Raw genomic sequence first — 144179 nt, forward strand, 5'->3', positions numbered from 1 at the left:
CTCCTTAAAAGTAGGGCTTACATTTCTGGTACATTTCCAATGAAACCCTTGTGGAATCTGATACATTCAGGCACTGGGTGCTCAGTAAAAATTATGGGTGGTCATTAGGTTATCAAATAGGCCTTTGACTAATTTCCTCTATTAGATATGATACATTAAATATGTATTATATGTATAATATATATTATAAATATATAATATAAATAATATATATACTAAATATGTATTATAATAAATTTCCTCTACTAAATATGATAAGTAAAATTTTGCATTCCAAAAATGATACAGGCTCTTTAATTTCAAAACATGCCTGATTTGTATTATAATTTGACATTAAATATCAAGATGTCTAAAAACTTTCCCACACTTTAACCCAGTGATGTTATTTCTGAGAACTAGCCTAAGGTTGTAGTCAGGGAATGAGAACTTTTATGCACAAATATTCATTAAATTTTTGCTTATAAGGTGCCTTCTCTTTTAAATGTGGGCTCAGGGTCCAGAGTTAAAGAAAGATTGACATAACTGATTTGAGACAAATGTAACTAACCCCAAGTGGAGGAATAGTTAAGTAAGCCATGCATCTGTCTATTAATGCAACCATAAAAATTCATGTTTACAAGGAGTTTGCAATGGCATGTTAAACTGCTTATAACATTACCTACAAAAGGGGTAGAAAACATATTATACAATAATTGTATACAATTATACAACTGAAATATTTAAACCTTGCTAATAAAAACTAGCCATGAAGGGACAACATCAAAGGAAATGCTTCAAAAAATTCAGTTTTTTTCCTTCTATTTTTAGACATTTTCCAAATTGTATCTAATGTGTGTACTTATTTCTATAATGGGGGGGGGCAATGTCACTTTATTAAGGGTGGCGTGGAGGGGGAAGGACAGAAAACAAGCCTGAGGGTGTTGGTGTTAGGATAGGATTGTATAAAGCTAAAGTATGCCTAAATTTCCACTTAAGGACTCAAGTGTATTCATAACGACAGTATTCAGTATTTCTGGCCAAGTGTTATTCTCAAGTGGAGTTGAGACTTGTCCTTTAAGTTCATTCTGAGCTCAGTATTGAGAAATGCTTTCCTATTGTTTCAACTTTACTCAGCAAATACTGTTGCTTTGGGGAAGCCCAGGTGGTTCAGTGGTAAATAATCCACCTGCCAATGCAGGAGACAAGGATTCAATCCCTGGAGAAGGAATGGCAACCTGCTCCAGGGTTCTTACCTGGAAAATCCCATGGACTGAAGAGTCTGGTGGGCTACCGTCCACGGGGTCACCAAGAGTCAGACACAACTTAGTGACAGAGCACACACTGCACACTCCCTGGTAACCATCCCCTGATGACAGGTTCCCACCACCTGAGTCATGTCCTTGGGCAAGAATGCACACAGGAGCCAAAGAATTCAAACACAATCATCACCAGGCCCCGGTAAGAGGTGGTGCTACCCTGCTTGTGAAATCACACTGCAGGAGTTCTTTGTCACGTACTGGCTAAGTATTAATATATCAACCAGTGGCTGGGGACGATCTTTCCCTTCCATCTGGGGTGGGAAAAAAAAAAACAGTATCACTGAGGGTTCTTTGTAAGCCACAGAAATCAAAGGGGGCTAATTTAAACCAAAACTGATTGTAAATTGAGTCCTGGGACTTCCCTGGTGGTCCAGTGGTTAAGACTTTGCCTTCAGTGCAGAGAGTGTGGGTTTAAGTCCTGGTCAGGGAGCTAAGACCCCACATGGCACTCTAAAGAATCAAAGCATGAAACAGAAGCAGTATGGTAACAAATATAATAAAGATTTGTCTTAAGAAAAGAAATTGAATCCTTTACAGAAGGAAAAACTAACCATGTCTCCCTGAAGAATGTGAACCAGAACAGTCCTAAGCTCTCCATCAGGGGCACATGGACAATCCCTATTGGGTAGTACCATCAGACTCGGCTTCCACCAGGTCTAATCTTATCAGTCCACTTATGACTAAAATTCCTTGTGGAGAAACAGCGAAACAGCCATCTTAGACCTATGCTGATCTCCCTTGGCAAGAAGAAAGCCCCACCAGGATCTCGTGGAATAGAAGGAAGTCATTCCTCAAAGGTAAGGAGGACCACACTTTGGGGTTTGCCCTACACAATCCCAGGGTGTACCTGTTTTTCAGGAATAACTATAAATAGCATCACTTTCGCTCACAAATATGTGTAAGTTTGGATAAGAAATTGCATGATTACTCCACACAAAGGAAAAACAAGGCATTGTTAACCAAAGGGGGAGAAGCAGTGCTGAGCTGGTGAAGATAGCCACCATCCCAATCAGACCCTTAGAGGAGGCCGACACAAAGAGTTTTGCACCCAATCTCTCAGGTCAAAGAATCACAGTCAGAAGTCTTTGTCAGTCTTCAGCTTTCGACTCCAATATGAAAATAACATTTCTGTACTCACCCCCTATGTTTTGAATTATTATGACTTTGACCCAATAATTCTACTCCCTTGTCTTCCTATGTCCTTCTGCTAAACTCCTAACTGTTAAAATGTTATCTTTTCACTGCTGCTTTTTTAGCTTAATTTGTGCTCTCCTGCTTTCCAAAATAGAATGTTAACATCCATTCACCCAGCTGGAGGGTCAGGGTGATACCAGAGTCGATATTCCCCAAAGCATGTGTAGGATAGCTGCTGTACCCCTCTTGCTGACTAATAATGAATCAAATAGCGCCTTTTCATTCTGATTTCCTCTGAGAGGCTGTTCTACAAGCATGGGGTCAACTTAAAGGAACACGGTTTTTGTTTAAAAATTTCTCCTTTCATTAGTGCACTTAAATTACTTTCTTGCAAACTCTGCTTGTTACCTAAATGTACTAGCACTTTTGTTACCTAATTAGCTTTCTTATCAGAATTCCAACCAAAAATAACAAGAAATGTAATAATGATAAGGTATCCTGCCCCCTCCAAACAGATTTCCTTTCGCGCTTTATCTCTAGGTACTGTTCTGGCTTGTTTTAATTAAAGTATCAGAAATTATTAGGCTCAAATTATTTCTTGATCTAGTGCTCAAATTCTCCTGAAAAACTGCTTCTTCTGCCTCCGTATTTAAACCTTTATCAGTGTGAGGCAGATGAGTTTCCACATGTATGAAACTGGATTCATGTAATTCAGTATAAATTTTAGAGGAAAAGCCTAATTTAGCCTCTAAGTAATTAGACAAACAAATCGGATTTGGCCACACTGAGCTACCATGGTTTAAATACTCATGTCTCTTCTCAGGTTCTCTTGGATCATCAAAATGAACATTAAGGTGCAAAAAAAGCCTTATGAAATTTAGCATGGAGTTGTGAAATTCAAAGCAAAGATCTTATTTATTTTTTCATAAGAGGGATGGGGGCAAAAATCACCAAGTTCAAACCACTAACTTAAGTAGTATTCAAGGAGGGTAGTCATGTCTGTTACAGGCTTTAAAAACACCGATGAGAGGGTGCCTTTAAATCCCAGCATTGAGAAGGAGAAAACCATAAGACATATTGGTTATTTGTTTTCCTCATACTCTGTGAAAAAAATTCAGGTTGGAATCTGTTTACTTCTAATAGAGCTGTGTGAGAGGTTCACTTTCTTTGAAGTCGTCTGCAATATGATTCCCTTCTGTACTGTCAAGCTTGGTTATGGCAATTACCAGGCCGCCATTTTGAACTTGTGTCTTATTGGAGCGTCAATCCTTACCCGGGTGTTTGCAGGTTGGCTTGCTGATGTCTGCCTAGGAAGAAACAAGCTGGTCCATATTTGCTTATTTCTGCATTTTCTAGGTGAGTGTCCACTTCTGACTGGATTGTTTTACAACTTATTTTAGTGGATTTTTATTAGAATGTTTGATTTACATTATTCCCACCTTGTTTTTAGCATAAAGTGTAATAAATGAGCCTAGAATGTTGTTTCAATTTATTTTATTCTCTGTATAATTTGAGGGATACTAGTAAGTGTGTATGTATGTATGTGTGTCTCTGTGTGTTAGAAGTTGCTTTGATACCTTTATCATTGCATTGATTATATTTTATATTAATTATCTCTTCAAATGTCTGTCTTCTGTAGAATGCCCTCCTTTTCCCCCTTCCTATCACAAGCCCAAATTTGTGACAAATTCTATGTGAAATGTGATGTTTATTTGCTTCACAATTAAAATGAAATGTGCTAAAAAGGTGTTTTGAAGTTCATGTAGAATAACTGAGAAACATTTTCATGAAAAAAGTGATCTTTTAATTAGTCATATAGTAATTAAGATTGCATTTGATACATGATTTCCATGTTATGAGCTATGGTTACCTGCTAAAAAAATGAGTGAATTTAACACTATCCTGTGCTACTTTACATAACAAAAAAAGAAATATATCCTTAAAATTTGGGGAGCAAAGTGATTGCAAGCAATATTGGTAAAATATCAAGTTTGTTTGATAAGGTATAGAGACCAAGTTGATGAACAGTTTAGAAATTTAGACTGTGAAGTTCAACATGGTCTTCTAGACACAAAGGAGTTACTGAAGATGAGATGAACACGTTTGGGAAATCTTCCAATAAACAATCACAGTGAGAGGTTAGAGAAAACAGAAAATCTCTGGATGCTGGTCTAGTTGATGGAGAAGTATCAATTCAGGAAAGAGCATAAAACAACAACAACAAAAAACCTCATCGACTAAATAAGAGCACAAATATGAGGGAAGGACAGAAATTAACTCCAAGTTGAGCTGAGAAACTTAGGAAGGTAGTTCATCAAAACCAACCAATGCAGCAGAAATGCAGTTTTGGGTGAGAAGAAAGATGATGAGGAAGTGATGGGTAGCAGATACTCAGCCTATGTACATTTATATCAGATGGCCAAGTACCATTCACTAAATCGATCAGAGTGTGATTCAAACTTGTAAACTGCTTCAGTTCTGTGAAACATAAACTAAGTCACTGCATGGCAAATACTCATTCACCATTCCACAAATGTTTCTCATTGACTACTAGGCATTGTTCCAGATTCTGGAATGTAATAGAGAAGAAGGCAGTCTCTTTTCTTATGAAGCTAACTTTCTCAAATGGGACACGAGAAAATCAAGAAATAGCTATTTTGTTGGGTGGTAATGCACAATGATGAAAAATAAAGCTGGGGGAGTGGACAGGACAGACTAGATAGTGACAAGCCTGCTCTTCTGTATCAGGGAATATTTTCTGATGAGGAGGCATTTAAGCATGATTTACTCTTTTTTACTTGGTAACAGACTACATAGCAGTGTACATATACATCAGTGCCAATCACCTTTGCAGATAAGATCATCTATATCATTTTTCTAGATTCCACATGTATGTATTGATATACGGTATTTGTTTCTCTCTTTCTGACTTACTTCACCCTGTATGATAGTCTCTAGGTTCATATGTGCCTCTACAAATGACCCAACTTCATTCCTTTTTATGGCTGAGTAATACTCCATTGTATATTGTGTACCACATGTTCTTTATCCGTTCCTCTGTTGATGGACATCAGGAAATTAAAAAAAACAGGGGATATATGTATATGTATGTGTAGACGTAGAGCTGATTCACTTTGCTATACAGTGGAAACTAACACAATATTGTAAAGTAACTATACTCCAACAAAAAATTTAAAAAAGAAAAATATAAGCAATTCACGTTAAAAAAAAAAACCAAAAGTTTTCTTTAACAGGCTTCTGAGTTGCTTAAGATCATAGCGTTTTCTGTCTCTATTGATTAAGAACAAATAACCGTTGTGAAAGATGGTTTTCTCTGAGGGGTGGGAGTGCAGACATCTTTATTATCTCACATCAGGTGTTTCTGAATTGTTTTAATTTTGTTTAAATGGACTTGATTTGTTCTCCCCCAAACCCTTCTCCCATACGGGCTACCACATAACACTGAGCAGAGTTGCATGTGCCGTACAATAGGTCCTTGTTGATTATCTGTTTTAAACATAGCAGTGTGTGTATATGTATGGCTGAGTCCCTTTGCTATTCACCTAAAACTATCAGAACATTGTTAATCGGTTATACTCCAATACAAAATAAAAAGTTCCTCCCAAATGGACATGATTTGTTTATATATTCTGAGAGGTGGTTTGAGTTTGAGGGAAAAATAAACTAGGACTCTGGATTCATTAAAAACACATATTGAGGGAAATATTTACTTTTAGGAAAATTATATTGCCTCCAGAATTGCCATGATTAATATTTTAATAAGACTATCACAAGACGAGGCTACATTCAGAAGAAAAACTTTATTTCTGGTGTGCTTTGGTGAGTCAGTGGTCTATGCATATTTATTTCTCTTTTTCTCCATCTACGGGCACTGCTTTATTATCTGTGGCTGCCTTTCCCTTGGAGGATTTCTACATGGGCACTCACCATCTGATTAACAACGTACCCAAAAAAGAGCAGACAAGGCTGTTTCACGTAGCACTGTTGGCCGTCTGCCTCGGCACAGGAGGAATCAGAGCTGTAGTCTGTCCATTGGGTGCTTACAGCCTTCAGGAGTGTGGATCCCAGAAACAAACATCCCTTTTTAACTGGGAAGTAGAGCTAGCTAGGAGAGAAAACAGGCTTATAACATCCTTTTCCCTTTGTGCATTTCTCATTGTTTGCTCTCTGGGTCCATTTTGATGGCAGTCATTCAGCCTTTGCCATTGATTGGGCTGGGTGACAGTGAGATAATACCTGTGACAGTGATTAAGCCAGTAGTCCCAGGAGCCTACGAGTCAGGTATAGACCAATACAGCTTAATGGCACCTTCTTGAAACACATTGATGAATTTGTCCTCCACATAAACAAGTGTGAGATGGTGTGTCGTATTGAATAGAAGATGGTTTGGGAGTCAAACAGGCCTTGGTGGAAATCTCAGCTCTACACAATTGCCTGATCTTAGTAATGTCATTTATTCTTTATGAGTTTAACCATTTCTGAAGGGTTATCATAATACCTCTTCTTGGATTTTCTTAGAAGTAATAATATGTATATTGCTGGTAGAGAACATGGCACATAGCAGTAATCAATAACTTGTTTTTCTTAGTTATGTCTACATTGTAATAGACTAATTCGGCAGGGATTATAAATTCAGCAAGAAGATGAGAAGGATGGAAGAAGAATTTTACTTCTTAAATATCCATTAAAGCATCAACCAACATCTCTATTTCACATTCACTCCACCCCCAGCACCTGACAGAATTTCTAGTCCATAGAAATCAAACCACATTTCTATGAGTCTTTCTCTCCCAGTGAGTTCTTTTACAGTGTTATGTGTTTCTAAAGAACCAATTTTAATTATCAAATGCAAATTCAAGAAAAAAATTGAAATTTTGATCTTAAGAAACTTAGTAGAGATCTTAAGAAACTTAGTAGAGAACTTTGTTGTTATTGTCATTCATTAATGGATATCAGATATATCTGAGATATGTTGTCTTTCTTCCTCTTCTCTGTGAAATGAGTTAGCAAAATTTTTCTAAAATATTGCGTTTTCCACCAGTGTTAGCAATAGATAAAAGCAAAGCAGAAATAGGATCAGACAAAATGTCTAAAGAGAACTCATATTTAAAGCATTAAATGAAAAAATTATAATAAATATTATTTAGGTATTATTACATGTAGCTATCTGAGACATTTCCTTTTTTCTTTCTGTCTTTCTTTCTTCCTTCCTTTTCTTTTCTCCACCCTCCTGCCATATTATATTAATATTACAAAGCACTCAGGCCTATTTTGGATTAAGTCCAGACGAAAGAGAATAATGCTATTTTACCAAAGGTGGAAGGAACTCTACTTCTTACAGCAAATTCTGCCTCCTTGACCTGCCCAAAGGAGAAAGAAAAATCTTTCTTTTTTATTCTATTCGGAGGTTTTAATCCTTAATTAGCAACATCATTTTGATTAAATAAGACTCTGGAGGATTAAGACTAGAGAGCAATCAGTTGTTCTGAAAGATAGCTCTGGAGAATTTATTGTACTGTGGTCTTAGTCATTCAGAATTGTGTTTAATCAAAGTGACATTTCTCAGCGTTGATTACAAAGGAGACATTATATGAATGAAATATTTCCTCGGGGAAACGGAGGGGACACCCAATGGGTTTGTGCTTTAGGACATTGGAAAGGGGGATGAGGAATAGGGTGAAAATGAATTTCTGGAGCCAGGCCACATTTAAGATGAACACCTTTAGATTGGGTTACTTATTATTTTCTGATTTCATTAAAATCTCCAATAAAGGCATAATGCAACATTTTTTTTAAATTAAGGGTTCTGTGAAAGGGATATAAAGAATCAGAATGTTATTCTTTAACATGATGAAAGACTGTAGAAATAATAAGCTCCTTGAAGGCTGAAGATGGTTGTTTTTTCTTTCTCAGTTCAAATACTAAACTATGGAAAAACTTTTATGAACAGCTGCTTGTTGCAGTTTATAGAAATGAATGTTCATTCTATTCTTGTACATACTGCAGGGGTTGGTGGCAAGATGGATAGAACCCCTGCTGGGCAGCCAGGCAGCTGGCAGGAACCCGGCTGTGTCACTTAGGTGTCTTAGGTTTTCAGCAAGTTTCTTCACCTCTCAAAGCCCCGGGTCCCTCAGCCACAGAATGTGGATGCTTTGGAGGGCTGTTGTGGAGTTTTTATGCAAAGTACCAGGGCACATTATAGGTTTTCAAATCAGGGTAGCTATGACCAATGTTATTCAATGACGAGTAAGTCATCAGCTAAAGTCATTGTCCAACTTCTGGGAAAGAGGAAGGCCATTTAGGAGAAGGTCATCTTTAAAATGAGCCGCTCCTTGATTTATCGTCTATTTCTTCAAGTCAAAAATGCCCCTAGAAATGACAAGCCTAGTTAATATAATGAATTTCAGTAGTGGCTTTTGAAAAAGCAACATACCACTTGAATCCATAACCACTTGAAGGTTGCATCCAGTTCCGGTTTCAGCACAGATGTCAGATGTTCATAGTTACGGGACCCTTAATGAGATGTGTCATTGCATCTCTACCACCTAACGATCATGTGAAATAGTGTAGACTGGAAGTCTCAGGCACTGAAAGCACCACTTCCGAGTGGAGCTGCCAAATGTAGGTGAGAAAACCTCTCCCAGCCAACATCACCATCTGGTACTGGATTATCCTCAAATATGTACCTCATTGAAAGAATAAAGCTAAGCTCCCTGAAATCAAGAGGCACAGTAATCTGCCAACTTCTGCTCGTGCCATCACCCAGAACTGAACCTGGCTCTTTCAGTATTTTCCAAACGCTGAGGTGTACAATTAAGAGTTACCATACTGGAGATCATATGAGTAAATACACCTGTGCAGAATCTTTTCCGGAAGCAAACTGAATGGTGAATAATTAAGTCTGTTCATGACCGTAATTTTAAATCCTACCACAGTTAAACTTAAATCTTGCTCCCTCACATCTCTACTTTGGGTTTCCCTGGTGGCTCAGATGGTACAGAATCTGTCCACAATGCAAGAGACCTAGGTTCTATCTCTGGGTTGGGAAGATCCCCTGGAGAAGGGAATAGCAGCCCACTCCAGTATTCTTGCCTGGAGAATTCCATGGACAGAGAAGCCTGGTGGGCTACAGTTTATGAGATCGAAAAGAGTCAGACATGACTGAGCGACTAACACTCACTCATATCTTTGCTTACTTCACGTGATAATTTGCATCCCGTCTGCATATCATAGCCTGTTGTGAACCAGTTGCCAGAGTGAATTCTACATGCTGTAAAGGCTCAAATAGGATATTGGTAAATTTCTTGTAAAAGTCTAGAGACTGAATTATTCCATCCCTGAAATTTTGATTATCTGGTACTCAGTTTGACTCTACATAATATATGTCTCCTACTAAACTGTTCTGATTTAAAATACTTGCTCAAATTTAATATTTTTATCTTAGGAAAATACTAGAGGTAAAAAATCATTATCCCACAGCCTTTTTTTTTCAAACCTGTTGTAATATTTTACTAAAGTATTGTCTGAGAGAAAGTGAAAGTTAGTCACTTAGTTGTGTCTGACTCTTTGTAACCCCATGGACTGTAGCCCACCAGACTCTTCTGTCCATGGGATTCTCCAGGCAAGAATACTGGAATGGGTTGCCATTCCCTTCTCCAGGGCATCTTCCCAACCCAGGGATCAAACCTGGGTCTCCTGCATTTCAGGTGGATTCTTTACCAGCTAAGCCACCAGGGAGTATTAGAGTATTGTCCGAAAGAAGTGATTCTCAAACCTAGATGTCCAGGAAAGCTTAAAAATACTGATGCCTGGACCCTGCCACCAGAAATTCTGATCATGTTAATTTGAGGTGGGAACCAGAGGCTTTTTTTTAAAGCTGCCTAAGTAGTCAGGTTTGAGAACCACTGCTCTCAAGCAGTGTTGCCTGATTTTAAGAATCATTTGAGGATTTTATTAAAAAATGTTCCCCATAACTCTACTTAATGCAGTGTGATGACTTGAATGGAAAGGAAATTCAAAAGGGAGAGGGTATATGTATGTGTATGGTTGATTCATTTTGCAGTACAGTAGTAATTAACACAACATTGTAAAGTAATGATATGCCAATAAAAATTAATTAAAAAACAAAACAAACAAACAAAAAACATTGCCCATGTCCCTACCTCCAACTTCTCAGATCAGAATTTCCTGGGAGCATAGCTGGGGAATGTGCATTTTTACCAAGTGCTTCAGAATTTTGAAAACAGTTCGAGAGACTTAAGAAAAGAGAATTCCACACATGGTCTGGATTTTTGAAAAGAAATAGAGCTAAACACTAATGGAAGCACTTATTTTGTACAAAGATGCTTCAGAAAATTTTGATGATTCATAACAGTTTTTCTTTACCACTCCAGAAATCTACCTGATTGAGAAATCCTACCTAATCCTTTAGGAGAAAAACAAAATATGAAATTACACAATTCTGCAATGGTAAAATCATAATTTACAAGATACATTTCAGCTAACAAAATCAAAACAGGTCTTGGCATAGTCTTATTAGAACTCATTTCTTATTAGTACTCACTAACATGGACATAACTCTTTTTATTGCTTTGCTTTATTGTGCTTCACAGGGAATAGAATTTTTAAGTTCATAAATTTATAAATTTTTATGAATTGTAAATTTCATAAAATTTACAAATTGCAAGTTAATGACAGCCTTGTGTGTAGCAAGTCTATTGGTGCCGTTTTTTCCAACAGCCTTTGCTGACTTTGTGTCTCTGAAGCATCTGATAATTCTCACAGTATGTAAACTTCATTATTATTATTTTATTTATTATGGTGATCTGTGATCAGTGAACCTTGATGTTACTACCACCATGCACTCAAGGCTCAGATGATGGTTAGTATTATTTAGCAATAAAATATTTTTAAATTAAGGTAAGCATATTATTTTTTTAGGCATAATGCTATAGCACATTCAATGCATTATAACTTTTATATACACTGGAAAACCAAAAAGTTTTTGCAACTTCATGCCCCCTGTTATATCTTGGTGGTCTGAAACCAGACCCATAGTATTGATATCTTCAAGGTATGCTTGCACTCAGAATATCTTCTAAGTTGAATACTGAGGAATAGCTTGTAAACTATTAAACTATTAAAAAACCACTAGACCTTCCAAAATTCTATTTGCCTGGGCTCCAGCCAAGTTTAACAAATGTGCCCACTCAACGTAGTAACAACAGGCACCTCCTCTGTTATCTTTGCCAAAATTGTCAGCATTCAGAAAACACTCAGAATTTCTCTCTGACATACAATGATAAACTAAAAAATATTGAGAAAAAGGAAAAAAAAAAAAAAAGAAATTTCTTACATTTCTTACTGATCCTGCAGCCTCCCGCTTTTTCTTAAGGCCTGTGTGGTGGCTCTTAACCTGTAGGTGCGTCAATAGTGACTTACTATCATCAATAAACATGCAGTGGTTCAAAGATCTTAAACTCAGAAAATGAGAAAATGATACACCTTTTTTTAAAAAAAGCAACAGAGTAAATTTGAAGACCCAGTGGGCTTTATCAGGTCATTCATGAATTGGGGAGCATCTCTTCTAACAACCAGAATGGTGCTTTGAGGGGTTGTACGAAATGGAAGCCTTTTGTAGGAAGAAGGATAGGGCATGGGAGCTATTAGAAAAAGAAAAGAAAGCATTATTTTTGGGTCAGGATATCTTCTTTTGGGAGTGGGTATTGGGAAGGGAATGGCAACGGTTGCACCACATAGATTGCTGCTTTTTCTCCTGAGGGATGGAGAGGTTCACAAGACAGATGACTTCATTGATGCTGACCAGAACATTCCAGACTGGTTGATTACATTTCTGGGGAGGCTCAAAACTTCAAGTAAGTCATGTATCTAAGTCTAGGTTTGGTATCATGGACTTTAGCCCAAGTGACATTATTTTGGGCCTGGTTTTCTCTTCAACAGCATTAACAACTGTTAAAATTGGGATGTTGACAGAAGAAAGGGAAATAAAGACAGAAAGGGAATGAGAGCAAGTTAGAAGAGTGAGAGGCAGGGAGAGCAAAGAAAGAGAATGAAGCAGTCCCCTGAGTTTCTTAATTAAAAATAAACCTTTTATTTAAATTTTGCTGCCTGTCCACCAAAATTAATGATCTTCTTTTATTAAGCTGTCTTTTCTTTAATAGCATTGTTGAAAAATACTTATAGATGAAAAGTAGGAAAAAATTATATAAATGAATTTATTTACAAAACAAAAACAGACTCACTAATTTTGGAAACAAACTTATGGTTAAAGAGAAGAAACTTAGCAGAGAGGGATAAATTAGGAGCTTGGGATGAACACACAGATACTACTATATTACTGTTGTTTAATTGTTCAGTCGTGTCCTATTCTTCTGCAATCCCATGGACTGTAGCCCTCCAGGCTCCTCTGTTCATGGGATTTCCCAAGCAAGAATACTGGAGTGGGTTGCCATTTCCTTCTCCAGGGGATCTCCCTGACCCAAGGCTCGAATCTGGATCCTGCATTGGCAGGTGGGTTCTTTAACACTGAGCTACCTGGGAAGCCCACAGAACTATATTTATATAATAGATAATTAACAAGGACCTATTGTACAGCATGGGGAACTCTACTCAGTATTCTGTAATAACCCAATGTGGGAAAAGAATCTGAAAAAGAATGAATATATGTACTATTTAACTGATTCACTATGCTGTATACTTGAAACCAACACAAACATTGTTAATCAACTATACTCCAATAATTTTAAGTAGAAACTGCAAAACTTCCTCTGGTCTCTCTTTCTCCAAGTTCATGTCAGCTAGGTTATTCTTTGAAGTATTTCAGTGGGCCAGTGGTCATGCTAAAAGAAGCAGTGGCTGACAACAGCTGCTGCTGCTGCTAAGTCACTTCAGTCGTGTCCAACTCTGTGTGACCCCATAGACGGCAGCCCACCAGGCTGCACCGTCCCTGGGATTCTCCAGACAAGAACACTGGAGTGGGTTGCCATTTCCTTCTCCAATGCATGAAAGTGAAAAGTGAAAGGGAAGTCGCTCAGTCATGTCCAACTCTTCGCGACCCCATGGACTGCAGCCCACCAGGCTCCTCCGCCCATGGGCTTTGCCAGGCAAGAGTACTGGCATGGGGTGCCATCGCTTTCTCCGATTGACAACAGCATCCACTATGAAATCAGTGCCCCACTGTTACATTGACTCTTCTAAACAGTTCAATTTTAACCCATTGAAGAGCCACAATTCCAGGTGAAGAGCCACCATAATCCTGGTGAATTATCTCAGTATCATTCCATGAAGAATAACATATTCTCTCTGAACTCTTAAAATTATCCACTAAGACTTGGGAGACCTGGAAGTTTTCCTCCCCTCTTTCATTATGTTCTCAAGTAGGATGGAAAGCCCATTTCAAACTGTTTCTCTTATAATCACTTAAAATAAGTCTGAAGCATGTCAAAATTGGTCAGTCTAAAAAATGACAAAACATTTGAGTGACTTTAAAAATTATTACTAAATATGTTTGTTAGCCATCTGTATGTCTTCTTTGGAGAAATGTCTATTTAGTTCTTTGGCCCATTTTTTGATTGGGTCATTTATTTTTCTGGAGTTGAGCTGTAGGAGTTGCTTGTATATTTTTGAGATTAGTTGTTTGTCAGTTGCTTCATTTGCTATTATTTTCTCCCATTCTGAAGGCTGTCTTTTCACCTTGCTGATAGTTTCCTTTGATGTGCAGAAGCTTTTAAGGTTAATTAGGTCCCATTTGTTTATTTTTGCTTTTATTTCCGATATTCTGGGAGGTGGGTCATAGAGGATCCTGCTGTGATGTATGTCAGAGAGTGTTTTGCCTATGTTCTCCTCTAGGAGTTTTATAGTTTCTGGTCTTATGTTTAGATCTTTAATCCATTTTGAGTTTATTTTTGTGTATGGTGTTAGAAAGTGTTCTAGTTTCATTCTTTTACAAGTGGTTGACCAGTTTTCCCAGCACCACTTGTTAAAGAGATTGTCTTTAATCCATTGTATATTCTTGCCTCCTTTGTCAAAGATAAGGTGTCCATATGTGCGTGGATTTATCTCTGGGCTTTCTATAGATCTATATTTCTGTCTTTGTGCCAATACCATGCTGTCTTGATAACTGTGGCTTTGTAGTAGAGCCTGAAGTCAGGTAGGTTGATTCCTCCAGTTCCATTCTTCTTTCTCAAGATCGCTTTGGTTATTCGAGGTTAGATGGCTAACAAACACATGAAAAGATGCTCAACATCACTCATTATCAGAGAAATGCAAATCAAGACCACTATGAGGTACCATTTCACACCAGTCAGAATGGCTTCGATCCAAAAGTCTACAAATAATAAATGTTGGAGAGGGTGTGGAGAAAAGGGAACCCTCTTACACTGTTGGTGGGAATGCAAACTAGTACAGCCACTATGGAGAACAGTGTGGAGATTCCTTAAAAAACTGGAAATAGAACTGCCTTATGACCCAGCAATCCCACTGCTGGGAATACACACTGAGGAAACCAGAAGGGAAAGAGACACGTGTACCCCAGTGTTCATCGCAGCACTGTTTATAATAGCCAGGACATGGAAGCAACCTAGATGTCCATCAGCAGATGAATGGATAAGAAAGCTGTGGTACATATACACAATGGAGTATTACTCAGCCATTAAAAAGAATTCATTTGAATCCATTCTAATGAGGTGGATGAAACTGGAGCCTATTATACAGAGTGAAGTAAGCCAGAAGGAAAAACACCAATACGGTATACTAACGCATATATATGGAATTTAGAAAGATGATAACAATAACCCTGTGTATGAGACAGCAAAAGAGACACTGATGTATGGAACAGTCTTATGGACTCTGTGGGAGAGGGAGAGGGTGGGAAGATTTGGGAGAATGGCATTGAAACATGTGAAATATCATGTATGAAACGAGATGCCAGTCCAGGTTCAATGCATGATACTGGATGCTTGGGGCTATTGCACTGGGACGACCCAGAGGGATGGTATGGGGAGGGAGGAGGAAGGAGGGTTCAGGATGGGGAGCACATGTATACCTGTGATGGATTCATTTTGATATTTGGCAAAACTAATACAATTATGTAAAGTTTAAAAATAAAATAAAATAAATTAAAAAAATTAAAATTATTACTAAATAAATTATGGCTAATTTTAAAAATTATTAATCCGAAAAGGTTTGCTAAATTTTGCAGCGATAAGGTTTTTCCCCTTTATTTGTATTCAACACTGTGGAATCATGAAGACCAAAAAAAAAATTACCATTTATATATACTCCCAATTATTTGCAGTTCCCAGTCTGTGTTTAAAAGTAGACTAAAGAAACATATTTTTACTGCTGCTTTCAATTTTCCTTAATCACTAGTATTTATTTTGCTTTAGTGCTTTGCTCTCTGACTTTCTGTGTGAGAGGTGCTTTATATATTCAATTTGCTAGTGAGCTATGAGATGAAAGGAGTCTTAATGGTGAGTTTGAAGACTGTGGATTTTTATTTCTTTTATTTTTTTTACAGTTGATACATATATAATTTTACCCTTAATTATCTATGGCTTGTCCTGTCCATGGATCAACAAAGACATATATAAAACGTGATTGTACTGGGCAATTCTTTTAGAAAATTACACAATCAAATAGGTCGGGTGACATTTGTTAAAATACACTTAGTACTTTATGTGAAATCTCTTCCTATACAGAGATATTCAGCACTATAATTCTTTGGTTTATAACTATATTTCACAAGATGTAAGTCTTGGAAGAATTGTAATTTTCCTTGACCCTCTTTAAAGTAATTCCGTTTACATTCCCCAGTGGTGTACTGAAGAGTCTCAGGGAGTCCTCATGGATTTCTCTGCAATACTTAGCATTTGAAACAGGGTTTCTTAAAAATTAAAAGGACTATAACATTGCTTGCAGCTCCAGCTTCTCTTTGTTATTACCAGCCACAGTTCAAGTGTCCGGCTTGAAGAAGCATTAAAGATGACCTGAGGTAGAGCCAAGGGACTCTATCCCATTGTCCTAGAAAATTCTAACTTTGTACCTCCCCTGCATGGTGGTACATAAATCACTATTAGTAGATTATAGTCAGTCAGCTTGCTGGGCATGACCATGCTTGACATTTGATTACTTTTCCAGGTCAATTATGGAGAGTAGATGTTCAAGATTTTGAATGGGGTGGTCATTTCATGGGTGCATACATATTCAAAACTTAACTTGACAAGATGACATTGGTCAGACCACCATATGACCAATTTTTTAAGATGACTCTCAGACTCACTGTACTGTTTCTATATGTACCCCTCTTCTTCTGCCAATAAAAGCTCTTGACCACTGATTGTCAGTGGAGGGGAGTCAGCCTTTGGACAGGAGTCTGCTCTCCCCCTTCCCTGGTTGTCGTGTCCGGGGTCTTTGTGACCCCATGGACTTAGCCTGCCAGACTCCTCTGTCTATGGGAATTCCCAGGCAAGAATACTGGAGTGGGTTGCCGTTTCCATCTCCAGGTAATCTTCCCTACCCAGGGATCAAACCCAGGTCTCCTGCACTGCAGGCAGATTCTTTACCAACTGAGCCAGCAGGGAAGCCCCCTGCCCTAGTTGCTGGCACCCAAAACAAAGCAATTTTTCCTTTCTGCCAACTTTGTCTCTTTATTGGCTTTTGAGCAGTAAGCAACCAGACCCTGCTTAATAAGTATGTACTTAATAAGAAAGCTAATAAACAAAGATGCAGATGGCCAACAGGCATATGAAAAGATGCTCAACATATCTAATCATCAAGGAAATGCAAATCAAAACCACAATGAGATATTAATATTACTTCACACCCATCAGAACATCTATCATCAAACAGAACACAAATAACAAATGTTGGTAGGGATGTGGAAGAAAGGGAACTCTTGTGCACTATGGGTGGGAATGTAAATTGGTACAGCCACTGTGGAAAACAGCATGGAGGTTTCTCAAAAAATCAAAAATAGAACTACCATATAACCCAGCAATTCCACTTCTGGGTAGATATATCTGAAAAAAAAAAACAAAAAACCAAACCACTAATTTTGAAAAGAATCATGCACCCCAATATTCATAGAAACATTATTTACAGTTTCCAAGTTATAGAAACAGCCTGTGTCCATCAACAGATGAATGAATAAAGGAGATGTGGTATATACATACAATGGAATACTACTTGGCATAAAAAAGAAAGAAATTTTGCCATTTGCAGCAACATGGATGGAATTGGAGGGTATTTTGTCAAGTGAAATAAGTCAGATAGAGAAAGACAAATACTGTATGATTTCACTTATATATAGAATCTAAAAAATGCAACAAACTAGTGAATATGACAAAAGAGAAGCAGACTCACAGATGCAGAGAATGAACTAGTGGTTATGGGGCGGGGGAATATAGAGGCTGGGGGAGTGGGACATACAGACTGTTGTATGTAAGATAGGCTACAAGGATGTATTTGTACAACATGGGGAATAGAGCCACTGTTTTGTAACAACTATAGATGGAGAAGAACCTTGAAAATGTTTATAAAAATTTAAAAAATGGAATTTGAAAAAAGAAAGCTAATAATATTTGCAAAATCTAGCTTGCCTCATATGCTACTACTTTATAGCTTATGTTTATTAAAAGAATTAGCAATTATTATATGAAGTTACTCAATGGCAATTTTATTTTTGTTTTTGATTCCCAGGTTTTATTGAATCATGAACCTGAATGCAACTGTGGTCTTTCTGGGAATATCTTATATCCAATACTCAGGGGCCTGGGCCCTGGTTTTACTTATTCCTTTTATGTCTACACTTACGGCTCTGATAACTCTTTATATGATGCACTATAACCTGATTTACCAGCCAGAAAAATGTAAGTAAATCTCACTTTACATTTTTTTGTTTGTTTGTTTTTATGGTTTTCTTGATGCATCTTCTTCCTCTTAGGTTCCCTATAATTTCACTTTCAACTCACAGAATTTATAGAGTCTGTCACTTACTTCATAAACAAAAGTAGAAAAAAATCATATATGATCCCTTCTATCTAGCTCTCAGCTTCAACAATTCTCAGTTCATTTCTACTCACTTTTTCCCCATCCCTATTGGTAGTTCTGAAGCAAGAACTAAATATCACAGTGCTTCATATGTGTGTGTATAAAAAGAAGCTATTTATATGCTCAATACTTTAAAAATATAATCACAATGTCATTAACGCACACAGAGAATTTCTTAAGATGATCAAGTATCTGTTAAAAAATCTGTTTCCCTTTTAAAATCTGTTTATTTTGTTTTGTTTTATAATTTATTCAAATGAAATCCAAATAAGGCCCATATATTCCAAATGGCAGCTATGTCCCTTAAACCATATATATTCCCCCTTCATCTCTATTTCTCTCCTTTCTATATTTTTTTCCTTAAGAAATCTGAACATTTCACATAATCTGAATTTTGCTGATTTCATCCATTTAATGTCATCCAAAAGGTTTTCCCTTTTTATTTCCCCTAAAATGTCTGACAGACATAGATCCTTGATCAGATTCAGATTTTTCATTTTTGGCAAAATTCCTTCACAGATGATGTTAGGTACCTCACACTGTCTCATTATCTGCTTTTGCAGGGTCAATACCCATTGTTAATTTTTGTCTAAATCTATGATCCCATTGGGGGTTGCAGGTTGGTGATATTTTATATTTCTTCCTCTTTTATTAGCTGAAATATATTCTCAATAACTATTTCATTACACAGAAGTAGTTTGTGTAAGGAAAAAAAGATAAATGTCTAATTCTTTCCCTTTAATTTTAGATTTTCAAATTAATGAGGTGAACTTCAGTGTCTTCCAAAGATGATCTATTATTTGTTTTTGGTCATCTATTAGTGACCCTGTGGACTGGACTGTAGCCCACCAGTCTTCTCTGTCCACAGGATTCACCCAGCAAGAATACTGGAGTGGGTTGCCATGCCCTCCTCCAGGGGATCCTCCCAACCCAGGAACTGAACCCGCATCTCCTATGTCTCCTGAATTGGCAAGGTGGGTTCTTTACCACTAGTGTCGCCTGGGAAGCCCATAGATTCCATATATATGCATTACTATATAATATTTCTGTCTTACTTCACTCTTTATAATAGGCTTCAGGTTCATCCACTGCATTAGAACTGACTCAAATTCATATCTTCTTGTAGCTGAGTAATAGTCCACTTTATATATGTACCACAGTTTCTTCATCCATTCATGTGTCGATGGACATCTAGGTTGCTTCCATGGTCTACTGCTGTAAATAGTGCTGTGATGAACAGCACTACAAGGTTGCTGTTGTTGAGTTGCTAAGTCATGTCTGACTCTTTGTGACCCTGTGGACTGTAGCCCACCAGGCTCCTCTGTCCATGGGATTTCCCAGGCAAGAATACTAGAGTTGCCATTTCCTTCTCCAGGAGATCGTCCCAACCCAGGGATTGAACCCACACCTCCTGCATTTCAGGTGGATTCTTTGCCCTTGAGCCACTGGTAGAGCCCTTCCATGCACAAGACTTTTGTCTTTTTGCTTTGTCTTTTGCATAGTTTATGTTTGAAATAAAATTTACCTATCTTCTTTATGTTTCTAGATTTTGAACTTTGGTGAAAAAGTTTTCCTCACTCCCAGATTATAAAAGAATTCATTCATATTTCTTTTGGCATATATATATATATATATATATATATATATATATATATATATATTTACCTTTATATTTGTGACCCATTTGGAAATTGTATTAGAATAAGTTTTAAGAGTGAACTCAATTTTATCTTTTTCCATATGACTGTCATATTATCCGGCCTCTTATTAAAAAGTGTATTTTTCCCACTGCTTTGAGATGCCACCTTCCTGTATACCACCACTTGCATTTCTGTAATTTCTGTTCTCTTCCTTTTATCAGTCACTCTCTTCATATTATCTCTCTTGTTTAAAAAAACTCTGATCTTAATTTCTAACATATTTTACTTTCAGTGGTACCTTCACTGTTACCCCTACTTATACCCCTTATCTATACAACTACCACTAATAGCAATGCAAGAAGTTATATTTTTAAAAATTAAGCACATTCACCACTGGTACTTCCTTTCACCCCATATCAGTGAAGTGGGCAAGAAGGGCACAGGGTTTCCTTTTACAGACTATACTCCATGGACTTTGTTTCTGCTCTTGCACCATCCCGAGCTTTACTTTTCCACCTAGCACGTTGTGTTGAAATGATCTATTTCTGAATACAGTTAAAAATTCATGTGTCAGTTTGGCAGAAACCAACACAATACTGTAAAGCAATTTTCCTTCAATTAAAAATCAGTGAAAGTCACTCAGTCGTGTCCGACTCTGTGAACCCATGGACTATACAGTCTATGGAACTCTCCAGGCCAGAATACTGGAGTGGGTAGCCTTTTCCTTTCCCAAGGGATCTTCCCAACCCAGGGATCAAACCCAGGTCTCCGGCACTTCAGGCAGATTCTTTACCAGGTGAACCACAAGGGAAGCCCTCAATTAAAAATAAATACATTTAATTATAAAAGAAAATTCCTGTGTCGTATACATACTTGGAATATAGTAAATGTTCAGCATTTATTATTGTTAAACTGAGTGCAGAAGATGAGACATAATTGAATTTAATGAGTTGCCAAGACGTCACAGGCAATGGCTGATGTGGAACCAGAACCCAGATCTTACTTTTCTCAGGCTAGAGCTTGTTTTTTTTACACTACGTACTGAGGCAGTGAGACAGGGGAAACATTACCCTGGAAGTCTCTGCCTTGTTTCTCAGAGCTCTGTGTTCTGTCAGTCACAGCTGGGCAGTATACAGCCTCCTGCCAGTCTGTGGAATGGGTTCATTATGCAAAAAGATGTCTGAGAGATCCTCTCAGCCCCAAAAGGCAAAAAAGAGGAAAATGTAAAGGAAGTATAAACTTTTGTCAAAAGACCACTTTGGCATATTCTGGAGTATGTAACTGTCAAGTAATTCTGCTTTTGTGAATGTGTTAGTCACTCAGTCGAGTCTGACTGTTTGCAACACATGGACTGCAGCCTACCAGGCTCTTATGTCCATGGAATTTTCCAGGCAAGAATACTGGAGCAGGTTGCCATTTCCTACTCCAGGGCTTCTTCCCAAGCCAAGGATCAAACCTGGGTCTCCTGCATTGCAGGCAGATTCTTTACTTACTAAGCCAACAGGGAAGCTTATACATAATTTTTACATTCAGATTTTCTAAATAACTATTCAGCATCCAACCATTTGCTTCCTAATCTCCTATTGGAAAGTATATATTCATCTGAATAAAAAACTACAATTCTTCATGTAATACAAATTTAATCAGCTCGGTTTACTGCCAGACTACTGTAGTTCATATGCTATATATTTTAACATGTGATAAGGTAACCTTTCTTTGGCCAGTTACAAGAAAAAATTGTATTCATTGCAGGTAAAGTTACAAAATGTTCACCAGCGGTTTACTTTACATAATACTCTATAAAATGAATATTTTGGAGTTGTTTTGCTTTGTTTTGTTTTATTTTTCAAAGTTATATAATCACCCAACTATGGTGAAGTAAAACTCTGTCTTCCCTTTAGAAAAGTATATCATCCTTATTTTGGCTTCTTCCTCTCTGATGACTAAATTGGAACTTCCTCAAAGCTGTAATTCAAAGCCATAGGTGACCTTAAAGAAATGATTTTTTATATGCTACCTTTTATTTTAAGGTAACTTTTCAAATGTGGACCATGCATTCCATTATGTTTAGCTGTCAAGCACAGTCTTCATTTGCATTTCTTCCCACTGCTGTAATTTTGAGAACTGGCAGGTGACCAAAGAAGAAGAAGAAGGAAAAAAAGTGCATCTACCATCTAGAGTGCAATGTAGGATTTTTTATTATAATTAAGTAGCATAGATATTCATGATTAGATCAAGGTCAGAGGAGCAGACCATCAGAGCCAAGGACTTAAAGGTACAAAGAATTAAAAAATTGCTTTCTAAAGTTTTTTTTTTTTTTTAATAGTAATGGTTACCATCTTTTAAGTTTGGCAATAAGCATTTAAAATAGCTCATCTGTTTTATTTTAAAATGTGCACACTGGTGTGTTTGCCATGCACATTTAAACTGGAGCTTGAAGTTTCAGTTGCATTTTCATTTCAGGTTTTTTTTCCAGCTTCCCGTTTCTGCTCCTGGTGTAGAAAAGCTATTTGAGGATTATAATGACAATGGATTTTTCTAAAGGCTGAGTCTACACGACACACAATATTATTTGTACAGAAGGCTTGAGTTTCCTATTAAGCCTAATAGATTAATCCAAGAATGTGGTATGATGTTTAGGTACAGATGTTTTCAGTGGGACTTCCCTCCTGACACTCAGGGATAGTTACAGTTTAAATGGATAATGGATGCTCCCTCTGCATAGACAGATGACAGCATAGTTCCTTTTCCTGCCTCCTTACTGGCTCCCTCTCAGTCCACCTTATCAATTAGGTTTATTACTTCCTCTTTCCTCTGACTAACAGTCCATCTAGTTCATTGTCCACTCTTTCTCCTTGGCCACCTTTTCTCATTCTTATAGTATCCTAATGGAGTTGTTGTTGTTCGGTCACTCAGTTATGTCCAACTCTTTTTAACCCCATGGACTGCAGCATTCCAGGTTTCCCTGTCCTTTACTATCTCTCAAAGTTTGCTCAAACTTATGTCCATGGATGCCATCCAACCATCTCGTCCTCTGTTGTCCCCTTCTCTTCCTGCCCTCAGTCTTTCCCAGCATCAGGGTCTTGAGTCAGCTCCTCACATCAGATGGCCAAAGTATTGGAACAGAGCCCTGGAATTTATTCCAGGACCCCATTCTTCTCTCTTTACCCTCTTTCCTTAAGTGACCCACACCAAACACTCCATCTCATTTAACCTCTCCTCATCTTGAAACTCACATTCCTGACTTCCTATTCACCATTTTCATTTGGTTATCTAGGGGTCATCTCAAATTTAAGATGACCAAACCTCAACTCTTAATTCATCCAACTGCAAATGTGCTTGCCTTTTCCATCTTCATGTAAGGGGAATAGAAGTAGAATCTTCAAATCTCATTTCTTCACCCTCTCCCCATGTCAAAATATCCTGTTGATTCTTCAAAAACACTTCTCATTCTTTTTTTAACTTTTTATTTTATATTGAAGTATAGGTGATTAGGTGATAGGTAATTAACAATGTTGTGTTACAGATGTACAGTGAAGTGATTTAGCTGTACATATATCTATTCTTTTTCAAATTCTTTTCCCATTTAGGTAGTTATACAATATTGAGTAGAGTTCCCTGTGCTGTACAGTAGGTCTTTTTGGTTATCCACTTTAAATATAGCAGTGTGTACATTATATGTGATGAAAACTCAGCCATTAAGAAGACTGAAATAATGCCATTTATGGCAGCATGGATGGCCTTAGTGATTGTCAGTATATACTGAGTGAAATAAATCAGAAGAGAAAGACAAATATCATAATGGTATCACCTATATGAATCTAAAAAAAGATACAAATGAACTTATTTATAAAACTGAAACAGACTAATAAACTTAGAGAGTGAATTTATGGTTCCCAGGGAGGCAGGATTGAGGAGGGGCATAGTTAGGGGTTTGGCATTAATAAAACTGAAACAGATTTATAAACTTAGTGAATTTATGGTTCCCAGGGAGGCAGGATTGGGGAGGGGCATAGTTAGGGGTTTGGCATTGACATGTAAACACATCCCATTCAGTTCATTTCTCTTCTTCCTGGTCTCTGGTCAAGTCATCACTACCTGTTAACCGTCTTCCATCTTTGTCTCTTATTCCGTAAAATCCATTATGCATGCAACTATCAGAGCTCCAGAGTAACTTTTTTAAAACCTACATCATATCTTATGTCCACTCTGTGTAAAATTTCTTAAAGGTTTATCATAACATGAAAAATAAACTCCAGGTTCCTTACTTTGGCCTGTAAAATCTGACCCTGACCAGTTATTAGACCTTATTTCCTTCCATCATTCTGAACTATAGCTTCATTGACCTTTACTGTTTCTGAGCTTCTCCCAGCTAATTTCTACTTCATGACATGCTTGGTATATGCTTCCTCTGGGTCATTTTGCCTATTTCCAATCTATTCAACTCTCAATTCAAATTTCAACTCTTTAGGTGTTGTCTACACCCTACCCCGGGCTTCCCAGGTAGAGCAGTGGTATAGAATCCACTTGTCAATGGAAGAGACACTGGAGATGAAGGTTTGACTCTTGGGTTGAAAAGATGTCCTGGAGTAGGAAATGGCAAATCACTCCAGTATTCTTGCCTAGGAAATGCCATGAATGGAAGAGCTTGGCAGTCTACAGTCATGGGATCACAAAGAGTCTGACATGACTGAGCATGGACATGCACACCTTATTTCTACAGTTTCTATCTTATCACTTCACTTTGTTTTCATCATTGAACTCACCTAATATTTCCCAGCTTGTTTAGTGTCTTCTCAGGGACCTATAGATCTTCTTCACTACTATATTCTTAAGGACCATAAAAGTTACTGGAACATAGTAGGTATGTAATAAAATATGTTGAATGAATGAATGAATGTTGGCATTCATATTTGTTGGGCATCACTTATGCACAATCACTGCAGATAGTGATTGCAGCCATGAAATTAAAAGACGCTTACTCCTTGGAAGGAAAGTTATGACCAACCTAGATAGCATATTCAAAAGCAGAGACATTACTTTGCCAACAAAGGTCTGTCTAGTCAAGGCTATGGTTTTTCCAGTGGTCATGTATGGATGTGAGAGTTGGACTATGAAGAAAGCTGAGAGCTGAAAATTGATGCTTTTGAACTGTGGTGTCAGAAAAGACTCTTGAGAGTCCCTTGGACTGAAAAGAGATCCAACCAGTCCATTCTAAAGGAGATTAGCCCTGGGTGTTCTTTGGAAGGAATGATGCTGAAGCTGAAACTCCAGTACTTTGGCCACCTGATGCGAAGAGTTGACTCATTGGAAAAGACTCTGATGCTGGGAGGGATTGGGGGCAGGAGGAGAAGGGAACAACAGAGGATGAGAATGCTGGATGGCGTCACCAACTTGATGGACGTGAGTTTGAGTGAACTCTGGGAGTTGGTGATGGACAGGGAGGCCTGGCGTGCTGCAATTCATGTGGTCGCAAAGAGTAGGACACGACTGAGTGACTGAACTGAACTGATGCACACTTGAAGAGCTAGCTAAAATTTTAGATTTTGTTCATACTTAATCATTTCTTGTTCTTAATCATTTTGTTTTCATTGTTACGTATCACCATATCAGATACACTTTTACTTGTCTAAATATATTCATTTTTCAAAGTGTGTATTTAAGGTAGGCTACTGAAAACTTGGTCCATCAAGCAATGCTTATCATAAATTGTTACTAGGGTGTAGCAAAGAAAATAAAGTCACTGGGAGAAAACACAGTAGAAGTATTATGGAAAGTTACATCATATATCTGTTGAATTTAATCATCAGATGATCAGGTTTTATATTTTGTATCTTTGTTTTTATGTTATTTCTTAGGTATTTCATTTTATCATACTTCACAAATATTGACTATTATAGTTGAGAAATTTTTTAAAAAAACTTTTATCTTTTAACACAGCTAATTTCAGAAGCACTAATTCAAACTCCCTTTCTTTAGAAATAATAAGATAGCAATATTAATTATTTAATAAGATTGGAGATATCAATTTATCACACATAAAAGCAATTTTCCCAATTTTCCCAATGTCCCAATTTTCCTTGAGACATAGTGATTTGTTTATGTGAAGAAGAAATAGTGAGTTTAAAACATTATATTCAATAAAGTCCTGAATTTAAAACATAGGAAGGAAATTAGGGAAAATACCTCTGGAAATAATCTTTTATCCTTCAAACAGTTATCATTTAATAATAAAGCCTATTTGAAAGCACAGAGTAAGTTGGATCAATGCCAGTAATGACCCTTCTGACTACTTGGTACTGTTTCACGAGTTAAGCAGAGAACAGGTTGATGAGCAACTGAAGCAGGATCAGAAGGAAATGTCAGGAAGTTAAGTCTCCAAGCCCAGACCTGTTCAAATTCAGTCTCTAGACTGTTCATCAAGACATTTTTAGTTCTCATCTTACCAAAACCTTAAGTAAACTAATTGAAATAGCTGAGAAAGTTTCCTAATAGAGCAGTTCTTCATCCAATAGTAAAGAGATGTCCCAATTATTTCATTTTTAAGGGACACAAACCTTGTCTCCTTTGGACTTCTCAGTTCTGGGGACCTTTCATCCAAGTCTGGCCACAGTGACTACAAGGCATGAGTGACAGTAGATATGAGCCTGTCTCCTGTCAGCAATTATCCCGACATACTTCCACTTGACCTCAACACACTTCACAGAGGCAGCCAAAGAGCCTCTGCTGTAATCATTCTTGGTCACTAACAATTTGGGCTGGATTTGATTCAGTGACTTAGAGGTGAAAGGCTCCATATTCAATTACCAGGCCCCCAGCTTCCTCAATTAATCAAAGACTGACATAATAGGTCTATTACAACTCTTAAAGAAAAGACCAGATCCAATCAATATCATCACTCTATAACCATAAAAAGAAATTAATATTCTTTATTTAAATCTGAAAACCAACGCTGTGGCATTTAAATGAACTTGGTTACAATCAATGCATTTCGTCTAGAATTTTATTATGGGAAACTTGAACATACTTAAAATGATGATCAAACTGTATACTCTGAGTTTCTAAAGCAGCCTTCTTTGGAGAAACTCAAGCATGTTCCTATCTACTTCACTGTTTATCCTGCAACCCTGGTTTGGTGTCTTTGTAATTTGAGGCAGGGTTTATCTGGTCTAAGGGAGTGCTGTGAAACATTGTAACATTCATGATGGCACCTCTGAACTGCTAACTAAACCAGGACCTCTTATCTGTCATTGGATTAGGAAGTCCTAATAGAGTCAATCGAGAAGGCAATGGCACCCCACTCCAGTACTCTTGCCTGGAAAAACCCATGGACGGAAGAGCCTGGTAGGCTGCAGTCTATGGGGTCCCTCAGAGTCGGACACGACTTCACTTTCACTTTTCACTTTCATGCATTGGAGAAGGAAATGGCAACCCACTCCAGTGTTCTTTCCTGGAGAATCCCAGGGATGGGGGAGCCTGGTGGGCTGCCATTTCAGGGATCGCACAGAGTTGGACACCACTGAAGCAATTTAGCAGTAGCAGCAGCAATGGAGTCAATGAAAAGGTGAAATTTGAAAGATTATAAAAGAAGCAACAATGAGGTTGCAAATCACTAGCAGTTAAGTGATTGCAAATATCTAAAACAATAAAATGCTTCTGATGCTAAGCAACAGCCATATAAACCCAGAGGAAACTACTGGAAAAGTCAAAAGCCAGCTAATCTAATCTGAACTTTTGGTGACACTATTAACATATATAAAGTCATTTGAAGAGTTCAAAGTTTAACCTTATGTCTGAAATTCAAGGATAAAGCCAAAGCAGAGAATATATTTCCTTTCATCTACATGTCAAAATAAGAAACCACCTTCTACCTGACAAGGAAAGTGAGGATTATTTATATGGCAATTTATATTAAAAAAAAAAAAAAAAAGTACCAGTTCTTTGTGTTAAGGCTGTAAAAGAAAGTTCAGGTTGTCTCATTCATTAATGTGTTAAAGTTAGAGGCTTCTGAGAGATTCTGAAATCTTTTACTTTGGTGCTATATTTTGTCATCTTTCTTCCCTTTTTAATATGCTCCCGTTGATCTTACCTTTTTCATTTTTCACATCGGCTGTCAGGCACCACCTTGGGCTGGTCACCAGGATGCCAGAACCCTCGTCAGAAGCTTGTTCCTTTGAATTCAGCCCCTTGGGTGCTAAAATCTTCTCACTTTACTGCCCTTCATCTTTACCATTGTTATCTTTCTGATAGATATTTTGGAAAACTGAAAAATATTCCTTTACTAAATACGTAATATTTCCAATTATTTGCAGGTTGCTCCCCCCTGACAACATTTAGGGTATTTGTTAATGTACTGAAAACATGTTGTCTGCAGTATTGCCACCTTGGTGGAGGTGTGACAAGCTGGTTGGACCATGCCAAGGACAAAAATGGCGGTCGCTGCAGAGAGCTCCTTGTGGAAGACGTAAAATTTTTCTCCAACCTTCTGCCACTCTTTATTTTTCAGCTCCTCTACAAAATGTGCATTATGCAGGTGAGGAAAGATAACTAATACTACCCACAGAAACAGTAAAATGATTGCATGATAACATTACAAGTAGACATTTCTTTTCACCCCAACAAGTGCTTCCCATATATTTCTTTAGGATGTTAACCTATAAATGCTTCTAATCATTACAGGTTCTAGCTTTTAAGGACTAAGTGGAGTCAGGTATAAGCATTCCAGAGGAGGATCTGAGTGTGGCATTTTTCCTGTAGAACTGCAAGTGTCTTTCAGTAGGTGCAGACAAGGCAGACAATACTTTACAGAATTTCCAAGGCGTGTGAGTAACTCAGAAAAATATGAGATCTGTGGGCAATTACGGGCTTCTCAGGTGGTGCTGCTGCTAAGTCACTTCAGTCGTGTCCGACTCTTAGCGACCCCATGGTCTGCAGCCTACCAGCCTCCTCCATCCAAGGGATTTTCTAGGCAAGAGTACTGGAGTGGGGTGCCATTGCCTTCTCTGCAGGTGGTGCTATTGGTAAAGAATTCACCTGCCAATGTGGGAGATATAAGAGATAAAGAGTTCGATCCCTGGGTCAGGAAGTTCCCCTGGAGAAGGACATGGCCTCCCTCCCCAGTATTCTTCCCTGGAGAATCCCATGGACAGAGGAGCCTGGTCGGCTATATAGTCCATGGGGTCACAAAGAGTCGGACATGACTGAGCATCTGAGCAACAAAATTGGAGATAAATTAACTTTGCTTTCCTCCTTGACCAAGCCTTTAAAAATTGGTGTTAACAAGTAGCTAAATTGGCTGATTCAGTTATGAAGAAATATAAATGATTATAAAAATCTTTGAAGAAATTTGAAACTCTTCATTGCTAACATCTAACTTGGAATTAGATGGCTAATGAGTGAGTTAAATCATAGAATAGTAGATTCTATGATCTATAGGTCTAGAAAAAAATCTTAGAGATTAAAATACTCAATTCCTTCATTTGTTGAAGAGGAAACTGAGACTTGAAAAAAATTAAGTGATTTGGGGTAAGTAGGTCAAACAGTGAGTAGTAGTGAAAGAAAAGGCAGAATCTTATCTTCTGACTCTTAGTACAACGCTTGCTCTAAACCAGGGGTCAGCAAATTACTACCTGCAAACCAAATCCAGCCCACTGCCTTTTTCACATATCCTGTAAGGTAAGAAAGTTTTTGCATTTTCATATGATTTTTAAAAATAAAAAAAAGAATAATATTTTGCAGCACATTATAATTATAATTGGGTGCACAATTATAATTATAAATTGTATGAAATTAAAAATGAGGTGTCCATAGAAAACAAATAACAAATTTATGATTACCGAAGGGAAAGGGCAGTAAGGATAAATTAGGAGCTTGGGATTAACATACACACTCTACTGGGTGGCGCTAGTGGTAAAGAACCTGCCTGCCAGTGCAGGAGATGTAAGAGACATGGGTTCAATCCCTGGCTCAGGGAGATCTCCTACAGGAGAGCATGGCAACCCACTCAAGTATTCTTACCTGGGAAATCCCATGGACAGAGGAGCCAGGCAGGGTACAGTCCATAGGGTCACACAGAGTCAGACACTGCTGAAGCGACTTAGCATGCATGCAGTACTATAGATAACCAACAAGGTCTTACCTAACACAAGGAACTACATTCAGTATTTTGTAATAACCTATAAGGAAAAAGAATCTGAACAAGTGTTGGGTTGGCCAAAAAGTTCATTTGGGTTTTTTATAACATCTTATGGGAAAACCTGAATGAACTTCGGCTAATCCTATATATACATAGAGAGAGAGAGAGATAGAGACAGAGAGAGAGAGAGGATGAAGTGAAGTGAAAGTCGCTCAGTCATGTCTGACTCTTTGCAACCCCATGGACTATATAGTCCATGGAATTCTCCAGGCCAGAATACTGGAGTGGGTAGCCTTTCCCTTCTCCACAGGATCTTCCCAACCCAGGGATCAAACCCAGATCCCCCGTATTACAGGCAGATTCTTTACCTGCTGAGCCACAAGAGAAGCCCAAGAATACTGGAGTGGGTAGCCTATCCCTTCTCAGCGTATCTTTCTGACCCAGGAATCGAACTGAGGTCTCTTGCATTGCAGGCAGATTCCTTACCAACTGAGCTATTGGAGAGCCCCCATATGTTGAGTGTATATATATTGAATCACTTGCTGTATACCTGAAAGTAGCACAACGCTATAAATCAACTCTATTTCGATTAAAAAAAACAGAAAGTACAATTGTTAGGAAAGAATAAGCATAGGAGTTCTCCTTGTTTAGAAGGATCCTGCCAGCAACTAGAATAAAAGCCTCTTCTTTTAAAATAAAAAAAAATTCAGCGTTCATAAATACAGTTTTATTGGAACAGTCTTATGTTTGTTTGTAATAATATGTCTGTTTATGCATGCAAACAGCAGAGTTGAGTAGTTGCAACAGAATCCACACATGGAAATATTGTCTATCTGGCCTTTTACAGAAAAGCTTGCTGACCCTTGTTCTAGACAATGCATGAAAACTAGGCTGATTTAGTAGATTCAACCTCTCTCTTGACTCCACAATAATAGATGGTGCAAAAATACAAAAATACCACCTCTATATATGAATATTAATATTATAAAAAAATCTTAGAATGAAGAAATGAATCTTGAGTACAAAATTGCTAACTGACCCATGGGCAGCCTTGAACCTTCTGTGCAAATAGCACAAATTTTTTATTCTTACCCTCATAATGTAGTGACTCCTACTGTTTCTTTTGACTAAATTCAGCCCTTTTCTGCAAACTGTCATATATTTTAAAATTTGACATAAATTATAATAAACTTTGATAAACTAATTTTTAAGCATATCACCAAATCTAGATGCCTACTCTGTTGCAAAGAACAAACACTAATATCATTGATCACCTATATGTGGCATAGTCTCTAAAGGATGACTTCACAGTGTCTTAAGTCAACCCCCACAGCATGCCTCAGGACTGATTTTGTTATCCTAAATCTGAGTCTCAGAGACATTAAGTGACTTGCAATTTGCTCTTGGTTGCCCTACTAGCAATATGGCAGCATGGCTGTCCCAACCCAGGGCGGGTATCAGCGCCCACACTTTGCTGTTACCAACTATGCCTCTCTTGCATCTGGGTTAAAAACCCTTATACAGGGCTTCCCTGATGGCTCAGTAGTGAAGAATCTGCCTGCCAATGCAGGAGACATGGATTCGACCTCTGATCAGGGAAGATCCCACATGCCCCAGGGCAACTAAGCCCATGCACCACAACTATTGAGCCTGTTCTCTGGAGCCCGGGAGCCACAGCTACTGAGCCCACGTGCCTCCACTGCTGAAGCCTGGGCGCCTTAGAGCCCATGCTCCACAACAAGAGAAGCCAGTGCAATGAGAAGCCCGAGCACCGCCCCTAGAAAGTAGCCCCTGCTCATGGCAACTAGAGAAAAGCAACAAAGCAACGAAGACCCAGAGCAGCCAAAAATATAAGTAAATAGATAAAATTTTATTTTTAAAAATCCCTGTACAATGAACTCCCTGGGCAGTCCAGTGGTTAAGACTCTGTGCTTCAACTGCAGGAGTCATGGGTTTGATTCCTGGTCAAGGAACTAAGATTCTGTATGCCAGGCGGTGCAGCCAAAAATTAATTTAAAAAAAAAAAAAAAAAACCCTCTACAGACTATACAGGTTCCAAAATCATATACAGTAATGTTATACCAGAAACTCCAGAGAAAATGGTTAGAATATACTTCTCAAGGGAGGCAGGTGAAACTTCCCCTGGGATAGGCTGGTGTTAGATTTTTGCCTCCAGATGAAATAATCACCAGTATAAAGGAGATCAAAGCACCAAGAATAAAACATCATAGCATGCCATATTTTAAATTTAGTAGCAATTATTGACCTTCAGTTCCAAGACATACATTTAAAATATGTTGATATTAAAGCCGATGATGTTGCCATTTGACATTACTGGCCATTCAGAGGTGAAAATGAATCTCTATTGACAGCAATTATTCCTGAATACTCAGAGGCTTGTATGAAATAAGAGTATTTAAAATTTTAAAAGGAGATGATTTCAGAACTTGAGGCAGAAGCAGAAATGATTTCAAGCTTTCAAGACATCGGAGCCTTTTCTTAGATTAGGCAATATATGAATATTGCTTCACTAAAGATTAATCATACATTTGCCACATTATTAAGTTAACAGGTTTCTGTGTCTGTGATTCATGCTGATAATAACTTTATTCCTATTAACAATAATTCTCATTTGAAATCAGTAACAGAAACTTCCAAGTTGTGCTGTGAGCCTCTCAGTCTTAGAGGAGCTCTGCTGCCAGCACTTTTTCTTAAAAAAATCATTCATTTCCCTCTGATTAAGGAAGGAACTTAATATTTTGATGGAACTAGGGCAGAACTAGCTAATGTTCCCTTCTCTCTTGCTGTCTTTAACCAACTATAACAATCCTGTTTACTATCCCAAGGGTCAAATTCAAGATCGGAAGATAAATTATCACCAGGACATATTTTATATAGATTAAAAAAAAAATCTCAGTGAAAATGTAGTCCATCCCTGGATGGAGGCAGTTAACAGAGCAAAAGTCTCATTTTATAATCGGTGGACTTGTTAGCAACTGTACTGACTTATGACTCTGCTTCTCCTTATGCTTCTCAAGTTGCCCACCTGATAATTAGAGAAGGAGATAGTGAAGGTTTCAAACAAGAAGTTGTCATCTGGATGTTTGAGCCAGGTTGCTCTCCCAGGATGGGGGTAAAGCAGGAATCCTAATGAAGTTCACACACTGTAAGAAAAAAAAAAAAAAAATATATATATATATATATATATATATATGGAGACTCCATCCCTTAAGGACAAAACTTGGATTGACTTTCTGACCAAGCCAATTAGTAGCTTTGTGTGCCACTGGGAACTAAAGAAATACCCTGTGCTGCTAATGATAATGACAAAGATGTGATTATTGCAACAAAGCTCATGAACTATAAAAGTGAGAAGATACACCTTTCCTGTGACACTGAGCTTTAGTTCTGACCTAACAGTTATAACCTAACAAAAGGTTTGGAGCACATGAAGAGACTCCAGGTTAATGTCAGAGTTTTAGTTAGTATTAGGATTTATTTTAAAAATGAAATTCTGACACTATGTTGAGGGTTTGCAGTGAGGCAGAGGTATTGTTAGTTGTTGTAGGTTTTTTTGTATGTTTGTTTTTAATTTCTTCTACTTTATTGTGCAACGTTTTTCATGGAATTCCCTTTTTGGTCCTCTAGTGCTTCACAATTAGTTTAAAAGGAGAGTATAGACACAAGTCTGTTTTCTCTCTTTTTTTTCTCATTTTACTTGACATATTAAAAATGAGACCCAATCCAGGGAGCCTATAAATATAGCCTACATCAAGTAATGGGTTTCTACACTGGGCCCCTCTTCTTAGGGAAAAATCATTCTTACTTACTTTGCTACCAAACTCAATGTTATTTAAAGGATATACTAGCCACAATCTATTGTTTTTGAGTGAAAAGAAAGTCTTAATACTTTCTGCTGGCTTTTGCTTTATCGTTGGGAAAAACAAAAACTTTACTTGCTGATATGCAATATTTGTTACCTGATTTCTTATGTGTCATCTGAAGCACAAAATTAGGGTCTTTGTTACTTTTCCAAGGAAAATTAAGAAGGAAGACTAGATGACAAAAGATTCATCATAAAGAATCAATAGCATTGTCAATAGACTAAAGAGAGCTCCTACTGACTTTTGTCAGCTCATAATCATGACCTCAAAGACATGGGGAATGTCCAACTTATCTGTCACAGAGTACAGGCAAGGGACAAGGCATCTGCCACAGGAATCTTCCTCTAAAGTTAAACTACTGTCTTTTTTTTCTTTTTTGAAATCATTTTATTTATTTATTCATTTATTTTGACCTCACCATGGGGCACGTGGGATCCTAGCTCCCCAACCAGAGACCAAGCCTGCACACACCCCCTGCATTGGAAGCTCAGAGTAGTAACCACTGGACCACCAGGGAAGTCTTAAACCACTGTCTTAATGCATGGCTCTTTCCCTGTTGAAAAGCAGATTCCTTCAGGATATTATCTGCAGACCGTGAATTCCAGTCTTAATCTGCGTGGATCGCTTCTGCCAGTTTCAGTCATGAATGTCATCAGTATCCTACCGTTACTCATTCTGGCTCCTTTTATGGAATATTTCAGCACCTGCCTGCTTCCCTCTAAGAGAGATGGCTCTTTTCTGTCAGCATGCATTCGTAAGTACAACTTACCATTTCTAGTAAGTGGTTTGTAACTTTTTTTTAATTGGAGGGTAATTACTTTACAATATTGTGCTGATTTCTGCCATACATCATCATGAATCAGCTACAGGTATACATATGTCTCCTCCCTCTTAATCCTCCTTGCCACCTTCCACACCACTGTAGGTGGTCACAGAGCACTGGGTTGAACTCCCTGTGTCACACAGCAAATTCCCACTGGCTGTCTGTTTTACGTACGGTAAAGTGTATGTTTCCATGCTACTCTCTCAATTCATCCCACCCTCTCCATCCCATACTAAAATAAGAAACACTGTACAAGACTCTAAGTTAGCTATGTGCTCTGGAATAGAGTCTGATTTTGACAAATTAGGAAGAAGGTACATTCAAGAGTATTGATGTCCAGTTTCTCAAGTCTCTACATGGACACCAGTATTCCATTTTCTTCCTATCTTTTTATGCTTCTCAGAAGACACACCTGATATAAAGACTAGGCGAAATTTTCAGTGCCACCAAATAGCCTCTCCTTCTTCATGTAAAACAGTCTCTACTCCTAAGTTGATGCTGAGAATGTTTTAAAAAATTAACACAGGTAAGCAATAATACTTGGGAGGAATTAACTTCTGAACCAGCAAAAAAAAAAATTATTACAAGTTAGTACTGTGATTCAGTTTCAGTACAGTATTTCTTCCAATAGTAAGGTGCACAACAATAATTTTCAAACAATTTTTCCACCTTGAAATATAATTGACATTGTTGTTCAGTTGCTAAGTCATGTCCAACTCTTTGGGATTTCATGGACTGCAACACACCAAGCTTCCCTGTCTTTCATTTAAAATTTTAATTTTTTAAAAATCATAATAGTTTCATGGATCTAAAATTTCATGTACAAATAAGAAAGAAAGTGAAGTCACTCAGTCGTGTCCGACTATTTGCGACCCCATGGACTGTAGCCTACCAGGCTCCTCAGTCCATGGGATTTTCCAGGCAAGAATACTGGAGTGGGTTGCCATTTCCTTCTCCAGGGGATCTTCCCAACCCAGGGATCAAACCCAGGTCTCCTGCATTGTAGGCAGACGCTTTACCATCTGAGCTACCAGGAAACCCATGTACAAATAAGGTCTACTTATATTTGTATATTCTCTGTATTCCTTTGGGTGTCTATTTACATATTCTTAAATAATTATCCTTCCATTTTTAAAATAAAGATTCAGTCTCTCAGTCGTGTACGACTCTTTGCAAGCCCATAGACTGGAGCACACCAGGCTTCCCTGTCCTTCACTATATTCCAGAGTTTGCTCAAACTCATGTCTATTGAATTGGCCATGTTATCCAACCATCTCATCTTCTGTCATCCCTTCTCCTCCTGCTCTCCGTCTCTCCCAGCATCAGGGTCTTCTCCAATCAGTCGGCTCTTCGCATTGGGAGGCTAAAGTATTGAGCTTTGGCTTCAGCATCAGTCTCTACAGTGAATATTGAGGGTTGATTTCCTTTAGTGTTGACAGATCTCCTTGCTGTGCAAGGGACTCTCAAGAGTCTTCTCCAGCACCATAATTCAAAAGCATCAAATGTGTGAGTTTAAGGCACACAATGTTATAAATTGATACTATTCTATATTGCAAAATATTTATGACAATAAGGTTGGTTAACACATCCTTGACCTCATATAATTGCTACTTTGCTGTTGTTATGGTCCCCTCTTAATTTTTAAAGTGAAAAAAATGTAGGACATCTTACACAGATTCCATCCCTGGATCAGGCAGATACCCTGGAGAGGAAATGGCAACCCACTACAGCATTCTTGCCTGGAAAATTCCATGGACAAAGGAGCCTGGTGGGCTACAGTTCATAGGGCGGCAAAGAGTTGGACACGACTGAACACTGACCTCATATTATTACCATGTTGTTGTTGTTGATACGGTCTACTCTCAATTTTTTAAAGTGAGGGTAAAGTAAGATTTCTGCCAATGAAATGGGAGAGGAGGAGCATTCTGGTGACATTCTCCTCTGCCTTGCTGTGGTCCCCCAGGCACTGCCATGGAACAAGAAGATAAGAAATAGGAAAACCAAGCTCATCTGATGACCAGAGACTGGGGTCTCAGCCCCTGCTCTGCTGCTGAGCTGTTCCTGGGTGACTTGGGAAAGCCACTTAATTTTGTCTTCTAGTTCACTTTTTTAATTGAGGGCCATACCCGAGATAAATGTTAGAACCCTTTGTTCTGTAAAACTTTTGAGATCATTCAAGGTGATAATAGCGCCTAGAGCACAGTTGGGGCACAGTGTGGAAGCTCTACAAATATTAGCTAATACTAAGTCATAGTTTGCAGAGGCAGGTCTAATTGTTTGGTGAGGATAAACAGAAAGCTGAGGAAGTTTGAAACTCTTAAGAAATAGCATGCAATGGCAACATTATGTCTTATCATCTACTTGAGAAATAATTTCAATGAGAGTCAAGGCCAGGCATCTGGAAGTTTCTTTTCTCTTGGTTCAGTTCAGTTCATTTCAGTTGCTCAGTCGTGTCCCACTCTTTGCAACCCCATGAACTACAGCACGCCAGGCCTCCCTGTCCATCACCAACTCCTGGAGTTCACCCAAACCCATGTCCATTGAGTCGGCGATGCCATCCAACCATCTCATCCTCCGTTGTCCCCTTCTCCTCCTGCCTTCAATCTTTCCCAGCATCAGGGTCTTTTCAAATGAGTCATCTCTTCGAATCAGCTTCAAGATCAGTCCTTCCAATGAACACCCAGGACTGATCTCCTTTAGGATGGACTGGTTGGATCTCCTTGCAGTTCAAGGGACTCTCAAGAGTCTTCTCCAACACCACAGTTCAAAAGCATCTATTCTTCGGCGCTCCTGTTGTTTTTCTTAAAACCTCCTTTGTAGAGATCTGTGAAGACAACACAATCTTCTGGCAACCCATTATTATATATATATATATTTTTTGCTGTTTCTCTGTTTATAGAAGTTACATTTTAGCATATATGCCTCCTGTTATTTACCAGAGCCATCAACAAGATCACTCTAGACCACATCACAGAATAGATTTGTTTTTAGAAAGAACTCAAAGTGACTAAACTCAGTTTATCTTCAATTGTAGAGGTCTTCAGTACTAAATATTTTTTGATTTATTCTGTAAGCCAGTAGCCCTGACATTATTTATTGTTATAGGTTTAGACAAACTATAAAACTTAATAGGTTTTAACAATCCTTAAATCTTACAAACTGCTTTTTTTTTTTTTTTTGTCTGCTAATATAGAAATCCAAACCAGTATTTAGTGAATGTCCAGCACTATTTGAGGATGCAAAAGAAAAGTAAGACTTTGTACATACCCTCAGCAAGTGTACTATTAAAATATAATGAATGCAGAACAACGTGGGGGTAAATTTATATTACAAAATGCCAAATTCAGTCTAAGCTTCTGAATTATGTTTTATTACTAAAAAAATTTTTAAATTGGGTTACTTTAGAGAAATATGGTATACAATATGGATGAAAGAACTACTTTTTAAAATCCTTCCTGTGAATTCCCTGGCAGTCCAATGGTTAGCTTTCACTAACGAGGGCCCAGGTGAGGACTCAGGTACATTCTCTGGTTGGGGAACTAAGACCTTACAAGCCACATGGCGTGGCCAAAAAAATAAAATAAAATCCTTCTTGAGTATAAGAAATCTTAAATTCACTTGAAATATGAGCACTTTCTCTTGGACAATTCTCCAGTCTCACCTATTTGAAAGCGTGTCTATTCTTAAAGAAGTGTATGTGTTTTTCTGGAGGGAGGAAAGTTAGCTAGAATTATCTGATATATTATTTGATGTTAATGAACTAAATATTCCCTGTGAAGGTTGGTAACAGACTTAGTGGGCAGGAAGAAAAGGAAAAAAACTAGATTCACCTAAAACATCTGAGCTATATCCTTCTGAGTACAAATTACTGAATTCAATTGTTTCTAAGCCAGACTCCATTCATTTGTTCATTTACATACTTGCTCACTTATTTGCATAATATTTTGCTCTGGGGAAATAAAGAGGTGTGATGATATGTATCTTTTAAACTAGATGTTTGCTTAAGTTTTCCATATCCTGCTTGTGATTATGGAAGATTAATAAGTTTTATCAGGACATAGAAGCATAAACCTAGAGTACTTTTTGATAGTGATTTACATAACTGAATTAATCTAACATTAAAATTCACTTTCGCTTTGAACCTAAGTGCCTTGAAAATGTGAGTGAAGTATGTAAGTATATAAATTATGAACAAACAAATATTTATGAATTCCTCATTTGAACCTAGGCACCTTCCTATGCATATCCCACTTAATCTCATGATAAATCATGATTTACTAGGTCAAGGATCTCAAAAATAATGTCTTATTTGAATTCAGACCTTCTAATTGTAAGGCCATTGTTTTATTATTTGTTATTATTATTCCACTTACTAGCTATCTATAGTTCCTTTTTATTGGAGTATAATTGTTTTACAATGTTGTGTTAGTTTCAGCTGTACAATAACGTGAATCAGTCATATGTATACATATATACTCTCTCTCGAGTCTCCCTCCCATACCCCGATTCCTACCCTGATTCCACCCCTCTAGGTCATCACAGAGCACCAAGCTGAGCTCCCTGTGCTATATAGCAGCTTCCTACTAGATATCTGTTTCACACATGGTAGTGTATATATGGGAGAAGAAAATGGCAACCCACTCCAGTGTTCTTCCCTGGAGAATCCCAGGGACGAGGGAGCCTGGTGGGCTGCCATCTCTGGGGTCACACAGAGTTGGACATGACTGAAGCGACTTAGCAGCAGCAGCAGCAGCAGCAGGAGTGTATATATGTCGATGCCACTCTCTCAATTCATCACCCCCATTCCTTCCCCCACTGTGTCCACACGTCTGTCTTCTACTTTTGTACCTCTATTCCTGCCCTGCAAATAGATTAATCAGAACCATTTTTCTAGATTCTATATATATACATTAATACACAATATTTGTTTTTTTCTTTCGCACTTACTTTACTGTGTATGACAGGCTCTAGGTTCATTCACATCACCACAACTGATTCAATTTCATTTGTTTTTATGGTTGAGTAGTATTCCATTGTTGGAGAAGGCAATGGCACCCCACTCCAGTACTCTTGCCTGGAAAATCCCATGGATGGAGGGGCCTGGTGGGCTGCAGTCCATGGGATCGCTAAGAGTCGGACACGACTGAGCGACTTCACTTTCACTTTTCACTTTCTTGCATTGGAGGAGGAAATGGCAACCCACTCCAGTGTTCTTTCCTGGAGAATCCCAGGGACGGGGGAGTCTGGTGGGCTGTTGTCTATTGGGTTGCACAGAGTCGGACACGACTGAAGCGACTTAGCAGCAGCAGCAGCAGCAGCAGTATTCCATTGTATATATATACCATATGTTCTTTATCCATTCATCTGTCAATGGCCATCTAGGTTGCTTCCATGTCCTGGCTGTTGTAAATAGTGCTGTTTTGAACATTTAAATTATAGACATTATCAGTGTTAATTTGGAATCCTTACTGCTATTTCTAATCAAGGCTATGAAGTAAATGAAAAATCCTTCTGCCATCACAATGAGTTGGTCTTTAAGGTTCCCCCACTCCCTTTCCAGAGAAGGCAATGTCACCCTACTCCAGTACTCTTGCCTGGAAAATCCCATGGATGGAGGAGCCTGGAAGGCTGCAGTCCATGGGGTCGCTGAGGGTCAGACACGACTGAGCGACTTCACTTTCACTTTTGACTTTCATGCATTGGAGAAGGAAATGGCAGCCCACTCCAGTGTTCTTGCCTGGAGAATCCCAGGGACAGGGGAGCCTGGTGGGCTGCCGTCTATGGGGTTGCACCGAGTCAGACACGACTGAAGTGACTTAGCAGCAGCTTAGCAGCAGCACTCCCTTTCACAGTCAGTCACTCCCTGTCCAAGGACTGTAATGTTTAAGGAGGCAGATGGTGCCAAAGCTGAGATGCCTAGGGTTTGACAAGGATAATAACAGCCCAGGCGAAGAGTGAGGGGTAGAGAAAACTCATTTGGTTGGTCAAAGTAGAAATTTAACACAGGAAAAAAAAATGAGCTTGCTTTTCTTTATCTAGCTCATAACAATGCAAGGAAAGAGGGGGTTTCTGATTGAAGATAGGACATTCTTGAGTTTATCAGCTAAAGAAATTAACAAGTATATGACCGTACCAATGATAAAAAAAAATCTCCAAATCTTTTAGAACTTGGATGACAAAGGTTTGATACACACAGAGTGTTTCATCAAGACTGTATTTTCCTAACATTACATGAGACAGATGTATCTATTTAAAAGTCAGCCTTAATACACCAAAAATCTAGAATCAGTGATATTATGATGTATCCTGTGTCATAGTTTGATACACTTTGTTTTAGCTTTTTTCAGTTCAAAAATGTTTACACCATGAGTATTTCCTCTCCTACCATTAGTTAAAATCCAGTATGTGACATTTAGTAGCTAGTGCTGACACACACCAGTATTAATCTGACTAAAATTAGCCTAATTTAGATTGTTATTAAGCCTTATACAAAGCAGAAGTGCACAACGCAGTAGGTAGCTGTTATCTTGGCTTTTAAGTAACATTGATATTGAAATGCAGATGAAGTATATCCAAATATCTTCCAGGCCTTCCTCTTTAAAATAAAATTTGAAAATTCAAATCCTAATTCAAAGTTCTTTATGATTCAGGTACAACCAAGGTGCTGGTCCCTTTTTATATATATACCTTCTACTAGTTTATATATAGTTTATATGTAGTACCTTCTACTAGTTCTAATAATTGACAGAGTTTCTTTTTGGTTGGAATCAAAGTGCTTGACAAATTAAAAACCAAGCCAGGGATCCAGTTACCTTCATTGAAAGTAGGATTATTTCATCAAAACTACTTTTTCTCTAGTATAGTTTTCAGAACTGTGACACCAAGAAACATCATGGTGTATACCTTCTGCAAAATACCTGGCAGGAAGTTTTGTAAACACTAAAAAAAGTAACATGCAAATATCTAGCCTGAATAACTCATTCATTTAGTTATTCATTTGTTTAATAAAAGCACATCGATGTTCTTAGGTTCTTACTTTTAAAGTTGACATCAACACTGGAATTAAATTTGAGGTAAAGTAGACCAGAAGGAAAATAGTTTTTTTCCAGGGAAAATAATTTTTCCATGAGTTGGAGGGGGATGGTTTCCAAATGATTCAAGAGTGTTACATTTATTGTGCACTTTGTTTCTATTTTTGTTATATCAATTCCATCTCAGATCATCAGACATTAGATCTCTGAGGTTGGGGACCCCTAAATTAGACCATCTAGTAAGTCAACTGAAGCAATATTTTATGCCTTACAGATATGTTTGTGTAACTGATTTCCATGCAAATGAATGACCTGTTCCAGATTCAGAAGTTAAAACACAAACTGAAGCTGAACCTCCTGAAATGAGTTCCCAGTGGTCTAAAGAGAAACAAAAGACAGAATATGGATAGCTCAATTCAAACACAGGAACATACCACTAACAGGAGAAACAGCAAAAAACATATGCCAAGTAGCAGGTGAGAAAGATCTTCCACAAAGGCAGAAATATATACGATGATAAAATCATAGCTATCTTTATAAGAGTGTTTTATGGACATCAGTGTGTTCTTACATTAGCCAGTTTCCTGTTTTTGGAATTTGCCAAAATCATGGATCTGAGGACAATTTCTCAAGGACTCAGTAGAGTTTCATCCTTTCAGTTGTGTTACATATCAGAGACTCATACATTAAATGACAGATTAAAAAAAAATCCATAGTTTTCTCAGTGAGGCAAATTTATCCAATGTTTGAATCATCTTTACATATTTATATTGTAGTGTTAGATTTTGCTTCAACAGGAAACGGCAAGTACAACCAAAATGTTTGAATAAATTCTGACTTAAAAAATTCATTGTGGTCTCATTTGAAAAATTATCACATGGTGGGATAATAGAATAAACTCTAAGCGATTTAATACTTTTAGAGAGTTGTCTACAACCATGTGTGTGTTCAGCCTCTTCAGTCATGTCCAAATCTTTGCGATCCTATGGACTATAGCCCACCAGGCTCCTTTGTCCATGGGATTCTCCAGGCAAGAATACTGGGGTGGGTTGCCGGTCCCTGCACCAGGGGATCTTCTCGACACAGGGTCAGACCCAGGTTTCCCGCATTGCAGGCAGATTCTTTATCATTTGAGCCACCAGTGAAGCCCCTTCAATGACATAGCCAATATTAAAGCATGCATTATTTATCTGAATATAAGATCTCCTTTGGAACCGTGTGCTTTATCTTGTAAATACAGATCTGCTAGAGGTTTAAAATGTGTACTTTCTGATAAACTACACTCTGCTTTGGACAAGTTATGATCTCATAGGTGTTAAGAATAAAATTGGAGCAGATTTAATTTAGGTTGGAATGCAGCTTTGTTTTGAATTTTTTAAAAAGCCATTTTTCATCTGCGCCAGAGTGCAGTAGCAAATAAAAAGCAAATGCAGTTAGTTTGATGTTTCAGGTAAAATATGCTTTGCCCTAAAATATCTAGGTAGATGAACTAAATATTTGTGCTTTGCTTGAAATTGTTTGGAGAACTGTCTTTCGTTGGATTTTCCTAGAACAGGTCTCAGAGCTTCTTGGATCTCGTTGAATGTAGGTCTGATCAAACCTTCTAGGATGGAGCTTGAAATTCTGTCTAGCAAGCTGCCAGGTGATTCCTATGCTGTTGATCAAAGACTAGACTTTAAGTTTCAAGGACAGAGCAAAAAGCCAAGAGACTGCTCTCTCACATTTCATGCTTGTATACTGCCAGCAGAGGCTTAGGTAAAAAAATGCTACAATTTCTCATCAGGTCAGAGCTAAAATTCAGCAGTAGGCAATAAAAGCTGACAAGTCAACCAAAATTTGGCCAACCACTACACTCATGGGCCAAATCTGGCCTGCCATTTGCTTTTGCGTTATCTACAAGCTAAAAGTTGTTTTCACTGATGAACATTTGCAATTGATTTGATAAGAAATGATAACTTTGAATACCAATTAAGTGAAATTACATTATACCCTCAAAAAAGCATTATTAGTTTGAATCTGATCAATAAAAAATTTGTAGAAAATGTATTCTATTTCTTGTTATATAATACTTACATAGCTTCAAAATGTTGCCTTTTGTCACATAAAACCAAAAATACTTACCGCTGGTTTTTTACAAAAAATATTTGCCCATCTCGTGTCTAATCTATTGCCTCTAAAGCTATAAAATTTCCTGGATAAAATACAATATAAGCCTTTTTATATACAACAGGTGATAACAAAAAAAAAGGTGGTGGGGGGGAGTGGACATGATATCTTTGTCTAAATTATACTAAATTAGTTAGAATGAGACGTACTGTAGAAGATACACAGAGAATTCAAATTCTAAAATAAGAAAGCCAAGAAAATTTAAAAATCTATTCTATCTACTTCGATCCTTTCTTTGAGGTTCATGGGAATATCTTACAATTTAATTGCACAATATTTGAACAACTTAATTTTTTGCATGAAGGATCTTAGTTCCCTAACCAGGGATTGAACCCATGCCTCCTGCATTGGGGAGCTCCGAGTCTTAACCACTGGACTGCCAAGGAAATTCTAGAACAATTTAATTTTCACGTAATACCTGAACATACTTGTAATCAGTTGGCTAGTGCTACCAGAACAAGATATCATACACTAGGTGGCTTTAACAACAAGTTTATTTCTTACAGTTCTGGAGGCTAGAAACCCAAGATGAAGGTGTTAGCAGGTTTAATTTCCCCTAAGTCCTCTATCCTTGGATTGTAGATGGCCAATTTCTTGCTGTCTTCACCCTTCCTTTCCTCTGTGTCTGTATAGACATGGTATCTTTTCTTCTTCTTACAAAGGTAACAGTCATACAGAGCTTCCCTGGTGGCTCAGGCAGTAAAGAATTTGCCGGCCAGTGTAGGAGACCCAGGTTCGATTGCTTGGTTGGGAAGATTCTCTGGAGAAGGAAATGACAACCCACTCCAGTATTCTTGCCTGGGAGATCCCATGGACAGAGGAGCCTGGCAGGCTTCAGTCCACCCTATTGCAAGTATTGAACATGACTGAAGCAACTGAGCACCATATTAGGCTACTGTCCCACTCTTACAACCTCATTTAACCTTAATCGCCTCTTTAAAGGCTCTGTCTTCAAGTAATGACTTTGGAGGTTATGGCTTCAAATGTATGAATTTTGAAGGAACACAATTCAGTCCATTGTATGTATGTGTGAAATTGGGTTGCATATTATGCTAGATTGGCAGCATTTTTTTCCTTTCTCAGTGGTATGAAAGAATGTTTCCTCATATAGCTAAGTTAATCTTAGATTCAGGGAAGCATGGTAGGTGAGAAAATCAATAGTTTTGAAAGTTTTTTAACAGTAAGTAACAGTCTCCAACTGTTGCTTTCTTTACATTCAGTCAGTCATAATTCCCAGAGGCAAATCATTTTTTTAAATCTTTAGGTGTCATTTGTCTAATATTGTTGAATAATATGATTATAAAAAACATTTTTAAACAATAATAATATGTATGTCATTGCAAAACCAAAGAAATAATTTATTTTTCTGTACTTAATAAATAGGTCGGTTTCTGTACATTTGCTCAGTCATGTCCAACTCTTTGTGACCCCACAGACTGTAGCCCACCAGGCTCCTTTGTCCATGGAATTTTCCAGACAAGAATACTGGAGTGGGGTGCCATTTCCTTCTTCAGGGGATCCTCCCGACCCAGAGATCAAACCCACGACTGTCTCTTGCCTTAGAAGACGAATTCTTTACATCTCGTGCCACCTGGGAAGCCCGTACTTTAGCCTTTAACTTCCTAGCTATCTTCAGTATCACTCCCATTCTATCAACCAGCACCTGGCTCTTAGAGTTATCATCCTAAATGCCAATTCTAATCTTTTCACTTGTGTTTAATATCTTCAATGATTCCATTTTCTTCAGAGTAATTTGAAAATTCCTTAAAAATTTATGAAATGCCTCTTATGATCTGACCTCGATCTGTCTTCTCCCCTGACACCTAAATAACTTGTTTCTCACCATTGTGAAAATTTGTCTGATACTCTCATGACTTTGTGCTTTTGCTCAGGCCATTCATGCTGCCCTCACCTCTTCCTACTGAAACCCTTCTTTCTTTCTTTTTTTGTATTTATTTATTTATTGGCTGCACTTGGTCTTAATTGCTGCATGAAGGCTTTTTCTAGTTGCAGCAAGCAGGGGCTACTCTGGTTGCACTTTGAGGGCTTCTCATTTTGGTGGCTTCTCTTGTTGCAGAGCATAGGCTCTATAGCGTGAGCTCAGTAGTTATGGCACATGGGCTTAGTTGCTCCGAGGCATGTGAGATTTTCCCTGACCAGGGATTGAACCATGTCTCCTGAATTGGCAGGAGGATTCTTAACCACTGGACCACCAAGGAAGTTCAGTCTTTCTTTCTTTAAATCATAGAAGGATTTCTCTCACTTTTCCAGCTGGAAGTAAATTCTTCTCCTTTTAGAATAGCATTATAAGTCTACAAAAACTGAGAACAATTTTTTTTTTTAATCTTACCTCCCCAACTGCCCTAACAGACAACTTTATGTATAGCAGTAATAGAGTAAATATTAAATCAAATTGACATTTTAGGTCTCTTTCTAGTGAGTTTTAGTGTGCTAAGTATAGATAAATTCTGGGATGAATTTTATCTTCAAGGTGTATGCATGTTAGTCACTCAGTTGTGTCCAACTCTGCAACCCCATGGACTGTAGCCCTTCAGGCTCCTCCATCCATGGGATTTTCCAGGCAAGAATACTGAAGTGGGTTGCTATTCCCTTCTCCAGGGGATCTTTTGACCTAGGGATCAAACCCAGGTCTCCTGCATCAAAAGCTGATTCTTTACCCTCTGAGTCACCAGGGAAGTCATATCTTTAAGATAGGTAATATTAAAATTCCTTTTTTTTCAATCTGAGCTGTTAACAGAACCAAAATCTCTACTTCATTATGAACGGGCCCTCATGGAATCTAATTTAAAGTAATAATATATTTTAAAATTCCTTAAATTTTCTGTTATTCAGATTTCCTCCTTTTTTATACCTTCTGTTTTTTGAGGTCTCAGAAAGAGCAGACATTATGGATACATTTAAATGTTGAGATACAATCAAAAAATTTACCTACCAGTTTCTCTATCAACTAAAACAAACACTAAGCTATTTAAACATTAGATTGATTTTTCTGAATTGAAAGTTTACTTATCTGAAATTTTATGCAAGTTAGCAAAAGGTGACTATCTCTAAATTTCAAGTAAATTCCATCAAGCTAAAGTTTGCCTCTGCTCTAACAATGGGATTGAGTCCAGCAATATGAATGATAACTTGAGAAATGAAATGGGTGCAGTAGATATCAGTTCAGTTCAGTCGCTCAGTTGTGTCCGACTCTTTGCGACCCCATGAATTGCAGCACACCAGGCCTCCCTGTCCAGCACCAACCCCCGGAGTTTACCCAAACTCTTGTCCATGGAGTCAGTGATGCCATCCAGCCATCTCATCCTCTGTGGTCCCCTTCTGCTCCTGCCCCCAATCCTTCCTAGCATCAGAGTCTTTTCCAATGAATCAACTCTTTGCAGGAGGTGGCCAAAGTATTGGAGTTTCAGCTTTAGCATCAGTCCTTCCAAAGAACACCCAGGACTGATCTCCTTTAGAATGGACTGGTTGGATCTCCTTGCAGTCCAAGGGACTCTCAAGAGTCTTCTGCAACACCACAGTTCAAAAGCATCAATTCTTTGGCACTCAGCTTTCTTCACAGTAAAACTCTTACATCCATACATGACCACTGGAAAAACCATAGCCTTGACTAGATGGACCTTTGTTGAAAAAGTAATGTCTCTGCTTTTGAATATGCTATCTAGGTTGGTCATAACTTTCCTTCCAAGGAGTAAGTGTCTTTTAATTTCATGGCTGCAATCACCATCTGCAGTGATTTTGGAACCCCCAAAAAATAAAGTCTGACACTGTTTCCACTGTTTCCCCATCTATTTCCCATGAAGTGATGGGACCAGATGCCATGATCTTCGTTTTCTGAATGTTGAGCTTTAAGCCAACTTTTTCACTCTCCTCTTTCACTTTCACCAAGAGGCTTTTTAGTTCCTCTCCACTTTTTGCCATAAGGATGGTGTCATCTGCATATCTGAGGTTATTGATATTTCTCCCGGCAATCTTGATTCCAGCTTGGGCTTCTTCCAGCCCAGCGTTTCTCATGATGTACTCTGCATATAGGTTAAATAAACAGGGTGACAATATACAGCCTTGACGTACTCCTTTTCCTATTTGGAACCAGTCTGTTGTTCCATATCCAGTTCTAACTGTTGCTTCCTGACCTGCATATAGGTTTCTCAAGAGCCAGGTCAAGTGGTCTGGTATTCCCATCTCTTTCAGAATTTTCCACAGTTTATTGTGATCCACACAGTCAAAGGCTTTGGCATAGTCAATAAAGCAGAAATAGATGTTTTTCTGGAATTCTCTTGCTTTTTCCATGATCCTGCGGATGTTGGCAATTTGATCTCTGGTCCCCCTGCCTTTTCTAAAACCAGCTTGAACATCAGGAAGTTCACGGTCCACGTATTGCTGAAGCCTGGCTTGGAGAATTTTGAGCATTACTTTACTAGTGTGTGAGATGAGTACAATTGTGTGGTAGTTTGAGCATTCTCTGGCATCGCCTTTCTTTGGGATTGGAATGAAAACTGACCTTTCCAGTCCTGTGGCCACTGCTGAGTTTTCCAAATTTGCTGGCATATTGAGTGCAGCACTTTCACAGTAGATATAAACTGTAACAAAATCTCTTCTCATTTTCAACCAAAATGTCCTAGGTAATTCCTTAAAAATAAGAGAAGAGTTGAACTGCTATCTGAATAATTTCTTCCATTTATACTCTCTACCCACTTAATTACATTTAATATTTTTTCCTAAGAAAAAGTTCCTAATCTTTAATTCTGTAATAGTTACTTTACTTTTTCTGCAAGGATTAGAGAAATGTCAGAAAACCAAGGACTGATAATGCTTACAGTTTGTTTCATAACCTTTTTTAAAATAGTAATTACAATCTTTTGAAGAGATCATTTATTTTAAATTTTCCCAAATCATTTTTTATTCAGACATAGATTTTAATTTTTTTCAGAATAATGTATTTTATCTCAGGATAAAAGCTCGAAATCATTGCCTTAGCTTCAACAATTGCTACTAGTTGCTACCAGGAAGTGTTACAATAATACTTGGGCATGCTCAGTCACTTCAGTTATGTCTAACTTTTTGCCACCCCATGGACTGTAGCCCACCAGGCTCCTCTGTACATGGGATTCTCTAGGCAAGAATACTGGAGTGGATTCCCATCCCCTTCTCCAGGGGATCTTCCCAACCCAAGGATTGAACCCACGTCACCTGCATCTTCTGCATTGCGGGTGGATTCTTTTCCTCTGAGCCACCAAGGAAGCCCAATATTACCTATATGTGATCTTATTTAAATCTCATAGGCATCCTACAAAATAACCACCTTTTAGTGTCAAGGAAGGGCTTCCCTGGTGGCTCAGATGGTAAAGAATGTGCCTGTAATGTGGGAGACCTGGGTTCAATCCTGGGTTGGGAGGATCCCCTGGAGCAGGGCATGGCAACCAACTCCAGTATTCTTGCCTGGAGAATCCCCATGGACAGGGGAGTCTGGTGGGCTACAGTCCATGGGTTGCAGAGTCAGACATGACTGAGAGACTAAGCACACACACACAGAGCCAAGGAAAATGATAGTGAGGTTAAATAACTTAGGCCATCTGGATAGTCAATCAGTAAGTTCAATTCAGTTCAGTTCAGTCGCTCAGTTGTGTCCGACTCTTTGCGACCCCATGAATTGTGGCATGCCAGGCCTCCCTGTCCATCACCAACTCCCAGAGTTCACCCAGATTCATGTCCATCAAGTCAGTGATGCCATCCAGCCATCTCATCCTCTGTCGTCCCCTTTTCCTTCTGCCCCCAATCCCTCCCAGCATCAGAGTCTTTTCCAATGAGTCAATTCTTTGCATGAGGTGGCCAAAGTACTGGAGTTTCAGCTTTAGCATCAGTCCTTCCAAAGAACACCCAGGACTGATCTCCTTTAGAATGGACTGGTTGGATCTCCTTGCAGTCCAAGGCACTCTCAAGAGTCTTCTCCAACACCACAGTTCAAAAGCATCAATTCTTCGGCACTCAGCTTTCTTCACAGTCCAACTCTCACATCCATACATGACCACTGGAAAAACCATGGCCTTGATTAGATGGACCTTTTTTGGCAAAGTGATGTCTCTGCTTTTGAATATGCTATCTAGGTTGGTCATAACTTTCCTTCCAAGGAGTAAGTGTCTTTTAATTTCATGGCTGTAATCACCATCTGCAGTGATTTTGGAACCCCAAAAAGTAAAGTCTGACACTGTTTCCACTATTTCCCCATCTATTTCCCATGAAGTAACGGGACCAGATGCCATGATCTTGTGAATGTTGAGCTTTAAGCCAACTTTTTCACTCTCCTCTTTCACTTTCATCAAGAGGCTCTTTAGTTCTTTTTCACTTTCTGCCATAAGGATGGTGTCATCTGCATATCTGAGGTTATTGATATTTCTCCCAGCAATCTTGATTTCAGCTTGTGCTTCTTCCAGCCCAGCGTTTCTCATGATGTACTCTGCATATAGGTTAAATAAACAGGGTGACAATATACAGCCTTGACGTACTCCTTTTCCTATTTGGAACCAGTCTGTTGTTCCATGTCCAGTTCTAACTGTTGCTTCCTGACCTGCATATAGGTTTCTCTAGAGGCAGGTCAGGTAGTCTGGTATTTCCATCTCTTGAAGAATTTTCCACAGTTTACTGTGATCCACACAGTCAAAGGCTTTGGCATAGTCAATAAAGCAGAAATAGATGTTTTTCTGGAACTCTCTTGCTTTTTCCATGATCCAGCGGATAATGGCAATTTGATCTCTGGTTCCTCTGCCTTTTCTAAAACCACCTTGAACAGTAAACAGGGAACTCTAGCAGCCATTTCTGAGAGACCAAAGCCTAAGCATAGGAAAATCACACAACACAGTCAGCTGACATCTGGACATCCCCAGAATAACAATAACAAAATGTTGAGGATACATCCTCTAGTGTCAGTGTGTAAGAAATATTACACTGATCGGGGGTGTTGACTGAAAAAATATGCTCACAACCTGAAAGTAGAGAGCTGTTCCATTCGATGAGAATTTTTAGGACTTCAAGCCAGGGAGGCAGCATCTCAAGTAGCCCTGAGAAACTGCTCTGAGAGGTGCGGGATGGAGTCAGATTATATAGAAGTTTGCAACAAAGGGAGAAGATAGTCTGAACATCGAAGATTACTGGTAGTTAAGGAAAACCAGATATCTCACGGTAAGAAATTTAGCTCTCTTCTATGTATGGGAGAAGAGGGCATGACAGCCCACTCCAGTATTCTTGCCTGGAGAATCCCATGGACAGAGGACCCTTGGCAGGCTACAGTCCATGGAGTTGCAAAGAGTCGGACATGACTGATGTGACTTAGCAGGCACACATGCATGTCTGGGAAGATGCAAGCGTCTGGACTCACTGAATTCATTCCTTTCACATGCACCTCAGCTATCTGGGGCCAGTAATCCTGCATTTTCACATCCCCAGCTGCCCCCTCCCTCACTCCTGTCTGTAAGGAATGTCGTGTCGGCAGCTATATCACAGGGATTGTTCTTTCTTTTGGGGGCCCTCCGGGTTGAGAAATTCCCATTTGGAGGGCCAGAATCATAGATGGCTGTGAAATCCTTGTTTATAGATATGGCAAGAGATATTCCATTTCACTGACTTTTAAAAAAAATTTTTTTTCCTTTGCATTCTTCTTCAGTCGCTGGCAATCTTTGTGCTGCCTTGTCTGTGTTGGTAGCTGGCTTCTTTGAAATACACAGAAAGCATTTCCCTCCAGTGGAGCAACTTCTTTCAGGCAAGGCTGTCACCGTCTCCTCCATGGCCTGGTCCCACCTCGTTCTTCAATACGTTTTACTCAGAGTGGCTGAAACCCTGGTCAACCCAGCATGTGAGTAATAATTTTTTTTCACCTCCTGTTGGAACATACTGAGTCTTTACTCGGAGTTCATTGCCTCAGGTGGTTGGAAATCTGATCCTGCCCCAGAAATTTCCCACAATGCTTCACAACAAGCTTATGCATCATCCTCATTTAAAAAGAAATTACAGTTTCTCTTTGTTCTTTTACCACATACAGACAATGATTAATTCTACCTGAAGTTGATAGGATGGAATGGAAGATTTACTAATCTGGTTAAAGGTAGCAATCATTTGGTCAGAAACAGGAGAAAATTCTGCTAAAACTTAGAAGATAAGACCGATATGTAATCTTTCCTCTGATCTTCTCCCTTCCCACCCTCTCCCTCTCATTCATAAACTCACTTATATACTCCCTCCAAAAATGACAATTGTAGTGTACGTTGAGAGTATCAGATCAGATCAGATCAGTCGCTCAGTCGTGTCCGACTCTTCGTGACCCCATGAATCGCAGCACGCCAGGCCTCCCTGTCCATCACCAACTCCCAGAGTTCACTCAGACTCACGTCCATCGAGTCAGTGATGCCATCCAGCCATCTCATCCTCTGTCGTCCCCTTCTCCTCTTGCCCCCAATCCCTCCCAGCATCAGAGTCTTTTCCAATGAGTCAACTCTTCGCATGAGGTGGCCAAAGTACTGGAGTTTCAGCCTCAGCATCATTCCTTCCAAAGAAATCCCAGGGCTGATCTCCTTCAGAATGGACTGGTTGGATCTCCTTGCAGTCCAAGGGACTCTCAAGAGTCTTCTCCAACACCACAGTTCAAAAGCATCATTCTTCGGTGCTCAGCCTTCTTCACAGTCCAACTGTCACATCCATACGTGACCACAGGAAAAACCATAGCCTTGACTAGACGAACCTTTGTTGGCAAAGTAATGTCTCTGCTTTTGAATATGCTATCTAGGTTGGTCATAACTTTCCTTCCAAGGAGTAAGTGTCTTTTAATTTCATGGCTGCAGTCACCATCTGCAGTGATTTTGGAACCCAGAAACATAAAGTCTGACACTGTTTCCACTGTTTCACCATCTATTTCCCATGAAGTGATGGGACCGGATGCCATGATCGTTTTCTGAATGTTGAGCTTTAAGCCAACTTTTTCACTCTCCTCTTTCACTTTCATCAAGAGTCTTTTTAGTTCCTCTTCACTTTCTGCCATAAGGGTGGTGTCATCTGCATATCTGAGGTTATTGAGATTTCTCCCAGCAATTTTGATTTCAGCTTGTGCTTCTTCCAGCCCAGCATTTCTCATGATGTACTCTGCATATAGGTTAAATAAACAGGGTGACAATATACAGCCTTGATGTACTCCTTTTCCTATTTGGAACCAGTCTGTTGTTCCATATCCAGTTCTAACTGTTGCTTCCTGACCTGCATACAAATTTCTCAAGAGGCAGATCAGGTGGTCTGGTATTCCCATCTCTTTTAGAATTTTCCACAGTTGATTGTGATCCACACAGTCAAAGGCTTTGGCATAGTCAATAAAGCAGAAATAGATTTTTTTCTGGAACTCTCTTGCTGTTTTTCATGATCCAGCAGATGTTGGCAATTTGATCTCTGGTTCCTCTGCCTTTTCTAAAACCAGCTTGAACATCAGGAAGTTCATGGTTCACATATTGCTGAAGCCTGGCTTGGAGAAATTTGAGCATTACTTTACTAGCATGTGAGATGAGTGCAATTGTGTGGTAGTTTGAGGATTCTTTGGCATTGCCTTTCTTTGGGACTGGAATGAAAACTGACCTTTTCCAGTCCTGTGGCCACTGCTGAGTTTTCCAAATTTGCTGGCATATTGAGTGTCTCTTAGGATTTGAAATAGCTCAACTGGAATTCCATCACCTGCACTAGCTTTGTTCATAGTAATGCTTTCTAAGGCCCACTTGACTTTACATTCCAGGATGCCTTGCTCTAGGTGAGTGATTACACCATGATGATTATCTGGGTCGTGAAGATCTTTTTTGTACAGTTCTTCTGTGTATTCTTGCCATCTCTTTTTAATATCTTCTGCTTCTGTTAGGTCCATACCATTTCTGTCCTTTATCAAGCCCATCTTTGCATGAAATGTTCCTTTGGTATCTCTGATTTTCTTGAAGAGATCTCTAGTCTTTCCCATTCTGTTGTTTTCCTCAATTTCTTTGCATTGATTACTGAAGAAGGCTTTCTTATCGCTTCTTGCTATTCTTTGGAACTCGGCATTCAGATGATTGTATCTTTCCTTTTCTCCTTTGCTTTTCGCTTCTCTTCTTTTTCATACGTTGAGAGTATATAAACATGCAAATGAAATGAAAGTTTAAGCCAGTTTTCCAGACAACTCAGTGTCTTTAAATTAAATGACACTAAATTAAGTGTGATCACTAATGTTTCATAAGACAGGTTCAAAATAACTTTATTAAGTATCAAGGGTTTTCTGTATCATCTAGATGCTGATATTAATTAAACTAGCCACTTCAAAATTCATCAAAGTATTTCAGTGACTTCTTACAAAACTGCAGTATGTATGTGTGAGTGTGTGTGTGTGTATACTTATCAGTGTGATCTACTGCATCTTATATTTCTGTCTTCCTTATAAGTTCGCCACACAGAGAATCCTGATTGTAACTCAAGCCAATTATACTTTACCAAAATTACTTTTACAACTTCCTGACTCTCTTCCTGCCTCTAATGTCTTTCCCATTCTATCTGCTCAACTCAACCTTTTGAGCAATATTCATAGATGACAATTCTAACTAATTCTCTTGTCTAAAACCTTCAATTATTCTATTATCTTCAATTATTCTTAAATTCCTCAAAGCAATATACATATGTATATGTATTTAATATATATGCAAATATACATATATATGACATCAAGGTAATTCTTGTAAAAAAATCAAAATAAAATTAAATGTAATTACAGCCATATATTTATGTTAGACTTCTTTTTTCTAATTTTAAGTCATTTCATTCACATGGAATAAATAATTTTATGAGATTCTAAGATGTGACTATCACTGTTTGACACTAGAGGAAATACAAAAAAAGTATAAAAGAATGTCACCACACAAATGTTTGTGACTTCCCTGATGTTTCCAGAAAATTGTTGGAAGTAGTCAGCTGACATTTTATAGGTAATGAATGAAGGTGATGAGTGAATGCTCATGTGCTCAGTTGTTAAGTCATGTCCAGCTCTTTTGCGACCCAGTGGACTATAGCTTGCCAGGTTCCTCTGTCCATGGGGTTTTCCAAGCAAGAATACTGGAGTGGGTTGCTATTTCCTCCTCCAGGGAATCTTCTTGACCCAGGGATCAAACCCGAATCTCCTGTCTCCTGCAATGCAGTTGAACTCATTACTGCTTGAGTCATCAAGGAATCAATGAAGGTGATGAGTGAATACAGTTAGGAAATTCCCAGCCAGCTAAGCAACTGTGGTTCAACATTTGAAAGCCAGTGAGATACTTTTAACCAGAGAGTTAAAAAGGCAGATCATGTCATATTAAGCACTTAGTCCATCCATCCCTGATTTCCCATCTGAAAACTGAGGTCCAACTAAGTCCACTGACTTTTCCTCTATAGAGCTCATGGGACAGGGAGCAGAAGATTTCATTTTAATTTCCAGCCTTGTTATTAACTACACATGTGACCTTAAAAATCCACTTAACCACTAAGCTTCACCTTTTAGACCTTTAAAATGGAAATACTTATAATTCTTCCTCATATCACAGCATCAGTGTAACAGTCAATGGGAATGAAACCTACTCCTGAGAATTAAATGACATAAAATGTGAGAGGGTGTTTTGAACTATGAAATCAAGAATCATTCTTCTGGAAGGCAGTATGGCATAGTTGTTAATATCCATGAATCTTAAAGTCGGACGGAACTGAATTCAAACCCAGTTCAGCCACTGACTTAGTTGTGTGACCTTGGCAAAATTAGTCTGCATTTCTGAGCCTTTCTCATCATCTGTAAAGTGAGGAAGGGATGTTGTAAGGACTAAGTGAAGTATTTCATGTAAAGGAAAAAGCAGTATGTACATAGACAATATATAGGATAGACCACACTCACCATTAACAATTGTACAGCTTCCCTGGTGGCTCAGACAGGTAAGAATCTGCCTGCAGTGGGGGAGATCTGGATTTGATCCTTGGGTTGGGAAGATCCCCTGGTGGAGGGCATGGCAACTCACTCCAGTATTCTTGCTTGGAGAATTCCCAAGGACAGAGGAGCCTGGTGGGCTACAGTCCACGAGGTTGCAAAGAGTTGGACACGATTGAGTGACTAAGCACAGCACAGCACATGTGTGCTGTTATTATTGTTACTGTGCTTCAGGGAAATTAATAGTCCAAGACTCAGGGCTCAAGCACAGATGTCCGGCTCACAGGTCATAGTAGAAAACCACACCTCCCACAACTTGAACACCAAGAGATCTGATAGTGGGAGCAGTATGGTGTCTTTGTCACCAGTCATCCAAAGTCCCTTTTTTCTTCCTACTTCTCACCTCCAATCCAACAGCAAGTCAGTCTTTACTCTGAAATATAATTTAAAACTGGTCCTGTCTCATCTCTCCTTTTTCTATTCACCTGGTTTCTAATCCCAGTTCTTTTCTTCCCCATGTACACTTCTTATTTTTTAAAAATAAAAGATTTAATATTCCAGGGATATAGTGGACTTAAGTGTGAGCTGTTTAAAGTATTTTTAATAAACATCACTGCTGGAAAAGTGGCATGTAAATGCACAGGTGGGAGTGTGTCTGGCAAGAAAATGCAAGGGGTCTCATGCAGTTGGAAGAATGAGGAAGAGATAAACTGGTCAAACTCTCAAACTTCTTTTTGCTCCAGGAGGGGCCCAGGTTCAACCATTTGTTTGGAAAACTAGATCCCACATGCCACAACTAAGAATTCACATGCGACAACTAAAAACTCCTGCATGCCACAACTGGAGAAGGAAATGGCAGCCTACTCCAGTATTCTTGCCTGGGAAATCCCGTGGACAGATGAGTCTGGCAGGCTACAGCCCTTGGGGTCGCAAAGAGTCGACACAACTTAGAGACTGAACCACCACCACTGTGCTGAAGCTGAGACCTGGCACAGCCAAATAAATAAATAAAATAAAATAAAAAAATTTTTTAAAATTATAAACAGCATATTTTTATTTTAAATCATACATATATCAGGTATTTATTGTTCATCAACTTAGTTTAACATTATTCTCTTATAGATGTAAAAAATAGGTATCTTTTTTAAAATCATAAACTGCAAGTATTATTGTTTGGTAATAGCATATTTGAGAATTAAACCTAATTCTTTTTTTGTTTGTTTGTTTGTTTTTTTAAAATGAATTGGTCAGCAGGGTTATGTGGTTTTCTCTAGCTACATCAGACTGCGTGGATCTAGGAGCAGATAGTGAATTGTCTTGCCAGTCAATTTCCAGAAGGAAAGAGACAGGCAAAGAAATGAGGGAATGTGGAAGAATATGATTCTAATAGTTGACTGTGGAACTTAGCTTGGATAAAAAGAGTAGTGAGGACATGTAGGGCATGAAAGAGGTGAAAATAAGGAAAGGAGTAATGGAGTGGAATCCCTGAAGGAGGACAGGCATTTTGATGATTGGGTCATTGAGAGTAAGCTGGGAAGATGGAAGGTGGTAGGCAGAGGCCAGTGCACAAAGTTGAGATTATAGATCAGTGACAATCACTACTCTGGGGCATGCGTTGACAAACTTTTTCTTAAAATTTTCAGATAGTAAGTGGTTGGTTTTGCACTCGTTTCTGGTGCAACTACTGAACTCTGTCATTGTGATGTATAAGCCGTCAGACATGATATACAATGAATGGGCATGGCTGTGTCCCAATAAAAGTTTATTTATAAATAGGTGGCAACTGGACCTTACCTGACGGTAGTTCACCAACCCCTGGTCTGAGGTACAAGATTCAGCATGTGTCCATAGGTGTGAGTGTCTAAGGTCAAGTCGGGGACAAGGATATTGGAAAGGGGGCCATGGAACTGAAAAACCAAGATATGACAGAATGGAAGGTTGGAAAGATGATCTATATGTATGTGTGTGTTAAAATTGCAGGGGACTTCTCTGGAGGTCCAGTGGTTAAGACGTCACTTTCCAATTCAGGAGGGTTGAGTTCACTGGGGGACTAAAATCCCACATGTATTGAGCCCCCAAAATAAAAATAAAACAGAAGCAATATTGTATAACAAATTCAATAAAGACAGAAATAGTACACATCAAAAAATATATATTTTTTAAAAACTGCCAAGAATTAAGGCAGAAGTGGAACCAGAGAGTGTAACCATGAGAGGGGAGCTGATGACTTTGAAAAATATAAGAAAATGTCACAGAGATTGGCAGCTCATAGCAAAGACAAGAAATATTAGGTGATCTAACCAGGTAACATGAAATTCAAAGTTGAAGATTTTATACAGATGAGGGAGGAATAATGATCTGAAAATGTTATAGCATAAAGTTCCATTTTCTAGTTCTGCCATACTTCTCCACATGTTCAAAACAAACCCCTCACCAAATGCAATAAACACATTTTAACTGTTTAAGAACAAGTGAAGTAAAAGAAATTTCCAAGAATGGGTCTCCAGTACCAGCTGCCTGAGGAAGGTAGTTATGGCTCTATAGTTTGTAGATTCCACATAAACTGTGATGGGGCATCTCTGCAAACACTACAGTCTCCACCTGGAGACACATTTCAACTTGCTCTTTGGCAACAAGACCAGCTTTCCCATACACTGTATATTTTTTCACTATGTCTTCACAGTAAAATGATCTTCCCTGGTGGCTCAAGCAGTAAAAAATCTGCCTGCAATGCTGGTGACTCAGGTTCGATCCCTGGATCTGGAAGATCCCCTGGAGAAGGGAATGGCTACCTTTCCAAGTATTCTTGCCTGGAGAATTCCATGGACAGAGGAGCCTGTTGGGCTATTAAGTCCATGAGGTAGCAAAGAGTCAGACACGACTGAGCGACTAAAACTTTTCACAGTAAAATTAGGATTTTAGAATAGTGGCAGACTTGTTGATTACATCTATACTACAATATGCTAAAAGAAATATCATGGAACCTAAAAAAATCAAGTCGATGGTCACCGAAGTCAAAAAAGATCAGAACACGCAAGTAGATGCCTGAAATCGGAGATCGGAGGACTTGAAAAGTGAAGTCCTATAAAAGGGAACCAGAGATTTTCAAAACGAGGAAAATGACACCAAAGAGAGATTAACCAGCAGGCAGAGAGCTGGCAAAGTGTGCTCATGAATTATATACCGCACCAGAAGTTCTAGCAAGAGAAAAGCATGGGATTAATAATTAACTAGCAAAGTAATAATGGGCCCGAATGTTCTGCTTTTTCTCACTGAAAGAAATCATCCTACTTCATCTTCCTGCCCATTGTTTGTCTCCTTGTATTTAGAAAGAGGAAAGTTCACCAGCCAAATCCTTTTTGTAACTGAGTCATTCCTGCCCAAAGCCTCTTCAGCGTTTCTCTTGCACTTTCCTTTGGCTCTTCCTGAGAAAACTTGCAAGCTTGGCCTCAAACTCCTGCAGGTAATTTGCAGGGCACAAGACAGCTCTGGAACCCACGTCTCCTGATGCCGATATTTGAAGCCTTTCTTCACAGCATTTTACTTCTCATCATCATTACCTTAATCTCCAATAACAATATTTGTGATATTAAGCACCTGGTTAGTGCTGCCCTTAGTATTATGCATAGCTCTGCTCTCTGCCCTCCCAGAGTTCAAAATCCAGGGAAGATGTACTGATACTTTCTCCCACCCTCAGCCTTAGCACTTCAGCACATCTGAAGCACAGATATTCCTTTAAATGTTTATTGAATGATAAATAAAAACACATGGAGAACACAGAGAAAGCAAAATGAAAACGTTAAATAAATACAGGAAGGACTGCTATGCTATGCTATGCTAAGTCACTTCAGTTGTGTCCGAGTCTGTGCTACCCCATAGACGGCAGCCCACCAGGCTCCCCCGTCCCTGGGATTCTCCAGGCAAGAACACTGGAGTGGGTTGCCATTTCCTTCTCCAATGCATGAAAGTGAAAAGTGAAAGTGAAGTCGCTCAGTCGTGTCCAACTCTTAGCGACCCCATGGATTGCAGCCTACCAGGCTCCTCCGTCCATGGGATTTTCCAGGCAAGAGTACTGGAGTGGGGTGCCATTGCCTTCTCCGACAGGAAGGAATAGTAATGCCTTTACATTAAGTATAGTAAGTTCATTTATAAGTGCTAGACAAGGGACTTCCCTGGTGGTCCAGCGGACAAGAATTTGCCTTTCAGAGCAGGGATGTGAGTTCAATCCCTGATCTGGGAACTAAGATCCTACATGCCTCGGGATGACTAAGTCCACTCACCACCATGAAGACCCAGGCAACCAACAATAAAAGTAAATTAAATTTTTTAAAAGTGCTGGACAAATGCAGAGTTTTACTGGGGGTAAAGTATGGGGAAACTAGAGGTGAAGTCTTCCTGAAAGGGAAGAGGGAAGGTAATTAAATTTCATTCGTTGTAGAGAGAGTGAAACTAAAAGTTTAGTGTTCATGGCATATCAGTTTTCTATCACCACCTTTCTTTTTAAAAAGAGCTTCAATATTTATTTACAATCTCTCATTGCAGAAAAATTTGCTAAGTACAAAAGAGTAGGAAAAAAAATTTTAAATCCAATCATTCAGCCACTCAGAGCTAAAACCATTCATATTATTTAATGTGTTTCTTTACAATTTTTTGTCACTTATATACAAAAGAGAGAGATTAGTACAATAAACTCCCATGTATTCACATTCCAGCTCTAATAATTTTCTACACATGCCCCAAACTATCTCATCTTTACCTTCATTCACATAATGTCTTCCTCTTCATGATATAATTATGAAGCAAACCACAGGTATCAAATTATAATAAATACTATAAAGATTTTAGTTTGTATCCCTAAGATGGCTATTCATGGTTATGTTGATATGGAATGCATACAATTATATATGCTTACTTCATTTATTTCTGATATCAAAAAATTATGTTTAATTGAAATTTAAAATAAAAACTTTCCTCCATAGTTTTCTTTTCACCCCTTACCACCATCATTAGTACTATTCAAACAATGACTTGGGAGGGAAAAGATAACCATTCTGGAGACCCAGTGCTTAAGCTACTGCCTCTCCTTAAATGGGATATTTAAATGCATATAAAAATAAATAAAAGGGAATTCTCTGGCAATCCAGTAGTTTAGACTCCACACTTTCACAGATGAGGATCTGGGTTCAATCCCTGGTTAGGGAACTGCTGCTGCTGCTGCTGCTAAGTCGCTTCAGTCATGTCCGACTCTGTGTGACCCCATAGACGGCAGCCCACCAGGCTCCCCTGTCCCTGGGGTTCTCCAGGCAAGAACACTGGAGTGGGTTGCCATACTAGGATCCCACAAACCATGAGGTGTAGCCAAAAAACAAATTTTGTAATGCATATAAAAGGATTTGCACAGTGCCTTGCACAAATAGGAGATATTTGATTTGGTAAAATTAATATTGTTACAAATAGCTAACCTTATTCAGTTCTTGTATACATCATAGCAAGTAACAGTCATACACCTCCAACAAGTACATAATGAATGATCTTACTACCATTTCATAGCGAAGAAGGCTGAGGCTTGGGAAGTTTAAGTATAGAATCTGCCTACCAAGCAGGAGACATGGGTTCGATCCCTGGGTTGAAAAGATCACCTGGAGAAAGAAACGGCAACCCACTCCAGTATTCTTGCCTGGAGAATCCCATGGACAGAGGAGCCTGGCAGGCTACAGTCCATAGGGTTGCAAAGAGTTGGACATGACTTAGCGATTAAACAACAACCTAAAATCACAGAAGTAATAAACATCTGACCCAGGATTTTATCATAAGCTCATCTAAGTCAGAGCTCACACTGTCCACCGCCATGCTAGTTTTCTATGATAGATTGAGTTTTCCATGGGGAATCTAATGATTTATATGGACAACAGAATCATAGAACTTACTGATATCACCATGATACTATCCAGTACAAGTCTTCCCAGGTGGTGCTAGTGGTAAAGAATCCACCTGCCAATGCAGGAGATGTAAGAGGCACAGGATGGATCAATCCCTAGGTCAGGAAGATCCTCTAGAGGCAGGCACAGAAACCCACTCCAGTATTCTTATTTGGAGAATCCCGTGGACAGAGGAGCCTGGAGGACTTCAGTCCATGGGGTCACAAAGGGTCTAATACAACTGAAGCAACTTAGCATGCATGCATGATACTCTCCAGTACAAGCCTTAGCTCAATCCAAAATCCATAAGAAATACTCAAATTGATGTATAACTTGGGTGACTATTTTGGGACACTCAACCAGGTAGCAGTTAAATTTTCCTTATAGCTACATAGGAGTGTGTTTTGCCACATTTTATTCCTTGTAGATATCTGTAAACTGTAACATTGTATCAGCTCAGTTCAGTCACTCAGTCCTGTCTGACTCTTTGTGACCCCATGGACTGCAGCACTCCAGGCTTCCCTGTCCATCACCAACTCCCGGAGCTTGCTCAAACTCATGTCCATCGAGTTGGTGATGCCATCCAACCATCTCATCCTCTGTCGTCCCCTTCTTCTCCTGCCTTCAGTCTTTCCCAGCATCAGGGTCAGTCGGTTCTTTGCATCAGGTGGCCAAAGTTTTGGAGTTTCAGCTTCAGCATCAGTCCTTCCAATGAATATTCAGGACTGTTTTCCTTTAGGATTGACTGATTGGATCTCCTTGCAGTCCAAGGGACTTTCAAGAGTCTCTCCAACACCACAATTCAAAAGCATCAGTTCTTTGGCGCTCAGCTTTCTTTATGGTTCCACTCTCACATCCATACATGACTACTGGAAAAACCATAGCTTTGACTCAACGGACCTTTGTCAGCAAAGTAATGTCTCTGCTTTTTAATACACTGTCTAGGTTTGTCATAACTTTTCTTCCAAGGAGCAAGCATTTTTTAACATCATAATATATCTTACTCTAGTAATGTTAACAAAAGTGAAGTGAAAGTCTGTCAGTCATGTCTGACTCTTTGCAATCCATGGACTATACAGTCCATGCAGTTCTCCAGGTCAGAATACTGGAGTGGGCAGCCTTTCCCTTCTCCAGGGGATCTTCCCAACCCAGGGATCAAACCCAGGCCTCCCGCATTGCAGGCGGGCCACAAGGGAAGCCCAATGTTAACAACGCCCAACAGAAATTTTACCTGCATCAGTAAACTTTCTTGGAGGTATGATCAATACTGATTTGAAGAGTACCTATACTTTTACTTTAGAGAGAATTTTCTATGAATTTATGGTTGCTGGGAGGAAGAATGGAGGGAAGGGATAGTTAGGGAGTTTGGGATCAATATATACAAACTCCTGTATTTAAAATAAACAACAAGGACCTACTGGTTAGCACAGGGAACTTGGCCCAATGTTATGTGGCAGCCTGGATGGGAGGGGGATTTAGAGGAGAATGGATGCATGTATATGTATGGCTGAGTCCCTTTGCTATTTATCTAAAGCTATCATGACACTTCTAATTGGCTATACTCCAATATAAAATCAAAAGTTTAAAAAAAGGAATAATGTTCTAAATTCTGAACTTTTGTCTTCTCAGTCTCTGTAATACACAGATTTGTTCCAAGTACCATCAGAGGAACCTTTATGAATTGCTTGACACTGATCAATGGATTTGCTTGTTTCATGGGGGCACTGCTTTTCGAGTCGGTCTACCTCATCTCAGAAGGTAAAAAATAGTTCCATGGTTTGCTTATATATATATATTGATTTGATGACTAGAGAATTGAGAGACAAAACCTTAAGAGAGGCTTTGCCAGCGTAGTCTTTTTTTTAATTGATCCACTTTTGCAATTAAGATAGAATTAAGATAGGAAATAGACTCTTGCTGTATTCATTAATTTCTGGGAATTGTTTTTCTTTTGATAGGAGGAGGTAATTACAGAATGTCACTTCTCATGAGACCCTGTCTGCTGTCTTTCTTTATTGTACTTTAACACAAACTGGTCATTATATTCTTATTAGGTTTTTCAACAGGGCTATATTCAATAATGGGTCATAGACAACCCTCATAAAAGGTAAGTCCTGTGTAAATATAGGAGGATGGGGGTATCTGGATGATCCTTTATCCAGAAATATAGTCTTCAACCAAAGAGAAATTGTGAGTTGAATTGGAAAAATTTCCCAATAGATATTTTGGTCAGAAAGCGAAAGCGAAGTCGCTCAGTCATGCCCGACTCTTAGCGACCCCATGGACTGCAGCCTACCAGGCTCCTCCATCCATGGGATTTTCCAGGCAAGAGTACTGGAGTGGGGTGCCATTGCCTTCTCTGGACTGGTCACTTACTCTAACAGAAATTTCTCTAGTTCCTCCAAGGAATCAGAATAGCTTAGTTATGCACAAACTCTCTCTCCAGGTGCTGCTGCTGCTAAGTCGCTTCAGTCGTGTCCAACTCTGTGCGACCCTATAGACGGCAGCACACCAGGCACCCTTGTCCCTAGGATTCTCCAGGCAAGAACACTGGAGTGGGTTGCCATTTCCTTCTCCAATGCATGAAAGTGAAAGGTGAAAGTGAAGTCGCTCAGTCGTGTCCGACTCTTCGAGACCCCATGGACTGCAGCCTACCAGGCTCCTCTGTCCATGGGATTTTCCAGGCAAGAGTACTGGAGTGGGGTGCCATTGCCTTCTCCGATTTTGGTCAGAAGAAACAACCAATCTGAAAAAGTCACATGCTACATAAAAAGTACTACTCTTACATGGACTGGTAGAAAAATCAAACAGAATAACATTAAAGATTAGCTGTCATGACAAAATGTCTTTGCCTGTATATTAAATCTACAGACTTTTTCCTTTATTTGTTCTGAGATGTTAATACAGCTTAAAATTTATTAAATTTGCTTGTGCTTATTTTATGGGAAATACTGAAAGCTTATTGTTCTCTCCTTTCAAAAATAAAATACATTTTAAAATTGTAAACAAATATTCTATTCTTTACAAATAAATTTAATTTACCTACCTTCCAACTATGGAAAAAATAAATTCTATGAAAGAGAAACTCCTTTTAACACTAGGTATCCATTCAAAAAATATTTATGAGGATCCACTGTGTTCCAGATACCATATTGGGTACTAGAGATACCATGCCAAGAAAAATTAACTTACAGATCCTCACAAAATTTCCAGGGGTGTAGGGAAGCAATAAAATTGAGTAATAAATTAAATGATAGGCACAGTAGAGTTCAAGGAACAAATCTACAGTCTTTGATTGTTAAGATCAAACCCTGTTCTTAGTTAACTGAGAAAGTTAAGCCAAAGTATGTAATGAGTAATTACCATGTGCCAGGCTCTATGTTATTAATACGTGGAATTATGTGAGACATGGTTCCAGTTCTTATGAGCTCACATTCAAACTGTCATAACTAAGTGTGAACAACAGAATTTGATCTCTGATGATCGGAGTCTTTAAATGTAAACAAAGCCTAGAACACCAGTATTAGGATTTTATAAGATAGCTTGGAAAAATCTTACTAAAACCTCTACCTAAACATCTCTTGACAAGCTGGCTATAAATGTGGAGATTCCCCACAAACTCCCCCTCAGAACTGATAATTTGCTAGGAAGCACAATACTTGTGATTACAGCTTTATTATAGCAAAAAAGTACAAATCGGAATGAGATAAAGGCAGAAATGCATGAAACAAGGTCTGGGAGGGTTCCAGAAACAAAGCTTGTTTCACCCTCAGAGATGTGGTACCCAACTGGCACATCAGTATGTGACAATACACAGAGCACTCTCTACCCAGGAGATCTTACCTGAGCTTCAGTATGCAGAGTTTTTTTTAATTGAGGTAGGGGCTTCCCTGGTGTCTCAGACTGTAAAGAATCTGCCTGCAATGCAAGAAGACCCAGGTTTGATCCCTGGGTCCAGAAGATGCCCTGGAGAAGAGAATGGCTACCCACTCCAGTATTCTTGCCTAGAGAGTCCCATGAACAGAGGAGCTTGGCGGGCTACAGTCCTTGGGTTCACAAAGAGTTGGACATGACTGAGCAACTAACACTTCTGTCTTATGTGGGCAGGATTGACTGAACCATTGGCCATGTAGTTGAACTCAGTCTTCAGCCTATCTTTTCTCCCCAGAGACTGGGCTGATACCCACTCTGTGGCTCAAAATCCCAACCCTCTAACCCTATGGTTGGTCTTCCAGGCTTGCCAGCTCCCATTCTGAGTCATGCCATTAACAAAAACCATCAGGTGGAGCTTAATGAGCCAACCATGAATAACAAAGACACTTCAGTCACTTGGGAAATTCACAGATTTTAGAGTTTACCTCCCAGGAACCAGGAAGAAAAGCCAGACAATTCCCTTATTACACACAACTGTTCTTGCAAATATATTTTACTGAAAATCTATTTTTACTGAGAATCTGCATTGTATGGTAGGATCTGTTATATAACATTACTGGGTCTATTACAATTTTATAAAGTTGACAAAGCGTCTACTCTCTAGTTGCAGTGGGCAGGCTTCTCATTGCAGTGGCTTCTCTCCTGGCAGAACACGGGCTCCAGGGTGCATGGGCTCCAGTAGTTGCAGCACAAGGGCTCAGTAGTTGTGGCTCCCTGGCTCTAGAGCTCAGGCTCAATAGTTGTGCACATGGGCTTAGGTGCTCTTCAGCATGTGACATCTTCCCAGATCAGGGATGGAACCACATTTCCTGCAGTGGCAGGCTGATTCTTTACCACTGAGCCACCATGAAAGCCCAAAAGTTTATATAGTTTTGGCAGTTTGGTGCCCATTAAAGGAGGTCTACCAAGAACACAATGAGTACATCTTAGCATCATGCAATGTGAGGCAGAGGGGAGGAGCAGTCTCTAAACTTATATTGAAAAGAACATCATTTTTTAATACAAATTTATTTATTTTAATTGGAGGCTAATTACTTTACAATATTGTATTGGTTTTGCCATACATCAACATGAATCTGCCACAGTATACACGTGTTTCCCATCCCGAACCCCCCTCCCTCCTCTCTCCCCATCCCATCCCTCTGGGTTGTCCCAGTGCACCAGCCCCAAGCATCCTGTATCCTGCATCAAACCTGGACTGGCGATTCATTTCATATATGATATTATACATGTTTCAATGCCATTCTTCCAAATCATCCCACCCTCTCCCTCTCTCACAGAGTCCAAAAGACTATTCTATATCTCTGTGTCTCTAGAACGTCATTTAAATTACTGCTAATTCATTTAATTTACTTATTTAAAATATGTTTCTATTCATACTAATACTGTATTGCATCAAGTCATATCCTAATCAGTTAGAAGCTTGTAATTGGGTGTCACTGTAGAGGTCATCTAATCTAACACTGTACCAAAAACTAGAAGATGCACAATCTTCTTCTAGTACCCAGGGAATGTTCTCTACTTTGAGAAGTAACCCATCTGTTGATAAATATATTTCCCAGAATAAATCTAGTTTTTCTGTCCACATAGCAACTCTTCAAAACATTCAATAAATATTTGGGGCAATAATGTACAATGTTAAAAGTGTAGGTTCTATAGCCAAACTCCACAGATTCCAATCCAGGTAGTCTAGCTGTGTGTCTTCAGTTTTCATGTCAATAGCAACAAAAAATAATTCATTATGTTGCTTAGAGGATTAAGTAGTTAATATGCCTAATAAGTATTCAATAAAGATAGCTATTTTGACCCCCTTCTAATATATAGACAAACCACTCCAATTTTTTTCATAGTACATGATTCCCTGATTTTTCATTATCAAAACCCCTCTATCTTGATGGATAGATAACAATTTGTCAGTATCGTTCTTAAAATATGGTTTCCAGACTCAATCACAGGCTCAAAATGGGTACATCCAAGACAGATATGTTACTTTTATCAACCTTCTCAATCTCTCTCTCTCGGCATTTTTTTTTAATAGAATGCCAACAGAGATTGTAGTTACTTTTTCAGCAGTTGCATCACACCTATATTCTATTAAAACCTGAGGCTTCTTTTTTTATTTTTAGCAGTTTCTCTCAGTTCAGTTCCAATCATCTTATCACAATTTCTTTGTCTAATTAAATGCAGGACTTTATCTCTTATCCTTAATAAATGTCAGCCCATCATTCTAAATAACAGACAGTTTAAAAACTTGATTCTGTCATCTGGTGTATTTCTGGTCTTTACTTCTTTACCAGCTTTGTGTCACTGGCAAATTTAGTAAGCAAGTTTCTAGATTTCTTTCAGGTAATTGATAAAATTGTTGAATTGGACAGGACCAAAAGCAGAGCCTTGTGGAAAATTCCTGGAGACCTCACTGTAAGTTAATGGTAATCAACTAATCCTCCCCTTTTGGATATAATCAGCCGCCTCATCACCCAATTACTATCATTGAGCCCACACGATTCTCCATCATTCCCAGAATGACATCACAGACTTTTGTCACATAGTTTTTTCTGGGAGTAGATATATCTGAGTTTGTGACAGTCACTTTAGCCATCAGATTACCATTCATCAAGAAAGGCAATGAAGTTCATTTAGATGATTTGATTTTAGTGACCCTAAACTGGCTTATGGTGACTAATTAGGGCCTCTAAAAGAGAGTGATCCTTAGACTATCTGCATGATTTCAGGTAGGACACCATCTCGTTAAGAATGTTTAAAAAAAGGAAACGCTGCACTTCACTGTTCTCAGAGATGATGAGAAGATAAAGTTAAATAATGTATTTGAGCATTTTAATGTTAGAGATTATTTTAAATATAGAATAAAGCCATAGTGGCCCATTCAGTTAGAAATAAGATCAGTCTGTTTAATCAAACAACCAGACCAATTTCTTTGACAGAACTGAGCATCATGAAAAAGAACTCTATAGCTCTATGTTTAAGCATCCCACAGGCCTCCACATTCCATTTAGCATATAGGATATTTTAAATCTTTAAGGATTCATGTCAGCAGAGCATGTGTGTATGTGAGTGTGTGTGTGTGTGAGTGTGTGTGTATGATTGGAAAAGATGATCAGTTATCACGGTCTCCAAGCTGCATTAGTCATTTTTAGCACCATGATGGAGAATGGTGTGAATGCGGTAAATTCAAAAGATTTCTCAAAACTTGACGGTGCAGACAGATAGCTGTTAGAGTGACATTTTCAGTACAAGTGAGAAAACTGATGCTTCTGGGATCTCTAACTCTAAGTGCCTTAAAGGAGAAGATACAAGACTAAACCCATCCTCCTACACTAATCATTTCAGGAATAGTTTATCTAAAAGTAGCAATGCTAATAAAAAGGGAGTGAAGAAGTCAGTCAAACTGCTTATTTCGACTCTGTGCCATTAGCAACCAGATCAATTTTCTCACATGCGTGAGCACAAGCTTACCTTCTGACAAAAATAACAAAATGGGAATTCAGTGGAAAGTGACATCTTAGTTACGGACGTGGAGGTGATTGAAAGATCCAAAGCAGAATGTCTCAGAGAAAAAAAGGATAATTGGGCAGAATCAAGAGGTCAAGGTATACATCTTCCTGTCCCTCTTAGTCCTTCCTCTTCGGAGTTCAGCAAAGGGGCAGAGAACATAGCCATTTAACGCCCATCAAGAGCCATTTTAAAATAAAACTGTGATCTTTTAAAATTCTCATTTAAATATCTCTGATGATTGAGACCACTGACAGCCTTGTCGGCATGAATCACTGAGTTGTTCTTGAAATGGGAATTTGCAGTTGCAGTAAACTTGAAAGAAGGAAATATTTATGCATCTGGAAAGCTATTCAGCTGGATTTCACAGGTCCGCGCCTATTTTCTTAGAGATGGGTTTCTTCAGACTCAGGTCAGTGCCTAAGGTCCAACCTCATATGGGTTTTGAAATGACAGACCCAGAGGGGAAAAGCGGCTCGCTACGCAGTAATTCACCTATGTTGTTATTCAGTCGCTAAGTCGTGTCCAACTGTTGCCTGCCAGGCTCCTCTGTCCCTGGGATTTTCTAGGTAAGAATGCTGGAGTGGGCTTCATTTCCTTCTCAGGGGATCTTCCTGACCCAGGGATCGAACCTGTGCCCCCTGCATCTCCCGCATTGGCAGGCGGATTCTTTACCACTAGTGCCACCTGGGAAGCCAGGCCATATTCTTCATTCGATTGTCAAGTAGTTTAGTGCCCCCATTCCCATGGATAATATGGCAGGCCCCCAGTGCTCCACAAGCAGGCCCTGCTCTTCCTCAGTCAGAATCAGGTGCAGAGACCCCCTCATCTAGTGGGATTATAGGTCCCAGAAACAATTTTTTCTACATCCTCAACGTTTGGCTCTGCAGAGACCCTCGGCATTGCCCTGAGACCTTAAGTTTTCACAACAGTATCAGGTCAAAGCTCAAAATACCTTTCCAACATGGACCGCAAGTATCCAGTGCTGTTGGCTCATGAGAGGTAGAAAGGGCAGAATTTGGAGTCAGAGCACTTGAGTTCAAACTCAACTCTGCCCTTAATAAGCTGTGAAGTTTTTAGCTCTAGGGGTTCAGAACAGGTCTCAAGATGAGTTCCTTTGGCAAGTGGATTATTTTCAGTGAAAGACAGTGGGAACCCTACTGCCTCTCCCTTAGCTTCCTAGAAAAAAAATTAAATTGGAAAGTTTTCCCCAGAAAAAAAGAGTTTTCATCAGAGATACATTGTATCTAAGATGGCAGGGCAAACATCTAATTACCAAAGGTCTATATTTATCTAGGCCTATGTGCTCAGTCTGTCAGTTGTGTCAACTTTTTGCAACCCTCTAGACTTCAGCCCACCAGACTTCTCTGTCCACGGGATTCTCCAGGCAAAAATACTGGCATGGGTAGCCATTCCCTTCTCCAGGGGATCTTCCTGACCCAGGGATCAAACCCACATCTCCCACAATGGCAGGCAGATTCTTTACCACTGAGCCACCTAGGAAGCCACAAGATTCTTACACTATTACGTTATTATATTTATCTATATGGCAGGGCGGACATCTAGTTATCAAACATCTGCTGTCTTTCTTATCATCCTATGAATGACCCTCCTTTTTTGGAAGCTCTAGGTCCCTATCCCATTTCTTACATCATGATGGCATATATACCTCATTGCATCTTTCTCTCTTTGAACCTGTCATGTGTGTGTGGGAGGGAGGGGGGCGGTCCTTGTAAGGACAAGATTCAATTTTATTTTCTCCTGTCAATCTGTCTCAGGTCAGTTTCATTCTTAGACCAGCCAGAAGAACTGAGAGGGACAGAAGAAAGGATTTTGCACTCCTGACTGCACATTACTTAATTTTTCTGAGTCTCAATTTCTCCTTCTCTAAAATGGTGTCACTAACAACTTCTAAGATATCTTGGACGACCAGAGGAAATAGATATAAAGCACCAAATCAGTAAAAGCACACAAAAAATAATGATTTGTGTTGTTGGGTGGTTGTTATTGTAATTTGAGTGGGATCTCAACATTTTCCAAGTGGGCTAGGATTATCATGGATATGATGTTCTAGTCTGGCACTTTTATAATTCTTCAGGAAAGAATATGTTCCATAAATGCAGAGCACAGGTGTCCTAGTCAGCTTCAATTCTAGGACTGGATTGGGATGAGATGAAATAAAGCTATGTTCTGAGATTTTTCTTGGCCCTCCTGGACCCATGTCATTAGTGGTACACCCTTTGCAAGGCAAACTTACACATCTAGATAGAGTTAGACACACAACTGTGTTCCTGCCTGCAGTGTTGAAGTTGACTCTAGAAAGATGAATGGTATTTGCCTTGGTAAGCATAAGGGTGAAGAATTTCTAGTACAGAGAATATATAACAAGTGAAAGTGTTAGTCACTCAGTCATGTCCAACTCCTTTTGATCCCATGCACAATAGCCTGCCAGGCTCCTCTGTCCATGGAATTCTCCAGGCAAGAGTACTGGAGTGGGTAGCCATGCCTTTCTCCAAGGGATCTTCTCAACCCAGGGGTCGAACCCACATCTCTTGCATTGGTGGATTCTTTACCACTGAGCCACCAGGGAAGGGGCATATATCAAAGCCTAGAAGTAAGGAGTCACCTGGTGCATCAGAGGAACTCAGAGACCAGTAGCCTGAAATATTTAGGGAGAATCACGTGAAGTCAGGTCAAGAAAGTAGGAGTAAAATCATGCAGGAACTTTGGCTTACAGATTTTTTTTAAAAAAAAGCTGTATGCAATATATATGGAATCTAGAAAAATGGTGTTGATGAACCTATTTACAGGGCAGGAACAGAGACACATAGAAACAGAGAGAGGCATAGAAAATGGTCTTGTGAACACAGTGGGGGAAGGATAGGGTGGGACAGTTGAGAGTGTAGCATTGACATATATACACTACCACGTGTAAAACAGATAGTGGGAAGCTGATGTACAGCACAGGAAGCTCAGCTCAGTGCTCTGTGATGACCTACAGGGATGGGATGGGGTGGGGAGGGAGGCTTAAGAGGGAGGGGATCTATGTATACTTATGACTGATTCACCTTGTTGTACAGCAGAAACCAACACAACATTGTAAAACAGTTTCCCTCTAATTTTAAAAAATCTGTATGCCATAAGAATTTATAAAGGCATTAAGCAAGTCACATCTATTTGTGTTTTAAGATCACTGCAGATGCAGTGTAATTTGAAAAGGAAAGAAGCATGGCTTGGGAGAAGCAGGATGGGTTCAACGGAAGTAAAACTCAGGCAAGTCTAGTAATGATGAACTAGTGACAAAGTAGGCAGATGGAGAGAAATGGATGAATGTAGGCTTGATTTTAGAGGTAGGGTGAACAGTATCTAGTGATGGTTTTGAGTTAGGAGGTGGTAGCATGCGGGAGACAGAAGTGGGGTCAAGGAAGTATTCCAGATTCTGCCAAGAGATAACTGGGTGGGCAAAGATTCTATATACCAAATGGAGAACATTGGAAGACAGATAGGTTGAAAAACTTATCACCTGTTCATTTTTTAACACATTAAGTTTGACCTATCTATGAGACATCCAAAGGGAAATACCTGGAGCTCAGAAAAAGGATCTGGGTTAGATATATAAATATGACAATCTGTGGCAAAAAAATAGCATTTGAATCCAAGGAAGTGGACAAAATTATCTAGTGTGAGTATTAAGAATGAGAAGAAAAAGAGAGAAGGACCTAGGTATTAGAGGTTGGGTGGAGGAGAAATGGCCGGCTAGAGAAGGAAGAGGACAGCCAGAGAGGTAGGGGGAAATATATGCATTCATGCGTGTATGTGTATGTGCATGCATGTGTGTTTGCGTGCTGTGTGTTCACTGAAAATAGGAAATGGTAAATTGTGTTAAATGCTACTGTGAGATCTGAAACTATCACCACATTGATAATCAGCTATACTCCAATACAAAATAAAACGTCTAACAAAAAACAAGGATCAGTAAGAAATGAAAAAGAAAATTCTAAAGATGCTCTGAGGGTGAAATAGCTCAAACAAGTAATGTAAGGAATGGTCAAAAAAAGAAGAAATAGAAAGTATAAAACTTGGAAAATTCGTCAATATTTTAGTTTCAGAAATGCTGCTCGATGAAGTAAATGAAGTCAGATATTAAATATCTGTATAGAACACATTTCTATTTAACAGCAGCAAAATAGTCATTAACATCATTTGATAATGAGCAATCCTTTCCCTTATATTCCCTATATTTTATATAAACAATATATGTTTATGTATAAAAAAATGCTACTGTGAGATCAAATAATAGAATGAAGAATGGAAAGTATTCTTAGATTTGCAACATTATGATCCCTAACAACTGTAGCAAGAGTCATTTCAGCAGTGAAAAGGGAAAGAAAACCAGATTGGAGCAGGGTCAAAAATATCTACTAATTGAGGAAATAAACGAATCACATTTAAAACAACTTTTTTTTTTTTTTTTTTACTTCACAATATTGTATTGGTTCATCTAGTCAAGGCTATGGTTTTTCCTGTGGTCATGTATGGATGTGAGAGTTGGACTGTCAAGAAGGCTGAGCGCCGAAGAATTGATGCTTTTGACTGTGGTGTTGGAGAAGACTCTTGAGAGTCCCTTGGACTGCAAGGAGATCCAACCAGTCCATTCTGAAGGAGATCAGCCCTGGGATTTCTTTGGAAGGAATGATGCTGAAGCTGAAACTCCAGTACTTTGGCCACCTCATGTGAAGAGTTGACTCATTGGAAAAGACTCTGATGCTGGGAGGGATTGGGGGCAAGAGGAGAAGGGGACGACAGAGGATGAGATGGCTGGATGGCATCACTGACTCAATGGACGTGAGTCTGAATGAACTCCGGGATTTGGTGATGGACAGGGAGGCCTGGCGTGCTGCAATTCATGGGGTCGCAAAGAGTAGGACACGACTGAGAGACTAATCTGATCTGATCTGATTGTATTGGTTCTGCCACACATGAACATGAATCTGCATGGGCGTACACGTGTTCCCCATCCTGAATCCCCCTCCCACCTCCCTCCCCGTACCATCCCTCCAGGTCATCCCAGTGCACCAGCCCCAAGGATCCTGTATCAAACCTGGACTGGCAATTCGTTTCTTATATGATATGATACATGTTTCCATGCCATTCCCCCAAATCATCCCACCCTCTCCCTCTCCCACAGAGTCCAAAAGACTGTTCTATACATCTGTGTGTCTTTTGAAGAACTTTCTCTGAAGATTTAAAAAATAAAGTGATGGCTGGAGGAAGCTGTGAGTAGATTTGCCAACTTTAGCAGATAAAAATACATGACACCCAGTTACATCTGAATTTCAAGTAAACTAAAATTTTTTTAGAATAAATATATCCCATGCAATATTATGGATGTACTTTGCATAAGTTACACTTATAAAGTTACCAGTGCAATATTCAGGACATGCTCCTTCTAAAAAAATATTTCAAGGTTGTTCTCAAAATCAGATTTAACTATGGGTCCTGTGTTTTATCTGGGAAACTGAGATGTGAGTTCAAGATACTTTTTTTTAATCTTGAAAGATACTTGAGCATGTTTAACAGGTGAAAATATCTGGTACAAGTGGAGAAATTAAAAATGCAAGATAATGGGGGAGAATGGATACACGTATGCGTATCGCTGAGTCACTTTGTTGTGCACCTGAAATTATCTGAATGTTACCAATGGGCTATACTCCAATAAAAAATAAAAAGTTTTTAAAAAAGAAAGAAATATATGTGAGCAAAAAAAAAAAAAGATGAACGAAAGAAAGGGAGATTGACTTCTTATCAGAGGGTGGATATTTCTTTCCTCTACTGAAACAGAAGAAAGGAGAGTAGGTGTGCAGGTGCAAGCAGATGTGTAGTTCTCGTATTAGAAATATACGGGAATCTTCCTTTCAAGGATCCCAACTTTCTTCATAAAGTAGGCAGCAAACCATTCCTGAGAGCAAAAAGGAAATAGGATGAGAATGAAGAATGAGAAGAACGGGAGATAGGAGACTGTTATTTCGAGAGCTAGAAAAGATGATTTAGAAGAGAAGTGTTGGACTTCCCTGGTGGCCCAGTGGTTAAGAATCTGCCCGCCAATGCAGGGGACACAGGTTCAGTCCCTGGTCCAGACAGATTCCACATGCCACAGGGCATCTAAGTCCATGCACCACAATTACTGAGCCCATGTGCCTAGAACCTGTGCTCTGCAACAAGAGACACCACCACAATGAGAAGCCCATGCACCACAACTAGAGAAAGCCCATGTGTGTCAATGAAGACCCAGCACAGCCAAAAATAAACAAAAAAAAGAAGAAAAGTGTTAAGATGGGCGGTAGTGTTGAAGGTGTAGTTGACACTGGTGATCATGAAGGGCAATTTCAAACCTCCTAAAGCATGATTCTACCCAGTAATATTCAGGTGCTCAAGGCAGTCATGAAACTGTCCAGTAGATTTTAAAATGGTCTAAAGACCACAACTGGCAACCCACTCCAGTGTTCTTGCCTGGAGAATCCCAGGGACAGGGGAGCCTGGTGGGCTTCCATCTATGGGGTCGCACAGAGTCAGACACAACTGAAGCGATTTAGCAGCAGCAGCAGCAAAGACCACAAGACACAGGGAGAAAGGCACAAACTCTATTCATGACTTTAAGTACTCTGGGGTAAATCTTATAGGCTATTTTCTTATAAATATGCAAAAAAGTGAGAAAGCTTTCTTCTCAAACTCTGAAATTAATGTCTGCACCATTAGCTAATTGAAGCTGCAAATGAGTGAACAGACTGTACAAGCAGGCAGATTTGGGACAAAAATCAGTTCCTGCTATAAGCATGATGTTATTTAAACTCAATACTTCACTCTTTGAAATAGCTCCACTTAGAGATGGATTTATTAAATCAGTCCACAAAAACATATTAGGTTCCTACTATGTGCAAGTACTGGCTAGATACTGAATTAATAATACCAAGGCTGATGTTTAATTAACAAGAAGAATCTTATAGAAATATTTGACACTCAAATTAATATCAGATATATTCATTTGACTAATGCTATTACAATTACAGTTCATAGCTAATGGCATTATCGGGCTATTATCACAAAGCATTACCTCTTTTCTAAAACTCATTTCCATGATAATTCATTGAAATCATCATGAGAACACACTATCTTGATGGGTTTTTACCTCCCAATGCTCTTCAAAAGAATGAACTCACCCTTCTAAGAAAGCTTGTTATCCCAAATAGTACCCAGGCCTGTTCTGCAGTTCAAGTGAACGATGCATAGAGATTTCTCTACAGTTTTGAAAGACACTGTGTCCCTTCCTGGAAACAGCAAGCTGATTTCATTTTTATCCACAATTCCCAAGAAGTAGAAATGCGAATTTAAGTCTCCATGCAGGCATTGTTATGAGAAAAAAAGTATTGAGCATGTATAGATTCAGGACCCAAGCTCCAACCACCCCTTCATTCAACAAATACTTATTTTATCTCCTTTACATGACTTTAGGCAAACAGTTCAGGCTCTCTGTGCCTCTGTTTCCTTGTCTTTAAATTGAGGGTAATAATAATTTGAGTAGTTATTAGATAAATATGAAAAAAATGGTAGAAAAGCCAAAGTTAGAATATAGTTGTTAGGTATTATTTCCTTCAGGTATCATGAAAATTAATGTGTTTTAAAAATTAACTCAGGTAGGAGAGCTATGAATCTCAAATGAAGCATTTAAATCAGGTTACTGAAAGGAGGAAGGAAAGAAATTAACATTTATTAAGTGTCAGTTATATGCAGACCTTGCTACATGCATTTCACAAGGATATTATTTCATTAAATCTTCACAACAATTCTTTGGGGGTAGGTATTTGTAGCCCCGTCACGGATAAGAAGGAAATGAGCTCAGAAAGCTATACAAGTTGCCCAGACCCTATAGTGGTGGATTCCTGATTGGAAAGCTCTTTTTACTGCATAGGGTTTATTTCTCGAGATGCAGAAGCACATACACCCTGGAGAATGATGGTTACATCTTTTTAATTGCCTACTTCTTGGCTCCAAAGCCAAAAGCAGACAGTGAAGTGATAGATGTGCCTAAAATAAAGTAAGGTGTAAAACCCATTTCAGTTTTGCCTCAACCATTTTGGATGTTTGCTAAACCATTCCCATTATAAAATAAGTTTTTAAAAATCTAACAAAGTTTGAAGGAAATAATTGCTCCCTGTGCCCAACTGAAGTCCTTGAAAAATTTCAAAAGGCATTGCTGCTGCTGCTGCTAAGTCACTTCAGTTGTGTCCGACTCTGTGCGACCCCATAGACAGCAGCCCAACAGGCTCCCCCGTCCCTGGAAGGTTTTTGACTTTTCAGTTCAGTTCAGTTCAGTCGCTCAGTCATGTCCGACTCTTTCTGACCCTATGAATCGCGGCACACCAGGCCTCCCCGTCCATCACCAACTCCCGGAGTCTACCCAAACCCATGTCCATCAAGTCGGTGATGCCATCCAGCCATCTCATCCTCTGTTGTCCCCTTCTCCTCCTGCCCTCAATCTTTCCCAGCAACAGGGTCTTTTCAAATGAGTCAGCTCCTCGCATGAGGTGGCCAAAGTATTGGAGTTTCAGCTTCAACAACAGTCCTTCCAATGAACACCCAGGACTGATCTCCTGATCTTTTGACTTTTAAATAAAGACAAAAATAAACAAATAGGACCCAATCAAACTTACAAGCTTTTGCACACCTAGAGGAAACCCTAAACAAAATGAAAATACAACCTACAGAATGGGAGAAAATATTTGCAAATGATATGATCGACAAGGGCTTAATTTCCAAAATATATAAGCAGCTCATACAACTCAACAACAAAATAAACAACCCTATCCAAAATTGGGCAGGAGATCTAAATAGACATTTCTCCAAAGAAGATGTACAGATGGCCAATAGTTACTTGAAAAGATGTTCAACACTGCTAATTGTTAGAGAGACGCAAATCAAAACTACAATGAAGTACCACCTCACACCAGTCAGAATGGCCATCACTAAAAAGTCCACAAATAATAAATGCTGGAGGCAGGGTAGAGAAAAGGGAACCCTCCTGCACTGTTGATGAGAATGTTAGTTGGTGCAGCCACTATGGAAAACAGTGTGGAGATTCCTCAGAAAACTAAAAATAAAATTGCCACATGATCCAGCGATCCCACTCCTGGATACATACCCAGACAAAACTGTAATTCAAAAAGATGGATGCGCCCCTATGTTCATAGCAGCGCTGTTCACAATAGCCAAGACATGGAAACAACCTAAATGTTCATTGACAGACGAATGGATAAAGAAGATGTGGTGTATATATATATATATATATATATATATATATATATAATGAAATATTGTGTGTATGAGTCACTCAGTCATGTCTGACTCTTTGTGACCACATGGACTGTAGCCCACCAGGCTCCTCTGTCCATGGAATTCTCCAGGCAAGAATACTGGAGTGGGTTCCCATGTTGTTCCCTTCTCCAGGGGATCTTCCTGACCCAAGTATCGAAGCCAGGTCTCCTGCATTGCAGGTGGATTCTTATCATCTGAGGCACCAGGGAAGCTGGCAGTAATTACTGAACATCTGTGTGTGATAGAATGAAATATCACTTAGTCATACAAAAGAATGAAATAATGCCTTTTGGAACAACATGGATGTAAATAGAGATTATCATACTAAATGAAGTAAGTCAGAAAGAAAGATAAATACCATATAAAATTACTTATGTGGAATCTGAAATATGACACAAATGAATCTATGAAACAGAAACAGAATCACAGACATAGAGAACAGACTTCTGGCTGCCAAGGAGGAGAGGGCTTAGGGGAGGAATTGAGCGGGAGATTGGGGTTAGCAGATGCAGGCTTTTATATGTGGAATGGGTAAGCAGCAAGTCCTGTTGTATGGCACAGAAAACTATGCTCAATATCCTACGATAAATCATAATGAAAAAGAATATTTTAAAAACAGTGTATATTTACATGTACAACTGAATCACTTTGCTCTACATCGGTAATTAATACAGCATTGTAAATCAACTATACTTAAGTAAAAAATTTTAAATATTTTCACAGCTCCATAACATTCAGAATGAAATATTAGTAAAAAGAGAAAATACTACCTCTTCCTCCAAAAAGAGATAGTTGAAATCTGCCTTAAATCAAAAACAATATGCTTGTCATTATATATATATATATATTATATTTAGTGTGTGTTGTACTGCAGAAACCAACACAAAATTGTAAAGCTATTTTCCCCCAATTAAAAAATAAATAAAATTTTAAAAACACCCAAAATGCTTTAGCACTTAAAATAATGTCATGTATACCTGAGGCATTGGGTAAATCTAGGATTTCAATACAGAATATAATGAAATGTCACTGAAGGGTTCAGACTCGACTGGTTATTGTCACTTGGGGTATTATAATTTCCAAAATAAAATCTTAGGACAGGTTCATAAATAGCACATAACTTACAACTTACAATATCGAGGCCATCATCCAGACTTTGACTGCTGAAAAAGAGTTGATTGTAGTGGAAAACCAGCCATTTTTGGTCTTTTATAATAAATCAGAAACAATTTTTAGAAGTCAAATACCCTCAAAAGTATGTTTGATGAAGTGGTTTAAAAATATTTTTCTCCCATAAAGGTGCCCATATATGTTTTACAATATTATTATTCTGCCATATATGATGAAATAAATTCAAAGTATAAAAGAATGGAGAAAAAGTTGTGGCCATGGGCTCAGTAGTTGTGGTTCCCATGCTCTAGAGCACAGGCTTAATAGTTGTGGCACTCAGGCTTAATTTCTCCACAGCATGTGGGATCTTCTCAGAACAGGGATCAAACCCATTTCTCTTGAACTGGCAGGCAAATTCTTTACCACTGAGCCACCAGGGAAGCCCTATGGTTATTTATTTTAAACAAAATTAGTGCCTGAATTAATCCTGCTGAAAGCTCAATAAACAGATTTGTATCAAGTACCTGCCTTTTGTTCTTTCCTTAAAATTATCGAGAGATAGTCCAATGTCATTTAAATTCTTCTCTGAAAGAAAAAAGAAAGCTTACTTTTAACAATTACTTGATATGTTTTATTGCGTGGATAGGGATATATATTGATTTAATTTTAATATATATCGTATACATGTATAATATATATTACTTTGCCTTTTCCTTCTTAAGGAATATTTAGATTTTTCCCATTTTCTAATGCTATAAATATTATTAAGGTGTGCATATTTTATATAATCTTAAAGTACATGAGATAAGGATTGTCCCCTTAGACTAGAATCTTGGAAATGTGATTGCTCTTTCAATGAAGTTAAATATTTTAAAGACTCTTGAAAAGTAAAGCCAAATTGTTTTCTAAAAGGCTAATCAATTATGCCACCAGTGTGGTAGGATAATACTTGTCTCAATGTATTAATTTCAGCCCTGAGCATATTACTATTTTAATCTTCATCAATCTGATTAGCAAAAAATTATATTCCATTGTTACTTTAATTTGTATTTTTAAGAACAGGAAATTGAAATTTTTAATGTGAGGAACATTGCTTTTTTTCTTCATAAAATGACATATCCTATTCTTTGCCCATTTTTCTTTTAGTCTATCTGTGTTTTTTCTTATTGCTTTCCATGTTCTTTAAACTTAAGGGATATTATTATATCATTGCCATTTATTGCTAATATTTTCCCAGTTTTAACTAAACATTTAATTTTATAGATGAGTGTTTTACATGTGTTTTGTTGATATATACTAATAATCAAATCTATCAACCTTTTTCATTGTGATTAACTTCATCACATTTATCTATGGTTATGGAATTTTGCATGCTCAGTCACTCCAGTCGTGTCCAACTCTTTGCAACCCCATGGACTGTAGCCCGCCAGGCTCCACTGTCCATGGGATTTTCCAGGCAAGAATACTGGAGCTGGTTGCCATTTCTTACTCCAGGGGATGTGAACCCAACCTGGGTCTCCTGCATTGCAGGCAGATTCTTTACCACTGAGCTACCAGGGAAGCCCTATGGAATTCTAGTAGAATAGACTTATTCATGTGGACTTAATTTTTGTATTAAGTGAAGATAACACTTATTTGATTCAAATAAACAAGTTTCACAACATAATTTGATATATATTGAGAAAAGTTAGTTAAATCAAAAATATTCCACAACTATAGGATAAATGAACTAGACTTAGTTCTCAGGTGGTCTTAGCATTGTTTCAAGGATCTCTTTCCATCTTGTTCCTTTCCAATCCCTCTTGAGTTTAGCTTAGTATCACTATCTTTTTAATTATATGGTTTTATGATATATAATGCATCCAGTGGCTCAATGGGTAAAGAACCTGCCTACAAATTCAGGAGACACAGGAGATGCAGGTTCAATCCCTAGGTCAGGAAGATCCCCGGAGGAGAAAATGGCAACCCACTCCAGTATTCTTGCCTGAAAAATCCCATGAACAGAGGAGCCTGACAGGCTACAGTCCATGGGGTTGCAAAGATTCGGACTCGACTGAGCAACTAATCATGCATGCATGCAGTGCATATCAGGTATTACTAATCATACTTCTTGTGGTGATTCACTTATAAAAATATAATAAATGTAAAAATTATATTCCCTATGGTTTATACCTCCATATGAATTTTGAAGTCATTTTATTAGTTTTACCCAAATCCTGTTATTTAAAAAAATAAGTAGAAGTCAATAGCAAATTTTAGGGGAGAAAGTTTTTACTATAATTAGTGTTCCATCTAAATGTGTAACATTTTTAATTTATTAGTGTTCAAAAATTCAGTTTAGTAAGAATTTTTCTTTCCATATATCCTGAACATTTCTTAGAGTTATTGTTGGCATTTTATGCTCTTTTTCTTTTTGCTGTTATGAACTGAATCATTTTCCCTCATTACAACTCACTGAGATAATCACTATTATATAGGGAGATTATTAATGTTTATGTCTTCATCTTGCATCTAACTTCTTAAACTTTCTTAGTAAATTTATGAGGGCATTTTAGTTGATCCTTTTAAGTTTACAGCTGAATTCTCTAATCTTAAGATAAATATAATTTTCATCCTTATTTTCAATATTAACTCCTCTGCTTTGCATCCTCATCAGGACACAGAACTTCAGGGCAATGTTAATACCAGAATACAGTCACATTTTATCTTTCTCATAACCTTAATAGGAATTTTTCTTAATTTTCTATTAAGCATATTTATAGGTTTATAAAGAGAATCTTAAAGGATGTTATCATAAGAACATTTCTGTTTCTTGTTCTCTAAGATTTAAATGAAGCAGGCTAAATTTTATTGAATGCTTCTTAAGCAGTTCTTGAGATCACCTTTTGATTTTTCTTACTGCTCCTGACATTACAGTATATTTAATTAATAGATTTTTCAATATTAAATCATCTTAACTACATGGGATAAACAATCCTCAGTAGCATCAATACTTGATGATCTTTTGCTCTGTAAGATCCAGAGGAAAGACACTTCTTCCATGAAAATGAAAAGGTACATTCAGACCTAATGTGTCTTTGAGTATCATTCTTTGCAATGTTTCTTTCCCTGCTATTTCTTGCCATTAAGATTTTTCAATTCTTCTAGGTTCTATTTTGGCAAATAACGTTTTCCTAGATAATCATCCTGTTTCCAAAACATTTTTTGACACTAACCTAGCATACTCATAACTTAACACTGTTATATCGTCTGATTCTTTTGTTGTATATTTTGATTGGATTTGTCAAGTTTTTTGTTGTTGTTGTTACATTTTCCTGCAATGAATCAGCTCTTAGAACTGTTTAATATACTTTAAGATATTGACTTTCTATTCTATTTCCTTCCTCTCCTACTTTCCTTAGATTTGTTTTATTTTCTGATTTTTCATGTTCAGTGTTTAATTCATGTATGCTTATTCTTACTCTAAAAGTGAAAACAGTGTGCCTTTAAATGTCTCTTAATAGGATTTAAATCTGTATGCTTAAATTTGTAAATGCAATTTTCTCATTTTCTTTATGTTCTAAATACATTGTGATTGTAAATTTCATTTCCTTTTTGACCAGCTAGTTATTTAGGAGCAGAATCTTCAATTTACAGGAATTTGGTTTGTCATTAATGTTATCTAAACTTCTATAAGTCCTCTAACATTTTTCTTTGTGCTCAACAATATTGTAATCTTAATTAAACTCTTACCAATCATATTATTCCTTTTTATTGAAGTATAGTTGATTTACGGTATTGCATTAATTTCAGGTGTACAGCAAAGTGCCAATTACATTATTCTAATTCTCTACTTTATTTTCCTTTTTGCCTACTCTATCAAAAAATGAATCAAACTATGATGTAATCATTCAGCAGAATTATTTATCTATCTGTGTTTTTCTTTACATTTCCAACAGATTTTTTTTATGTTTCATTACCTTGTTATATTTCATTGACATAGCTGCAATTTGAATTGAGCTTTTTATCAATATAAAAAGATCCTCGATGTCCCTTTGACATGGTTTTGCCTTTGAATTCAGTTTTTCCTGAAATTAGTTTTTCCGCTATTTTATTTTTACATTTGCTGTATGAGTTTCTCATTTTATCATTATTTTTTTAACCTTTGTTATTTTGTGTTGGGGTATTTTGTAAACAACAGTAATAATATGTATTATCATCACATTTCTTCCCTCATATGGATTTTTTTCTATTTACTCATCTCAGTGAAAGTGTGTTACTCACTCAATTGTGTCTGACTCTTTGTGAACCCATGGACTGTAGCCCACCAGGCTCCTGTGTCCATGGCATTCTCCAAGCAAGAGTACTGGAGTGGGTTGCCATTTCCTTCTCCAGGGGATCTTCCCCACCCAGGGATTGATACTGGGTCTCCTGCATTGCAAGCAGAGTCTTTACAATCTGATTTACTGAGGAACAGATTTACTGAGGAAAGCTCAAGGAACAGATTTACTGAGAGGCAGTATCTACTAACTGAGAATGTATATGGATTTCCTTACCTCCAGTCACATTCCCAGGTGGCGCTAGTGATAAAGAACCTGACTGCCAGTGCAGGAGACATGAGAGACATGAGTTCAATCCCTGGGTCAGGAAGATCTTCTGGAGGAGGGCATGGCAACCCCACTCCAGTATCCCTGCCTGGAGAATCCCATGAACAGAGGATCCTGGCTGGCTACAGTCCATGGTGTTGCAAAGAGTTGAACATGACTGAAACAACTGAGCACAGTACAGTCACATTCCATATTTTTGCCAAAGTCTTTTGTTAAAGATCCCCATTAAAACCCAAGTTACGACGAGAAGCAGACTGACATGAGAACGTTCTCTACCCCCATTTTCTAGTTCTTCAACACTCTGATCATACAGTGTGATTATAACCTTCAGTCTCAAGCATACTTGACTTTCGGGTGCTCCCAGAACTCTTGTTCACCTATAATACTTCTGAAGACTACACTTCTGGGATGCAATGTCCCCTGACTGTGCTGTGCCCCCATTACTTCTTGCCTGATGGTTTATGCAAGTTCCACTCCCTGATATAATAGTTTAGAAGCAGAGGTACCTGGTGCTGGGTACTGGCTAGAGGGGTATATGGAAGGGCTTCCCCAAACATCACCAAAAAAAACCCCAGTAACTGTGCATTAGCTCAACAACAAATACCATCTTTCTGTCTAGGACTGACCTTGATTTCTGGGATGGGGGCATATCCCAGTCACCTCCTATTCACGATGTTAGTGAGAGAGGGATCCTGCTGCCTAAATAGCATAAGATGAACACGTGGGCAGATGGGACTGAAGGCAGTTTATCCCATCACCCGTGCTCATGTTAGGGTACAAGAGCATGCTGTGCCCAGCCCTATGGGGCTGCACCCAGCAAGAGAGCATACAAGCAGGGTCTGTGAGGAACAGACTTATAGCAACAAACAGTGATGTGATCTCTGCTTCCCATACGAGGATGTGACTGCTGGGCTGAATAATGTTGAAGGACTGGTGAGAAGTGAAATCTGTTGAGGACCAGTTGGAGTGTAGCTGGTCTGGCTGATAGTGAACTAGCCTGAGGGGACACTATCCCCCTGGGTGGGGAACATATCTGATGAAGCAGGGAAATTTGTGGTCAGGCCTTTAGGGCTCTGTGACCCTCAAGATACAAAGGCATTACATGAAATGTTAGGCTTCACATCACAGGGCATAAGATGCAATAGGAATAAAGTATTTTTTTTCACATCAGTAGTTTTGTGCTGTTTACAGCATCATAGCATGTGTGGGTCACTATATGTATTTCTCAAGCCCATTCCTAAAACCTTAAATTTAGTGTAAATTATTTTAAGTCTCATAATAAGTTGAATATCAATCCCAGGATTTAGGTGGAGATACCATCTTAGATATTTTGGATGTTATTTGAAGCAAGCTATTGCAAAGACTGCTGTCCAGATGTTTTTAGACTGTTGACAAGATGCTAAGGAAAATCATAATTAATCATTACATTAGCACCAATAGGGAGCTGTAGTTGTACAGTTTTAAGAGTAAGAAATGAAGGTTCTGGAAATTCCCTCCTGGTCCAGTGGTTAAGAATCTGCCTTGCAATGCATGGGGCACAGATTTGATCCCTAGTTAGAGAAGTAAGATCCCACAGGCTGCAGGGCAACTAAACCCGCAGGCCACAACTAAGACCGATGCAGTCAAACAAATAAATATTTAAGAAAAAGAGAAATAAAAAGCTCAAAATAAAAAAGAAAATGAGGGTTCTACTGAGTGAAGTTTCCCTTTACCTCTCTGTGCCTTCATCTTTTCATTAATAAAATACAAGAACTAGTTTAGATAAGTCTATGGTCCTTTTATCTCTAAAATGACCATGATAATTTAAGATAAACAGAAACATTTTATTTACTGCCTATAAAGTCAAATGTTCGAGAATAATTACTGGCATACCTCAGAGACACTGTAGGTTTATAAAGCAAATATAGCAATAAAGCAAGTCACGTGAATTTTTTTCCTTTCCCAGTGTATATAAAAGTGCTGTTTACACTATACAGTCTATTAAAACAGTATGTATAAAAGACATTGTATATTAAGATACTATATTGTCTATTAAGATGGTATAGCATAAAACATGTTTACACTGTAAGTCTGCTAAGTGCCCAGTAACATATGTCTAAAAAAAACAATGTATATACCTTAATTTAAAAAGGATTCTGTTTGGGGGAAGTTTCCTGGTAGTCCACTGGTTAGGACTCTGCATTTCCACGGCTGGGGGCCCGTAGTTCCCGTGGTTGGGGAACTAAGATCCCACATACCACATAGTGTGGCCAAAAAAAATCTGTTGGAAAAATGGCACCGGTAGTCTTGCTTGACAAGAGTTGCCACAAACCTTCAGTTTGTAAAAAATGCAAGATCTGTGAAGTGCAATAAAACAAGGTATGTGGTGTATCTGTTTGTATGTTTCATGTTACTAATCCATGAGCTCCTTTGCTTAAGCGATGGAATGCCCATTTCCTGGTACATAAAAATTTCTTAAATGATTTTCAAATGAACAATTAAATCTAGCTGAGTGAGAGATGATTTAGGGGGATGGTGAATAATGCCAAATATTTTGTGAGTGTTCTTCTAGTCAGTAGTCTAACACTCATTACTAACAAGCTGGTTACAATATCAAAATACGTCACCAAGGCTTAACTGTCAGCATTAACAAACAGCACTTTGTCATCCCCCAGACTCTTCATGTGGCTATTTTTTTCTCATGTTGTTAACCTTCCTGTCCACCCCAGCTAAGACCTAGAGAAGTCTCGTTAGTCCCATTCGAGACCTAAAGCCTTCACTTTGTCTCCTTTTGCAAGGATGCTCCTGATTTCAATCAGCTACTAGAAATGTCAGATGAAAAATGGCACAAATGTGAATTACGACAATAAAAGTTTATAAGCTACTAAAATAAAGTTATAGTACCTAAGAGCTGAGTCAACTGACAATGTTAAATGGAACATTTTACAACCAGTCCTGGGATAATGATAAAAAAAAAAAAAAAAGGCACACAGAACATGAAGAAATATCTGACAGGAGATGGGCTCAAGATCAGGCTCAGGCTCCATGAGTTTGTATAAGCACCTCTCAAGTGAGGCGCAAGAAAGGATAGCCTAATGCTTATGGGGTTACCCTCTCTGTGTCCAACCCTCAACATCTATTATCTCTTTTTCTTTTCATACCAGCTCAGTGAGAGGGGGTACTGCTATCATTTTAGAGAGGAGAAACCAAGGCTGAAGCCATCCATTTGGGCAAATCCTCAACAATCAAACTATTAAATAATAGACTTCAAAAGTCTCTCTGATTCCAGCAATGCTTTTCTATATTTTTTTCTATATCTTTCTATAGGCAATGCTAGCTCTAAAGAGGAGAAGGCAATGGCACCCCACTCCAGTACTCTTGCCTGGAAAATCCCATGGACATGGATGGAGGAGCTTGGTAGGCTGCAGTCCATGAGGTCTCTAAGAGTCAGACACGACTGAGCAACTTCACTTTCATGCATTGGAGAAGGAAATGGCAACCCACTCCAGTGTTCTTGCCTGGAGAATCCCAGGGACGGGGGAGCCTGGTGGGCTACCATCTATGGGGTGCACAGAGTTGGACACAATTGAAGTGACTTAGAAGCAGCTCTAAAGAGCATACATAGACATGTAATCTCATATATAAAGCAAAGTTAAGCTTCACAAAGAATCTCTCTCTCCAACTTGATGCTAGTGCTTGCTCCATGTAATCAATTCAGGTGATGGTTTTCTTGACCTTGAAGCACACCATGTAAATTAGCTACACAATCAAAGGCTTCCCTGGGGGTTCAGATGGTAAAGAATCTGCCTGCAATGCAGGAGACCCGGGTTCCATCTCAGAGTTGGGAAGATCCCCTAGAGAAGGAAAGGCAAAACTATGGAACCAGAATGAGATCAGCATTAGGAAGAAAGATGAACATTAAAAATCATATTTTAGAAAGAATACTCCTATATATAAAATAGAAAAGTAATAAGAACCTACTGTATAGCACAGGGAACTCTACTCAATACTCTATAATGGCCTGTTTAGGAAGAGAATCTAAAAAACGAGTAGATACATGCATATGTATAACCGATTCACTTTCCTGTTCAGCAGAAGCTAAGAAACATTGTAAATCAACTATACCCCAATAAAAATTTTAAAAGAATAAAGGAGTATTATCAGGAGCTTGACTAGGTGGTGTGGTTCTCTTTTATTTTTTAAATAATTCCAGTCACAAAATATCTTGTGTTATTTGCAAATTTCCACTGCCTTTCTCTAACTTTTCAAGTACTACATCCTCCTGTCAGCCCCATGCATATAATACCAGGTGACACTGTTTCTCTTGTGTGCCCACCCCAGCACCCCCAATGAGAGAGATGCACGCACACTAACCCCACACCGGGCGCGTGTGTGCATGCTCAGTCTCTCAGTTGTGTCGAACTCTTTGTGACCTTATGAACTATAGCCCGCCAGGCACCTCTGTCCATGGGATTCTCCAGGCAAGAATACTGGAGTAGGTTCCCATGCCCTTCCTCCTCCAGGGGATCTTCCTGACCCAGGGATCCCAGGGATCAAACCCCTGTCTCTTATCTCTCCTGTACTGGCAGGCAGATTCTTTACCATTAGCGCCATCTAGGAAGCCCTGATAGTCTGGTATTTGCTGTAATTGTACAATTTCTTAGAAATATTATGTTTTACCTTTAAAGATCTTACAAAATTTATATTCTTCTCCCTCATCTGACTTTGTTATGGAATAAAGATAGTCTTTTCAATTACTTATTACGGAGTAAAATTCATGCTCCAAGAAGAATTAATGTCATGTTAATTCTGAGGCTTTGCCTACTCTGTGCAAACTCCTCTTACTCTAGCCAGAGAAACACGGTGATAAAATGGTATAATCGCATGACATGCAAAGTGCTGATGTGAAATGAAAAGGACAGAAATATGATTGGGATATTAATTCACGAGAAATAAGGAAATGGGACTGTTTGAATAGGCTTAGCAGGATGGTTTAGTTCTTCCTGAAAGTAAGTGTGATGCTATCTCAACTTACCTTGACCTCTACCCTGACTCCCCCATTCAGGTACAATCAAATGTTTAGTTTCTAAACACACACACACACACACACACATGCATTAAAAGGGTTACAAAATACCCAATAGACAGACACAGACATTCAGTGAAACTTCTCCTAAATATCAGATAAAGGCAGCATGCCAATGTAGCAATAAAACCATAAATTTCTATTGTAATGGAACACAAATTAATAAAATGGGGAAGTAGAACTTACAAAATAGCTTTAAACTCAATACCAGATTTCATTATAGGTCCTAGACTATAATGGACACAAGATAATTTTCATGGTTGATCCATAATAATAGTCATTGGGAAGTTAAATGACAGAAGAGCAGCAGCTTTAAGTGGGAAATGGCACAATTCTTCACAGCTGTCATGCTTGTGCACTTGCTGACTATCAACCTTGAACAAAGCATTTAATTCAAACCCCATTTAAAAGTATACACTGTCAAGAGAGAGGCCAAAAACCATATACTAGTTAAGGAAGCAACCTGTAACCTATGTGCCAAAGATGACACTGAACATCAAGTCAGTTGGAACGTAGATGGATTGCTCACCACCCAGTGTAGGAGCTGATTATTCAGAGATGATCTCTTCCTGGTCTCATACTGCATAATATTTTGCGAGGTGGCCACCTGATGGGAAGAACTGACTCATTGGAAAAGACCCTGATCCTGGGAAAGATTGAAGGCAGGAGGAGAAGGGAACAACAGAGGATGAGATGGTTGAATGGCATCACTGACTGGATGGACATAAGTTTGAGCAAGCTCTGGGAGTTGGTGATGGACAGGGAAGTCTGGCATGCTGCTGTCCATGGAGTCGCAAATAGTCGAACATGACTGAGTGACTGAACTGAACTGACTATTTTGCCCATTCAGAACTGCAATTGAATTTAAACTCTCTCTCTGAAGATAGATTTTGCCTTTTAAGTAATCTTTTAAACTTCCATAATACTATATATCTATGATATATTATTACTACTAAGATCCTACTGCTGTTTTTAAAAGTAGTGCATAAAAATAAGTGCTACATGTATAATGTATATGATAGAATACATCATATTTCATAGACCATATTCAATATTAAATTTAAACACCACTGAAGAAAAATTGAGTGTGTGTGTAAGTCATAGTGATAATATGGATATAGATATATAGATTTAGGTATGAAAAGAGAGTTCTAGCAAAGATCCAAAGCAAAAGTCACAACTTACTCCTGCTGCTGCTAAGTCGCTTCAGTCGTGTCCGACTCTGTGCGACCCCATAGACAGCAGCCCACCAGCCTCCCCCGTCTCTGAGATTCTCCAGGCAAGAACACTGGAGTGGGTTGCCATTTCCTTCTCCAATGCATGAAAGTGCAAATTGAAAGTGAAGACACTCAGTCGTGTCCGACTCTTAGCGACCCCATGGATTGCAGCCTACCAGGCTCCTCCATCCATGGGTTTTTCCAGGCAAGAGTACTGGAGTGGGGTGCCATAGCATAGTAAAAGCAATGACCTTGAACTCTAATTAATTTCCTATATACTCAGTTTGGGGCTTCCCAGATAATGCTAGTGGTAAAGCACCTGCCTGCCAGTGCAGGAGATATAAGAGATGCGGGTTCGTTCCCTGCATCGGGAAGATCCCCTGGAGGAGGAAATGGCAACCCACTCCAGTATTCTTGCCTGAAGAATTCCATGGACAAAGGAACCTGGAGGACCACAGTCTGACTCTGCGATCCCATGGACTGTAGTCTGCCAGGCTCCTCTGTCCGTGGGGTTACAGAGTCAAACATGACTGAAGCAACTTAGCACAGCACAGCACATACTCAATGTGACATCAGAAGGAGGTGAAGATTCCTTACTTAAGGGTATTAAATTGAGGAATTCTCATCAGGTTAAAAGAAAATCTTCACATGAACCACAGACTGCAATATGACCAATAGGGTCTGTAGTATTAAAGTAACACTGGATTTATCCTATCTCAGTTATCAAAGTAACATCTGGTATCTACATGTATTATCTCACTAACCTTACAATTGGGCTTCCCTGGTAGCTTAGCTGGTAAAGAATCCTCCTGCAATGCAGGAGATCCTAGTTCAATCCCTGGGTTGAGAAGATCCCCTGGAGAAGGGATAGTCTACCCACTCCAGTATTCTTGGGCTTCCCTGCTGGCTCAGACAGTAAAGAATCCACCTACAGTTCAGGAGACCTGGGTTCGATCCCTGGGTTGGGAAGATCCCCAGAAGAAGGGAATGGCTACCCACTCCAGTATTCTTGGCTGAAGAAGTCCGTGGACAGAGGAGCTTGGCAGGCTACAGTCCATGGGATCACAGAGTCAGACACAAGTGAGTGACTTTCACATTCACAACCTTACAATTAGTACATGCAATGGGCTATCTGGTGATGACAAATATTTTTCATACATTCAATATATTTTACCAAACAATCCTTGTGGGGGTGCCAAGCACTGCTCTATATATTAAACATATAAGAATAAATTAAAAATGTGATTCTTGCAAATTAGAAGCATAATCAGGTTCTTCTGATACCTATATTGTGCTATAGAAATCAAGTTTTTTGACCTTCAAAACATTTGGCATGCTTTGCTTATTATTTTACTGTTAATTACAGAATTAAATGAATTTTGACTCTGAGTTTCAGATGTGCTTTTTTGCTCTGTAGATATTATTCAAGCGAATAAAACTCTATGAATTGTGGAATGATAAAATATTCACAGAAACTTACAACTCTGCAGTTGAATAACAATTACATTTGTTCCAAACAGGCAATTGGTTTCCAAACACATTAAACAAAGGCAATTTAGAAAACTTCTTCTTCTTCTTGGCATCATTAACATTGTTGAACGTCCTGGGATTCTGGAGTGTTTCACAAAGGTAAGTAAGTGTGTGGTAAGATGAACAATTTCTGAGTCCATGAAATATTGATCTGGGAGCCATCACTGAGCCAATGGGAATCTTGTATTCCATGACTGGACAAATTAGCATATTAGAGAAATTTAACAGATATTCAGAGCAAAAAATTTCCATTTAGACTTCACTTTTTCCATCAGTCCTTATAATAAAAAGTTCTTTGCTCAATTCTAAAGCAAGATATTTTTCCTCCAACATACAGTGCCATTTTAGAATTAGAAATAACCATATCGATAATAAGAATGAATGAGTCATTATCATTAAAAGCAAATATCATTAAACAAATAGCTAGAAATCTAATGAGGCTTAAGATTTGGATTCCATTCAGGCCTTTAAATCAGCAGTGACCATTTCAAGGTCAATAACAAACTGTGCAAAATCATTTAGCCAGTCACCTGAGACCATTCAAGTGGCTTAATATGTATCATCTACCATCCATCCATTGCCAGCCTGTCTCTCTCTCTCAGTGATGTCTTCTTGGATGGCTGTGTGCTTTTGAGCAAAGTGCCTCACCTCTCTGAGCCTCTGTCTTCACACATGTAAAATAAGGACAATAATTGCAACCTTTTGTGGGCTTTTTGGGGAGATGAATTTTGATAAAAGACCAAGGACAATGTCTGCCATGTTGCAGGAACTAAATATGTCTATTTTCCTCACTTCATTCCATTCATTTATCTATTTAGTCATTTAGTCTCCTGTCTAGTGCCACTTATTCCTTGCCTGAATCATTCTTTTATTCCTCTAATAAATCTCTTTTGGAACCTCAGTCATGGGATGTGGTAAATCAGAAGGACATGAAGTCAGTATCAGTCAATGTTCCATGCCACCTATGCCCTCACTATCATGGGGCCTATGATCCAGCAGAAGAGAAGCACTGAGACCTCAGGCGAGACAGAATTAATGACAAAAATAAAAAAACAAACAAAAATTAAAAGTCTTAAGGGCCTCCTGAATTTTAAAATTTCTTACCTTCCAAAGTATATGTTATCAAAGTGACCCTCTGTACTGTAAAATCTCCTTAAAAATGCCTGCCTGGTTCTTAGATCGACTACCTCATTAGAAAGTCAGATTCTTGCAGAAGGATTCAACAGCAATGTGCCCGTCTTTGCAGCAAAACAGAGTCGGCAATAAAAACTGAAACTGAAGGCAAGGCTTCTTTCCCCTCTGGCCACTGCCTCCAAATACATGAGTGCCGCCCATCAGCTAATTCTCACAAACCTGTGTTGTGTCTCAATTTCACGTACTCTCCCACTGTAAGATTTGACCTGTGTTTCAAAAAGTAGTTTGGGTCATTTGTCGAGATGCGCACGGACCTCAAGTTTGTCATACAGAGTGCAGTAAGTCAGAAAGAGAAACAAAATCGTATCTTAACACATAAATGTGGAATCTAGAAAAACGGTAGAGATGAACCTATTTGCAGGGCAAGAATAGAGACAGACATAGAGAATGGACACGCAGACACACGGTGAGGAAGGCAAGGGCAGGTTGAATCGAGAGAATGGAATTTACTTATATACACCACCATGTGTAGAATAGATAGATAGTGGGAACCTGTTGTATAGCACAGGGAGCTCAGCCCAGTGCTCTGTGATGACCTTGAGGGGTGGCACGGGTTGGGGTGGGAGGGGATATATATATATATATACATATAGCTGATTCACTTTTTTGTACTGCAGAAACTAACACAACATTGTAAAGCAACTATATCTTAATTTAAAAAATATATGTCAATAAAGTTGAAAAAAAAAAAAAAACAGTCTTTAGATTCAGCCCAGTTGAATCCAGTCCTACAGCTTAGCTGCACAAACCTTGGCAAGTTGCTTAACCTTGCCAAGCCTCAGTTTCTTCTTCGTCAAAAGGAAACCATAAGAATGGTAACTGTGCCATAAGGCTATTGTGAGGATAAGTAAATACTCAAAAATGTTAGCAATAATAATAATAATGGCCTCATGTGTTGCTTTATGCTCTCTTCTTCCTCCTGTTTATTTTTCACCTAGACTTATACTGAGATATGGCCAAGATGACCATGACTGTGGGCTAAATTCAGGTAGCACTAGCATGAGAACCAAAACTCTATTAGCTCTGGGACTGACTCACACATTTATTCATTCATCCATTCATTCAACCAATGTGTTAAGCATTGTTCCAAGCACTTGAAAAATAAAATTGCAGAAAGCAAAGTACTGGTCTACATGGAGCTAGCATCTAGCACTCAAAATATTTAAGTGTGATTATTCTTCTGTGATTGTTGAGCAAGTAAGTTACTATAAAGTGAGAGATGCTAGAGCAGGGTTCAGAGAAGGAGGCAGGAATAAAAATATACAAAGCACCAGAGATCGGAGGAACCAGAGATGAAAAGGACTAAGAGATAATGTAGGCTGGGCTTGTGCATGTGTGCTAAGTCACTTCAGTCATGTCCGACTCTTTGCAACACTATGGACTATAGCCTGCCAGACTCCTCTGTCCATGGGATTCTCCAGGCAAGAATACTGAAGTGAGTTGCCATACCCTCCTCCAGGGATCTTCCCAACCCCAGGTATGTCTCCTGCAGCTCCTGCATTGCAGGTAGAGTCTTTACCACTGAGCCATCGAGGAAACCCCAATGTAGGGCTTATTTAGAAAGAAATCGGATTCTTACCAAATCTTCTCCATCTCCTGTATACTTTATTTTATCTTGCATCCTTTATGAGGGAAGGAAACAAAGAGAGGATGAAACAAACCAGGATGAGAAGAAATTGATTTTCCATATGTTGAGCATTTCTGTCTTAAGCAGCATGTTTGTCCACCTCTCTGATCTTATCACTCTATACATGAGAACTGTGGTGTTGGAGAAGACTCTTGAGAGTCCCTTGGACTGCAAGGAGATCAAACCAGTCCATCCTAAAGGAAATCAGTCCTGAATATTCATTGGAAGGACTGATGCTGAAGCTGAAACTCCAGTACCTTGGCCACCTGATGTGAAGAACTGACTCACTGGAAAAGATCCTGATGCTGGGGAAGATTAAAGGCAGGAGGAGAAGGGGACAACAGAGGATGAGATGATTGGATGGCATCACCAACTCAATGGACCTAAGTTTGAGCAAGCTCCGGGAGTTGGTGATGGACAGGGAAGCCTGGTGTGCTGCAGTTCATGGGGTCACAAAGAGCGACTGAGTGTCAGTCCATGGACATGACTCAGTGACTGAACTGAACTGAATACATGAGAACACTGAAGTGAAAACCTAATTGAGTAAATTGTGCTGCTTCTTCTTCTTTTTTTTTTTTCTTTTATTTTATTTTTAAACTTTACAATATTGTATTAGTTTTGCCAAATATCGAAATGAATCCGCCACAGGTATACCTGTGTTCCCCATCCTGAACCCTCCTCCCTCCTCCCTCCCCATACCCTCCCTCCGGGTCGTCCCAATTGTGCTGCTTCTAAGTGCCATGGAGGAGCCCTCTTCCTGCTCTGATGACCCCTTAACTCTATGGGGATGGAGACTGTTCCTTCAGCTCAAGTAACTGTACTCAGCACCACCTGTTGATCAGCCTCCACAAGAAAACAATGCTTGTCCCATTTCAGAAGAAAGGAGAGTCTGAGATATTTGCCCATAGAGATTAAATAGCTAGAACCAACTACATTAGTTCAAAGGAACACATTGCCTTGGGTATCTATTCCCAGTTGGGACTGGAGAGGCCAAACCAAAAGCATTAAGCGAGAAACGGTATGGAATATAAGTGATTAGATCAGTGTCTGCAATGAGAAGTGCAGGATTCCAGCTTATTTCTATACTGATTGCTTCTGTCTAACACTGGCAAAAAATAAGGGGCTTCCCTAGTGGCTTGGTGGTAAAGAACCCACCTGCCAAAAAGGAGACAAGGGTTCAATCCCTGGGTCAGAAAGACCCCCTGGAGTAGGAAATGGCAACCTACTCTAGTATTCTTGCCTGGACAGTCCTATGGACAGAGGAGCCTGGTGGGCTACAGTTCACGGGGTCCCAAAAGGATCAGACATGACTTAGCAACTAAACAACAACAAACAATAAGGATGGAAACAGGAGAAAACACAGATGTCCCAGGGATGGTATTATTGAAACATTATTTATGAAAGAGATGATGTTTTATCTCAATACACTTCCAAACACAATCTAGCTCTTACCAAACCCAAAGGTATATCTGGTCAGAGCCAGATATTGGTGATAAATCTATCAATGTCAGTCCCAAGTATCAAGGAGGGTCCCAAGCTATTCTTGTCCCAAAGATCCTGAGGCCAGTGGATTAAAGATGAAACAGCACCCTCACTAACATACAAGTGGAATTAGGTCTGTGTTAGCATACAAGGGCACCCCACCATCAAGTTTATATTACTGTGCTACAATCCTGGTGTAAGTCCTAGAACCAAACTAATCTTGTTGAGGTCAGTGGAAAATCACTTAACTGGGTATGCTGCTGTTTAGTTGCTAAGTCATGTCCAACTCTTGCAATTCCATGGACTATAGCCCACCAGGCTCCTCAGTTTGTGGGATTTCCCAGGCAAGAATACTGGAGTGGGTTGCTATTTCCCTCTACAGAGGATCTTCCCAACCCGAGGAGATCGAACCCGTATCTTCTGCATTGGCAGGGGAATTCTTTATCTCTGAGATAGCAGGGAAGCCCTAGCTAAGTATAGTTAGGAATATTCCAGAGTGCCAGACCACGTGTACCTTCCATGTCTAAGAAGAAACAAAAGCAAACAGTTTCCTGCCTCTGTCTGTATTAGAGTCCTCTTCAATCACATCTGTTTCTGCTTTATTGACTATGCCAAAGCCTTTGACTGTGTGGATCACAATCAACTGTGGAAAATTCTTCAAGCGATGGGAATACCAGACCACCTGATCTGCCTCTTGAGAAATTTGTATGCAGGTCAGGAAGCAACAGTTAGAACTGGACATGGAACAACAGACTGGTTCCAAATAGGAAAAGGAGTTCGTCAAGGCTGTATATTGCCACCCTGTTTATTTAACTTATATGCAGAGTACATCATGAGAAACACTGGACTGGAAGAAACACAAGCTGGAATCAAGATTGCCGGGAGAAATATCAATCACCTCAGATATGCAGATGACACCACCCTTATGGCAGAAAGTGAAGAGGAACTCAAAAGCCTCTTGATGAAAGTGAAAGTGGAGAGTGAAAAAATTGGCTTAAAGCTCAACATTCAGAAAATGAAGATCATGGCATCTGGTCCCACCACTTTATGGGAAATAGATGGGGAAACAGTGGAAATAGTGTCAGACTTTATTTTTCTGGGCTCCAAAATCACTACAGATGGTGACTGCAGCCATGAAATTAAAAGACGCTTACTCCTTGGAAGGGAAATTATGACCAACCTAGACAGCATATTCAAAAGCAGAGACATTACTTTGCCAACAAAGGTTCGTCGAGTCAAGGCTATGGTTTTTCCTGTGGTCATGTATGGGTGTGAGAGTTGGACTGTGAAGAAGGCTGAGCACCAAAGAATTGATGCTTTTGAACTGTGGTGTTGGAGAAGACTCTTGAGAGTCCCTTGGACTGCAAGGAGATCCAACCAGTCCATTCTGAAGGAGATCAGCCCTGGGATTTCTTTGGAAGGAATGATGCTGAAGCTGAAACTCCAGTACTTTGGCCACCTCATGCGAAGAGTTGACTCATTAGAAAAGACTCTGATTCTGGTAGGGATTGGGGGCATGAGGAGAAGGGGATGATAGAGGATGAGATGGCTGGATGGCATCACTGACTCGATGGACGTGAGTCTGAGTGAACTCCAGGAGTTGGTGATGGACAGGGAGGCCTGGCGTGCTGTGATTCATGGCGTTGCAAAGAGTCGGACACCACTGAGCGACTGATCTGATCTGATCAATCACATCTGAAATAGTGACAAACACCTGAGGCTCTCCAGGTTGGGGCTGAAGGAAGTAGGTGGATGAAATGTTTTCCCTTGCTGGAAAGTATTATAGGAATATTGCTATAGACCTTAATATAAATATGCATCCTACATCAGATGCTAAGACATTAATAAAGGATATTATAGATGTTTATTGGGCTTCCCAGATGGCACTAGTGGTAAAGAACTCCCCTGCCAATGCAGGAGACATAAAAGACACAGGATCAGTCCCTGGGTTGAGAAGATCCCCTGGAGGAAGGCATGGTAACCCACTCCAGTATTCTTGCCTGGAGAATCCCATGGACAGAGGAGCCTGGCAGGCTACAGTCCATGGGGTCGCAGAGTTGGACATGACTGAACTGACTTAGAGTGCACGCACACATGTTTATAGCGGGGGAAAATAGAAGGGTAATTATTATTACAACTTGACACCATCATCCCTCTAATATTGTAAAACACATAAAGTTAATATCATTGTGCTTAATTTAATGATACCAGTAATCTTTTGTTACATAACCTGTAACAATTAGCAAAAGAGACCTAAATCAGAGACAAAGGACTAGTTATTCAAAGCATATCCTTTTCTTACAGGTATTTTTAGCAATGTTGAGAAGGGAAAGAAGGCAAAGTTAGCATCAGAAACCTTCACAAATTAAAAAAAAGCCTAACCTTGGAGACTTATGTCTCTTTGATAAAATTGAACTTATGGTTCTTATTCATTTGTTCATTCAACCAATATTTATTGGACATCTGATATGTACCCTGGAGGAGGAAATGGCAGCCCGCTCCAATATTCTTGCCTGGGAAATCCCATAGACAGGAGCCTGGCTGGCTACGGTCCATGGGTTCCTAAAAGGATCGAGCATGACTTAACGACTAAACAACAACATGTACCAGGCACTGGTCAAAGCAGTAGCATACAGCAGTGAATAAAACAGCCTGAAATTCCTCTCCTCCTAGAGCCTCTTCGAAATGTTGAAGAAACAATTGGTCTTCAGAGGCAGCATGCTATAGAGGAAAACGGTCAGGACTCAGAGAGTTCTGGTTTCAAACCCAAGCTCTGTCAACTCTTACTCCTGTGAACCTAAGCAAGTTATGTAACCTCTTAAAACATCAGTCTTTTTTGCCTATGAAATGGGAATGGTTCCATCCTTCCCAGGTTGTAGTGAGAATTTGGTAAGTTAGGGTGAGTACCAGGCCCTGGCTTACTGTCTGGCATTTAGAAGATGGGGAATCCAGATTTTGCATAAGTCAGGGATAAGGGGACACAGTTTAGAAACACATTTGTAGATTTCTTCTTCAATAGTGGTGTTTTCCACACAGTCTCAGCGCTAAATTTAAAAACCCCTAGTGCATCTGACCACTCTAAAGTGGCATTAGTGGTAAAGAACCCACCTGCCAATGCAGGAGACATAAGAGACATGAGTTCGATCCTTGGGTCAGGAAGATCCCCTGGAGAAGGAAATGGCAACCCACTCCAGGATTCTTGCCTGAGAAATCTCATGGACAGAGGAGCCTAGTGGACTACAGACCGTAAGGTTACAGAGAGTCGGACACGACTGAAGTAAATCTTTCCAATCCTGCCGCCATTAAATGTACAAAGTTGATAATTCCAGACTTCCACGTTTCTCACCATCAGACTCATGGAAGACTGTAAAACAGCACCACCTAAAGGTCCTTGTGAGACACGGTCACATGTCCTAAAACTCCCTTTGTCGTTTTATCCAGAGTCTTCTGGGGAGCAGGGCTCTTAAATAATCATCACCGTTGTGCCAGTATCTATGGGACTGTAATAAAAGAGAGACAAGCACGGGGAGAAAGCAAATGATTTATCAAGTCATCTACATCTGGTCTTAAAAAAAAACCTTTCTTTCTTTCTTTTTTAGGTATTGTAATCTAAATCATTTTAATGCCCAGAACACCAGTGGAAGTAATCTCAAAGAAACCCTTCCCCTCCAGGAAAAGTCTTTGAAATTTTACGGCAGTACACTGGAATTTTCTTCAAGTATTGATCTTTAGGAAACAGCCCTGTGAAACTATTCGACTCAACCCATCATATGAGCGGAGTATTCACTGTCTTCTTCAGCTGGACGCTATGCCTTTTAGTTTAAGAGCTAATATGTATTGGTATGAGAGTGGCCTTATGGACGCTATCTGTGTACTTTAATGGTTCAGCCGTTTAAAGCAATGTATATGACACTTCTTAGTTGTCATAGTTTTAAGTCCTTAGAATTGAAATAATAGTATGTCAATATTCTTCCCTTCAGTACATTTATTGAGCCCTTATTACATGCCAGGCATAATAATCAGACACAGTTTATGTCAGAGTAAATAACAAATCTAAACACAAATAACCTATATATTATACATAAATAATAAGCCTATATAGTTTTACTGTACTTCATCTTGCTCTTACACTATCAAGTTATGAGTGAAGGAAACTTTCTCTGAATTAAACAGCAGCATTACTGGGTCCAGTGATTAAGACTTTGCCTTCCATTGCAGGGGGTGCAGCTTTGATCCCTGGTTGAGGAGCTAAGTAAGATCCCAGCCACAGCCAAAAAGCCAAAACACAAGCAATATTGTAACAAATTTAATAAAGACTTTTAAAAAATGGTCCACATTAAAAAAAAAATCTTAAAAAAAATTTTTTAAAAAACAGCATTACTAAAATAGAGATCCTTCGCCCAAAAGTGAATATTCACATACTGAAGAAATTGTAAAATAAATATAAGTGGTGGAATTATTTAGATTAAAGAAAAGAAGAAAATTAAGGAGGTTAAATGAGTGTTGGGGGAAGGGCAAGTGATCAAATCAAAGATACTTAAAGAGATTCCCTAACCTGGTCTCCACTGGTACCAGTTCAGATGCATTCAGAAAACTGTTTTCCAAAAGAGATTTTACCATTATAAGCAAATAAATGTGAAAAAATTCATTAAAAAAATACAACTAGGGTCCCAAATCTTTGTAGCAGTGTTTATCAACATTTTGTGAGGACCCCCAGTTTTAGGCAGATCTTTCTGGTCCCAACCACAGACTGCTTTAAGGCAAAACTTTTCCCAGGAATTGGCAGTTCTGACAAACCCACCCAAATCATTCTTATGCTCTCTAAAATCTGAGCACCACTCTTTTCTGGGACAGTTCAAGCTGGATAGGAGAGGTGGGTTTTATCAGTTGATTGGAAATGATTCTTCAATTAAAGCACCTCCCTTGTGTATATCTAAAACATTTTAGATCTGCAGAATAAAAGATTTATACATCTTGATGAGGTGTGATATGCATTTTTAATTGCAAAAGAGCAGCTGTAAAGCACCAGGTGTTTCTCTTACTCAAACTATTTTTCATTTGTTTGTTCTGAGGACAGTGAAAAGACAAACCCTTACAGACAAAAATTCTTGCCCTGTAACTTTTTCGAATCCTTCTTTTTTTTTTTTTTGGCATTTGTTCTCTGATGAAACAGTGAGGCCGATCCCTGATCTGCCTTAGAAAATTTCTTTGTTGTAAAAGGTTAAATGCTGAGTTTGTGATTTGGGTTTAATCAATGCTCCAAAGATCAAAAAACCTTTAAACACACCTCATCTCAGAACAAGTCAGAAGCTCCAACAGTCCCTCTCACTGTTAGAAATAGGGTTTGCTTTATTTTGTTGTCCACCCCTCCCAAATTTGCCTTTGTCTCCTTAATTTCTACATCATGATAGGAAAAAGTGCTCATTATGCTTTCACTCGTCATTAGCGATAAAAAAAGATCTACAGAATTATAAAGATGACCCCAAGCAAACACCAAAAGAGCTTAGAATTCTCACACTGGGGATGACACTCGTGATTAGCTAAATTGCAGGGACTACACACACTTGCATTGGAAACAGGAGGCATTCACACACTAGTTTCTTGTCTAGTGCTTAGCAACATTATCACTGAGCACCTGGAATAGTTTAGGCATTAAGTGTAATTGGTTTTGCTTTACATAAATCTGTAGCTTTGTAAATAAGCAGAGCATTTCAGCTTCTCTATAACACCAATTAACTTAAAGGGATGTGTTGTTTGCAGAAGCCTGCTGGGTTCTGTACAGTATTTCTCCAGTAATATGCTCAGTGGCAGGCAAAGTTCTGTGTCCCCGCAGTGTTGCACTGACTCCCAGTCACTTGTTGCCAAGGGTCTGAACTCAGACACTCGTTTGCTCCATTTTTCAGCTGTAAAACATCGGGAAGATGAAGTCTTTCCTAAGAATCACCGTCTGTGCTTTATTTCTGTCCACCACCGAGACCTGAAAGATGAGGTACTTGAAAATGTTTCCTGTGACCTGCAGAGCACACATCTGACAACAGCTGACTGTCCACAACTGACAGCTACATCTCTTTCCTCTTTCTTTTCTTCTTGTAACACTTCAATCCAATGCAGCCAAAAGTCCCTGCATTGAACTGTATACAAAATTAAGAAAACCACTGTCTTATGATGTGAATCTGCCAGTGAAAATGTTCCCATCAGAGTGACTTTTTAGATAACAGTTAGAAATCTGCTCCTGGAAGCTGGTGAACTTTTTCAAGCTTCTTGGATATTTCCCCTCATTGTCTCTCTCTTTTTTATTAATTAATTGTTAATTAATTAATCAATCAGGTATTAGTTGCTTCACCCGTGATGTTTTTAGTTGCATCATGCCAGATTTTTAGTTGCGGTATGTGGAGTCTAGTTGCCCTGCCAGGGATTGAACCTGGGCCCCTTAAGTCTTAGCCACTGGACTACCAGGGAAGTCCCTCCCCTCATTATCTCTTGGACTCAGCTTAATACTTCCTCATATCCCTTTTAGGTAATCTTGATTTATAGCATTCATTCCACCCTGGCCAAAATCTAATTCTCTTGGTTTCTGAAAGTGTTTTATCGACTATCAGAGTAACAGTATCACCAAAAAACAGCTCATGATTCCAAAATGCTTCCTATTAATATTACATGATTTACAAATTGAAGGAGGGAGACTCCTAAAAACCACAGTATCCCTTTGCTGTATGACAAAACAGCTTCAGCCTTAGCACCTTGAACCAGTCCGGTGGTGGGCATAGCCCATCACCACTGCTAGAAAAGCTGACATACAATCACCAGCCACAGACTTATAAACAAGGTCCTTAAATGAAATCAACAGCTGAGTGATGACAGCACGCAGGTGCTGCTAACATTCAGGTCTGCTTGTAGAGAACAGGGAAATTAGAGGAACCACTCATAATAACAACTCATATCTGTGTCACCCTTTACAGTTTACAAGCTGCTGTCACATGTATCATCACATTTGGTTGGCACCGCCCTGGGAAATAGACACATTTTGGCAAGCCCGTTTCGTACAGGAGACATTGCAGCTCTGAGACATTGCGAATAATCGAGTCACAGAGATAGTGGATGTCTCAAGATGTGCACTTGGTCTGTCTGTTTTTAAAGTGCCAGCCCCTTCTACAAAAGACACTCATAATAGTCACCAACAGCAGATGATTCCCAGCCACTTGGGTGAAACACTCTCCACATCATCCCAAAGGGAACAAGAATGAAAGGAAAGACCACATAAGGGTCCGCTGTTGTTTAGTAGCTAAGTCGTGTCCAACTCTTTTGTGACCCCGTGGACTGTAGCCCTCCAGGCTCCTCTATCTATGGGATTTTCCAAGCAGGAATACTGGATTGTGTTGCCATTTCCTTCTCCAAGGGATCTTCCTAACCCAGGGATTGAACTCATGTCTCCTGTATTGGCAGACAGATTCTTTACCATGGAGCCACCTGGGAAGCCCCACTGGGGTTAGAGACTCTGACAGAATGGTTACCCAGAACAGCATTGTTCTAACATCTCTTGCCCAGCCCTTAGCTCCCTCTATGGAGCCAGCCACTATCTTTGTGTGGATCTTAGGCTTTTAGGACCACTGCACTGAAAAGACGCCCCCAGACTGAACACCCTGGGGTTGAGAAAGAGGGTCTTGGGTTCAAAACATCCTTTCCTTCCCTTTGCAACAAAATGCCCCCAGATGTGCTATAGTCAATTCCAAAGGCCTTAGGAAAGAACAGGTTAAGGAAAGCAAATTTACCCTCCAAAATATTATTAATAATGGTGAAGACTCCTGTAGTACTGCTAAATACAAGGCTCTGTTGTGTTTGTGTGTGTGTTTTTTAATATTAATTCATTTAATCATTAGCTTCCCAGGTAGCGTTAGTGGTAAAGAACCTACCTGCCAATGCAGGAGATATAAGAGAGGTGGGTTCGATCCTTAGGTTGGGATGATCCCCTGGAGGAGGGCATGGCAACCCATTCCAGAATTCCTGCCTGGAGAATCTCATGGACAGAGAAGCTTGGAAGGCTTCCATCCAAAGGATCACAAAGAATCAGACAGGACTGAAGCGACTGAGCATGTGCACAAGCATTTGGTCATCACAATAAATACTCTGAAAGTACAATGGTAAATCCCATTTTACAAATACAAAACATGAAACACAGAGGAGTTAATAACTTTACAAAGGTTGTACAAGCAGCATGGACTGAGTGAAAATTTGGACCTAGGGAGCCTGATTACAAACTCCAGAGGCAAGCCCTTTATATGGAACTGCCCCTCACTAGAGTTGTTGCCTACAATAGATTTTTATATATTATCAGGGCAATTCCAGGGAAGACAGTGCCTTGGCCCAAGGCATTTCAGTATCTTCTGTCCCAGCACAAAAGAATAGGACTTCTTCCATCAGTAAGTGTTGGATGCAAACAACATCAACTCTTAACCCCAGGGACTGCCCCTCCCTCTCTTTTGTGAATAATTATTGCTCTTCTGCTTAAATCCAAAGGCATGACTCTAAGGGCAGAATTTCAGGCTCTGTGGAAATTGTTGTAGGGATCCTTTTGGAGTTTTCCTTAATCTATCATTTAAGCTGTCTGTTCCTCAATTGACAGTCATTGTTAGATCAAGATGGAACCTTAGGCCAACTAGTCTCCACTTCCTTAGCCTCTATATGGACATTCCTGGGATTCCTCCAGTAAATTTAGTAAAAGTGTCAAAGATAACGGAGCACTGTGATGACAAGACCCAGTCTCTCTGTCTCACTCTGCCTATCTGTCTCTCATACATACACAAATTCATTCTCTCTCTCCGTATCTATCTTCCTCCCTGTATCCGGCTGTGTGTTCAACTGAGGTGGACTATGGTCTACGGTCTAGCATCCATTGTCTATGGTCTAATCGATACTATTTGACAGCCAAGATCTTTTCCCCAAGTGATACATTGTCACAAGTCTACTCAGAGACCTTCAGATCAGTTCAGTTCAGTCCCTCAGTTGTGTCCGACTCTTTGCGACCACATGAATCGCAGCACGCCAGGCCTCCCTGTCCATCACCAACTCCCGGAGTTCACTCAGACTCACGTCCATCGAGTCAGTGATGCCATCCAGCCATCTCATCCTCTGTCGTCCCCTTCTCCTCCTGCCCCCAATCCCTCCCAGCATCAGAATCTTTTCCCATGAGTCAACTCTTCGCATGAGGTGGCCAAAGGACTGGAGTTTCAGCTTCAGCATCATTCCCTCCAAAGAAATCCCAGGGCTGATCTCCTTCAGAATGGACTGGTTGGATCCCCTTGCAGTCCAAGCCGAAATCCCAGGGCTGATCTCCTTCAGAATGGACTGGTTGGATCCCCTTGCAGTCCAAGGAACTCTCAAGAGTCTTCTCCAACACCACAGTTCAAAAGCATCAATTCTTCGGTGCTCAGCCTTCTTGACAGTCCAACTCTCACATCCATACATGACCACAGGAAAAACCATAGCCTTGACTAGACGGACCTTTGTTGGCAAAGTAATGTCTCTGCTTTTGAATATGCTATCTAGGTTGGTCATAACTTTCCTTCCAAGTAGTAAGTGTCTTTTAATTTCATGGCTGCAGTTATCATCTGCAGTGATTTTGGAGCCCAGAAAAATAAAGTCTGACACTATTTCCACTGTTTCCCCATCTATTTCCCATGAAATGATGGGACTAGATGCCATGATCTTCGTTTTCTGAATGTTGAGCTTTAAGCCAACCTTTTCACTCTCCACTTTCACCTTCATCAAGAGGCTTTTGAGTTTCTCTTCACTTTCTGCCATAAGGGTGGTGTCATCTGCATATCTGAGGTTATTGATATTTCTCCCAGCAATCTTGATTCCAGCTTGTGTTTCTTCCAGTCCAGCGTTTCTCATGATGTATTCTGCATATAAGTTAAATAAGCAGGGTGACAATATACAGCCTTGACGTACTCCTTTTCCTATTTGGAACCTGTCTGTTGTTCCATGTCCTGTTCTAACTGTTGCTTCCTGACCTGCATACAGATTTCTCAAGAGGCAGATCAGGTGGTCTGGTATTCCCATCTCTTGAAGAATTTTCCACAGTTGATTGTGATCCACACAGTCAAAGGCTTTGGCATAGTCAATAAAGCAGAAATAGATGTTTTTCTGGAACTCTCTTGCTGTTTTCATGATCCAGCAGATGTTGGCAATTTGATCTCTGGTTCCTCTGCCTTTTCTAAAACCAGCTTGAACATCAGAAAGTTCATAGTTCACGTATTGCTGAAGCCTGACTTGGAGAATTTTGAGCATTATGTTACTAGCATGTGAGATGATTGCAATTGTGCAGTAGTTTGAACATTCTTTGGCATTGCCTTTCTTTGGGATTGGAATGAAAACTGACCTTTTCCAGTCCTGTGGCCACTGCTCAGTTTTCCAAATTTGCTGGCATATTGAGTGCAGCACTTTCACAGCATCATCCTTCAGGATTTGAAATAGCTCAACTGGAATTCCATCACCTCCACTAGCTTTGTTCACAGTGATGCTTTCTAAGGCCCACTTGACTTCACATTCCAGGATGTCTGGCTCTAGATGAGTGTTCACACCATCATGATTATCTGGGTCATGAAGATCTTTTTTGTACAGTTCTTCTGTGTATTCTTGCCACCTCTTCTTAATATCTTCTGCTTCTGTTAGGTCCATACCATTTCTGTCCTTTAATGAGCCCATCTTTGCATGAAATGTTCCCTTTGTATCTCTAATTTTCTTGAAGAGATCTCTAGTCTTTCCCATTCTGTTGTTTTACTCTATTTCATTGCATTGATCACTGAGGAAGGCTTTCTTATCTCTTCTTGCTATTCTTTGGAACTCTGCATTCAGATGCTTATATCTTTCCTTTTCTCCTTTGCTTTTCACTTCTCTTCTTTTCACAGCTATTTGTAAGGCCTCCCCAGACAGCCATTTTGCTTTTTTGCATTTCTTTTCCATGGGGATGGTCTTGATCCCTGTCTCCTGTACAATGTCATGAACCTCATTCCATAGTTCATCAGGCGCTCTATCTATCAGATCTAGACTCTTAAATCTATTTCTCACTTTCACTGTATAATCATAGGGATTTGATTTAGGTCATACCTGAATGGTCTAGTGGTTTTCCCTACTTTCTTCAATTTCAGTCTGAATTTGGCAATAAGGAATTCATGGTCTGAGCCACAGTCAGCTCCTGATCTTGTTTTTGTTGACTGTATAGAGTTTCTCCATCTTTGGCTGCAAAGAATATAATCAATCTGATTTCAGTGTTGACCATCTGGTGATGTCCATGTGTAGAGTCTACTCTTGTGTTGTTGGAAGAGGGTGTTTGCTATGACCAGTGCATTTTCTTGGAAAAACTCTATTAGTCTTTGCCCTGCTTCATTCCATATTCCAAGGCCAAATTTGCCTGTTATTCCAGGTGTTTCTTGACTTCCTACTTTTGCATTCCAGTCCCCTATCAGCACCCAAACTTTAATCTGTCATCCATCTTAGACAGGTTTGAATCCATGTACTGGCTGGGAATCAGGTTGTTATAATACTTAAGCCTGCTAATTACAAGTGACCAAACCTTGTCTAAACACAGTATCGAGTCAATAGCTGATGACAAGTGTCTTTTACAGTGGTAGCAGCAAGTCAGAAGCACATTTGAAGACACTGATGCTAAGAGCAAGGCAACACTGCTAACAGGGATAAAAGAAGGCAAAAAAATGGAATCAGTGGGAGGCAGAAATTTGGCAAGAAGCAGGGGGAAGTCACCAGAACATCGAAGAAACTATCAAGAAAGCACACGCACCATCATTATGGACAGTTTTCATTTTCCCAAAGCCATCTCTGGAAAAAAAATGAGAGTCAAGAGAATTTTGAATTCTTATGCTGAATTCTCATGCTGAATTTTTAAGGAAGAGAAAGAGCTCTCTGTCAGAAATGCCGGAGAGGAAGGGTGAGCTTTAGAAGCCAGAGCAGTAAGACATCATCTGAAGACACTGATTTCCCATGTAATAAAATAGGTATCTTCAATGAGGCAAATACCCTTTTTTAGCTAGATTAACTCATTAATGTGAAAAATCATTTATGATGTAGCATGGATTAGCAGAGAAAGCTGGAAGGAGAGAAGCCCCTGGATTTTTTTGTACCTGCTTGTCTAGCCAGTGAACTTCATGGACAGGAACACATGTAAGCTTCTTGGTAATTTATGCCTTCTCTTGTGTGTTGCATACAGTGATCTGGGCCGGCCATCTGGGATGTGACTCCTGCTTTGAGAGTAATGATAAAGTTTCTAGCACTCAGTGTTGTTGTGGGAGGCAGACTGTTGTGGAAGTGTTATTATTAATGAGCATTACTACTGGACAACTTGAACTTCCATTTTGGGTTAGGATTCATTGCACAGAGTAAGTGCCTTAATTTCCCTGAATTGATGAGGGCCCCCTTGAGCGTAACAGAATGCTTCCTAATGCATTCCCATGCCTCACTCACATGGGTTAAACCTTCCTGACTGGTTTCTACAGTATCTCCAGAAATGCAGACTTCTGTCTTCGTGCAGCTTATACAGTTCTGCCTTATTTCTTTGCAGCCAACCATGCCTGAAAGACGGGAACAAACAAGATGGACAAGTGTGGCAGTGAATGAACCATTTTACTGCAATTAGAAGTTCACAGAGAATAAATTATCCCCTCATTCAAGCTGTCCAGTAGTAATGCTCATTAATAATAACACTTCCACGACAGTCTGCCTCCCACAACAGTCTGCCTCCCACAACAACACTGAGTGCTAGAAACTTTATCATTACTCTCAAAGCAGGAGTCACATCCCAGACGGCTGGCCCAGATCACCGTATGCAGCACACAAGAGAAGGCTTAAATTACCAAGAAGCTTACATGCATAACTGTCCATGAAGTTCACTGGCTAGATGAGCAGGTGCAAAAAATCCAAGGACTTCTCTCCTTCCAGCTTTCTTTGCTAATCCATGCTACATCATAAATGATTTTTCACATTAATGAGTTAGTCTAGCTAAAAGGGTATTTGCCTCATTGAAGATACCTATTTTATTACAGGATCTTTATTTTCTACCTGTGGCCATAAGATTATAGAGAATATGTGGTCCATGAAAACAGAAATGTTTGTGGAGAACTGCATCTCCACCTATACATGTATGTATATATATTCATATGGGCTTCCCTGGTGGCTCAGTGATAAAGAATCTGCCTGAAGTGCAGGAGCCACAGGAGATGCAGATTCAATCCTTGAGTCAGGAAGATTCCCTAGAGGAAGGCATGGCAACCCACCCCAGTATTCTTGCCTGGAGAGTCCCAAGGACAGAGGAGCCTGGTGGGCTGTGGTCCATAGGGTCACAGAATCAGACACAACTGAAGACACTGCGCACACATTATACATATACATATACTTGCTTCCCAGGTGGCTCAGTGGTAAAGAATCTGCCTGCCAAGCAGGAGACATGGGCTTAGTCCCTAGGTTGGGAAGATCCTCTGGAGAAGGAAATGGCAACCCACCCCAGCATTCTTGCCTGCGAAATCCCATGGACAGAGGAGCCTGGCAGGCTATAGTCCATGGAGTCACAAAGAGTAGGACACAATGCAATTATACACAAATATATATAGTTACATCCATGTACAGAAGGAGCATTCCAGTTACTGGGCTTCTCCATGTCTTTCTACATGGGCTCCTTTGGGCTTCTTTGAAACTTGATGGCTGGTGGCCTATGGCAAGTATCCCCAGAAAGACATAAAGCCAGGCAGAAACAATATCATCTTTTGTGACCTAGCCAGGGGCTGCACAGCATCACTTCTACTGCTTTCTGTTTGTTGAAGTAATCAGAGAACCCTGACTAGATGTGAAGAGGGGAAACTGGATCCAACTCTTCATAAGAAGTAGCAAGACTCTAGAAATGCACGTGGGACCCCAAATGTCATTATGGACATTTTTTGTCTAAAGAAGAACAGATATCTGTTAGACAAAGGGCAGAAGCAGGAGCATTTCAGGTAACGTTGGGAAGTAGCATAAGCAACATGGAAAAGTACAAAACAGCACAGATTATTCTGAAAACTGCAAGTCATTTGGACTTTTGACAAGAGCAGTTGTTTGGAGCACAAGATTCGAGGGCAGAATAACATGACAGATTTGTGTTTCAAAAAGAACACTCAGTCCAAAAATGTAGAGGATCAATTGGTAGGGGCAGACAAAAGTTAGCTCAGGATAGTCACTATGTGTAAGTGAGTATTGGTAAGAGATAATGAGATCCAGACTTCCCTGGTGGTCCAGTGCTTAAGACTAAACCTGCCAATGCAGGGGACACAGGTTCAACCCCTGGTCCAGGAAGATCCAGCATGCTGCAGAGCAATTAAACCTGTCTGCCACAACTACTGAGTCCACGAGCCTAGAGCCTGGGAGCCACAACAAGAAAAGCCACTGCAACGAGAAACCAGTGAACTGCAACAAAACGCAGCCTCAGCTCAACCCAACTAGAGAAAACTCATGCCCAGAAATGGAGACTCAGAGCGATGAAAGATAAATAAATTAACTTTTTATAAAAGATAAGGAGATCTGAGGTTAGGGTAGAAAAATGTAGGTGGGATATGGGAAAAACATCAGAGATTCAAAAGCAGAATAATAAGAAACTATTGGATTTCCACTGGGACTGAATAATCTCACGTAACTCTCACAACCTCTCTATGATCTAGGAATTATTCTTGTCTTCATTTTGTACATAAGGAAAGTGAAACAGAGAGAAGCCAAGCTGCTTGCCCACTTTCCCCACAATTAGGACTTGGATTCTTAGAGTCCAACATGGAAGCCCATATATTTAATCACTAAGCTATACTAATTGGATGTGGTGGTGACAAAGGAAAAAGAGTTCAAGATCATCACCAGGTTTCTGATTCAAGCAACAAACTGACTGTTAATGCCACTCATCTAAAGGAAGAAATACAGGAGGATGGGGGACCAGGATAGTGGAAACGATGCAAACATGTTTGCATAAAATGAGTTTGAGGTATCTGTAGGAAACTGACCAACCTAGACAGCATATTAAAAAGCAGAGAGGTTACTTTGCCAACAAAGGTCTATCTAGTCAATGGATGTCAATGTCAATGTCTAGTCAGTGGATGTGGGAGTTGGACCATAAAGAAGGCTGAGTGCCAAAGAATTGATGCTTTTGAACTGTGGTGTTGGAGAAGACTCTTGAGAGTCCCTTGGACTGCAAGGAGATCAAACCAGTCAATCCTAAAGGAAATCAGTCCTGAATATTCATCAGAAGGAGTGATGCTGAAGCTGATGCTACAATACTTTGACCACCTGATGCAAAGAACTGACTCACTGGAAAAGACCCTGATGCTGTGCAAGACTGAAGGCAGGAGGAGAAGTGGGCAACAGAGGATGAGATGCTTGGATGGCATCACCAGTTGGGTGGACATGAGTTTGAGCAAACTCCAGGAATGGTGATGGACAGAGAAGGCTGGTGTGCTGTAGTCTATGGGGTCACAAAGAGTTGGACACGACTGAGCGACTGAACTGACTGACTGTAGGGAATTGAGTGGAGATTTCTAAAACCTTGTCAGTGATCTGTACACGGCATAATGGATTTTGTTCACATAGAAATGAATCCGAATCATCAAGCAGTTATACTTAAAAAGGACCTTAAGGAACATCTAATCAAGTTTTTTATTTTATAAATGAATAAATCTAGGTCCAGAGAGGTGATGCAATTTACCCATATAGAAACTCCTATTTCATTGCAAAAGCTTCCAAGAGTTCTGACACTCAGTCTGGCTCCATAGAGTATAAATTCTCAAAAGAATTATTAGGGAAGAAGTGTCCATCATCAAATGCTGGATTTAACAAGCAATTTAGTTTGATGTCTTCAGGACTTCTCAGAAGCTTTATTATATATACTGGGAATTTCTGAGAAATGGATTTGCTATTCAGTGTTTTCTAAATTCATGTGACCACTCAATCCTTTACTCAGAGAATACTTCTCAGCACTGGTATTCTTTGCTCTACATCAGAGATGCTGGTAGGATCTCTGTAGGCCAGACCTTACAGTGGGAATGGCAGTCACTGAATTGGGAAACCTAAATGCAATGGGAGTGATTGGACCCCAGAGTGGCAGAGGCCAATGGCAGCACTCAACCACCAAAGGCCAAGTGAGCCTTCTTACTACACTGAACAGCAGAGTCAAAGTGGAACAGCCTGACTCATGCAGACCTATGGCACTGACTAGTTGACCATGGTGTGCCCAGAAGTAAGATGCTAAATTCTTATTTAATCTGTACTGGCAGAAAAAAGTTCTAGATCAAATGAAGGCAAGTTTAACCTGATCATAAAAACAGAGAGTTACAGCCACGTAATCAAATTTCAGACTTGAGCCTCTTTCCAGAACAATTTGGATGAAAGGGAACCAGGTCCCCTTGAGAAAAGATCCCAGTACACTGCAAAAATATACTGTCAATTTTTCTCCCAGGGCTCTCAAAAAGGGATCTGCTGCCTTTTACTAGAGTACCTGTACACTGTGCATAAAGAAATGACCAGACCATTTGGGAATTCCTGGATTCAGGCTCTGAACTGACACTAATTCCATGAGACCCAGAACATCACTATGGCACCCAGGTTAGAGTAGGGACTTATAAAGACCAGATGACCAGTGGAGTTTTAGCTTAAGTCTAATTCACAGGGGGCCCAGTATGTTCCCAAACCCACCCTGTGGTTATTTCTCTAGTTCCAGAATGTGTAATTGGAACAGACATATTAGCAGCTGGCACAATTTCCACATTGACTCCCTCTCCTTGTAGACTGAGGGTAACAGTAAGACCCCTACATATGAACCTTCAAGTTGTGAACTTTCAAAGATGTGATTGTGTGTTTACATGTCCAATCACATAAGTTAGTTCAGCTATCTGACATACATGGTCACATGTGTACATCCTCTACAAGTGGTTGTGCTTCGTGCACTTTACTGTACAGTACTCTATAGTACTGTATGAGTGAAGTAGTATAGTATCTTTATTTCAGCCCAGGATGTCTGGAAGCAAGCATAAAGGCAGTGGTGATGTAACTGGTACTGTACTGTATAGCCAATGGTGTTGAGTAGTTAGGTTAACATTGTTGGATTTATGAATGCACTCTCAGAATGGAACTTGTTCATATGTAGGGAACTTACTGTATTACAGTTGGAAAGGCCATTGGAACACATTAGAATAGCCTCTACATAGGAAAACAGTAAACCAAAAGCAATACTATATTTCTGGAGAGATTACAGAAGTTAGTACCAACCATTAAGGGCTTGAAAGATGCGGGTCTGGTGATTTCCACCAAACCCCATTTAAGTCTCCTATTTGAACTGTGAAAAGGACAGGTATCAAAAAAAATAATAATAATAACCAACAAAATACAAAAGAAGACAGCAAGAAAATAAAGGAAGGACCAGGTAATTATAATACTAACAGGAAACAAAAAACGTGGCAATAATAAATCCTTCCCAATCAGTAATTATTTTAGTGTAAATGGTTTGAATTCCCCAATCAAAACACATAGAGTGGCTGAATGGACTAAAAAAAAAAATCAAACTATATGCTATCTATAAGAAACTCACTGTAGGTTTGACTCATACACTGAAACCCAACAGCACATTAGAAGGATTACCATAACCAAATGGGATTTATTCCTAGGATGTAAGGATTATTCAACAATGAAAATGAGTTAATTTGATATAACACATCATAGAATAAATGATGAAAAAAATCATTTGATTATCTCAGTAGATGCAGAAAAACTATTTGACAGAATTCAACACCATATCATAATAAAAATTCTCAAAAAAGTAGGAATAGAAAGAAATCATCCCAACACAATTAAGACTATATATGAAAAGTCTTTTTAAATATAATTAAGACTATATTTGAAAATTCCATGGACTATACAGTCCATGGAATTCTCCAAGCCAGCATACTGGAGTGGGTAGCCCTTCCCTCCTCCAAGGGTTATTCTTAACCCAGGGATTGAACCCAGGTCTCCCACATTGCAGACTGATTCTTTACCAACTGAGCTATCAGTAAAGCCCTAGACTATATAAGAAAAGCCCACAGATAACATCAACTCAATAGTGAAAAACTGAAAGCTTTTCCTCTAAGATCAGAACAAAGCAAGGATGTCCAGTCTCACCACTTCTATTCAACATTGTATTGGACATCCTCACCAGAACAAACTGATAAGAAAAAATAAAAGGCATCCCAATCAGAAAGAAGTGAAACTGTCCTTCTTTGCAAATGGTATGATCTTGTATATGGAAAACCCCAAAGACTCCATTTTTTCTAATGTTAGAACTAATAAGCAAATTCATTAAATTTCAGGATATACAATCAACATATAAAAATCAGCTGCATTTCTATACAAAAAGAATGGACTATCCAAAATTAAGACAATCCATTTACTGCCTGGTATGGAAAAGAATAAAATACTTGGGAATAACCAAAGAGGTGAAAAACTTGACACTTAAAACTACAAATCATTAATGGAAGAAATTTTATTAAAGAGACAAATACATTTATTTATTAGAAAAAATCAAATAAAACACATTCCATGTTCATGAATAGAAAGATTTAATATTTTTAAAATACCCATACTGCCTGTCCAAAGTGATCTACAGATTCAATGTCATCCATATCAAAATCCCAACAGCAATTTTTACAGAAATTTTTAAAAACCTAAAATTCATTGAAACCACAAAGGACCATGAATAGCCAAATCAATCTTGAGAAAGAACAAAGCTGAAGGAATCAAATCTCCTGATTTCAAAATATACTATTAAGCTATAGTATCCAAAACAGTATGGTTTTGGCATAAAGACAAAGAGATCAATGAAGTGGAGTAGAGAGTCCAGAAATAAACTCACATATATTGGGTTAACTAATCCTCAATAAAGATGCCAAGAACACACAATGGATAGTCTGTTCAGAAAACAGTATTGGAAAAACTGGATCTCCACATAGAAAAAAATGAAGCGGGACCCTTGTACTACCCTATACACAAATATCAACTCAAAATGGATTAAACATTTTAAACACAAGACCTGAATCTGTAAAATTCCTAGCATAAAACAAAAAATGCTTCATGACATTGCTCTTGGCAATAATTGTATGGATACAACATCAAAAGCACAAGCAACAAACACATAAATATACAAATAAGACTACATAAAACTAAAAAGTGTCTGCACTCCAAAGGAACTAGCAACAAAATGAAAAGTCAATCTATCTAAAATTTCAAATTTCAAAGCTACGGTTAAACAGTTGCCCTAAATCTAAGAAAAGGACTGCTGCTGCCGCTGCTGCTAAGTCGCTTCAGTAGTGTCCAACTCTGTGCGACCCCATAGACGGCAGCCCAACAGGTTCCCCAGTCCCTGGGATTCCCCAGGCAAGAACACTGGAGTGGGTTGCCATTTCCTTCTCCAATGCATGAAAGCGAAAAGTGAAAGTGAAGTCCCTCAGTCGTGTCCAACCCTCGCGACTCCATGGACTGCAGCCTACCAGGCTCCTCCGTCCATGGGATTTTCCAAGCAAGAAAAGGACTAGCATCTTCTAACTCCCATCTTCCCATTGGCTGTGCCACTCCTTGTGATGAACCCAAGTTAATAAAGATCAAATATCACAGACATGCTAAATTTTTGTCTTGACTTTGAGGGTATATAATAACTCTCTGTCTTTGGTATCTGATACAAGAAGGCATATGTCCAAAGAAAATCCCAGACAACTAGTATCTTCCTTGGACTTTATTATTCATCCCTAGAAACAATTTAGCTCCTATGTACAGCTGAATTGGATATGAATGAGAAAAAAAAAGTGGAAAAGAGCACTTTTCTCACCCTCACATGTGTCAATCATAAGCAAAGTTACTTCTGCGCAGAACTAGTTAACTAAAGACATGGTAGCTATAAATGTAATGGGAAAAATGAAAATAAGGAAGGAAGGAAGAGAGGGAGGGAAGGAAGAAAGGATGAAATGAAATAAGGAGAAAAGGGAAGGTTGGGGGAGAGAGAGGAAGGAAGGAAGAGAGAAGTTGACCCTTCTCCACAGAGTGCAGAACATTTCAATTTAGTAAGTTTGGTGCAGCTGTTCTCATAAACCCATGAAAAGTGGAGCCAATTGTCCATTAAAGATTTACCAGCCATTCCTAATCTTTGCTATGCAAAGTGTCCTTGGAAGATTTCCCTGTACTAGTTGGTGAGAATTATTCTTCCTTTCAAAGTCATTTATGGTCACTGAGGAGTCTGAATGGTAAGCAATGGACTGTTCATCATATAACCAAAATTTTATGTGATTACTGACTTTGTCAGATCTCAAGTTGTCCCAAGGAACTCTAATAAGACCTTAAAGAATGTGCAAAAAAAAATTTAACCAACTATCTGAAAAGTTAGATAAATGACATTTTAAAAGCCAACTATTTCCTTAAATTTGGGGCTGTGTAAGGGATATTTACTTGAGAATAGTAACCTTTCCCTCCTAACCCACTATATCCAGATTTGCAAAAGTGCAGCCAGGGTTAAAAGAATACTTCTAATTCTTCTGAGATAACAACCAGCAAAATCTAGAGAACACCAGCAACCCTCTGAAATGTCAAAATAGCCTGGTTCAAATTGTTCAACTCTTCATGCTCACATTAATTATTTCAAAGATACGTATTGACTGCTGCTCTGCCCATATAGTACCTAGTAATACAAAGGTGAGGAAGACAGAGAAGATTACTCATGGGGCATATAGTCTAGGGAAGAATCAAGAGGTAGGTTTCATCTAAATGCTGAAAGACATGCAGTGAAATGAAACTCGATCAGCCGTGTTCAACTCTTTGCGACCCCATGGACTATACAGTCCATGGAATTCTCCAGGCCAGAATACTGGAGTGGGTAGCCTTTCCCTCCTCCAGGGGATCTTCCCAATCCAGGGATTAAAACCAGGTCTCCCACACTGCAAGAGGATTCTTTACCAGCTGAGCCACAAGGGAAGCCCAAGAATACTGGAGTGGGGTAGCCTATCCCTTCTCCAGGCGATCTTCCTGAGCCAGGAATTGAACCAGCATCTCCAGCATTGCAGGTGGATTCTCTACCAACTGAGCTATCAGGGAAGCTGGAAGATGAATATAACTTAATCAAACAAGGGGGACACTTGGCAGCCCTCAAGTGACTGTGTTCATACAGGAAGTCCTTGGAGATCTAGAATTATTCTTATAAAGTCTCTTAAAAGGGGCCTCATGTTCTTCTCTCCACTCTCACTCTAGGATTAGTTTCAAGGAAAGTGAAGAAGGGAATAGAATCCTGGGATGATTTGGGGAGTCCAAAAGAACTCTTCTGGAAGTCAGGAAGGTAGCATCCGTGTTCACTCCAGTCAGTCAATCAACAAACATTCATAGTGATCCTTGTTCTGTGCCAGGCATATCTTTACAGGGCTTTTGTTGTTGCTTATATCACTAAAGCAAGGCAGTAGTAGAGCTGAATGGCTTCATGGGATGCTTGGGGCAGAGAGTCCAAGGCATGTCCAAGTCTCCTGCACTTCCACTTGCCCTCTTCAGGATACAGAAGTTATAGCTCTGAAAGAGAGGAGAGAAAGACAGAGAACAAACAAGTGCCCCCCAAATGTGTTTTGAGGTCATGATGAGGGGTCACAGAAGCACAAAACACCATGGTGAACCAAATGGGAGAGTGACCTATCTCAGGATAAACCAGTGAAGGACAGGTGAAGACCAGGGACTAGGTACTGTCTCATTAGTATTGTTATGAGACTGTGCTATGAGCTCCTATTAGCACCCAGAAAAAGCAGAAACTATGACTTAAGGGCTTCTCTGGTGACTCAGACAGTAAAATATCTGCCTGCAACACTGAAGACCCAGGTTCAATCCCTGCATCAGGAAGATCCCCTGGAGAAGAAAATGGCAATCCATTCCAGTATTCTTGCTTGGAGAATTTCATAGACAGAGAAGCCTAACAGGCTACAGGCCATGGGATTGCAAAGAGTTGGACATGACTGAGTGACTAAAACTTTCGTTTTCATCTTTCATGACTTGATGGAATTTAAACCACAAACAGGGAAAACTCAGAACTGACTTAGAGTGCATTGTTTATAGCCAGAGAGTAATAATGTCTTTGAATGTGTATTTAGCTGAATTATATAAAGTTTTATTTTCTACACAACCAAGACACTTGAAAATATGGTAACCTGTACACAATCTCTGTGTGTGAGTGTGTGTGTGTGTGTACACGTGTGTTTACACACAAACCAAATGCACTTGAACATTGGACCCTTCAGAATAGCCACCTTGGGAGGTTCTATTTATGGTATTGTCATTGTTCAACACTTTCTTAAGCCTTCAGCATCATTTTATAAACCATACAAGAAAATCAATCCCATTACTTCATATTGACTTTCCATGTTTGATTACCAATTGTAAAAGACAGAAAGAGAAAAAAAGATCCAGTTAAATCAAGGTTTTATTTCCCAATCTTGGCATTTGCAGTCTTCTGGCAGTTTTCAAAATTCAACAGATATATGTTTATTAGCTCTGAATATATGCAAATATGAGCAATGGCAAAGCTGCTTTGAGCAATGGCTACTGTGCTGTAATACATGTTCTATCAAGGTGACTCTTTCCAATGAAAACATTCATTTGAATGTATTAGTATATTTGTAGAAGACAAGATCCAACCCCCAGAAAACAGCTACGCTTCATTTTAGTCCTGGGTATGTACAGGAGTGATGAAAAACTCAACTTTGACTGAATGGTCTTTCCCCTTGAAATACCACGTTCTCTGTCACTGTCTCAAGCTCCACATGCCTCCAATTTCTCAACACTTTAGAAAGAGCTTTCTCAAGGGGGCCACAGCATCAATGCTGCCACACAAGAAGAGAAGAGAGCTTTTGAGAGTTGGAGTCACGCTTCCTCTGCTGTCTCTCACACAGGTATCTTTGCATTTTTACAAGCACTACTCTTAATCTCATTTTTCATTCCCATCTTGCAACTTTATGCCTTCCTATTGATCTTAGTTCTGCTGCTTAGAGACACCAATGAGAAATACTGAGAACATTCAATAAATAAAAAATATCCATCCACCCTGAACGTGATTCCTCTTTAGAAAATTGGGCAAGTATCAATAAAATAGCATTTTTCTGCTCCCTGTTCGTTCCTGAGACCAAAGCCTATGCCCTGAATGTAGAATTGACTCCAGGGATAGGTAGAAGGTGTTCTAAATTTCAAATCTCCGTCCTGGTTCTGAAGCCCAATATTGCCTTAGAGAAGTTTCCTTCTATAATTATTGATTACCTCTCACATACTGGAATTGAAGTCACATCTACAAAGATCTTAGTTTAGATTGTAGCATTTGTGAATCTTTCCTGAATGAGAAGTACATTCATTTGCATTATTTCTATAAAAGAATTTGTTTGCAAGTGAGAAAACAGTCTTCTATCACATATATTTTGCCAGTTTGAATTTAGTCAGGGACCTTGGTGTAATGGTACATATTTAATATAAATAATACTTTGTTTTAAAATTTTTGCAGTCACAGATCACCTAGGAGGTAAATCTTTTTATCACACAGTTGAGTCAATTCAGGGATCAAACTTAGGCTCTTTATCTCTGAACTATGGACAACTGGAGTAAATACCAGAGAGAAGGATAGAAAGAACTCTGATCTAGGCATAGGTGATAGGCCTATGCATTTGCTCCCAAGCTATGTGGGTTTAACTGGACTTCCCCAAGCTCCTTTTATGTGTGAACACGAAGGGGCTGACACCTGATCTTCAATATCACTAATATTTTCAGGCTTCATGGACTAGGTATGAGGATATATTTTCATAAGCATCTGATTGCACTTCGTGGCAACCTTATCTGTCTCTCTTCCCTCATTTCCAAGTTTCTTAAGAGCACTAAAAATATTTTGTCTATGGAGAGAAAGACTATTGAGGAGCAGGAGCTGAGACGTTGCATTGGGAAATGGTCTTGTTTAAATTTTTAAGTTCTAAGTGACAAAAAAAGTCAAACTAAATTACACAAAAGAAAGTGAAAGTCGCTCAGTTGTGTCTGACTTTTTGCGACCCCCTGGACTCGTCCATGGAATTCTCCAGGCCAGAATACTGGAGTGGGTAGCCATTGCTTTCTCCAGGGGATCTTTTCAATGCAGGGAATGAACATAGGTCTCCAATTGCAGGTGGATTCTTTACCAGCTGTGCCACCAGGGAAGCCCAGATTACACAAAAAAACAGGAATTTATGGGTTTAATGCTGTTGAAAAGTCTAGATACTGGCTGAATTTAGACTGACTTGGATTACATCAAATGTATAGGCTGAATCCCTAACCCCTCGTATCTTTAAATGTGACTGTATCTTTAAATGTGTCTTTGCTAACACCATACACAAAAATAAACTCAAAATGGATTAAAGATCTAAACGTAAGACCAGAAACTATAAAACTCCTAGAGGAGAACATAGGCAAAACACTCTCTGACATACATCACAGCAGGATCCTCTATGACCCACCTCCCAGAATATCGGAAATAAAAGCAAAAATAAACAAATGGGACCTAATTAACCTTAAAAGCTTCTGCACATCAAAGGAAACTATTAGCAAGGTGAAAAGACAGCCTTCAGAATGGGAGAAAATAATAGCAAATGAAGCAACAGACAAACAACTAATCTCAAAAATATACAAGCAACTCCTACAGCTCAACTCCAGAAAAATAAACGACCCAATCAAAAAATGGGCCAAAGAACTAAATAGACATTTCTCCAAAGAAGACATACAGATGGCTAACAAACACATGAGAAGATGCTCACCATCACTCATTATCAGAGAAATGCAAATCAAAACCACTATGAGGTACCATTTCACACCAGTCAGAATGGCTGCGATCCAAAAGTCTACAAATAATAAATGCTGGAGAGGGTGTGGAGAAAAGGGAACCCTCTTACACTGTTGGTGGGAATGCAAACTAGTACAGCCACTATGGAGAACAGTGTGGAGATGCCTTAAAAAACCGGAAATAGAACTGCCTTATGATCCAGCAATCCCACTGCTGGGCATACACACTGAGGAAACCAGAAGGGAAAGAGACACGTGTACCCCAATGTTCATCGCAGCACTGTTTATAATAGCCAGGACATGGAAGCAACCTAGATGTCCATCAGCAGATGAATGGATAAGAAAGCTGTGGTACATATACACAATGGAGTATTACTCAGCCATTAAAAAGAATACATTTGAATCAGTTCTAATGAGGTGGATGAAACTGGAGCCTATTATACAGAGTGAAGTAAGCCAGAAGGAAAAACATAAATACAGTATACTAACGCATATATATGGAATTTAGAAAGATGGTAACAATAACCTGGTGTACGAGACAGCAAAAGAGACACTGATGTATAGAACAGTCTTATGGACTCTGTGGGAGAGGGAGAGGGTGGGAAGATTTGGGAGAATGACATTGAAACATGTAAAATATCATGTAAGAAACGAGTTGCCAGTCCAGGTTCTATGCACGATACTGGATGCTTGGGGCTAGTGCACTGGGACGACCCAGAGGGATGGTATGGGGAGGGAGGAGGGAGGAGGGTTCAGGATGGGGAACACATGTATACCCGTGACGGATTCATTTTGATATTTGGCAAAACTAACACAATTACGTAAAGTTTAAAAATAAAATAAAATTAAAAAATAAAAAAATAAATGTGTCTTTGAAGTTGTAAGTAAATGAGATCATTTAGGTGGCCCTGAGATTGTTGGAGCTTCTGCCATACTCAAAATCTCACCCCAAGGGGCTCACAAGGTCTCCTGGAAGAGCCTTCTCCACCCCATGTGGATAAGTAGCCACTGCTGTGTCATACCTTCCCTCATATACATACTCCCTAAAGAGTCACTCAGGAGGATAGCAGTGGCATAGCTGTAGTGTGTCCCTACAATGAGGCTACCAATCACAAAGGTTCTGCATTCCAGGACTCCCAAGACCCCCCAGGTACCACCACTGCCATATATCCTTGTCAGAGCTTATAGGTATCTTGACAGCTCCCGACATTGTAACTCTGCTACAGTCTCTTAGACTCTATATGTTGAAGCCCTCAATTTAATAAAGCCACATTTTCTTCCCCTACCAAAGAGTTTTCCCATTTAGAGCTCCACTCTGTCACACAAATACCAAAGCAGAGTAGCCAGGCACCTTTAGGTCTTGTGAACATCTTAGTGGCAACAGCCAAATGGAAATAATAGACACCGTCATGTATTCTAAACCCTTTCAGCTACAAGGCTAGTAGTAGTTAGAGCAAGCTTGGGTGCCTGGAGCTCTCTTCTCCAAGAATTTCTTTCCTGAACAGAGACTTGACAAGTAGAGTTGACAAGTCCCTTGGGCAAACAGGCTCCTGGTGGGTAACCTCACTGTCTTGGTTTTGTCCAAAGGAGTAAATGTGTCCAGGTGTCTGGAGTGACAGCAGCTTAAACTCAAGTGGGGAACTCACAAGCAGTAAATTCAGTCTGATGATGAATTTGGTCAGGATAAAGTCTGAGCCTGACAACTTGTCCATAACTAGGGAGTTCTGGGGGGTACAGATTACAGAAATGTTACTCTGTTTCTCATAGAAACTTCATGATTGAGTGTTGCTTGAAATTGAATGTAGTGTTTTTGACACATTATAGAGACAGATTTCATAGGAACTTAGCTCTGAGGGGGAATTTTGATAGCATCTAATACAATTCCTTCTTTTTGGCATTTGAGGAAACTTTTTTTCAGCTAGTGAGTGACAAAGCTGGAACTAGAATCCAGATATTTCTTTGTTTTCTTTCCTCACAGAAAAACCACAGGGACAACAGGGAAAAGATTTCTGGTACTCTTAAAGCTTTGGCATCTGCCACATTTGTCCTGGATTATGGAGAATATGTGGGCTTTCCTGGTGGCTCAGATGGTAAGGTGTCTGCCTGCAATGTAGGAGACCTGGGTTCAATCCCTGGGTTGGGAAGATGCCCTGGAGAAGGAAATGGAAACCCACTCCAGTATCCTTGCCTGGAAAATCCCATGGACAGAAGAGCCTGGTAGGCTACAGACAATGGAGTTGCAGAGTCAGACACGACTGAGTGACTTCACTTTCTTTCTTTCTTTCCGTAGAGAATATACCCTCATATAATCCAGACCACTTCTTATTCTGTACTTTCATGAGAAAGAATAGAGAGAAACTGTCAAACTTAGAAACTGTCCAGTGAACTTTCAGTGGCATCTATTTCCAAGGTCTATACTACAAAGCCAGAGTCTTATATCTTATTTTCCATTTTATGTTCCATAGCAGGTATCCTGACTCTTCCAGTTTTTCCATGACTTTTTTCTCATCAGTGACCCATCTAAAAGGAATGATGTCATCTAAATGATTTTGCCTCTCACACACCCACTCTATTTTCCCCTAAAATGAGGATACAACTCTAGAAAGCTAAGGAACTCAGATCTCTTTAAAATATCATAGCTCTCTCTGAAGTTGGCCTCAGCTCCAAAGCTAGTTCTCCAGAGGTAGGAGTTTTCACAGAACAGAAAACAATAAAGGCTTGGGTCACTTTACTGATGGAAAAATAAAAGAAAAGTTCAGAGTCACACTAAGACACTCTAGGGACATGACTGGGACACATGCGATCTTGTCCCCAGGCTACTAGACAGGATCTATACATTATTCAAAGAATAATCTTGCTGACGCTGATCCCTGTCCACAATTAGAAATCAGATATACCTTGAGAGAAGTGTGTGTGTGTGTGTGTTTGGTTCATGGCATTTAGCTCAAATTGTTTGCTGATTATTTATAATGAATACGCTTCATGAAAACTAACTTAATAACCTCACTCAGTCCTGCCTCCCACTTTTTCATTCATGCCAATAAACAAGGACCTACAGGACTAGTTCCCTAGGTCATCACCACCATGAGTGATTTAGTTGTCAGCTTTTCCAGTAAAGCTGCCTACCTGGATTTCAATTAATGCTAATTATTATAGGGACTCCATTACCCAAGTGAGGAAATGTCTCCCCTGATAAAGTCAACGCTACAGAAAAAGAAATTCAAATTTGCCTGCTTCCAATCAAGCATCCAAATTCTAAGTGTTCCTAATACCCAACCTGGGGGCTTGTCAGGTGGTGCTAGTGGTAAAGAATCTGCCTACAATGCAGGAGACGCAAGAGATGTTGGTTTGACCCCTAGGTTGGGAAAATCCTCTGGAGTAGGAAATGGCAACCCACTCCAGTATTATTGTCTGGAGAATCCCATGGACAGGGAAGCATGGTGTGCTGTAGTCCATGGAGTTACAGAGTAGGATGAGACTTAGTGACTGAACAACAGTAAAGGTCTAAGTGGCTGCCCCGAGCATTGTAGGATAGTTTGCAGCATCCCTGGCCTCTACTAATTGGATGCCAGTAGAACCCACTAGCTGGGATTATATACCAAATATATCTCAGTTCAGTTCAGTCACTCAGTCACATCTGACACTTTGAGACCCCATGGACTGCAGCATGCCAGGCTTCCCTGTCCATCACCAACTCCCAAAGCTTGCTCAAACTCATGTCCATCGAGTCGGTGATGCCATCCAACCATCTCATCCTCTGTCATCCCCTTTTTTCTCCTGCCTTCAATCCCTCCAAGCATCAGGGTCTTTTCCAATGAGTCAGCTCTTCGCATCAGGTGGCCAGAGTATTGGCATTTCAGCTTCCGCATCAGTCCTTCCAAAGAATATTCAGGACTGATTTCCTTTAGGATTGACTGGTTTGATCTTGTAGTCCAAGAGATTCTCAAGAGTCTTCTCCAACACCACAGTTCAAAAACATTAATTCTTCAGTGCTCAGCTTTCTTTATAGTCCAACTCTCACATCCATACATGACTACTGGAAAAACCATAGCTCTGACTAGCCAGACCTTTGTTGGCAGAGTAATATCTCTGCTTTTTAATACACTGTCCAGCTTGGTCACAGCTTTTCTTCTAAGGAGCAAGCATCCTTTCATTTCATGGCTGCAGTCACCATCTGCAGTGATTTTGGAGCCCAAAAAAATAAAGTCAGCCACTGTTTCCATTGTTTCCCCATCTATTTGCCATGAAATGATGGGACCAGATGCCATGATCTTAGTTTTCTGAATGTTGAGTTTTAAGCCAGCTTTTTCACTCTCCTCTTTCACTTTCATCAAGAGGCTCTTTAGTTCCTCTTCATCTTCTGCCATAAAGGTGGTGTCATCTACATATCTGAGGTTATTATTTCTCCCAGAAATCTTGATTCCAGCTTGTGCTTCCTCCAGCCTAGCATTTCGCATGATGTACTCTGCATGTAAGTTAAATAAGCAGGGTGACAATATACAGCCTTGACATGCTCCTTTTCCTATTTGGAGCCATTATGTTGTTCCATGTTCTCCATGTCCTCCACGGTAAGAGGGGCAAAATCACATTTAGAATCAAATCCCATACTCACCAGAGACGCTCAGAGGGCTCAAACAAAACCTTGTGCACACCAGGAGACCCCACAGAGACTGAGCCAGACCTGCCTTTGAGTGTTTGAGTGTCTCCTGCAGAGGTACGGGTCAGCAGTGGCCTGCCACAGGGGCAGGGGCCCTGGGTGTTTCAGACCTGGGTGTGCCATAAGCCCTCTTGGAGAAGGTCGCCATTAACCCAACCAATGATCCGCCTGAGGAAACAGACTCTTGGAGGACACAAACAAAAACTCGTGCTCACCAGGACCCAGGAGAAAGGAGCAGTGACCCCACAAGACACTGACCCAGACTTGTCTGTGAGTGTCCAGGAGTCTCCAGCAAAGGCGTGGGTTGGCAGTGGCCTGCTGTAGGGTCGGGGGCATTGAGTGTGGCAGTGCGTGCATGGGACCTTTAGAAGGAAGTCACCATTATCTTCATTACCTCCACCATAGTTTGGTCTTAGGTCAAACAACAGGGAGGAAACACAGCCCCGCCCATCAACAGAAAATATATCTCAAGACATTGCCATATGCCCCCAGAGGGGAAGGGGGTAAAACTACTATGAGTTGAAAACCACTTATCTAGGGTCATAGAAATGGGTCAGGAAGAGGCCACAGGTAAGCTGGCTCTCAGAAGATGATTGTTAACCTTTTTGGCATCTCAGTACTCTCACAGAATCCAGTGAGGAACTCTTTCATCTCATATCCACAAATATACTTAAGTACATATGGTCAAATTTTACTTCAAAAACTCCCTCCAGCTGAAAAATTAATGCTCTAGGGCACCCTTTTTTTACATCAACACTGGAGTTTTTCATACAAGACTTTCCCAAGAAGCCAAGCAAAAAGAAAATAAAAGGAATGTACTAAAAATGCAGACGTTCAAAGACAGACAGACAAGTTTTACAAGATAGAGATATCTTAAAATAATTAAAGTCACCTTACAAAAGGCTTGGAACAATTTAAGGACTCACAAGCTCTACGTTTTTCCTTCTATTCTGAGTGATCTCATCTCATTGCTTTTTTCCAACTCTCCCCTTCCTTCCCAGACAAGCATGGAGTTAGAAGTAAGAATAGTAATAGCTAACTTTTACCTATAACCACCATCCTTGGTGGTTCACACGGTAAAGAATTTGCCTACAATGCAGGATACAGGTTCAATCCCTGGGCCAGGAAGATCCTCTGGAGGAGAGAATGGCTACCCACTCCAGTAGTCTTGCCTGGAAAACCCAATAGGCAGAGGAGTCTGGCAAGCCTCAATCCATGGGGTCACAAAGAGTCAGACATGACTGAACGATTTTCACTTTTACCTATAACTTACTAAAGACTGTAGGGGCTTCCTGGTGGCCCAGACTGTAAAGAATTTGCCTGCATTTCATGAGACTGGGGTTCAATCCCTTGGTCAGGAAGATCCCCTGCAGGAAGGAATGGCTACCCACTTCAGTATTTTTGCCTGGAGAATTGCACAGACAGAGGAGCCTAGCGGGCTACAGTCCATCAGGTCACAAAGGGTCAGGCACAACTGAGTGACTAACACAATCGCTATCATTAACTTACTAAGGGCCAGGCATGTTTGGAGTACTTTTACTTATATTTGCCCATGTCATCCTCACAACAATTCCATGGCATAAATACTATGATTATTTCCATTTTATAGATAAGGAAACTTAGAGATTAAGTAACTTTCCCAAAGTCACTCAGCTAATAAGTGGCAGAAGCAAAAGTTAATTGTAGGCCAATCCCAGAGTCCATGTTTTTGGCCTCCCTGCCCTCCAAACAATGTGTGGTCCACAGTCCTAAGTGGACAGTGGGAAGCAGTTATGTAATGGTGAGACAAGATCTTCATACATTTTCCTAGGATGTATTGCCATAGCAATCAACACTCACAACACCTGGCCAACTTCATTTATTCCTTATCCCTCGCTTCCCCTTCAGTTTCTCTGCCTCTTATCACCTCTCTTGCCCTAAGAGAGTAAAGCTTTGTTTCCTCATAGCATCCTGACTAATCTCCTGTGAATTCAGATGATTCAGGTATCACTTACTATTGGTTCTCAAAGTTTGGCCAAAGAACCATCCGAGGATGAATCACCAGTAGTACTTATTAAAATGGCAGATTCTTGGGTCCTACCATAGATCCACTGAATTAAAGTCTTGATTAAAGGACTTCCCTGGTGGTACAGTGGATAAGAATCCACCTGCCCACACAGTGAACACAGGGTCAGTCCCTGGTCTGGGAAGACTCCACATGCCAAGGAGCAACTAAGCCCGTGTGCCACAACTACTGAGCCCACCTGCTGCAACTACTGAAGTCCGTGAGCCCTAGAGCTCACTCTCAGCAACAGGAGAAGCCACGGCAATGAGAAGCCTCTGTACCACAACAAACAGCAGCCCCCCTCGCAGCAACTAGAGAAAGACTGAACACCGCAGTGAAGACCCAGCACAGCCAAAAATAAAATAAATAACAAATAAATAAAGGTAAAATCTCAACTAAAATCAAAATTGCATTAGAGCACAAGTCTCTAAGCAAATTTCTTAGAGGATTCTGATGCACACAAAGGCTGAGTTCCATGTGTTGTTATTCAGTCCTCAAGTCAAGTCTGACTCTTTGCGACCCCATGGACTGCAGCACACCAGGTTTCCTTGGCCTTCACTATCTCCCGGAGTTTGCTCTGACTCATGCCCCATTGAGTGGATGATGCCATCCAACCATCTCATCCTCTGTCACACCCTTCTCCTGCCCTCAATCTTTCCCAGCCTCAGGGTTTTTTCCAATGAGTCAGTTCCATGTAGATTTCTGTGACTGGCTAGCTCAGCAAGTTAGAACTAATTATGTGGCTGTTCAGTTGTCAGACAGAAGAGTCAACTTTGCTTGGCAGTTTTACTCTTATCCTTTCCTTATTTATTTAATATTCTTCCAAACTACAAACAGCTGAACAACATGGGAACATGAGGAAATAGTCTAGATAAAGTCAAACATTACCAAAACTGAAACTACTAATTTCAAGGGTGTTATTTTGATCCAAAATGGACAATATTTTTTAAATTGGAATTTCTTGAATGAATAAAATGCCTAACTTTCAATGAAGATACAGTAATAGTTTCTGAAAGAGGAAAACATAAATTATACTCCAATTCTTGCTTGACTCATATCTGCGTCTTAGATCTAGAGATCTTAAAGATAGCATAACCTGTAATTTGCTGCATCCAGCATCTTGCAAGGTTACATTGTGGGTAAATTTATTTTTACAAAATAAGGACAATAAAGGCTTTCAGTGGGCTAGGTGAAGACAATGGACAAGAGTTGAGTCTTGGCCGTAGACCCTGATTAGATAACTTCTTCATCAACACAACTCCTGTACCATCAAACCTCTCAGCAGTTTAGAATCACTCTCCACCAAGACAAAGCTCATAAAAACTTCTGAATCTTACTCAGTCATTCATATTAGGAGTGTCTCTGAACCAACACTAGTGACAGAAATACTAAACCACAATGGGGAAAGATATGGGTGGGGGAAGGATAAATTAGGAGTTTGGGATTAACATAGACACACTACTATACATAAAACAGATAGTCAACAAGGACCTACTGTATAGCACAGGGAACTCTACTCAATATTCTGCAATAACCTATATGAGGAAAAAATCTGAAGCAGAGTGCATATATATATATATAACTGAATCACTTCACTGTACACCTGAAACTAAGACAGCATTGTAAACCAAGTATACCTCAAAATAAAATAAAAATTATATTAAAAATAAAATAAAAATAACCTCTCTACCTATTCAAAATAAAACAATAATACTATAAACTACATAGAAACATTGGTGTTATTGCAAAGGCTACATAACAAAAAAGGGAGTCAGCCTCCTCCTTGCAGAAAAACTAATTGGCAGCCTGGTGGTCTATGCTCAGAAGTGCGCATGTACGTTCTCTCAGCAGATGAGCACCAATATCATTTGTCCAGCAGGAACCATGTGCCATGACTGCTCTTTAGTTACCTGCAAGTTTTTTTTACCCCTAAGTGAAAATAAAATAGTCTCCTGGTAGCATGGAATTAGAGATACGAGACTCCATTTGGGAGCTTGATGGAAACTGTTGGAGAGTGAGGAGAGTCCTGTTTTCCATATTTGATGAATGTTTCAGACAGAGGTTCCATAACCAGTTAACTCCTTTGGCTCTTTGTCCTGTATTTGACTTCTGCACAGCCATGGGGTTGATGGTGCAAAGTAACTTTTCCTCAACTTTGTAAAGTAAGCAATTCAATATCACTGTAAGCCAAGTCTATGCCCTGACCAGTAATGCAGAAGAAGCTGAAGTTGAACAGATCTATGAAGACTGGAATGCACAAGTAGAAAGTCAATAAACACTTGGAGTAACAGGCAAATCTGACCTTGGAGTACAGAATGAAGCAGGGCAAAGGCTAATAGAGTTTTGCCAAGAGAACACACTGGTCATAGCAAACATCCTCTTCCAACAACACAAGAGAAGACTACACATGGACATCACCAGATGGTAAATACCGAAATCAGATTGATTATATTCTTTGCAGCCAAAGATGGAGAAGCTCTATACAGCCAGCAAAAACAAGACCAGGAGCTGACTGTGGCTCAGATCATAAACTCCTTATTGCCAAATTCAGACTCAAATTGAAGAAAGTAGGGAAAACCACTGGACTATTCAGGTATGACATAAATCAAATCCCTAACAGTGGAAGTGAGAAATAGATTTAAGGGACTAGATGTGATAGACAGAGTGAACTATGATAGATCTGATAGCCTGATGAACTATGGACAGAGGTTCATGACACTGTATAGGAGACAGAGATCAAGACCACCCCCAAGAAAAAGAAATGCAAAAAAGCAAAATGGCTGTCTGAGGAGGCCTTACAAATAGCTGTGAAAAGAAGAGAAGAGAAAAGCAAAGGAGAAAAAGAAAGATATACCCATCTGAATGCAGAATTCCAAAGGACAGCAAGGAGAGATAAGAAAGCCTTCCTCAGTGATCTGTGCAAAGAAATAGAGGAAAACAATAGAATGGGAAAGACTAGAGATTTCTTCAAGAAAACTAGAGATGCCAAGGGAAAAATTCATGCAAAGATGGGCTCAATAAAGGACAGAAAAGGTATGGACCTAACAATAGCAGAAGATATTAAAAAGAGGTGGCAAGAATACACAGAAGAACTATACAAAACAGATCTTCATGACCCAGATAATCATGATAGTGTGATCATTCACCTAGAGCCAGACATCCTGGAATGTGAAGTCAAGTGGGCGTTAGGGAGCATCACTATAAACAAAGCTAGTGGAGGTGATGGAATTCCAGCTGAGCTATTTCAAATCCTGAAAGATGATGCTGTGAAAGTGCTGCACTCAATATGCCAGCAAATCTGGAAAACTCAGCAGTGGCCACAGGACTGGAAAAGGTCAGTTTTCATTCCAATCCCCAAGAAAGGCAATGCCAAAGAATGCTCAAACTACCACACAATTGCACTCATTTCACATGTTAGCAAAGTAATGCTCAAAATTCTCCAAGCCAGGCTTCAACAGTACCTGAACCATGAACTTCCAGACATTCAAGCTGGATTTAGAAAAGGCAGAGGAACCAGAGATCAAATTGCCAACATTTGCTGGATCATTGAAAAAGCAAAAGAGTTCCAGAAAAACATCTTCTTCTGCTTTATTGACAATGCCATAGCCTTTGACTGTGTGGATCACAATCAACTGTGGAAAATTCTGAAAGAGATGGGAATACCAGACCACCTGACCTGCCTCTTGAGAAATCTGTATGCAGGTCAGGAAGCAACAGTTAGAACTGGACATGGAACAACAGACTGGTTCCAAATAGGAAAAGAAGTACCTCAAGGCTCTATATTGTCACCCTGCTTATTTAACTTCTATGAAGAGTACATCATGAGAAACGCTGGGCTGGAAGAAGCACAAGCTGGAATCAAGATTACTGGGAGAAATATCAATAGCCTCAGATATCCAGATAACACTACCCTTTTGTAGAAAGAGAAGAACTAAAGAGCCTCTTGATGAAAGTGAAAGAGGAGAGTGAAAAAGTTGGCTTAAAACTCAACATTCAGAAAACGAAGATCATGGCATCTAGTCCCATCACTTCATGGCAAATAGATGGAGAAACAGTGGAAACAGTGGCAGACTTTATTTTCAGTCAGTCAGTCAGTTCAGTCGCTCAATCATGTCCGAATGTTTGCGACCCCATGAACCACAGCACGCCAGGCCTCCCTATCCATCACCAACTCCTGGAGTCTACCCAAACCCATGTCCATTGAGTCGGTGATGCCATCCAACCATCTCATCCTCTGTCGTCCCCTTCTCCTCCTGCCCTCAATCTTTCCTAGCATCGGGGTCTTTTCAAATGAGTCAGCTCTTCTCAGCAGGTGGCCAAAGTACTGGAGTTTCAGCTTCAACATCAGTCCTTCCGATGAACACCCAGGACTGATCTCCTTTAGGATGGACTGGTTGGATCTCCTTGCAGTCCAAGGGACTTTCAAGAGTCTTCTCCAACACTACAGTTCAAAAGCATCAATTCTTCAGTGGTCAACTTTCTGTATAGTCCAACTCACATCTTTTGGGGGCTCCAAAATCACTGCAAGTGGTGACTTCAGCCCTTAAATTAAAAGATGTTTACTCCTTGGAAGAAAAGTTATGACCAACCTAGACAGCATATTAAAAAGCAGAGATATTCCTTTGTCAACAAAGGTCCATCTAGTCAAGGCTATGGTTTTTCCAGTAGTTATAAATGGACATGAGAGTTGGACTATAAAGAAAACTGAGCACCAAAGAACTGATGCTTTTGAACTGTGCTGTTGGAGAAGACTCTTGAGAGTCCTTTGGACTGCAAGGAGATCCAACCAGGCCATCCTAAAGGAAATCAGTCCTGAATATTCATTGGAAGGACTGATATTGAAGCTGAAAGTCCAATACTTTAGCCACCTGATGTGAAGAGCTGACTCATTTGAAAAGACCCTGATGCTGAAAAGGATTGAGTGTGGGAGGAGAAGGGGAGACAGAAGATGAGATGGTTGGATGGCATCACCGACTCAATCAACATGAGTTTGAGTAAACTCTGGGAGTTGGTGATGGACAGGGAGGCCTGGCATGCTGCAGTCCATGAGGTCACAAAGAGTCGGACAGGACTGAGTGACTGAATTGTACTGAACTGAACTGTGCTTCAGCTTCTCATCAGTAAAGGAATAAATTTCATTTGTACTCTCCTTCCCTCTGTAAGGGGTTTCCCTAGTGGCTCAGAAGGTTAAAAAAAAAAAAACCTGCCTGCAATGCAGGAGACTGGGGTTTGATCCCTAGGTCAGGAATCCCTGGAGCAAGGCATGGCAACCTACTCTAGTACTCTTGCCTGGGAAATCCCATAGACAGAGGAGCCTGGAGGGCTACAGTCCATGGGGTCCCAAAGAGTCCCTTCATAAACCCTAAGGACTAAGTAAGTATCTGTAGCACCTTTCTTTTCAGACTGTTCCACTTTTCTAGGTTTTTTTTCTTTCTTTTTTTTTTTTTTTTGGTGAAGCCTTCAGGAGCTGTGCATTGTTCCTGACAGTTGCAAAGAGGGAGTTGATGTGATTAAATACATTTTCATCACCTGTGAGTAGATAATAAAATATATTGTAAGTAAAACTAAATCCTTCTATTTTCCATTTTAACTAGACCAAAGATCTCTGGAAGATTTATATATATATATATATATATATATATATATATATATATGTATATATTTTTAGCTTTTAATTGCTTCCTAAATTCCTAATATATTTGACATTTATTCTGTAACCACTGTGTCCTCAAGTGTCCTATCACTTGAGTTTCTCAACAAATCTGAGGACAGGACTGTGATAACCATCTTACAAACAAGAGCCTGAGGTTTATAAAAGCTAAGCATATGTGTCTAATGTCACAGAGCAAGTAAGAAATAGAAATAAGATTCAAATTCTGGTCTCTTAACTCTCAGTCCAATGTCAGGCTAGCTGTCCTACAGCTATTACCAAGTTAGGTACAATGGATGAGAAAAAAAAAAAACTGAGTGACCAAAATTCAGAGCTTCTCTCTTGCTAAAGAATCCCATGTACTTTGTATTTTTCACTCTGGTGAGGAAAGTTTTCACATGTTCTGCAACGTTGGCATGCTCCCATATCCTCACCCTTTCCAGCTCATACTGTTTCCTCTGCAGGAATTATAATAGCTGTATTCTCAGTTACTTTCTTTTTAGAACTTTTTGGGAAAACTGGCCATTGTAGAGGATTACAGAAGTAAATATGCAATGACACAGAGTGACATGAACCCAAGAATTTTTCCCACTGAACTCAGTCTCTAAGTCTCCCATTTCTAGTCCATCCTGCTGTTGCCAGGGGCAAGCAGTACTGCTAAACACACCAGAACTCTTGTAGGATCTTTCTAAAGGTTCCCTGCAAAATGTATTGCTTTTATAACTGCCAGTTAAATGATGCCTTGACTGCATTTGAGGAAGAGTGGGGACATCCAGTGGCCATGTCGGTTGATAACAACTGAATTATCACTACAGTGATATCTTCTGATTTGATACAAACTCTAGAACTGCAAAGGCTGTTAAAGATTTTTGTTTTCAACAAATTTAAATTACTGCAAAAGGGACATTTTGGTACCCCTCAAACTTGTATTTAGAGTTCAATTGACAAGTGCATCTCCCCAGATAATCTTTATTTTTCAGATGCCTAGGTCATAGTTTACTGCTCAAAATGATCAACCATATCGAACCAAAGTACATGATGATCTTAACTCTTCCCCAAAAATATCTGAATTTTTAGGCCTTCCAGATGGTGCAGTGGTAAAGAATCCATCTACCAATGCAGGAGACTCAGGTTCGATCCCTGGGTCAGGAAGATACCCTGGAGGAAGAAATGGCAACCCAGTCCAGGATTCTTGCCTGGAAAATCCCATAGACAGAGGAGCCTGGCAGGCTACAGTCCATAGGGTCACAAAGAATCTGACATGCCTGAGCAACTGAGCACTCAATAGACTCTTTGACTTGGTACATTTACATGGATGACTGCCTGGCCTCAGTGTATGCATTGTACACATATGTTGGATGCGGTCTTCCTTTCCATATGAAGAGAAATGAAACAGTTTGAGGGATCGAGACATTTCATTGACCAACTAGTGCAATTTTGAAACTGAAATTTTTTAGTTTGGAAGGAACATGTGTCTTTTTTTAAAAACTCATTAGTTAATTTATTTTTGGCTGCACTGGGTCTTCATTGTTTTGCACAGGATTTCTCTGGTTGGGGTGAGCAGAGCCTACTCTCTAATTGTGATGCTTGGCCTTCTCATTGTGGTGGCTTCTGTTGTTGCAGAGCATAGGCTCTATGGCATGTGGGCTTTAGTAGTTATGGTGCATGGGGCTCAGTGGCCCGTCAGCATGGGGAATCTTCCCGGACCAGGGGAACCCGTGTCCCATGCATTAACAGGCAGAGTGTTAACCACTGGACCACCAAGGAAGTCCAGCACATGTGTCTTTTAACCTCCCTAGAATAATATTATTGAAAGGTGTTGATGTTGTTCTGCCATGTGATGAAATAGTTTGGCCAATTAAAAAAATAAACACATGATATTGTTCAAGAATGCAGTTTAATGACTGTACCCTTTTTTTTTTCTTCTCATCACATGGTAAATTCTAAAACCATTTAAAACTCAATGTTCATATTTGCAACTGAATAGAACAGCTCAAGGTAGAGAACAAGATAAACAGATCAAGGACCAGGGAATTCCCAGCATGGACTCTTTGGAACATACATTGTTGTATCTGCTCTGAAAGTTGCTTTACTCAGGGGCAGCCGGCCTCAAACAAGTTATGAGTAGGTATGTCTAATAGGTATGTTAAATTTCTCAGTCTTGGTCCCAACCCTTGTTTTCTACAACACTCATTGCAGGTCTCAACACACTTGCCCTGTGGGTCATTCTCCAACCTTCCTTAACCTTTCCATCCACTACCAAAACTAACCACGGCATACAGGACTCTCCTCCCAGGGCAGTGTTCCTGATAAGAAGGGAAACTGATGAAACTTTAGAAATGTAAAGATGAAAGACACATGCTGGTTGCCAGTATTATTTCTCCAGAAGAATTTTCTCCCAATAGAAGACAATGCCTGATCACAAAGAAATATCTTCCAATATTGGAATTTCATCCAAGAGTTTAACCGTCCATCTCAGAGTTTTATAGACTCTCAGCTACAGATAAAATCAATCCTGGGACTTCCCTAATTGTCCAGTGGTTAGGACTCTGCACTTCCACTACAGGGGGCCCAGGTTTGATCCCTAGTCAGGAAATTGCAATCCCACAAACTATGTGGTGTGCCCACCCCCCCCCCCAAAAAAAAGTCCAATCCTAACTCCTAACCATTAAAATTAATCAGAAGAAATGAAGACTTACATTCTGGCATCCAAAAAACTAAATTTTGCTTGACAACCACAAATCATATGTTGCATGTGTTATACTTAACTCTATTGTCACTCACATTCACCTTGAATACAAAGCTCAAAGACAGTTCATCCCTTGATAATTCTTCTAGAATGTATTTCCTTTCTGAGGTTCATCATTGCGATGCATAATTCAGGATTATACTGCAGGATTGCTTTAGAAAGACTGAGGACCAAGAGACCAGAGTTCCAGCTCCAGTTCTGCTACTCATTAACCATCCAACCCCACATCAGGCAGGGTACATTTCAAGTTCAGTTTTCTCATTAGATCTCCCAGTGTAATGTTATAAAATATTCTCTCATCCCATTTCCTTGTTTGGAATTGATTTGTCCAGTACAAACAAATCCCCTGGATTGGGAAGATCCCCTGGAGGAGGGCATGGCAACCCACTCCAGTATTCTTGCCTAAAGAATCCCCATGGACAAAGGGCCTGGCAGGCTACTGTCCATGGGGTCACAAAGAGTCAGACACAACTGAAGCGACTAAGCACAGCACACATGACTGTACAAAAGCGGATTGAGTAATATTCCAGTGTACACACATACCATATCTTCTTTATCCATTCATCTGTTGGTAGACGCTTAGGTTGCTTCCAAGTCTTGGCTATTGTAAATAGTGCTGCACTGAATATTCAGGTGTATGTATCTCTTTGAATTATAATTTTCTTCAGAGATGTGGTATATTTATATACCAGGGAAGCCCAGATTAACATATATTCACTGCTATATATTAGGCTTACCTGGTACCTCAGACAGTAAAGAGTTGCCTGCAATGTAGGAGACTCAGGTTTGATCACTGGGTGGGGAAGATCCCCTGGAGAAAGGAATGGCTACCCACTCCAGTATTCTTGCCTGGAGAATCCCATGGACCAAGGAGCCTGGCGGGTTGCAGTCCATGGAATCACAAAGAGTCAGACAGGACTGAGCAGCTAACACTTTCACTTTCACTGCTGCTGCTGCTAAGTCGCTTCAGTCGTGTCTGACTCTGTGCGACCCCATAGACGGCAGCCCACCAGGCTCCCCGATCCCTGACATTCTCCAGGCAAGAACACTGGAGTGGGTTGCCATTTCCTTCTCCAATGCATGAAAGTGAAAAGTGAAAGTGAAGTCGCTCAGTCGTGTACGACTCTTCGCGACCCCATGGATTGCAGCCTACCAGGCTCCTCCATCCATGATATTTTCCCGGCAAGAGTACTGGAGTGGGGTGCCACTGCCTTCTGCATCATTTTCACTACTATATATAAAATAGATAACCAACAAGGACTTATTTTATAGCACATGGAACTATATGCAATGTTTTGAAATAACCTATAAGGGAAAATAATCTGAAAAAATATATATATTTATATGTATACCTATATAAATAAAACTAAGTCACTTTGCTATACACCAGAAACTAGCAAAACATTGTAAATCAACTATACTTCAACTAAAAAAATTTTTTTTCTAACATCATAAAGTCTTTTCAGAAGATTCTCTCCTTCTAAAAGAAAGGATCACAGAAACTCACTACCCAAAAGACCTTCTATACTTAGGAAATTATGTACCAACCTTTGGTGTTGATGATGTGTGGCATAGGAATACCTTGTGTAAATCCTTCTCTAAACACTCAAAGCACTTTATTATACCTCCTGTCTGCCATGAGATACAGAAAAGGGGAGAACAAAATACGAACCCAAGAATCCTGCATCCTCACTTTCTGCTCTAAACAATTATCATACTGATTTCTGAAGAAAGCAGGAAAAAATGAGCATTCCCGTTGCTCACGCCATGGTTCTCAACAGTTTGCCATCATACGCATTTGAAGATCTTGCTTCTTTCTCTCCTGCCAACACAGGAATAGGAGGCAGAGCAGCCATGAGGGATATCACGAGAATTTGCTTTCTCGGTCTTAAGAAGAGCCATTCCATTTCTTGCCTGAAGTTTAACTTGATTATGCATTCATTAAAGACGAGTGATGGTGATGATTAAACAAAAACATCTTTAAAATGCAGAGTTCATTTCAGCCCATTTGGTTTTGTTACACACAAATTGGATTTGCATCGCATCTTGCACAGCAGGTACTCCACTTGAAATCAAAGACAGATGCTTTTATGGGATTAAAAAGAAAACCTAGGAGGAGGGGGAGAGGGCAAGAGATTGAGATATTTTTGCATTTCAGTAATAATGGCTCCAAAATGAAATTGCGATCATATTACTGCTTTATCCATATAAGTGTTGGGGCTATAATTAAAAGGAAACAAGAGCCCCCCATATAACTTGAATCATCGTCAAAGAAGAACATTTAATTTGCAGGGGGAAAAATGATTTTTCCCATAAATGTCTAATAATACCTTAGCATATTTGAAATTTAATCATAAGTGGCTTAGAATTAAACCATTTGAATTATTACTGAAACATTTCAAGTGGTGACATTAAATGCTTTGTTTGAAATTAGCCATTAATTCAAAAGTCTTCTCCAGTGCTGCTGTGAGAGTTTAACTCCTTGTCTGTAAACAGAAGTTCCTGGTTCTCACACTACATAATTAATCTTCATACCTCTACAATGCTCACATTGATGGCTGTTTACTCTGGTATCTTTGGTTCAATGATGTCAGACAGTATGATTTTATAATTGATACTATCTCCTGTTTTAAATTTGTATATATTCATCAGTTTATTAGAGTTTCATTGCAAGCACTAAGTAAAGAAGGGCAGAACTGACAGAACCCCTGTGTGGCTTACCTTCTCGTTATTTCCAAGATGTGCATATGGTGAACCTCTAAATGTCTTGCAGAGTGTCTGACTCTTTAACAGCATATTAGCCTTTCTTGTCTACTTGGTATTTGCATCTTGTGGTGGACAGATTGCACTGGTGATCCCAATTACTGGCCCTCCTGGTCTATGCTCTTTGCAACATTACAGATCTTCCCATGAAGAGGTGGGATCTATTTCCCCCACCTTTGGAATCTGGGCTCAACTTGTGATTTGCTGTGGTCACCAGAGTTTGGTGTAAAGGATAATGTGTCAGTTCTAAGCTGAGGCTCTGGAGGCCTAGCATAATCACTTTATTCTCTTGATTCTGCAATGAGAAAAGAGCTAGCATGATGAAAAATGGGAGATATCACCCCATAACTCCTGCCAACATTCAACCTACCCCCAGAAGCATAGCTGCCTAGCCAAATGAAACTGATCACAACCAAGACCAGAAGAACTGTGTGGCCAACTTAAGACCAAATAAATTATTAATCTGGAGGATATTTTGTTACGCAGCAATGGGTAGTGACACACAGCTGTATCATTTAATTTGGACTTCAACGATGAATAAGATTTCCGATGCTTAGTGCATCTTTGTGTCATAGTATGTATTGGTATATGTTTAATAAGCATTTATTGATTTACCTGGAATGTCAGGTCCATGAATCAAGACAAATTGGAAGTGGTCAAACAAGAGATGGCAAGAGTGAATGTCGACATTCTAGGAATCAGCGAACTGAAATGGACTGGAATGGGTGAATTTAACTCAGATGACTACTGCGGGCAGGAATCCCTTAGAAGAAATGGAGTAGCCATCATGGTCAACAAAAGAGTCCGAAATGCAGTACTTGGATGCAATCTCAAAAACGACAGAATGATCTCTGTTCATTTCCAAGGCAAAGATTCTGTATCACGGTAATCCAAGTCTATGCCCCAACCAGCAACACTGAAGAAGCTGAAGTTGAACACTTCTATGAAGACCTACAAGACCTTTTAGAACTAACACCCAAAAAAGATGTCCTTTTCATTATAGGGGACTGGAATGCAAAAGTAGGAAGTCAAGAAACACCTGGAGTAACAGGCAAACTTGGCCTTGGAATACGGAATGAAGCAGGGCAAAGACTAATAGAGTTTTGCCAAGAAAATGCACTGGTCATTACAAACACCCTCTTCCAACAGCACAAGAGAAGACTCTATACATGGACATCATCAGATGGTCAACACCGAAATCAGATTGAGTATATTCTTTGCAGCCAAAGATGGAGAAGCTCTATACAGTCAGCAAAAACAAGACCAGGAGCTGACTGTGGCTCAGACCATGAACTCCTTATTGCCAAATTCAGACTGAAATTGAAGAAAGTAGGGAAAACCACTAGACCATTCAGGTATGACCTAAATCAAATCCCTTATGATTATACAGTGGAAGTGGGAAATAGATTTAAGGGCCTAGATCGATAGATAGAATGCCTGATGAACTATGGAATGAGGTTCGTGACATTGTACAGGAGACAGGGATCAAGACCATCCCCATGGAAAAGAAATGCAAAAAAAGCAAAATGGCTATCTGGGGAGGCCTTACAAATAGCTGTGAAAAGAAGAGAAGTGAAAAGCAAAGGAGAAAAGGAAAGATATAAACACCTGAATGCAGAGTTCCAAAGAATAGCAAGAAGAGATAAGAAAGCCTTCTTCAGTGATCAATGCAAAGAAATAGAGGAAAACAACAGAATGGGAAAGACTAGGGATCTCTTCAAGAAAATCAGAGATACCAAAGGAACATTTCATGCAAAGATGGGCTCGATAAAGAACAGAAATGGTATGGACCTAACAGAAGCAGAAGATATTAAAAAGAGATGGCAAGAATACACAGAAGAACTGTACAAAAAAGATCTTCACGACCCAAATAATCACGATGGTGTGATCACTGACCTAGAGCCAGACATCCTGGAATGTGAAGTCAAGTGGGCCTTAGAAAGCATCACTACGAACAAAGCTAGTGGAGGTGATGGAATTCCAGTTGAGCTATTTCAAATCCTGAAAGATGATGCTGTGAAAGTGCTGCACTCAATATGCCAGCAAATTTGGAAAACTCAGCAGTGGCCACAGGACTGGAAAAGATCGGTTTTGATTCCTATCCCAAAGAAAGGCAATGCCAAAGAATGCTCAAACTACCACACAATTGCACTCATCTCACACGCTAGTAACATAATGCTCAAAATTCTCCAAGCCAGGCTTTAGCAATATGTGAACCGTGAACTTTCTGATGTTCAAGTTGATTTTAGAAAAGGCAGAGGAACCAGAGAGCAAATTTCCAACATCTGCTGGATCATGGAAAAAGCAAGAGAGTTCCAGAAAAGCATCTAGTTCTGCTTTATTGACTATGCCAAACCCTTTGACTGTGTGTATCACAATAAACTGTGGAAAATTCTTCAAGAGATGGGAATACCAGACCACCTGATCTGCCTCTTGAAAAATTTGTATGCAGGTCAGGAAGCAACAGTTAGAACTGGACATGGAACAACAGACTGGTTCCAAATAGGAAAAGGAGTACATCAAGGCTGTATATTGTCACCCTGTTTATTTAACTTATATGCAGAATACATCATGAGAAACGCTGGACTGGAAGAAACACAAGCTGGAATCAAGATTGCCGGGAGAAATATCAATAACCTCAGATATGCAGATGACACCACCCTTATGGCAGAAAGTGAAGAGGAACTCAAAAGCCTCTTGATGAAGGTGAAAGTGGAGAGTGAAAAAGTTGGCTTAAAGCTCAACATTCAGAAAACGAAGATCATGGCATCCGGTCCCATCACTTCATGGGAAATAGATGGGGAAACAGTGGAAACATTGTCAGACTTTATTTTTGGGGGCTCCAAAATCACTGCAGATGGTGACTGCAGCCATGAAATTAAAAGACGCCTACTCCTTGGAAGGAAAGTTATGACCAACCTAGATAGCATATTCAAAAGCAGAGACATTACTTTGCCAAAAAAGGTCCATCTATCAAGGCTATGGTTTTTCCTGTGGTCATGTATGGATATGAGAGTTGGACTGTGAAGAAGGCTGAGCGCCAAAGAATTGATGCTTTTGAACTGTGGTGTTGGAGAAGACTCTTGAGAGTCCCTTGGACTGCAAGGAGATCCAACCAGTCCATTCTGAAGGAGATCAGCCCTGGGATTTCTTTAGAAGGAATGATGCTAAAGCTGAAACTCCAGTACTTTGACCACCTCATGTGAAGAGTTGACTCATTGGAAAAGACTGATGCTGGGAGGGATTGGGGGCAAGAGGAGAAGGGGACGACAGAGGATGAGATGGCTGGATGGCATCGCTGATCGATGGACGTGAGTCTGGGTGAACTCCAGGAGTTGGTGATGGACAGGGAGGCCTGGCATGCTGGGATTCATGGGGTCGCAGAGTCGGACACAACTGAGTGACTGATCTGATCTGATCTGATCTGATTTATAATTGGGAGGAGATTCATTTATCTATTTTAGTCTGTGGATCAACATGTTCTAATAAACTCTCATAGCATGTAACTATGCCTTCCATACTTAATGTAGAGTGCTTGGGGCTGGGGGAAAACCAGAAAAGAAGGCATTGTGCTCCATTCTTTTTCTCACTGAGAATATCACACATGAAAAATGCCCCAAGAACATAGATAAAGGACTTATTGGAGAAAGAAGTCAGCCTCTTCAGCATGTATATTAATTGGCTTGAAAATTCATGTGGAATTGTACCTGGATGAGGCTTACCATTTCAAAACCTTCATGGGGGACTTCCCTGGCAATCCAGTGTCTAAGACTCTTCACTTGCAGTGCAGGGGGCACAGGTTCCATCCCTGGTCGGGATGGAGCAATAGGGTTGGACCTAGAGAGTATCAAGCTGAGTGAAGTAAGATGTCAGAGAAAGACAAATATATGATATTACTCATCTGTGGAATCTAATTTTTTTAATGATATAAATGAACTTATTTGGAAAACAGAAACAAAGTCACAGATATCAAAAACAAACTTATGGTTACCAAAGATGAAATGTGAGGGGTGGAATAAATTAGGAGCTTGCAATTAACATACACACACTACTATATTTAAAATAGACAACCAACAAGGACCTACTGTATAGCACAGGGAACTCTACTCAATTTTCTGTAATAACCTATACAAGAGAACAGTCTGAAAAAGAATGAACATGTATGAACAACTAAATTGCTGTGCGGTATACCTGAAACTAACACAACATTGTAACTATACTCCAATCATGTGTGCAAGCTTAGTCACTCAGTCGTGTCCAATTCTTTGTGACACTTTGGACTGTAGCCCGCCAGCCTCCTTAGCCTGCCCACCTATGGGATTTTTCAGGCAAGAATAATGGAGTGGGTTGCCATTTCCTCCTCCAGGGGAATCTTCCCGACCCAGGAATCAGATCTGCATCTTTTGTGTCTCCTGCACTGCAGGTGGATTCTCTACCCACTGACCCATTTTTTAAAAAAAGACATCTCATATAAAATAGCTCACAGGAGCTGAGTCAGTTTGCTTACAAGATGGCCTTATGCAAGTCAACTGATGCATTTGAATGTATGCTTTTATCTGTAAAATAACATGAGAATACTTTACAGTCTTCCCATGATTGTTACTAGAAATAAGGTACAATGGTTAGTAAAGTGTCAACATATGGTTAGGTGGTGGTGTAGTAGTAGTATCAGTTATGATACCTGTCTTCAACAACCTATGAACCACCTCAGTTCAATTAACTTTTTTAATTTTATTTTTATTTTTTTGGCTACACTGAGTCTTCATT

General features: G+C 39.5%; 1 protein-coding gene across 1 annotated transcript; it reads left to right on the top strand.

Moving 5' to 3' along the window:
- The first annotated feature begins 3427 nt into the window (after nt 1–3427).
- Nucleotides 3428–100441, top strand: SLC15A5 (solute carrier family 15 member 5). The gene is given in 9 exon segments (XM_003586109.1): nt 3428–3786; nt 6320–6553; nt 18171–18340; nt 28474–28694; nt 34748–34934; nt 51876–52064; nt 63701–63829; nt 92382–92490; nt 100294–100441. Coding segments are annotated over 9 exon segments (1746 nt in total).
- Nucleotides 100442–144179: the final 43738 nt, after the last annotated feature.

The sequence above is a fragment of the Bos taurus genome, chromosome 5, assembly GCF_002263795.3.
Source record: "Bos taurus isolate L1 Dominette 01449 registration number 42190680 breed Hereford chromosome 5, ARS-UCD2.0, whole genome shotgun sequence".
Lineage (NCBI taxonomy): Eukaryota > Metazoa > Chordata > Mammalia > Artiodactyla > Bovidae > Bos > Bos taurus.